The sequence below is a fragment of the Delphinapterus leucas genome, chromosome 3 (assembly GCF_059928025.1).
Source record: "Delphinapterus leucas isolate spDelLeu-1000000601 "Yukka" chromosome 3, BTC_Dleu_Yukka2, whole genome shotgun sequence".
In the NCBI taxonomy this organism is placed as follows: Eukaryota; Metazoa; Chordata; class Mammalia; order Artiodactyla; family Monodontidae; genus Delphinapterus; species Delphinapterus leucas.
Window position 1 is genome coordinate 159,007,147 of NC_143131.1, and position 144,179 is coordinate 159,151,325.

Genomic DNA, 144,179 nt, shown 5'->3' on the forward strand with positions numbered 1-144,179 from the left:
AGAGAGAGAGAGAGAGAGAATTATAATTGACATGTGGTAGGTGACATAGAGCCAATAATGAAAGGTGACAGGGATCAGGCAAGCATCTGTATTAAACTGGATTTGAAAATTAACGAGGAACCTTTTTCCCTGTTAGGCTCATTATTTTTTAAATTAATTAATTTGTTTTTATTGGAGTATAATTGTGTACAATGTTGCATTAGTCTCTGCTGTACAGTTAAGTGAATCAGCATTACGTATACATATATCCCCTCCCTTCTGGGCCTCCATCCCACCCCACCCCACCCCGATCTCACCCCACCCCACCCTGATCCCACACATCTAGGTTGTCACAGAGCACCAAGCTGAGCTACCTGTGCTTTATAGCAGGTTCCCACTAGCTATCTATTTTACACATGGTAGTGTATTTATGTCAAACCTAATCTCCCAATTCATCTCACCCTCCTCTACCCCACTGTGTCCACAAGTCCATTCTCTACATCTGCATCTCTATTCCTGCCCTGCAAACAGGTTCATCTGTTTTGTTTCTAGATTCCACATATGTGCATTAATATACGATACATGTTTTTCTCTTTCTGACTTACTTCACTATGTATGACAGACTCTAGGTCCAACCACATCTCTAAAAATGACCCAGTTTTGTTCCTTTTTAAGGCTGAGTAATATTCCATTGTATATATGTACAACATCTTTATCCATTCGTCTGTTGATGGGCCTTTAGGTTATTCTGTGATCTGGCTATTGTAAATAGTGCTGCAGTGAACATTGAGGTGCATGTGACTTTTTGAATTACGGTTTTCTCTGGCTATATGCTCAGTAGCGGGATTGCTGGGTCATATGGTAATTCTATTTTTAGGTTTTTAAGGAACCTCCATAATGTGCTCCATAGTGGCTGTATCAATGTACATTCCCACCAACAGTGCAAGAGGGTTCCCTTTTCTCCACAACCTCTCCAGCATTTGTCGTTTGTGGATTTTCTGATGATGCCCATTCTAATGGGTGTGAGGTGATACCTTACTGTAGTTTTGATTTGCATTTCTCTAATGATTAGGTGATGTTGAGCAGCTTTTCGTGTGCCTCTTGGCCATCTGTATGTCTTCTTTGAAGAAATGTCTATTTAGGTCTTCTGCCCATTTTTTGATTGGGCTGTTTGTTTTTTTAATATTGAGCTGAATGAAATGTTTATATATTTTGGAGATTAATCCTTTGTCCATTGATTCATTGGCAAATATTTTCTCCCATTCTAAGGGTTGTCTTTTCATCTTGTTTATAGCTTCCTTTGCTGTGCAAATGCTTTTAAGTTTCATTAGGTCCCAATTGTTTATTTTTATTTCCATTACTCTAGGAGGTGGGTCAAAAAAGATCTTGCTGTGATTTATGTCAAAGAGTGTTCTTCCTATGTTTTCCTCTAAGAGTTTTATAGTGTCCGGTCTTACATTTAGGTCTTTAATCCATTTTGAGTTTATCTTTGTGTATGGTGTTGGGGAGTGTTCTAATTTCATTCTTTTACATGTAGCTGTCCAGTTTTCCCAGCACCGCTTATCAAAGAGACTGCCTTTTCTCCACTGTTTATTCTTGCCTCCTTTTTCATAGATTAGGTGACCATAGGTGCGTGTGTTTTATCTCTGGGCTTCCTATCCTGTTCCATTGATCTGTATTTCTGTTTTCATGCCATACCATGCTGTCTTGATTACTGTAGCTTTGTAGTATAGTCTGAAGTCAGGGAGCCTGATTCCTCCAGCTCCGTTTTTCTATCTCAGGATTGCTTTGGCTATTTGTGGTCTTTTGTGTTTCCATACAAATTGTAAAAATTTTTGTTCTCATTCTGTGGAAAGTGCCATTGGTAGTTTGATAGGGATTGTATTGAATCTGTAGATTGCTTTGGGTAGTATAGTCATTTCCTCAATATTGATTCTTCCAATCCAGGAACATGGTATAGCTCTCGATCTGTTTGTGTCATCTTTGATTTCTTTCATTAGTGTCTTATAGTTTTATGAGTACAGGTCTTTTGCCTCCTTAGGTAGGTTTATTCCTAGGTATTTTATTCTTTTTGTTGCAATGGTAAATGGGAGTGTTTCCTTAATTTCTCTTTCTGATCTTTTGTTTTAGTGTATAGGAATGCAAGAGATTTCTGTGCATCAATTTTGTATCCTGCAACTTTACCAAATTCATTGATGAGTTCTAGTAGTTTTCTGGTAGCATCTTTAGGATTTTCTATGTATAGTGTCATGTCATCTGCAAACAGTGACAGTTTAACTTCTTCTTTTCCAATTTTTATTTCTTTTTCTCCTCTGATTGCCATAGCTAGGACTTCCAATATATGTTGAATAAAAGGGGCAAGAGTGGATAGCCTTGTCTTGTTCCTGATCTTAGAGGAAATGCTTTCAGTTTTTCACCATTGCGAATGATGTTTACTGTGGGTTCATCATATATGGTCTTTCTTATATTGAACTAGGTTCCCTCATTGACCACTTTCTGGAGAGTTTTTAACATAGTTGGGTGTTGGATTTTGTCAAAAGTTTGTCTGCATCTATCGAGATGATCATAATGGTTTTTATTCTTTAATTTGTTAATATGGTTTATCATATTGATTGATTTGTGTGTATTTAAAAATCCTTGCATCCCTGGGATAAATCCCACTTGATCATAGTGTATGATTCTTTTAATGTGTTGTTGGATTTTGTTTGCTAGTATTTTATTGAGGATTTTTCCATCTATGTTCATCAGTGATACTGGTCTGTAATTTTCTTTTTTTTTGCAGTATCTTTGTCTGGTTTTTGTATCAGGGTAATTGTGGACTCATAGAATGAGCTTGGGAGTGTTCCTTCAGCTGCAATTTTTTGGAAGAGTTTGAGAAGGATGGGTGTTAGCCCTTCTCTAAATGTTTGATAGAGTTTGCCTGTGAAGCCATCTGGTCTTGGACTTGCATTTGTTGGAAGATTTTCAATGGCAGTTTCAATTTCATTACTTGTGATGTTTCCTCATATTTTGTATTTCTTCCTGGTTCAGTCTTGGAAGGTTATACCTTTCTAAGAATTTGTCCATTTCTTCCAGGTTGTCCATTTTATTGGCATGTAGTTGCTTGTAGTAGTCTCATATGATCCTTTGTATTTCTGCAGTGTCCTTTATAATTTCTCCTTTTTCATTTCAAATTTTATTGATTTGAATCCTCTCGCCTTTTTTCTTGATGTGTCTGGCTAAAGGTTTATCAATTTTGTTTATCTCTCAAAGAACTAGCCTTTAGTTTCATTGATTTTTTGCAATTGTTTTGTTCATTTCTATTTCATTTATTTCTGCTTTGATTTTTTTTTTTTTTTTTGCGGTACATGGGCCTCTCACTGTTGTGGCCTCTCCCATTGCACAGCACAGGCTCCAGACACACAGGCTCAGTGGCCATGGCCCACAGATTTAGCCACTCTGCGGCATGTGGGATCTTCCCGGACCGGGGCACGAACTCGTGTCCCCTGTATCGACAGGCAGACTCTCAACCACTGCGCCACCAGGGAAGCCTTCTGCTTTGATTTTTATGTTTTCTTTCCTTCTACTAACTTTGGGTTTTTTTGTTCTTCTTTCTCTAGTTGCTTTAAGTGTAAGCTTAGTTTGTTTATTTGAGATTTTTCTTGTTTCTTAAGGTAGGATTAAACTGCTATAAACTTCCCTCTTAGAACTGCTTTTGCTGCACCCCATATGTTTTGGGTTGTTGTGTTTTTGTTGTCATTTGTTTCTATGTATTTTTTTGATTTCCTCTTTGATTTCTTCAGTGATCTCTTGGTTATTTAGTAGCATATTGTTTAGCCTCCATGTGTTTATGTTTTTTTTACAGTTTTTTTTCCTGTAATTGATTTCTATTCTCATAGTGTTTGTTTTTGTCAGAAAAGATGTTTGATATGATTTCAATTTTCTTAAATTTACTAAGGCTTGATTGTGACCCAGGATGTAATCTATCCTAGAGAACGTTTCGTGTCCACTTGAGAAGAAAGTATATTCTAATGCTTTTGGAATGGAATGTCCTATAAATATCAATTAAGTCCATCTGGTCTAATGTGTCTTTTAAGGCTTGTGTTTCCTTATTAATTTTCTGTCTGAATGATCTATCCATTGGTGTAAAGTGGAGTGTTAAAGTCTCCCACTATTATTGTGTTACTGTTGATTTCCCCTTTTATGGCTGTCAGCATTTGCCTTATGTATTGAGGCTCTCCTCTTTTGGGTGCATAAATATTTACAATTGTTATGTTTTTCTTGGACTGATCCCTTGATCGTTATGTAGCGTCCTTTCTTGTCTCTTGTAATGGTTATTTTAAAGTCTGTTTTGTCTGATATGAGTATTGCTAGTCCAACTTTCTTTTGATTCCCATTTGCATGGAAAATCTTTTTCCATCCCCTCACTTTCAGTCTGTATGTGTTCCTAAGTCTGAAGTGGACAGAATATATACAAGTCCTGTTTTTGTATCTATTCAGCTAGTCTGTGTCTTTTGGTTGGAGGGTTTAAGGTAACTATCAATATGTATGTTCCTATTACCATTTTCTTAATTGTTTTGGGCTTGTTTTTGTACGTCTTTTTCATCTCTTGTGTTTCCCACCTAGAGAAGTTCCTTTAGCATTTGTTTTAAAGCTGGTTTTGAATTCTCTTAGCTTTTGCTTGTCTGTAATGCTTTTGATTTCTCCATCGAATCGGAATGAGATCCTTGCTGGGTAGAGTAATCTTGGTTGTAGCATTTTCCCTTTCATCCCTTTAAATATGTCCTGCCGCTCCCTTCTGGCTTGCAGAGTTTCTGCTGAAAAGTCAGCTGATAACCTTATGGGGATTCCTTTGTATGCTATTTGTGCCTTTTCCCTTGCAGCTTTTAATATTTTTTCTTTGTATTTAATTTTTGTTAGTTTGATTAACATGTGTCTCAGCACGTTTCTCCTTGGATTTATCCTGTATGGGACTGTCTGTGCTTCCTGGACTTGATTGACTATTTCCGTTCCCATGTTAGGGAAATTTTCGACTATAATCTCTTCAAATATTTTCTCAGGCCCATTCCCTTTCTCTTCTTCTTCTGAGACCTCTATAATTCAAATGTTGGTGCGTTTCACATTGTCCCAGAGCTGAGACTGTCCTCATTTCTTTTTATTCTTTTTTCTTTATTTTGCTCCACAGTTTTATCCACCATTATATCTTCCAGCTCACTTATTGGTTATTCGGTCTCAGTTATTCTGCTATTGTTTCCTTCTAGTGTATTTTTCATTTCAGTTTTTGTGTTGTTCATCACTGTTTATTTGTTCTTTAGTTATTCTAGGTCCTTGTTAAACATTTCTTGTATCTTCTTGAGCAGTGCCTCCATGCTATTTCCGAGATCTTGGATCATCTTTACTATCATTACTCTGAATTCCTTTTCAGGTAGATTGCCTATTTCCTCTTCATTTATTTGACCTTGTGGGATTTTACCTTGCTCCTTCATCTGTAACATATTTCTCTGTTGTCTCATTTTGTCTAACCTATTGTGTTTATGTTCTCCTTTCTGCAGGCTGCTAAGTCATGGTTCCTCTTGCTTCTGTTGTCTGTCCCCTGGTGAGTGAAGTTAGTTCAGGGGTTTGTGTAGGCTTCCTGGTGTGAGGGACTTGTGCCCATGCTCTGATGGGTGGAGCTGAGTCTTTTCCCTCTGATGGGCAGGGCCACGTCAGGTGGTGTGATTTCAGGTGTCAGTGAGCTTAGTACGACTTTAGGCAGCCTGTCTGCTGATGGGTGGGGCTCTGTTCCTGTCTTGCTTGTTGTTTGGCCTGAGGCGTCCAGCACTGGAGTTTGCAGGCCATTGGGTGGAGTTGGTTCTTGATGTCGAGATGAGGACCTCGAGGAGACCTCACATTGATTAATATTCCCTGGGACCTGAAGTTCTTTGTTAGTCCAGTGGCTTGGACCCGACACTCCCACCACAGATACTCAGGCAGAAAGAAAAAAAGAAAAAAGAAACAGAAAAGAGCAGAACAATAACGAAGAGTAAAAAACAATTAGAAAAATAAAAAAATATTAGGAAAAATAGCAATAAAAATGGAACAACAACAGAACAAAACAGCCACAACAGCAAGAAAATAAAGAAAATTTTAAAATAAAAAATAAATTAATTAAAATATAAGAATAAAAAATAATAATAAAAACTAAACTAATAAAAGATAAAAAAATTTAAAACTCCCTGGTGCCTCCTGTATCAGTGTCTTGCCCCCACAGTGAGCTACAGCCAGCCAACCTCTGCCTCCTCAGTAGGCCTCCAAGACCTCTAGGTGTGTTTCTGGACTTGCTGTGTCAGCCCCACCTCTGCATGTGTTTCTCTCACCAGCATCTATTCCTGAAGTTGGACTGGAGCACATGTGCCTGCGCAGGACAGCTGAGATGCAGGCCTCCACAGGCATGACTGCAGGGGCTGGTGCAGCCGGACTAGGACTTGGAGGGGGACAACTTTCAGCCTGCCAGGACCCACATGGCCAGAGACCCTGTCAGGGGCATCACTCGGGCTGCCAGTTCCCACAAAGCCAGAGGAGGCTTTGGTGGGGGTGGGGCTCAGGCCTAGGACCCACTCTGCCAGAAGAGGCTTTGTCGGGGTGGTGTGTGGGCTCTTGGGACCTGCAAAGCTCACAGCAGCTTTGTGGGGGCTGGTACTCAGGTCCACCAGGACCCATGTGGCTGGAAGAGGCCCCAGCTGGCACGGGGCTCAGGCCTGGGACCCACGCAGCTGGAGGGGACCCAGGGGGCGGGGCTCCAGCCGGAAGAGGCCTTGTGGGGGTGGGGATCAGACCTGGGACTCATGTGGCTGGAAGTGGCCTTAGCGGGATGGGGGGCGGGGGGGGTGTTCAGGCCCTGGACTCCATCACTCTCACCAGGGCCCGAGTAGGCAGGGGAGATGCTGGCTGCATCCTCTCAGGTCCCCCAGTCCCCCAAAAGTCCCTCTCCATCCCCGCTGATACTCCACCATGAGTGGCCCCCTCTGATCATGGGAACTTCTCTCCCCCAGCGCCACCTCAGGGGTGCTGGTCCTGTCCCGCCTCCACTTTTCCTCCCCTCCCCCTTCTCTTCCACGTCCTACCTGGTCACACACGGATTCCTCCCATCCTCTAGGATGTCCGAGGTCCCCCACCAGCACCTCGTAGGTGCTCTACTTGTGAGATGCGAACTCCACATCCTCTTACTCCACCATCTCGACGTGCCCCTGCATTCTGTAATAACTTTCAATGTAATAACTTTAAAACTTTAACTTTTATAATCTATAAAAATATTGCATCACTATTTCTGTACACCTGAAACTAATATTTATAATATTGTAAATCAACTATACTTCAATTAAAAAATTTTTTTAAAGTAACATATAAACTTAACTTTGTTTTCAGTGATGGTATAATCAGCAGAGAGGAACTATTTCAAGTAACACAAAAGTGCAGTAATTTGGAACTCTGCATCCTGTACCCCAAGGACAAGAAGAACTGTAAAAACAGTGAAGTTTTCTGGTTGGTGCCATTGCCATACTGAGGTCATTCTTTGCATATTCTAAGTCAAATGAGTAATTATGTTAGTGTCATTGAAACCTGAGATTTCTGGCAAAGTTGAAAGAAGATACTGATATGAGATGATTAGAGTAAAAACCTTATAGCTCAAGATTTGAACTGGAAGTATAATTTGAACTGGAAGTATAATTATCCTGATGTATTTTATCCTTAGGGGGAAAAAACCCCTCTTATCTCTGTCTCCTAAAAGGACCAAGAAACTGACTAATCCTATAACATGACTAATGAGAACTGTGGCCTCTAGATAACATTTCCCACTAAAGGAACCAAGAATCTCTGGAGGAATGCCTAGTTCCAGGCCTGAAGCAGGAAATGTGAAAGATGAACCTGGAACATCTTTCCATACAGAATAGAAGGAGCTACCAAACACTATTGGGATTGTGCCAAAAATACACAGGGACCAGTCTGAATAAAGCTCCCACTGGCCAAAGATGGGGTAACTTGAACATCAGTAGTGGTAGTAAAAGCAATGGATGAAATTCACTACATATGTTCAAATCCATATGATTTTGATACAGGGGAAAATAGTCTATGTGGTAACCATTAGAGACACAGGAAATTAACTCAATATTCTGAAAACTGATATTTTTTAAAAGAATGCTTATCACTTTGAAATATGTACTGAAATATTTACAGATTAAATGATATGATGTCTGGACTTTGCTTTTAAATAACCTAGGGTGTGCACAACATGTGGGATAGTTGAAACAAGATTAGCTACGTAATGGTAATCAAAGCTTGGTGATGGGTGGATCGAGTTCATTCAGTTGTTCTCTGGACTTCAGTATACATTGGAAACATTTCAAAATACAAAGTCAAAAAAATAAAAAGATTAAAAGTGAGAGAATATACACAACACATATAACTGATAAAAGGTAAGTATCCTGAGTATGTAAAGAATTACGTATCAACCAGAAAAGGACAAAACCCTCAATAGGCATAAAATCATAAGAGGAATCTGAAATATAATTGAAACCACAATGAAATATTATTATATCCACAAGACTGCCAAAACTTAAAAATCAGACAAAAACAAGCATAGGCTAAGTTGTGGAACAATGAAAAAACTCACAAAGTGCTCGTGGGAGAGTAAATGGGAACAAACACTTTGAACAGAGTTAAGCATACCTAGTAAGTCAAACATGTGCATGCTCTATCACCTAACAATTCCAACACTCAAGTTTATACTCCAGAGAAGCTCTTGTACTCCAGCACCTACCAGAATTCTCAGAGCAGAATGATTTGTAAGGGTTGGGGGAACGTGGAAGAAAACTAGAAACTCAAAGACACTTGCAAAGAATGAATAAATATATTTTGGAATATTCACACAATACAATATCATACTACAGGGAAAACAAATTAACTACAGATATTACAACTGCATGCATTAGCATGAATTAATCTCAAAAACATAGTGACCAAAGAATTCAAGTTGCAGAAAAAATCATACAAAATGATTTCATTTATGTATTATTTTTGAGATAATTCATATACCACAAAATTCAGCCCTTTAAAGTGAATTCAGAGGTTTTAGAATATTCAGTGTAGTGCAATCATCACCACTACCTAATCTCAGGACATTTATATCAGCCCCCAAAGAAACTATAGCCATTAGAAGTCACTCTTCATTGGAGAAATGTTTATTCAAATCCTTTAACCATTTTTAGATTGGGTTGTCTTTTCACTGTTGAGTTGTAAGAGTTCTTTATATAATCTGGAAACTAGTTTCATACATGATTTGCAAATATTGGGTTGTCTTTTTTTTTCCTTTGAAGCACAAAAGTTTTTAATTTTTTAAAATTTATTTATTTATTTGTTTTTGGCTGCGTTGGGTCTTCGTTGCTGCTCGCGGGCTTTCTCTAGTTGTGGCAAGCAGGGGCTACTCTTCATTGCAGTGCACAGGCTTCTCATTGTGGTGGCTTCTCTTGTTGTGGAGCTCAGGCTCTAGGCACGTGGGCTTCAGTAGTTGTGGCGGGCATGCTCAATAGTCGTGGCTCGTGGGCTCTAGAGCACAGGCTCAGTAGTTGTGGCGCACAGGCTTAGTTGCTCCGCAGCATGTGGGATCTTCCCAGACCAGGGCTCAAACCTGTGTTCCCTGCATTGGCAGACGGATTCTTAACCTCTGCGCCACCAGGGAAGCCCAAAAGTTTTTAATTTTGATAAAGTCCAGGTAATCTATTTTTATCTTTGGTTGCTTGTGCTTTAAAATGTGTCTTATCTAAGTTAATTATTGCCTAATCTAAGGTCATGAAGATGTTTACCTATGTCTTTTCCCAAGGGTTTTTGTAGTTTTAGCTTTTACATTTAGATTTACATTTTGAGTTAACTGTATATGGTGTGTGGTAGAGGTTCAACTTCATTCTTTTACTTGTACATATTCAGTGGTCTAGCGCCATTTGCTGGAGACACAATTCTTTTCCCTATTGAGGTGTCTTGGCACCTTTGTTCAAAATCAGTTGAACAATGTAAGAGTTTATTTCTAGGCTCTCAATTCAATTCCATTGATCTATAAGCTTTCCTTGTGCCAATACCACACTGTGTTGATTACTGTAGCTTTGTAATAAGTTTTGAAATCAGGACGTTTGAGTCTTCCAAATTTGTTCTTTTTCAAGATTAGCTGTTGGGGTCCCTTAGGTTTCCATATGAATTTTTAAGATCAGTTTGTAAATTTCTGCAACAAACAAAAAGCCAATGGGATTTTGTGAGGGATTGCATTCACTCTGTAGATCAGTTTTGGGAGTATTGCCATCCTAACAGTATCAAGTTTTTCAATCCATAAAAATGAAATGTCTTTCCATTTACTTAGGTTTTTTTCCCATGTTTTATAGTTTTCAGGGTACAAGTCTTGCATTTCTTTTGTTAAATTTAGCCCTAAGTATTTTATTGCTATTGTAAATGAAATTATTTTCTTAATTTGGAATTGTTCATGGCTAGTGAGTAGAAATACAATTGATTTTTGTATACTGATCTTATTATCCTGTAATCTTGCTGAACTTACCTGTTAAGTGTAACAGCTTCTAAGATTTTCTATGTACAAGATTATGTCACCTCCAAATATAGTTTTACTTTTTCCTCTCCAATTTCACTGTTATCTGATTCATCAGCATACATTTGTTCATGGTATTCCATAATAATCCTTTTTATTCTGTAGGGTTGGTAGTAATGCATCCTTTTCATTTCTGATTTTAGTAAATTTTTTTTTCTGTACAGTATGGTTAAAGGCCCATCAATTTTGCTGATCTTTCCAAAGAACAACAAATGCCATATGGTTTTACAAACAATAAAAAATGCCTTTTATTTCATTTTCTTGCCTAATTTCCCTGGCTAGAACATCTAGTAGAATGAATAGAAGTGGTAAGAGTGGACATTTTTTTTTTTCTTCCTGATCTTAGGGGGACCTACCATTAAGTAGGATGTTAGCTGTGGGTTCTTTGTAAATGCCTTTATCAGGTTGAGGAAGTTCTCTTCCATTCCTAGTTTGGCAAGTGCATTTTTATTTTTAAATGAAGCATTGTAGAATTTTGTCAAATACCTTTTCCATGTCTAATGTGATAATCCTGTCATTTTGTCCTTTAAACTATTGATATAGTGCATTACATTAATTGGGGATATTAAGCCAAGCTTGCATTCCTGGGATAAGTCCCACTTGGTCATAGTGCCTGATCTTTTAACATTTTGCTGGATTGTTTTGCTAGTTTTTTAAGAATTTTGCATCTATATTCATAAGTGACATTAGTGTGTGTTTTTCTTTCCTTGTGATAGCTTTGTTTGGTTTTGATATTAGGGTAATATTGGCCTCATAGAATGAGTTAAGAAGTGTTCCTTCTTCAGGTTTTTGGAAGTTTGTGAAGAATTGATATTCTTAGAATTCCACCAGTGAAGCCATCTGGGCCTGGGCTTTTCTTTCCATAGTTTTTTTTCATTACTAATTCAACCTCTTCACTTGTTTTAAGTTTACTCAATTTTTTCTATTTCTTCTTGAGTTGGTTTTGGTAGTATGTGTCTTTCTAGGTATTTGTCTGTTATTTAATTCATTAGCATAGTATTCCATAATAACCCTTCTTCTGTAAAGTTAGTAGTAAGTAGTAATGTCCCCCTTTAATTCCTGATTTTAGTAATTTGAGTGTTCTTTGATCAATTTTGTTGATCTTTCCAAGGAACTAACTTCTGTCTTGCTCCTTTCTCAGTTGTGTTCCTTTTCTCCATTTCATTATTTTCTTTCTTCTGCTTGCTTTGGGTTTACTTTGCTCTTTGTTTTCCAGTGTCTTAAATTGGAAGGTTAGGTTTTTTGTTTTGGTTTTAATAAATCTATGTATTTATAACTATAAATTTCCCTTTAAGGAGTTTTTGCTGCATCCCACCAGGTTTGGTATGTCTTTTCATTTATTTCAAAGTATTTTCTAATTTCTCTTTTGAGTTTTTAGACCCATTGATTTTAGGTGTATTGTTTAATTTCCACATATTTCCAAAGTTCTCAACTTTACATCTAACTTCATTATGATTGGAGAATAGACTCTGTATGATTTTAGTTCTTTTAAATTTTGAAGCTTGTTTTATGATGTAGCATATGGAATATTGAATAACGTCCCATGTGCGCTTGAGAAGAATGTGTATTCTGGTGTTATGTGCTCTACACATGTTAGGTCTAGTTGCCTTATAGTGTTGTTCAAGTCTCTTATTTTGTTGATCTGCCCAGTTGTTCTATCCACTGAGAGCAGGGTATTAATGTCCAACTGTCATTGTTGAATTGTCATCATTCCCTTCCAGTCAGTTTTTGTTTCATGTAGCTTGGGGTTGCTTATCATTGGTGTTGCTCATCATTATACACTGTGCCCTTTTATTTCTAACATATTTTGTTTTCAAGCCTATTTTATCTATTAGTATAGCCACTCCAACTTTCTGATAGTTTATTTGCATCCTTTTCCATCCTTTTACTTTCACTATTTGTATCTTTAAATCTAGTGTCTCCTGTACACAGCACATAGTTGGATCATGTTTATTTTTATCCAGTCTGATCCCTTATTTTTTGACTGGATTAATCCATTCACATTTAATGTTATTATTAGACTTATGCCTACCATTTAACTTGTTTGTGTCTCATGTCTTTTCTGTTCCTTTATTCCTTATATACACTTTTTTGCATTGACTATTTTCTAGTGTAACATTTTCTTTCATAATTTTTGCAGTTTCAAAATTGAGTTCACAGTTGAAAAAGTAGACTCAAATATCCAAATTGCTCCAAATATTCTTTTCCCATAACTGAATCAACTACTTAAAAAATCATTAAAACATTTTTTTGGATACATATCAACAAAGTGTTTTTATATGAACCTATTTAACATTTTAGCAAAAGGTTATCAATTTCTCTCCAAGTTAAGAACTTTTCTGCTCAAGTTAAGTACTAATTCTTGTGTCGACTCTAGATTAAATCAAATTCAAAGGGAGGGGTATTTGCATAATTTCAAAAGCAACTCTAAGCTTATTCAATAACAACTAAGTGTTTTTCAAATTTTCCTGATAGCTTTTGCAGCAAATTTACAAAATGCTAATTACAATGAAAATTTATAATATCAGAAACTATGCAAAATCAGCATTTCTAGATCCGTATCATGATGCTTCAATTTCAACATAAACTTTTGTACCTATCTGTGAAGGTGACAAGCTTTTCCTTTCCTTGGAGTTTTAATTTTGGTTTACTCATATACAGTGTGATATCAGCAAGAAAGTGTGTATTACACTGACGTGTTTTGCTCTTGATTACTGAATACCTGGCATTCCTTTTGTTGCAAGAAAATCTGAAACTGGAATGAACAGAAATGTAAATCATTGTTAAAAATTCTTAATTCAACCAATGAGCATTAGTAAGGAAGACAAGATTGTTAAATTGTCTTTTATCACAAACTGGTTATGGTTCCTGGATTTGAACCTATATACTGATCAACTTTAACAATAGTGACACTTTTTCAAAGAGTCTGTTTCAGAAAACTTATTTGCAATAAGCATCACTAGGTGAAACAAAACAGTAAGAGAAATCCAGGCTCATTAAAAAATTCCAAGAGATCCAGATTTTTGACCTAACATAGCAGAAGCACTTTCTGTAGTGATAGTAACTTTTTTCTTTGTATCTAGCAAAATTCTTCTGCAGATGTCAAAGATGCAAAAACATGCCACAAGTGATTTTTTTTTTAGGCTGAGAATTCATATTTTTTTGTAAAATTGGAACTCCTTTAATACAAAGCATACAAAGTATTAACTGGGCAGTGTCTTTTACATCACAGCTCATCTAAAGATAACATAGTTTCAGTTTTTCAATTCTGAATCAACTAATCTTTAGTACTATTAGAAAGGTCTTATATCCTATAGGTAATTACTGGCTTAACTGAAGATATTTCATTTTGTAAAACACTGTCTTTTCCTCATAATTTTCTAACAAAATTTCCATAACAGAAATCATAAATCCAACAGAAAAATCTTTTTCTGTACACAAATACAAGCTCTTTTATAGCTGGCCAAGTATATAAGCTCTTATCCTGTTATAAACTGTTTAAAAGCTTTCTGTTGGACTTTTAATTCTGATTTCAGGTGATTAATTTCATCTATTCTTTTTTGACTGTTGAAACATTAAATTCAATATGCATTTGAAGAAAATGTATCTTAATATTGTTCACTTTATTATTTTATTTTACATGAAGTTTTTCTTCTGCTCTGGTACAGCATATTGCAATAATCATTCATCATAGAATTCATGATATTATCTTCCAGTCTTTTCCAGTTGTGGTACTAGCTCAGTTCTGTATCAGTAGAACTGATTTCAAATTTAATAATTTGTTCATACTTATTTTTTGAACTAGAAAACATAATTCAATTATATTAAAATGAATATAGGTATCTCAATTTAATTACTAATTGTAACTTACATAGGCACAGTAACTCATGCTGTTTGAATAAAATATTCAAATGAACACATTACTTTGGTTAGTAAATCATTGTTAGAATGGAACCAGTTCTTTGACATCAACTGGTGATGTGTTTATGACTAATACAAACAAGCGATACACTGGTTCCTTATCTTACACAATGCAACAGATAAAGGGAAATATGGTCCTATCAAAATAGTTTAACAAAAACCATTTTACAGTTCCATTCACACTAGCCATATTTCAAGTGCTCAAAAGCCATGTGGTTAGAGGGTACCATATTGAACAACACAGTCTAATTCATTGCATGAGGGGAAACTTAAGTGGGTTTAGAATTGCTGGATTCCTTCCATTTATGTACTTCTCTATTGAAGCATCTTCTAATGAATAATCTTACCTAGTGATCTCTGACAGGCAGTCTTTTTACACATAGGCATTTTCAACTATACAAAAAAGCCTAAAGGAAACAGGATGAAATAATCAAATTAGCATCAAGTGCTATCTTTTATTATTTTCCAGAATTACTTAACTGTCTAGTAGGGGCACATTGGATCTCTCTTGCAGATTAAATCTGAATGAATTATAATGGGAAATGGGAAGTAAAATGCAGTTTGAGAAACAAATTTGACTAAATGTTTTTGTGAAGTCAGTAAAGGAAAAACAAGGGCCTTGGTGATAAAGACATAAGAGATGTTGAGTCAGGATTTGCCTAATAGAAATAATGAATGAATGAACAAAACTCACTTACCTGTCTTTTCTCCCATGAATGAGGCAGGAATCAAGGTTTTTATTGATTCTATTTCCTGAATGTGTCAAGTTTCCCTTCCTTTCTACTCTTACTGCTCTGCAAGCTGTCCTCAGCTTATCATCTGTGAACTGGACAACATCAGAAACCAGCTAACTACTCATTGTCTTAATCCACCCTCCACAACACTGCTAGAATGACCTTTCTAAACACAAATTGGGTAATGCTACTCCCATTTAAAACCCTGTGTGGTTCTTTACCACCACCTACAGGATGAAGTTCATACTTTAGTACATGGTTCAAAGTTCAAAGGTGCCCACTGTGTTCCAGACACTCCACTAGTGCACTTCCCACGCAAAGACCCTCATCATGTTCAAAATCCATTCCATTCATAGCTATACACATCAAGTTCTTAGTCCTTCAAAACCAGTTCTACAGTCACCTGGAAGGCTTTATAGACCCATGTAGGCAGAGATTTGCTCCCTCCATACCTGGTGTATCTTCAGCACATTATAACACTAGATTATAATGACCAATGAACAACCTGAAGTCAGAGAACGTCTGATAAATCTCTATTTCCAATCTAAACATAGTGTCTGACAAGAAAAAATTCTAAATAAGTATTGATCAGTATGGTGACTAGGAAAAGTAGATTAAGGACAACTCTGATTCATCACAATGGACTAATTACATATAGTCCTCCCACTCATCAGGTCTGTTCAAAGTCACCACTAGCAAGCATCATGTTAATGGGGAGGGGAGATGGTAACTCCCTATATAAAGCTCAGAATGTGAGCATATACCCCTCACACCTACATCATTGCCCTGAGAAGCAGCCACCTGCATCAGTATGAATATTAAAAGGAAAGCAAGTCCTGCATTTTGCAGCTTTCTTCTCCTTGAATTTGATCACACCAGCGTCCCTTTTCAATGTCTTTCATGGATCAGGCTTTCAAAAATTACACAAAGCTTGGGAAAAAATAGCACTAGCAGGACTGCCATGAAGGGGAGATACTGAAATCACCAGGGCTATAGGGTTGGCAGTCAAAAGCCATTAATAAGGGCTTCCCTGGTGGCGCAGTGGTTGGGGGTCCGCCTGCCGATGCGGGGGACGCGGGTTCGTGCCCCGGTCCGGGGAGATCCCGCATGCCGTGGAGCGGCTGGGCCTGTGGGCTGTGGCCACTGGGCCTGCGTGTCCAGAGCCTGTGCTCCGCGGCGGGGGAGGCCACAGCGGTGAGAGGCCCGCGTACCACAAAAAAAGAAAAAAAGAAAAGCCATTAATAAATTAATGAAGCAGTCATGCTGAGTTGGCTCTCTGGGACCCCACAGCTTAAATTCACTTTGCTAGTAAGCCTGAAAAGTATATGGCAGTAGGAGCTCTTGAGACCACCACCTCCAGTCACATTGGTGTAGTGAACAAAGTTTCTTACAACGGGCCCAAAATAATTTAATAGCTTTTGAGTAGATTAGAGTGAACTGAAGTGTGCAGTTCAAAGAAAATGAGAAAATGGACATCTCCCTACTCATTTGATTTAAACTGTCAATGTTGCTAAAGTAACTGCAGAAACTGGTCTTCAAGTCACCTGGTAATCCAGCAGTCTTCTCAATTCCTAGCTATAGACTAGCTGGTTAGACTCATTTGAGGAACAATCTATTTAGAACATTTTTCATTATTTGGAGCAAATTATTAACTTACAGAAATAGCCTAAAATTCTTGTAAAATTCTAGTAAAAACTATCTTCTAAGGATTCTTATAATATATAACCTGTATATTAAAATTGCCTTTAAAGTATTTATGAAAGCTTATTTTAAACTCAATTTAAATTTGAATACATAAATAACACTCAAAGAAGGGAATTCTCAATATATATAACATTTTTACCTAAAACCTGAAAACTTTATTGCATATATATTTCAGTTCATGTTTCCTTAGATACTTGTTCCTCTACAGAACTAGAATTTATAAATATGGGCATATTTCATTAACTTCTACAACATTTTTTTGGCAATCATAAGGAAGAACAAGACTTCTGTTAGAGAGATAAAATTATATATTAAGGATTAGGTAGAAAATGCCTACTTTAAAAACTGGACATCTCAGCAAACATTCATTTTATCTAATTGTGCTGTGATTTTAAAGGATTTTTTTCCCAGCATCTATATAAAAATTTACATTTATTTGTTAAAGAAGTAGTTTCTAAAAATAGACTCAATGCTCTGAAGAGTTGGGAAGTCAGACAATTTTAAAGTTTATATATACAACAAACTATACATGTAACAATTAAAACATTTAATGAATTAATATAACCCCACCAATACAATGTTTGCTACTGTATTAAAAGCATTTATTCAAAATATGTCAACCTCCTTCCAAAGGATGAAAGACACATGAGCCCATTTCTTATACTATGAGGTATATGGTAACAACAACAAAAATCCTAAATACAAAAGGATCATCAGTTGCCTAAATATAAAATTGAACTTTGGCAAAGATATGAGTGTTATACAGAATACCACAGCCAATAAGGAGATCCTTAATTTTACACCATCTCCCTGTATCATGGCACTGTCCCCGTTCACTCTTCCCTTTCAAAGGGTGAGTTATAACCCTGTCCCAGATGACTCAATTTTAAATAGGTGGTCTGCTGATTAACACATTATTTTCTCAAACCTCAATACTACAGCTATACAAATTACACTTTAAAAATATTTGAAACAGGTAATTGAATTTATTGGTTGACTATGAGTAGGAAAATACATCGGTAAAGAAAAGAGACCCTGTATATAAATATAATACTAGCTAGTTACAATTTGACCAAGAAGGTTCCACTGAAAAGAAGAGTAAAAGCCCTTGTTACCACCAGTCCATAGGTCATATTCAGTTTCCCATTACCCTTATCAAAGAGCTGCCTAGGCAAATGGGACATTCTTTGAGCTTAGTGCAGATAATGTGCTGGGTTTTGTTACATGAATGGTAAACAAAACTTAGTCCAGTGCATTACACAATTTAATGTATTGTAAATAAAGGCTAGATATTCTATTTTAAACACTACTTCAACATACTGGTTACTAAAATTTACGTAACCAAAACGAAGAGCAAAGTGAACATCTCAAAATACTGTTTACAAGTAGGGGAGAAACACTTGCTAAAGGTTTTCTTTGAATTATCTGCAGCATTTGTACCGGGTATGCTTATTGGTTCATTAAAAGAGCAAATTGCTATAACTGCTTTGCTTAGGTTGGCTTTTATACTTATATAGCATGACCCCAAAACCTTAAAAGTCACTATGGAAACTAATTCCATAAGTTTAAATAGTAAAAAATGGAATACTAAAATTGGAATTTATTATTGAAAACCGGAAATCTTTTAAGAGCTTTGAAGTTTTAATTTCAACATTTAGAAGTGCATTCCACCCAATTTAATAATGTCCTTAGGTTTCAAAGTGCTAACTCAAAATAAGTTTTCCTGGCTGTCACCAAATCAAGTAAAAATAAAAGCACATTTCTTGGAGATGTTCCCTGCCTATCTTCTAGGACTATTAAAGTTGCAATCAACAATTTATTTCTACAACTTTAGTTTAAATTATGCCATAAATTAATTTTGATGAACATTGTTTAAATTCTTAAAGCATAAATAATTATCACTAATACAGTAAACTGTACTTCAAGAGATTTACAAGAAACTGAGCGCCTCCAAATTTCTGATCATTAAAAATAGAAAATATACCCCGAATTTTCTGTAAAACATTCATAAAATGGATTTATCCAGTAAGAATACTGAAATTACATTATGGCAACACCACATTAAATATATTTGTTACAAATTTTTGAAGAAAACCTATACTGTGAAAACATACTAGTTTTTATTGCATTTTAGGGAGTACGGATTATTGGAAATTATTCAGGACACAGAAGATACTTAAAACACAAAATCTTGCTTATCAGTCTATTTTGGTGTGACCATTTATTCCCTATAGACTTAAAATATTTTTCTCTCTTTTAAAGGTTACAGTTGTAAATCTACACTCTTGGTTCAATTTATCACTATCTAATAAGGTGGAGAAGCTGTTCAAACTGACCCACAGAAGGTAGTCTGCCACAGAATGCAGTCTGCCTAGAAGAGGCAAGAACAAATATTTTCAAGACGTAACAGGCCATTATATCTTACTATGCTGCCCCCAAATTCAAATATTTTGTAGACAATAACAAACACAGATGAAAACATTTTGTGTAAAGCTCAAACCTTTAGCATCTAACAAGTGCACTCTAGTTCCAGCATCTATGAAAAGAATATATCCTCCATAAACAGAGTAAGTGCTTCTCCCCTTCCCCTTCCATAAAGCTCTCTGGACCTGCTATTATATAATGCAGATCATAAGAAAAGCAGTTTCCTTCATCTCATCAGTCCAACCAGCTCCAGCTTGCCCTTGCTGGAAATTGTCATGATGCACATTACCAACACAGTGTTTAGGATAAATGAGTAAACACACCTTTTATTCACACTTTACAAACAAAACAAAAAACCCAAAAAGAAACCCCATAAAAGTTATGCATTGGTTCTATATCAGTAATACCAGCTTTCCAATGTACTGACTATAAACTGGATGTGTTCGGTGCCAGCACAACTTAAAACAAAAAGCAAAAAATAAAAAACCATCACAACAAAATGTTTAAAAAAAAAAAAAAAAAAAACCTTCAAAGGAAAAACCAGGTCCCAGACAAAGATTCAAGATCAAAACCTTTTGGAGAAATTTTTCTTTTTTTCTAAAGAAAAAGCAAAAAAAAAAAAAAGAATCATTTACTTAAACAGTATGAGATTTTATTTTCTCTTAAAAACAGAATAAGCACATTTAAGTGCTAAACATTTTTCATAAAATTTTAAGTCATTATCCAAAATGACTCACTCTCTGTATAAAAACTGTTACTAACATTCAACAATTTCTTTTCTTAATGCTCACATACATGGTGTCCTTTTGCTCCCCTGCCTGCAGTTGAAACAAAAGCCATTAGACCAAGTTCCCTGTGAATTCATTTGATTTTTTTGAGAGAATGAATGAATGAGAACAGAACATATAGGAGTTAACTTTGCAAAGTTAAAGCTGGCTTTAATCTCTACTAACAGCACTATGGGCAAAATACAAGGTATAATATAACTTTTATCTTGGTTGACATATTAAAATGACTTAGTCACTTTTAAAATGATCTGAAGTATTGTCTTAGGGACCTGTTTTGAAAATACATCTCATTTATTTTATACTGCTTCATAAACGGAAAATTACTTTTTTTTTAAAGGAATGATTTCTAAAAAACATGGAAACTAAGGAATACATAGAAAACAAAAAGAATTCACATGATAGTAGTACTCTGGGTGACGAACAGCACTGTGCAATGACACCAAGAAGCAGTGCTTGGGTCTGGTGAGTAAAGACCCAGGGACCCACCCTATGAACATGTTCCAAAATGTGATATTCAATGCTTCACAATGGAAAAAAAGCCACAGCCCATACAAAAGCATTTTCATAAAACTCTGACAAATGTTAAACAGTATTTAAAAATATAAAAGAGGATGCACAGATTTTCTCTGCATGCACAGGCAGTGCTTGGTGAGAACAAATTCAGGCAGGCACAGTGGAGATAGGACAGGAAGTGTCTCAAAAAGGAGTTAAGCTGTCCCTAAGCAGCTGTAATTTTGTAACTTAAAAAAGCTGAGGATTTAAAAATATCAGAATGTACATATATCAACCATTACATTCAGTCCATAATGCCTACAGATCATTCACTGCTCAGCTTATCTGTCCTGGTAGATAGTTTTTTGTAAAAACCCAGGAATTCATGGGTAAGTTGCCTCTGGTCCAAGAAAATGTCCTAAACTTTAAACAGATTTAGATTTAAAGAGCAATGTTCTCAATTTAAAAACAAAGTAGTACAAAAGGGCTAACAAAACCCTAACAGTGCAAATCATCAGCAGAGAAAGTCTGTTGCAACTTCTTTTACAAGCTGGCCTTTATAACACATGAAACAGGTAAAAAAAACTTAGCCTTAGATTACAATACAATCATTTCCAAATCTGATTTTTTTAGTACAAAATTTCATAAATCAGGTCTTCTGTGGATCATATACAATCATAAAGGCTAAATTTAAATTCTATATTTTACAAACAAGTCTGAAAAAGGAGGGAGTAAAGTATGGAAGAATGATCTCTGGATGTTATTACTGGCCTCAAAAAAGTAGTGCTACAGATTTCTGTGCAAAGAGAATATGCTGTTCAAACATTTTCCTATTTCAAGGCATGAAAATATTATATTGGATAGGAGAAACAGGAAAATTACTTGTAACAAATTAAAGATAGGTGCAAACACACCAGTCCCTGTCTAACAGTATATAAAGCATATCGGGCTCAGAATTTGTCTGTTTGCTAGCACCTGGCTTTCATACTATATCCTTATCAAATAATCAGATTGAAAACTCAAATCATCATTAAGGAAAAAAAATCCCTAGTGGCCATACCTCACTCCCCTATATTCAGATTTTTTACAAGTTTACGAGTGAAACTGAGGTCATCCTCTGAAGGTACTTGACTACCTCCTGCCAGGAAGGTGAATGCCGTTAACTTGGGGCAGGAAAGGCAGTAAGAGCTCCAGTTGTGCAAAAAGTGAGAAGTGGTCAGAGGGGATGAGTGGGTGTGGGCAGCCGCTGATATTGTTCTCAACTAGCCAATGGTGGTCCAGAGGTCCCAGGATGCCTAAAGTGTTCAGCTGAGGTTTAGAATAGAAGATGTAGTCAATTATACCCTGAAAAACAGAAGGCAAAAAGAAAAAAAAGACAAGGCCCCACATAAGATAACACTTGAATACTGAGAACTTTCAAGACATATCCTTAGAGTCAAACAAAGAAACTTATTAGCCTGTAGGAAAAGGTAATACTACATAAACCAAATGTCATCCCCAAATGTGAGAATGAAGAAAGTTTAGGGATGATAATCATTCTTCCTCCTATTTGGATCTTTTCAAAATCTTTAACAAGACCTAAAGAATCCTTCATGATAGGGCCTCTGCTTCTCTTTCCTAACTTAATTTGTGACACTTTTCCTTGCTCGCTACTCCACTGCCATACTAGCCCTTTTTGGGGAGTAGGGAGGTGCGGTGTGAAGTGGGGTACATTCCTTGTAGGCGCCAAGCTCTTTCCTGCCCCAGGGCCTCCACACATGTCTGGAACACTTTCTTCTACTTGTCAACTGGCTAACTCCTTCTCAACCTTCAAGTGCCAAGTTTAATCACTTTCCCAAGGCCTTCCTGAATCCTGCCCTCACCCACTTAATAGCTCCTACCACCTCTGATTCTTTTCCCTTGCTAACGCACTCCCCAAGGTGTACCTATATACTCATTTGTGTGGTTGAGACCTATCTCTCCCACCAGATCATGATTCCATGAGGGCCAGGCTGTCTCTGCTCTCAACAACCTCAATAGTACCCAGGCACAGCATCTGGCACACAGCTAGGTTACTCTTGGTTTGCTCCTTTCCTCCCTATAACTTCAGACTCTCCTTTACATGCTCCTGGCCAAGAACATTTAAGCATGTTCCAGAGTCTTCTTCCTAACTTTCTATCAGGAACAGGAACAAGAGGAAAAAAAAAAATCCCTAATCTCTCCCACCTTTTAGTTATCACCCTCACCTCTTCTTCAATCAACCTGCTTGAAATAAGAATCTAAAAGTTGGTTTTTCCTACCTCATTGCTCAGTTATTCTCCAACTCATCATATTCTAGTTTCTCTGACTAGCTCTCAAGTGAAACAACTCTTATCAATATCTTTCTGAAGCTTAACACACACACCTCTTTCCCTAGAAAGGCTTTCTTTCCTTGCATTTAAGTTCCTATACTGTCCTGGTTTTCCACCTCTCTGGTTACTGTCATTTACATGTTAGTTTTCCCCAGTCTACTCCAGTCTCTCTTCAACTCTACACACTCATCTGTTCCCAGGGTTAAATCATTATCTATAGTATTGTGGATCCTCCAAAGCCAAATAAAAAAAAATTGTCAGTTTTCAACAGTTTCTCAAAGGAGTCTAAACAACCTCCCCTCTAAAATTAAGAACCAGTTAACACAAGTATTTACACTGTTCTAATAGACAATCTAACCTGAATGATTATTTTCTCAGCAGGTTAGAAATGGAAAATTAGGATTTTAAAGAGCGTAAATGCAAAAGGTGGCTAAAAAGGACAGTTGAACACAAGTCCTAAACAACCACAGATAATAAAAATGAGAATTACTAAGGAAAAGGCTCCATATTGTAATCCATTAATTGTGTAACAGGCATATAAATAATATATATATTAGAAATTTTAAAATGGCTAATAATAAAAGACATTTTGGTTCTCAAGTAGTACAGTTTCAGTTAAACTGAAATAGAGATGGAACACCTCATCTCAATTGACAGCAAATTAAATATGATGGCCCTGCATATCCAGCTGTTAGTAATGAGCCTATAAAAAAAAAAAATTGCCCCAAAAAGGTGACAGTTAACTCAGGATTTACTATCATTATTTCATCTGATTTCTTACCTTGGAAATGATTCTAATAGGTATCTATAAAGTACGGATGGGACTCTAATCACATGGAATTCTACATTAAAAGTAATAAAAGAGGGCTTCCCTGGTGGCGCAGTGGTTGAGAGTCCGCCTGCTGATGTAGGGGACACGGGTTCGTGCCCCGGTCCGGTAAGATCCCACCTGCCGCGGAGCGGCTAGGCCCGTGAGCCATGGCCGCTGAGCCTGCGCATCCGGAGCCTGTGCTCCGCAATGGGAGAGGCCAGTAATAAAAGAATGCTGCTGTCAACTAGTTCGAGATGGCTTAATTCCATTCTGAGCATTAACATTTAAAGCCATCATAAAGTTATGACACTTTAAAGAAATGCAGGCTTTAAAAGTTTATTATCTCAAAACTCACCTTAAAATCAAACGTGTAATTTGTGTAAGGCATCAGGCCACTCTCATAGGCACTCTTTAACTTGAAACCATGAGTGATCCTTCCATTGGTTGTCCCATTTTTCCCATTACAGCTGAAGTTTGTAAGACTTTCATTATATCTCAGTTCCTTAAAGTCTTTATGATTTGTTTCTACTCCACCAGTGCTCAAATATTCCACAACACCTATAATGAAAATAAATGTACTTTCTGCACTGTCAAGTATAATACACAGTGTACAACACATAACTAAAAACATAATTCAGTAGTAAAGTTTTAAATCACACATATTCCCACTTTCTAAAATGTTTCACTGTTTTTCACATTTGCCAAAACTTGTATAAACCCATTTTTACATGGTTTTAATCATAGTATACTGAATATTCTATACTGTATCACATGAACTTATGTTCGTATGTCTTCTCAATTATTTTTTTTAATGATTGCATAATACAACTGGGCTGATGTATAGTATTTGTTAAGCTAGTTCCTTATTTTTTTAAATTCATGTTATTTCTACCTTAAAAAAAAAAAGAATACTATAATCAACATCTTAGTATGTAGGTTTCTGCTATGCTTAGTATAAAATACCAAGATTAGGATTCATTGTGCCTAAATATACATTGGGTTGGCCAAAAAGTTCTTTCAGTGTTTTCCGTAAGATGGCTCCAGTAGCACTTAAGTTCATTCAAAACAATTTTGTTAGATTGTGACAGCAGTCATATCAGCGTGCATTTAAAAAGAAACTTCTCAAAATTGGTGAATTTTTGTGTAGCCATTTTAATACTGAAGATGGAAGAAAAAAAGCAACGTTTTCAGCATATTATGCCTTATTATTTAAACAAAGTTAAAAATGCAACTGAAATGCAAAAAAATTTGTGCAGTGTATGGAGAAGGTGCCGTGACTGACTGAACGTGTCAAAAGTAGTTTGCAAAGTTTCGTGCTGCAGATTTCTCAATGTTTAATGCTCCACAGTCGGGTAGATCAGTTGAAGTTGATAGCGATCAAATAGAGACATTAATTAAGAACAATCAACGCTGTACCACGCGGGAGATAGCCAACATACTCAAAATATCCAAATCAAGCGTTGAAAATCATCTGCACCAGCTTGGTTATGTTAATTGCTTTGATTTTTGGGTTCCACATAAGTGAAAAAAACCTTCTTGACCAACTTCCGCATGCGATTCTCTACCGAAATATAATGAAAATGTTCCGTTTTTAAAACAAATTGTGATGGCTGATGAAAAGTGGATACTGTACAACCATGTGGAATGGAAAAGATTCGTGGGGCAAGTAAAATGAACTATCACCAACCACACCAAAGGCCGGTCTTCATTCAAAGAAGATGATATTGTATATATGGTGGGATTGGAAGGGAGTCCTCTATTACAAGCTCCTTCCGGAAAACCAAAAGATTAAATTCCAACAAGTACTGCTCTCAATTAGACCAACTGAAAGCAGCACTCGACAAAAAGCGTCTGGAATTAGTCAACAGAAAACGCATAATCTTCCATCAGGATAATGCAAGGCCGCATGTTTCTTTGATGACCAGGCAAAAACTGTTACAGCTTGGCTGGGAAGTTCTGATTCATCAGCCGTATTCAATAGGCATTGCACCTTCGGATTTCCATTGATTTCAGTCTTTACAAAATTCTCTTAATGGAAAAAATTTCAATTCCCTGGAAGACTGTAAAAGGCACCTGGAACAGTTCTTTGCTCAAAAAGATAAAAAGTTTTGGGAAGATGGAATTATGAAGTTGCCTGAAAAATGGCAGAACGTAGTAGAACAAAACGGTGAATACGCTGTTCAATAAAGTTCTTGGTGAAAATGAAAAATGTATACACACACACACACACACACACACACACACAGCCAACTCTGAAAGAGTTACAGAGCAACTTCAGCATTCCTGGACAGTATTTTTCCAATATGCGAAGCATACGATGGGTTCTGCAAATATTTAACTTTCATTTAATTAGTTAACAAGACTGGACATTTTCCCATGTGTTTGCTATTAAAATACTGTATTTTGCAACATGGAAATAGGTTCTAAGATCTGCATTATTTGACAAGAGTCTCTCTTGGCCCCTCAGATACTTTGTAGCTAAAAAGAGGATGCAAAGCATGTAGAGAAATTGCCGGTAATCCCCAGATGGCTTTGAAAGAAGAATTATGGATCTTAGACACCTTTATTTCCCCTGAAAACGAATTTTTTTTTTTTTTTTTTTTTGCGATACACGGCCCTCTCACTGTTGTGGCCTCTTCCGTTGCGGAGAACAGGCTCCGGACGCGCAGGCTCAGCGGCCATGGCTCACGGGCCCAGCCGCTCCGTGGCATGTGGGATCTTCCCGGACTGGGGCACGAACCTGTGTCCCCTGCATCAGCAGGAGGACTCTCAACTGCGCCACCAGGGAAGCCCTGAAAACGAATTTTAACATACTTTCTAATTTATTATCTATTCTCTCATCTATTGTGATAGCAGTGATGTGCTACTGAATTTAACCACTCCGAGCGTGTGAATGTGTGTATGTGTGAATGTGCGCATTCTTGCATGCATGTAAGTCCAAGGAAAAGTATTCTTGTGTATGTGAGAAAGTATAAACAAGGAGCTAAAAGACAAAAAGAAATACTTAGTTTGATATTACAAGGACTATGGTTTTTACTCATTGTACTATGGAAAAGTATTTAAGAATAAGGCTTTCTGTATTCTTCTACTTTGTGATTAAAAATCAAGATTCTTGATCTTTTTTTGTTAAAATCACTTGCCTGATCTGTGTAAATAAAAAAATCTCAATTTCCACCTGAGGTATATTTTTCTAATCAAACCCACCAAAACTGGAGATCCTTTAATATACAGTCAAATTTAAACTGGATTTTATTACCACATGCTGGAATCCCAAAGAGTCTTAATAATCTTTTCAGAGTGTGTATTACATATAACCTGGGGATAATGAAATACAATTATATGTTCTTTAATAAGTTACTTCAAGTTATCACCTACGTGTTTACTGAAGATGATTAACATCCTTCCTCCTGAGGTTTTTCATAATACCATTTCATTTTCAAAATGGTTCCCCTACTCCACATTTTTTTTAACCTGATTCATAGTTGCCACTATAAATTGAATTTTCATTTTGACTAAATTTGGAATTATAAGAAACAACACATTACAAAAACATTTTAAGTCAGTAAGCATTCTATATAAAATAGCATTGTTTTGTTTTGTTTTGTTTTTACCAGAGTCCGGCAAAGAATTAAGATCTGCACACAACACCAGTGGAATAGTTCCAAATTCTCCCAATGCACTGGACTGGAGGCTTCTCGAGGCTTTATCAATGATGTTCTTCACTTCTGAGAGGAACATCATTGTTTGAACCAACTTCACATCAGAGTATTCAGGGTCCCAGTGCATATGAGCATTAGCCACGAGAATAAGTTGTTTTTCTGTTCCAAGATGTGGCTTTCCAGCTATATTAGATAAAAAGAAAAGAAACAAACAAAACCTGTCCATAACCCCATATATGCTCACAGGGTCTGAAAGCAAGTAATATCTCAGAATCTTGGGAATAATAAAGAAGTCTAAAATTTAGTTAACAATCTCCCACCTGATGACTGAATCTACCCTACAACAAACCTGAGAAATAGACATCTAACCTCTCGGTTGAGTACTTCCAGCATAGGGTATTCACTACTTGGACAGAGACAGCCCATTCTATTTGGGACAGCTTGATTTTTAAATAGCTCCATCTCCTTAAAACTTCTGGTCTTCTAGATGTCCTAAATTGAGCACCATAAAATTAAATTGACACGCTTTTTGTTAAGATATGTTTAAGATAGTCATTAAGTTCCATCTTTCATCTTTCTATCCCTCAGATTAAATATCCCCATTTCCAACTGTTCCTCAAGTGACAGAAGTTTCAGTTCTTAGCATGAAGGTCACTCTAAACATACATTTAATTTGAAATAAGTGGTCCATTTCTCCAAAACTCAAGACCTTTAAAATAATGACTAAAAAGGTCAGGAAGAGAAGTCAGCATACAGAATATCCCTGTTGCCAAGAAATTATATAAGTGTATGGAGTTCTCTCTGAGCAGTCATTTTAACTAATATTTACACTTTAGCATTTTATGTGAAAAATTCTTGAGGAGAAAAGAAAGCTGTTTTTTTCCTTTGGCTTTATGCCTTTTAAGATTTGAAATAGTTTTCTGGGCAATGTTTCCTCATCTTGAGCTTTGCGGTAGAGATAAATGGATATAAGGTTTTAGAATCTAAGATTTAAATTCTGAGTTTCTTCAGGTGTTAGACAAGACTATTAATATGTAACAAATGTTCTGTTTTCTATTAAATTTTGGAGGTCAATTTCATAGGAAGTGGAAAAGTCACTCACATGACATTTCAATCAATTCCTTTCGAAGTTCTAGCAGTACAGCAACTCCAATGTTATCTTTTGTCATGACTCTGTTCAGCATAGCTTCAGACCCTTCTGAATTTGCCATTGCTAGCTGATTAAATTCAACAGTGTGTTTCTGAACCAAAGTAAATCTAAAACAAAAACAAACACACACACACAAATATAAAATTGAGAATACCAAGACATTAGCTTTGTGGAAAATGCAATTTTCCCCAACTTCCTTAACAGATACGATGGCATGTAAATTACATTATGGAAAATCCTCCACACTTAACACCAAGCTTCCCATGTCCATTTAAGTTGTTCTCAGTCTGTTACGGATACAAATAACATTTTGATAAACTTTTACAACTTAAGAAAATGTAGTCATCTTCTGTTTAGGTTTCACATTGGAAAATTCCATCTTATAATTTTAAAATAATTCTCTTCCTAAGTACACGCTTAAGAATCTCTCCACCATCCCAGAGGGAATGCAATTACAAGGTGTTTCAAGTAACAATTGGAGTTAAACCCTAGCAAACACCTGAAGAAACAGCAGCACTTTCAACATGCCCTCCAAAACACTATTTCTGATGAATCAAAACAAAACCCTCTAAGTCAACAGTACTGTTTTCTTGAGTAATAATGTAACGCCTCATTCTCTTATTTGCCAACTAATTTCCATTCCCTTGGCCCCCATCCTGCAAACAGAGAAAGTTTTCTTTTTAAGAAATAAGATGACTGGGAATTCCCTGGCAGTCCAGTAGTTAGGACTCTGCACTTCCACTGCAGGAGGCAAGGTTCGATGCCTGGTCTGGAAACTAAGATCCTGCATGCCATGTGGCTCAGCAAAAAAAAGAAGAAAAGAAAGAAAGAAAGAAGATGACTTACTTTTCTGTCTTAAAGAATATTGCACAGCCATCAACATGTTTTCTTTCTTGTTCTGACATTGTCCTAGCTCTAGATTTAGGACTAAAGAATCCATTATAGCCACGTTCTTTCAGTTCTACCAGAAAAAAACTGTAATACTGTTCTGTTTCAACCTCCTGAAAAATTGTAAATAGCAGAGTTATTTCATAAGACAAAAATCAGTCCTATGCATTACCTTTATATGTACAGTTTAAGAACTTAAAAGAATTTCAAAGGACTGATCTGCAGAATGAAGAATTACATTTTTTCGATGTAAATCTGAAACCAATCAGAACACCTACCTGTCATTTTACAGGTACCAGTTGATAAGGTCAATTCTATATTGTTTAGGAGTAAAGAATAGAAAGACATACACCCCTATGCATATAGTTTTCCTTATATTTTAGAATTGGCGAGAACAAAAATCAGAGAGGTAACAGGAACTCCACAGATCAAATTTCACACCACAAGGAGAGTGACTTGCCCAAGATCATGTAAGTTATTATGAGAGTTGGACTGAGAACCCAGTTACTGGGCACCAGGTTCAATGCCCTTTCCACTTTGACCTAACTATTCAATTACCACTGGTAGTAAAGCAAATTATACCTTGATAGTGCTATAATTTTAGTAACATTGCCACCCAATTAAAAAATAGTGTACAGGAGCATCAGGGAGGAAAAAGTAAACATTTAGCTGTCATAGCAAACACTTAAAACCCAACTTAACCCATCTGCTTAATTTGGCAGCACACTGCTACAAAGCACAGCAGGCAGTGAATGCTCCCAGAATTCACTAAATACAGAAAAAGTCCATATTTTAATAACTGCTAAAGCTAGAACTTCATATGTGTCAGTGTAATGCGTTCCCAAGCTGTTCCTTGCTTGATCAATGTTGGGGCATTTCTGCAATTTAAACAAGTGCTCTTCTGATGACTTACCTGAAGACTTATGACATCAGCATTGCAACTCAAGATTTCTTGAATAATGGCCTTTTTCCTGTAGTCCCAATTTAGTGCCCATGATGGACAGTAGCCATATAACTGCCGGGTCGCATATTTATCACAAAGAACATTATAGCACATGACAGAAAACAAGGCTGTAGGAAAGATAACTTTACTTATTCACACACGTGGCAGAAAAAAAAAAACATAATTAATTTCAATAGTTTTCACTTAAATGCTAAGTTGACTTTATTCATTCAATATATATTCACTGAAAAACTGCTATATGCCAGACATGGCATAAGTAATGTTAGAAAATAAATGAAGGACAGATATGTGAACAAATTATAATATAAATAAATAATGTGTTTCCTGCTACAGAGGTACACACAGAAGGTTCAAAAACTAACAGAATACAATCTTAAGTCCTTCAGCCTCTAAGACCAGGGCTCCTCATTTCTATGTTCCCTCCACCACTTCAACAATTGTTAATGTAGAATGTGGAAACCTGACAGGTAGTTTTCTTAACAGGCATCTCTACTTTTCTTCTACAGAGCAACTACTATTAATTCACATGAAAGAAAAGGGGTATTATAGACCAAATCCTGTTGCACACATCACAGAAGTGCTCAAACTATTTTCATACAATTTTAAAAGGATATTAGAGGTCATTAGTTCAATTTCTCTTTCAAGTAGGTGTTTTGGCTATCTTAAACTTTTGTATTATCAAATACATCTGGAACACAGTACAGTTTGGAAACTTATAGTATAGAAAGATTTTCGTGTATCATAACTGAATTTGATCAATACTTTAGAGCAGAGTTCCTCAACAGCAGCACCTCTGATCTCTAGCCACAAGATGCCAAGAGCACTTCTACCAGTTGTTAACAATCAAAAAATATCTCCAGGCATTGCCAAATGTCTTCTAGGGCATAAAATCGCCTCTGGTTGAGAAGTACTGCTTTATACCAAATTTTCCGTAGCATAGTAAAGAGGCCAGGTAATCAAGTCTTCGTTATTATCTCCCAAATCAACCTTAAGCATTCTACTGTAACACTGCCCAAAATCTAAAGCATACCAACAATACTATTAGGTTTACAAAGAAAAAGTAAAAATAAGATTTAAAAAATTAGGCTACCAACCAGTTGGCCGTGTTCTGTCTGGTTCTTGTAACATAATCCAAGATCTTGGAGGTGGTTGTTCTGTTGAAACTAGTTGAATATAAAACACAAAATTAAACAATATTCTTACATATCTTTCTAAAAAAAATGGTTTAATCAAATGACCACTTACTTCTTTTTGCAGTACCTGCCAAATTATCAAGCAAATAGTTCAGTAGCCTTCTTGTTCCATCTGGTTCCAGATAGAGGTTCAATATATCCTGGGTAAGTGGATTTCCTGGAAATGTTTTTTAAATAGGTAAAATGAAACCAAGACAAATACTAAAATATTTCAAAACTGAAAAATATACCAAAATTATCAGATTATCTCTAACAATGTATATTAACTATATATATTAACCATATATAACTGTATATAAAAAACTATATATTAACTCAACATACCAAACTAGAATATTATTTTTTTTCAGCTTTTGATGTGAAGAATAAAAATGATTCATACCACATTCTACAGAAGTATCCAAAAAATGATTATTAATGTACTGATGTCAATCTAGAAGATATCTAACAGTGCTCTGCATCTGACCCTGCCTCATCAACACTTTCATAATGATCAAAAGAGAGTAAAACTGGATTGGGGAAGAGTTGGAAGAAGGACTAGGCAAAGGAAAGGTGAGAACCAATATAACGAATCACAGAATCAAAATTTAAGAACGCTACAAAGTTAATAAGAAAACATCCTAATGACAAATGCTGTCTAGCACTTAGATTTTTAAAAATTCTAATGAATAAAGTAACAGGATGGGACAGACCTGGTTTAAGATTAAGCCACTAATGAAGGGGAAAACCCCAGGGCAGTGATCCAACAGTAAATTCAATCACTGTTTCATAAGTGCCAAAAATGAAAGCTAATGCAATGATTTACATGTATTGTTAATAGTCTCAAATTCTCTCAGAAGGACTTCTTATGTACAAGTAACAGCATAGTACAGTTTCAAAAGCAAAGTTCCTATCCATGCTCCATTTTAAGAAAGACTAATAAATTCTATAGATGGAAGATAGGTAAAATGATGAGAGATCTTAGCCATTCCAAATTAAAAATAAAAAAGGTATGGACTATAAGAATGATCACCACACAGAGAAAAAAGCATTTTTTTCCTTTTCTCTTGTGAAAGAGTAGACTCAAAAGGCAGAATGAGGACCAAGCTCAGAAGTGTTTGTTAAACATTAGAATTATTTAAGATGAAATGCCCTGACCTGTGAGGTAGTGAAGTATCCTTCATTAAAAGCTGGATTACACGGATGGGAAGAATCCTAAGTTAGGATTTTAAGAACTGTAAAGGTAAAAACATGCTCCTATAAGTGCAAGGTATATATTTGTAGGAAGACAAGTAACAATAGTATCATTCCCCATATGTGTACAGTTCTTTACAGATACCAGAGTCCTGAAATTTTCATTTAGTCACAATCCTATGAGATAGGTAGCTATAACCTCAAAGTTACCAGGACCCTGTTAAGGATATCTTGAGAAAATGAAGTCAACCAAAAAACTTCTCAGTACCAGGTAAGCATCCCATTCTAACTAGACCTACATTACTGTTATTTTTACTACTTTCTAGTGCAAAAAATATTTAAAGGCAACTGCTGAGTACTTATAACTATGTGATCCTCCCTTCTAAGATCTTTCTATAAAATTAAAAACCATCCCCAAACCCAAACATCTATTTTTGACTCTCTAATAAATGCATGAAGCCAAATGGTATATTTCCCCCAACATCTGCTTGTTCTTTGGAATTCCTTTAAATTTAATCTACTTTTCATTGCCTGGAAAAATAATACACATAGGGTAAACTTAACAAGTACAATACAATTCTGGAATTAAAACATGATACTGAGTCTCAGAACTAAGGAACAAAAGTGAATGAGAGAAGTCGTTTCTGGAAAGATGAAGTAAACATACTTTTCCCTATTTCTCCTGCTGAATACAACTAAATCCCATTAATTATGTGTAAAGAAATGTAAGACTCTGAAATGTGGTAAGAAGGCAGAATGTTCAGAGACCTCAGGACCTGAGGAACAACACAGTGGTGAATTCCTTGGGTTTACTATTTGTCTCATATATCCCAGACACAGAGCTAAGAAGCCAGCAACACAGAAACACCTATGGGTACAGAAAAAAAATTCCAACAAACGCCAAAGGGCCAGGAAAGGGCAGCCTAACAAAACAAAACTTTTAGATAGTAACAGCTCTACTACAGCTAAACACCAAAGAAACATACATGGCATCCTCTCTACTCATGCCAGCAAAGACCAAGCAGGGAGCTTAGACTTACACCCTTATGAGGAAGTAAGGAGGTACCCCAACACCCCTAGCAGGGTAGGGTCAGAGAAGGCCAAGAAGGTAGCTGGGACTTTTATCCCCTCCAGGCAGTAACAAGCACCTCCTCCTCCTCCGCCCTGTGGTGTCTGCAGAGACCAAGAAGGGAAGCCTGGACTATCACCCCAACCCGCAGTAATGAGGTGCTCCTCCACCTCCCTTCTGGGGATGATGTCAGAGGAGGCTAAGGAGAGTCAAGACTTTTACCATCTCCCAACAGTAATGAGGTCACCCCAATGCAGTGACTATGGAGGCCACATAAGGAGCCAAAACTGCCACCTGTACCCAGCTGACCCTCAGGTGTCAACAAAGGCTAAGTGGAATCTTAACTCCTACCTCCCCTGGCAGTAAGGAGATAGTGTTCTCCATTTTCCCTGCCACAGCAGTGTTAGAGAAAGCCAGGAAAAAGGTTTAAATAAGATCCAGAGTCTTATAACATAATGTGAATATGTCCAGCTTCAAGTGAAAATCACTAATCATACCAAGAACCAGGAAAATTTCAAACTGAATGAAAAAGATAATAGATTCCAACACTGAGATGATAGAAACATTAGAATGATCTGAGCAAAACAGAGAAGGCATGATAAAAATGCTTCAATGAAAAATTACAAACATGCCTGAAATAAAACGACAAAAAAACAAGAAGACTCAGTAAACAAAGTTTTGGTAAACAAATGAAATGTAAAAACCAAATGGAAATATTAAAACTGTAAAATAGGATAAATGAAATAAAAAACTCAGTTGGATGGGTTCAACAGCAGAATGGAGGGTCAAAGGAAAGAATCAGTGAACTGGAAGGTATAACACTACAATTACGCAATCTGAACAACAGAAAGGAAACATTGAAAAAAATAAATGAACAGAGAGCCTCAGGGACCAGTGGAACTACAACAAAAAATTTAACATTCATGTCCTCAGAGCAACGGAAGCAGAAGAGCACAGGGCTGAAGAAGTACTAAAGAAATGGTGAAAGCTCCCCCAATTTGGCAAGAAACCTAAACCTACAGATTCAAAAACTTCAAACAGGACAAACCCAAAGGAATCTATACCAAGCAACATCATAATTAGACTTCTGAAAACTAAAGACAAAGAAAAAAATCTTGAAGGCAGCCAGAGAAAAACAACCTTATCTGTAGGGGAAAAACAATATGAATAACCACAAATTTCTCATCACAAACCAGTAGAAAGTGGCATGGTATTTTTCAAGTGCTGAAAGAAAAGACCTGTCAACCCAGAATCCTATATCCAGCGAAAATATCCTTCGGGAATGAAGGAGAAACAAAGACATTTTCAGATGACAGAGAACTAAGACACTCTGTTGCCAGCAGACCCTCCCCTAAGAGAACCATTAATGAAAGTTCTCTAAATGGAAAGGAAATGATAATAGAAGGAACCCTGGAATATCAGGAAGGAAAAAAAAGATTATGGTTTAATAAAAGGGGGGGCAAATATAATAGGCTTTCCTTCTCAAGTTTTCTAAATCTTGTTTGGCAGTTAACTGGGGGAACAGGCAAATAAAAGGTCATAAAAAGAGCTATGGTTTTTATATGTCACTCAAACTGGTAAAGTAGTAACACCAGAAGACTATGATAAATTAAGTTTATATACTGAAATACCTAGAGCAACCACTGAAAAAGATAATTCAAACACATCACAAATTAAAATGGAAATGTAAAAAGATGCTCAAGTAACCCATAGGAAAGCAAGAAAAAGAAAACAGAAAAACAAAAGCAAGGAGAACAAACAGAAAACAAAAAATAAAGTGGCAGATGTAAGCTCCAATAAATCAGTAATTATAGTAAATGTAAATGGTCTAAATAGACCAATTAAAAGACAGAAAATTGGCAGTGTGGATTTAAAAACATGACCCAACTATATGCTATCAACAAGAAACTCACTTCAAATATAACAATATAAGCAGGTTGAAAGGAAAAGGATGGAAAAAAAAATCATGCAAACATTAGCCAGAGGAAAGCAGGAGTGACTATATTAATATCAGATCAAGTAGATTTCAGAGAAAATCACCACACTGCGAGTGGCCTTATGTAACGATAAAGGGCCAATCCCCCAAGAAGAATTAGCAATTCTAAATGTGTATCTATCAAACAACAAAACTGCAAAATATTTTAAGCAAAAACAATTCCGTCCAAAAACTGATGGAACTGAAAGGACAATAGAGAAGTCTACAATTACAGCTGAAGAGGTCAACACCCCTCTCTCAAAAATTGATAGAACCAGACAAAAGTCCACAAACCATCAATCTAATAGATATCAGACAAATATATTGGATCTAACTATTTATACATCATCTACACAGTAACAGCAGAATACAAAACTCTTGCCCAATGCCCAAGGGACAAATACTAGGATAGATCATATCCTGGGCCATAAAACCAAACATCCACAAATTTAAAAGAACTGAAATTATGTAGAATGAAATCTTCAACCACAATGGAATGACACTAAAAATCAATAACTGAAAGACAATAGGAAAATGTGCAAACACTTGGAAAATTCTGAATGATCCATGGGTCAAAGAGGAAGTCTGAAGGGAAATTTCAAAATGCACTGAGCTAGTGAAAATAAAATTTGTTGCTGGACACAGCTAAAGCAGGGCCAAGAGGGAGAGTTACAGCACTAAATGCATACATCAGAAGAAAAAAGTCCCAATTCAATAATCTAAGCTTCTACCCTAAGAACCAAGAGAAAAAGTAAAATAAACCCAAAGAAAAAGCAGCATAGAAATACTAAAGAGCAGAAATCAGTGAAACTGAAAACAGAAAAGTGGAGGAAAAAAATTTTAAAGCTGTTTCTTTGACAAGATCAATAAAACTGACGAACCTTTAACCAAGACTGATAAAGAAAAAGAGAGACAAAAATTACCAATATCAACAACGAAAGGGAATAAGGGTATCACTACAGACCCTACAGAAATCAGAAGGATAAGGGAATACTATAAACAACTCTACATACATAAATTTAACAACACAGATGATATGGGCCACTTCCCTGAAAAACACAAATCATCACAACTCACCCAGTAGATAATTTAATAGCACTACACCTAGTAAAGGAAATGAATTCATAATTTTAAAACTACCAGAAAAGAAATCAACCCAGACTGTTGCACTGAAAAATTCTACTAAACATTTAAAAAAGGATTAACTCTAATTCTACAGAATCTCTTCTGGAAAACAGAAGATGAGGGAACACTTTCAAATTCATTTCATAAAGCTAATATCATCTTGATACCAAAACCAGGCAAAGTGAGTATAAAACAAACAAAAAACAAAACTACAAATATCTCTCATGAATACAGTCAAAAATCATTAAAATATTAGCATACACTTACCAGCAATAAACAAATTATATACCATGATCAAGCAGATTTTATTCTAGGAATGCAAGCCTGGTTCAATATTCAAAAATTAATTATCAGGCTAAAGACGAAAAATTATATATCACATATCAACTGATGGAGAACAAACATTTGACAAAATTAAATACCCATTCATGATTTAAAACTCTCAGAAAAAGAAGGATAGAAGGAAAAATCCTCAAATTGATGGGGCATCTACAAAATACCCATGCTAACATTATACTGAATAATGAAGACAGAATACTTTCTAAGGTCGGGGAAAAGGGGGGATGTCTGCTCTCACAACTCTTATTCAACATAGAGCTGCAAGTTCTGGTCAGTGCCATAAGGCAAGAAAAAGGAAAGAAAAGCATACATATTGGAAAGAAATAAACTTCTCCCTATTTGCAGATGACTAATTTTCTACATAGAAAAGAAATTTTTTAATTACTAAAAAACCTACAAAAAATAGAAAAACCAACTCCTAGAACTATAATTGGGTTCAACAAAGTAGAATGATACAAAATCAAGCCTTGGTAAATTTAAGAAAATTGAAATAGTATCAAGTATCTTTTCTGACTACAATGCTATGAGACTAGATATCAATTACAGGAAAAAAATCTGTAAAAACTACAAACACATGAGGCTAAACAATACACTACTAAATAACCAAGAGATCACTGAAGAAATCAAAGAGGAAATCAAAAAATACCTAAAAACAAATGACAATGAAAACACGACGACCCAAAACCTATGGGATGCAGCAAAAGCAGTTCTAAGAGGGAAGTTTACAGCAATACAATCCTACCTCAAGAAACAACAAATGTCTCAAATAAACAAACTAACCCTACACCTAAAGCATTAGAGAGAAGAACAAAAAAAAAACCCCAAAGTTAGCAGAAGGAAAGAAATCATAAAGATCAGATCAGAAATAAATGAAAAAGAAATGAAAGAAATGATAGCAAAGATCAATAAAACTAAAAACTGGTTCTTTGAGAAGATAAAACAAAATTGATAAACCTTTAGCCAGACTCATCAAGAAAAAAAAGGGAGAAGACTCAAATCAACAGAACTAGAAATGAAAACGGAGAAGTAACAACTGACACTGCAGAAATACAAAGGATCATGAGAGATTACTACAAGCAACTATATGCCAATAAAATGGACAACCTGGAAGAAATGGACAAATTCTTAGAAAAGCACAACCTTCTGACACTGAACTAGGAAACTGAAAATATAAACAGACCAATCACAAGCACTGAAATTGAAACTGTGATTAAAAATCTTCCAACAGGACTTCCCTGGTGGTGCAGTGGTTAAGAACCCGCCTGCCAGTGCAGGGGACACGGGTTCGAGCCCTGATCCGGGAAGATCCCATATGCCGCGGAGCAAGAAAGCCCGTGCGCCACAACTACTGAAGCCCATGCGCCTAGAGCCCGTGCTCCACAACAAAGAGAAGCCACTGCAATGAGAAGCCCGTGCACCGCAACGAAGAGTAGCCCCCCCTCACTGCAACTAGAGAAAGCCTGTGCGCAGCAACGAAGACACAACGCGGCCCAAAACAAAACAAAACAAAAGAAACAGGTTAAAAAAATATCTTCCAACAAACAAAAGCCCAGGACCAGATGGCTTCACAGGCAAATTCTATCAAACATTTAGAGAAGAGCTAGCACCTATACTTCTCAAACTCTTCCAAACAATCCCAAACTCATTTGCGGAGGGAGGAACAATCCCAAACTCATTCTATGAGGCCACTATCACCCTGATACCAAAACCAGACAAAGATGTCACAAAAAAAGAAAACTACAGGCCAATATTATGGATGAACATAGATGCAAAAATCCTCAACAAACTACTAGCAAACATAATCCAACAGCACATTAAAAGGATCATACACCATGATCAGGTGTGGTTTATCCCAGGAATGCAAGGATTCTTCAATATACACAAATCAATCAATGTGATAAACCATATTAACAAATTGAACGAGAAAAATCACACGATCATCTCAATAGATGCAGAAAAAGCTTTCGACAAAATTCAATACCCATTTATGATAAAAACCCTCCAGAAAGTAGGCACAGAGGGAACTTACTTCAACATAAGAAAGGCCATATATGACAAACCCACAGCCAACATCGTTCTCAATGGTGAAAAACTGAAACCATTTCCACTAAGATCAGGAACAAGACAAGGTTGCCCACTCTCACCCCTATTATTCAACATAGTTTTGGAAATTTTAGCCACAGCAATCAGAGAAGGAAAGGAAATAAAAGGAATCCAAATCAGAAAAGAAGAAGCAAAATTGTCACTGTTTGCAGATGACATGATACTATACATACAGAATCCTAAAGATGCTACCAGACAACTACTAGAGCTAAGCAATGAATCTGATAAAGTAGCAGGATACAAAATTAATGCACAGAAATCTCTTGCATTCTTATACACTAATGATGAAAAATCTGAAAAAGAAATTAAGGAAACACTCCCATTTACCATTGCAACAAAAAGAATAAAATACCTAGGAATAAACCTACCTAAGGAGGCAAAAGACCTGTATGCAGAAAACTATAAGACACTGATGAAACAAATTAAAGACGATACAAGCAGATGGAGAGATATACCTTGTTCTTGGATTGGAAGAATCAACATTGTGAAAATGATTATACTACCCAAAGCAACCTGCAGATTCAATGCAATCCCTATCAAATGACCAATGGCATTTTTCATAGAACTAGAACAAAAAATTTCACAATTTGGGGCTTCCCTGGTGGCGCAGTGGTTGAGAGTCCGCCTGCCAAAGCAGGGGACACGGGTTTGTGCTCCAGTCCGGGAGGATCCCACGTGCCGCGAAGCGGCTGGGCCCGTGAACCATGGCCGCTGAGCCTGCGTGTCCAGAGCCTGTGCTCCACAACGGGAGAGGCCACAACAGTGAGAGGCCTGCGTACCGCCAAAAAAAAAAAATTTTTTTTCACAATTTGTATGGAAACACAAAAAACCACGAATAGCCAAAGCAATCTTGAGAAAGAAAAATTGAGCTGGAGGAATCAGGCTCCCTGACTTCAGACTATACTACAAAGCTACAGTAATCAAGAGAGTATGGTACTGGCGCAAAAACAGAAATACCAATCAATGGAACAGGATAGAAACCCACGCACATATGGTCACCTTATCTTTTTTTTTTTTTTTTTTTGCAGTACGCGGGCCTCTCACTGTTGTGGCCTCTCCCGTGGTGGAGCACAGGCTCTGGACGCACAGGCTCGGCAGCCACGGCTCACGGGCCTAGCCGCTCCGCAGCATGTGGGATCTTCCCAGACCGGGCACGAACCCGCGTCCCCTGCAACAGCAGGCGGACTCTCAACCACTGCGCCACCAGGGAAGCCCGGTCACCTTATCTTTGATAAAGGAGGCAAGAATATACAATGGAGAAAAGGCAGCCTCTTCAATAAGTGGTGCTGGGAAAAATGGACAGCTACTTGTAAAAGAATGAAATTAGAACACTCCCTAACACCATACATAAAAATAAACTCAAAGTGGATTAAAGACCTAAATGTAAGGCCGGACACTATAAAACTCTTAGAGGAAACATAGTCAGAACACTCTATGACATAAATCACAGCAATATCCTTTTTGGCCCACCTCCTAGAGAAATGGAAATAAAAACAAAAATAAGCAAATGGAACCTAATGAAACTTAAAAGCTTTTGCACAGCAAAGGAAACCATAAACAAGACCAAAAGACAACCCTCAAAATGGGAGAAAATATTTGCAAATGAAGCAACTGACAAAGGATTAATCTCCAAAATTTACAAGCAGCTCATGCAGCTCAATATCAAAAAAAACAAACAACCCAATCCAAAAATGGGCAGAAGACCTAAACAGATATTTCTCCAAAGAAGATATACAGATTGCCAACAAACAGATGAAAGAATGCTCAACATCATTAATCATTAGAGAAATGCAAATCAAAACTACAGTGAGGTATCATCTCACACCTGTCAGAATGACCATCATCAAAAAGTCTACGAACAATCAATGCTGGAGAGGGTGTGGAGAAAAGGGAACCCTCTTGCACTGTTGGTGGGAATGTAAATTGATACAGCCACTATGGAGAACAGTATGGAGGTTCCTTACAAAACTAAAAATAGAACTACCATACGACCCAACAATCCCACTACTGGGCATATACCCTGAGAAAACCATAATTCAAAGAGTCATGTACCACAATGTTCATTGCAGCTCTATTTACAATAGCCAGGACATGGAAGCAACCTAAGTGTCCATCAACAGATGAATGGATAAAAATGTGGCACATATATACAATGGAATATTACTCAGCCATAAAAAGAAACAAAATTGAGTTATTTGTGGTGAGGTGGATGGACCTAGAGACCGTCACACAGAGTGAAGTAAGTCAGAAAGAGAAAAATAAATACCATATGCTGACACATATATATGGAATCTAAAATAAGAAAAAATGGTTCTGAAGAACCTAGGGGTAGGACAGGAATAAAGACACAGATGTAGAAAATGGACTTGAGTACACTAGGAGGTGGAAGGGTAAGCTGGGACAAAGGGATAGAGTGGCATGGACATATATATACTACCAAATGTAAAACAGATAGCTAGTGGGAAGCAGCCACATAGCACAGGGAGATCAGCTCGGTGCTTTTTGTCCATCTAGAGGGGTGGGATAGGGACGATGGGAGGGAGGCGCAAGAGGGAGGAGATATGGGGATATACGTATATGTATAACTGATTCACTCTGTTATACAGCAGAAACTAACACACCATTGTAAAGCAATTATACTCCAATAAAGATGTTAAAAAAATCAAATAGTGACAATACCAAACACTGATAAGGATGCAAAGAAACTGGATCACTCATTTATTACTGGTAAAAATGTAAAATAGTACAGCAGTCTGGAAAACAACCTGGCAGGTTCTTAAAAAAAACTGACCATGAAATTAACCTATGACCCAGCAACTGCACTCCTGGGCATTTATCTTAGAGAAATGAAGACTTACATTCACACAATAACCTGCACACAAAATGTTAACAGCAGCTTCATCTGTAACAGCAAAATACTGGAAACCACCCAGATGTCCTTAAATAGGTCAATGGTTAAACAACCTGTGATACATCCATACCAAGTAATACTACTCAACAATATAAAGGAGCAAACACCCAACAACCTGGGTGAATCTCCGAAGAAATAACCTTGGGTGTGGGGAGGGGAACCCAATCTCAAAAGGTTACACACAGCATGATTCTATTTATATATTATTTTTTAAATAACAAAATTATAGAAATAGATAACATATCAGTGGTTGTCAGAAGTTCAGGAGTGAACTGGGGCAAGAGGAAAGCAAGTGTGCCTATCAAAGGGCAACATGAGGGATCCTTTGGTGATGGAACTGTTCTGTACCTTGACTGTATCAATGTCAATATCCTGGTTGTGATGCTGTACTACAGTTTTTGTTTTGTTTTGTTTTTTGTTTTCTGGCTGCAGTGGGTCTTCGTTACTGCGCGGGGGCCTTCTGTAGTTGCAGCGAGCGGGGACTACTCTGTTGTGGTGTACGGGCTTCTCATTGCGGTTGCTTCTCTTGTTGCGGAGCACAGGCTCCAGACGCGTGGGCTCAGTAGTTGTGGCTCGCGGGCTCTAGAGTGCAGGCTCAGTAGTTGTGGCGCACGGGTTTAGTCACTCCTCAGCATGTAGGATCTTCCTGGACCAGGGCTTGAACCTGTGTGTCCTGCATTGGCAGGCGGATTCTTAACCACTGTGCCACCAGGCAAGTCTATGTAGTATAGTTTTGAAAGATGTTATCACTGGGGGGAAATTGGTAAAAGGCACATGGATTGTTCCCTGAATTATTTCTTACAGGTTCACATAAATCTCTTATCTCAAAATAAAAAAAAGAATACACTATCTAAGGTTCTAGTCCTATCTTTCACAGTAGAACAATTTTGAAGAACATGGAAAAATGTAAAAAAAAAAAAAAAAAGTGACGCATGCTAGCCCTATGCAATCAACTTTAAAGAAAATGATATGAACTGATTCATGAGGCAGAAGTACTTTGGCTCTGTACGAATGGATAAAATAGCAAATAGACATGATTTTTGAACTAAGTGATACATTTTCTCTTCCAAATAATTAACAGGTGCCATGAGAAATCATTAAAGAAGTTTTCAGAGAGCAAGGAAAATGTAACTGTTTTAAGAAGTAGCTAGCACAGCATTAAAGTGTAAGTTGCAAAGTCAGGAAAATAACATAGGATTTGTCTTAAAAAGTTCGAAATCAAGTGAAAAGACTGCTATTGCAGACAGACGTGTAACAACGTCCAACAGAATAGCTGAGATAAACGAACTATCTCGGTGAAACTATACTTCCAAGAAAGAAACATAAAGGCATAAATGTTGAACAGTAAAGGATCTTTCTGAAGTGGAAGACCAAGGACTAATCAAAAACAAATGTGCCATAAAGACTTCCCTACCTGGCCCCAGCGTTTACTTAAATCAGTGTGAAAATTTGTGAGCAATGACCCTAACTTCAAATAAAGTTTGTAAATCCTTAGAGAAATGAATACAGATTAAGGTTTGTAAAATATATACTGTAAGATTACAAAACCTTGAACCAGAAGGACACACAACAGTAGCTGCCTCTGGGACGAGAAAGAGACTAGAAGAGGAACAAAGAGGGCCTTAATGTTCTGTAATGTTCTATTTCTTTTGCATTAAAAAATGGACACAAAAGTGACAAAATATTAATTGTTAATTCTGGTAGTCTGTATATGAATTACACTTTGCCACATTTTATATATTTGTTTTTCAAATTTCAAAATAGGAAAATAAGAATAAATTAGACTTATCATAGGGGGATACAACAGAAAAGGCATTTGCAGCTCACATTTCCCTGACTTCCATTTTAAGAGGCCTCAGCCAGTGTAGCCCATACAGACAAAAACTTTCCAAAGAATGATTTATAAAGCTGATGTTTGTTGAACATGGTTTTACATATATTTGTAAATGTATTATTTGCAATTTCCATTTGTTTTTGTGAATACCATTACTTTTATAATATGAAATGGATTTACAGAAATAAAACCTCACTTTATAACTGTATTTTTAAGAAATAAAAGTACACTTCTTGAAGACTTCATCATGTGATTTTTTTGGGGGGCCACACCACATAGCATGTGGGATCTTAGTTCCCCCACCAGGGATCAAACCCATGCCCCCTGCAGCAAAGGGCAGAGTCATAACCACTGGACTGCCAGGGAAGTCCCCCTGTGATCTTTTTTAAGGAATCAATTATAGAGTAAGCTGGATACATCTACAAGACTGGTGAAGAACCACAATGTGATAAAAAAATTTATAGGTTTTGACATATTATTAAAATGGGACTTTTAACCTTGCTGGTTTAAAAAAATATTTCCCAATAGTTCTTACTAGGTTAATTATGTCCCCGAGTTCTAAAATATTAGTAAAGTCCTTATAAATCAATTTTATTTTTGAGTTTTAAAGAAATGCTTAAATACTGGTCTTTATTAGAGGATCCAAACAGATCAAAATTTTCTACTTGCTTTCTGCATTTTGTGAGAATCTCCATTTTTTGAGATTTGAACATAAAACAAACAAATAAAAAAAGCTGTTTTACAGCATGATGAAATAAAGTCTGACGTCAGGAATGTATCACCAAAACATAGAGGTGACTAAAAGAAAGGCTAGAAAAGCAAGGCTGGGCTAGGAGCAAAAAATAAGAAGAAGACTAGCAGACAATCTATAGGTGAAAAAGAAAGAAAACCATTGGACTGTATCTAACAAAATGATGAACTCTGGGGAAGAGTGAACCTGCAAATCCCTGGCAAAAGGATTCCCTTTAATGGCTTCTTTAGACTCAAAGACATACATACAAACCACAAGAAGCACAAATATGGGAAGTCATACCTTTCAGGCCTAAAGTCTGCAACTGAAACAGTTTTCCCAGCTCAAAAGGTAGAACTCGTAACAGGTTGTTATTTAAATGGAGTTCCCTGTTGATGTAAAAATTCCAGGAAGTCAGAAGATATATTAACCTTTAACTAACAGCTAAAATCAACAATATAATTTCTAGGAATATAAGGTGTAAGTTCCTAAGAATACAAAATTTAGTATTATATGCCAATGTCTAGTATAGTGCTTCTTAAATCATATGTGGTTAGAAAAACAAACAAACAAAAAGACACAACAAAAAACCCCAAACTGCCACAGACCAATACATTTGTAAAACATAGGAAAAAAATCAATTACTATAAAAATGTGATGAGAAAAAAAAAGACCCACAAAATATAAGCCCCAATTTTTTTAAGGGTATTGGATTCAAAAGACACTTGCTGTGTATCTCACTGCAGGCTGGTGACACACTTTGAAAATGGCACAGTCCAGATACCACCCTGAGAGCAGAACTGGTCTAGCATACATGGAGGTCTAATACACATGTTTAAGAAAGTGGAAATGATAAAACAGCCTAACATGTGAACTGTTAAAAGAAAATTTAAATGATCATATAGTACCAAATCAAAATAGTTTACGGTAGTTGTACAATATGTTTATGATTAATAATACTAAAGTTTTACTTTAGAAATAATGGCAGCTATATTAATAGCTACTGATTATTTTAATGATTTGTTTTGTATAGAAAATATAACTATGAAAGGAATCTTCAGTAGGAAAAAAAGACCCAATATTAAGATATTGGCAATGTCCTATGATAAGTTTTATTTGTCAATGTTTACATGTGAATGTGAACTACTGATACTTCTATAGCCCTTGGTTCTTGGAATTTAAATGAACCTTGGTTACCACTGAGTAAACCAGAGGTTGGTGAGGCCATAAACTGAATAAGAAAAACTCACTCTGAATACTTGGTTCCTGTTTATTTCCAAATATATCACACAGGAAAGGAGGTCCTTTAAGTAAATTTGGTTCAGGGGATTAAAAATAGTCATGGTATACACTCAATAATTAAGCCTAAAAAATGTCAAAGGGCTGGAATGGAAGCAATAGAGGTAAAGAAACTCTCACAAGGTCCTTATTCCTTTTTACTATGCAGCAAATGATAGAAGGCAGCAGAAAAGCCAGTGGAATTTAAAAAAAAAGGGGGGGTAATATGAAATGGGGCAAGATTTTCTATTGGGATTAACATAATAGCTGGAAATTGGCTTTATATTCAATCTGGGTAGATCTCATCTATCTTATAAAACAGAGGTTACAGCAATTACCATTTACTAATACAATATGTACCAAGCAGAGTTGCTAGTAGTTTCTTAGTCATTATCTCAAATATCTCTAATCTCATCCTTAGTTGGGTCATTATCATAGCAACTTCATGGATGAAGAAACACTCTGCAAGGTTGTATGAAGCTTGCCCAAAATCACACAACTTGTAAATGACTGAGTCAGGTTTCTAACCTGAACTCTGTGTGACTCCACATCCTATCAACCTCCTATAGCCCACACTATAGGTCCCCATATTCAATCACTAATTCTAGCTTCTTTCAAGTCCTGGCTTTGTTACTGTCATGCATACAAGCCCTGGGATGGCCAAAATGGGATCATTAATTGTCAATGGCTTCCTGGATCCCATATTAAGGAGGGTACAGGGCCCCAGAATTTAGTGGGGGAAAAGCATCTCAACTGTCTGTCACAGGTGAGTGAATATATGGGATAATACAAGTGCCTTCTATTTGTTTGCCCCACTTTGTCCAAAAATTTTGTTTCAAAAATAAAGTATATTACACAAAACAGCAATAAAGTAAATTTTAGGCAATGGATCTAAATGACTTATTTATTAGCTGACATTCAATTTTCCCAGAAAACTTTACCTGAAGAACATAGTCATGTTTAATTGTGTTCAAATACCATTAAATTGACAATGTCTTTTCCCAACAAAGTGGTGTTTCCTAACAATATAATAATATATTCTTTTAGGGGGTATATAGCTATGTACTAAGTTGAATCTGTATACCTGAGTGATACCATGTTTCCGAGTTCTGCCGGTAAACTCCGGATTTTATTAGAGGACAGGTCCAGATACACCAGATTGTGAAGCTTGGCAATGTCTGAAGGAATGCGGGACAGGGAATTGTCACTTAGATACAAAGCTGTCAAGTGAGTTAGTGACCACAAAGATGAGCTTAAGCTTCTTACTTTTCCTGTAAAAGAAGAAAAAAATGGGTTAAGAATTATATAGTGTTCTATACCAAATGGAAAATAGATAGCTAGTGGGAAGGAGCTGCAGAGCACAGGTAGATCAGCTCGGTGCTTTGCATCCACCTAGAGGGGTGGGATAGGGAGGATGGGAGGGAGATGCAAGAGGAAGGAGATATGGGGATATATGTATATGTATAGCTGATTCACTTTGCTGAACAGCAGAAACTAACACACCATTGTAAAGCAATTATACTACAATAAAGATGTTAAAAAAATTATATAGTGTTCTCTACAGTTTGGTCCCTGGATTAAGTAACATTTTAGATATTTTATTGAGTAATAATTTTTTAAAAATAAATTTATTTATTTTTGGCTGTGTTGGGTCTTCGTTGCTGCACATGGGCTTTCTCAAGTTGTGGCGAGTGGGGGCTACTCTTCATTGTGCTGTGCGGGCTTCTCATTGTGGTGGCTTCTCTTGTTGCGGAGCACGGGCTCTAGGAGCATAGGCTTCAGTAGTTGTGGAGAGGGGGCTTCAGTAGTTGTGGCTTGCGGGCTCTAGAGCACAGGCTCAGTAGTTGTGGCGCACAGGCTTAGTTGCTCCGCGGCATGTGGGATCTTCCTGGACCTGGGCTCAACCCATATCCCCTGCATTTGCAGGTGGATTCTTAACCACTGTGCCACCAGGGAAGTCCCATATTGAGTAATAACTTATCACACAAAAAATTGTGAGAAAGGGGTCAATAGTAGAAACCTTACCGATTCTAGAACAATTCACTGCTATGATTAAGTTATAAACTCTCCACTTGGCAGACTAAAAAAAAAAAAAACCCATTTAAGGCAATATATCAATATTTAGATTCCATTGTTATTTTTAAGAATACAATAGTTAAGACTTTATCCTTTAAATTAGCCTCAGCTATGACAAGAAAAAGCATGAATAATTTATAGTAATGATAAGTCCAATATTTCAACATGAATGATTTGGACTTATGCAAAAAAAAATCAAATCTAGTATCTCAGAGGCTATTCATAATCTATACTCCAGAAAACAAGAATTTTGCCTAAAAACAGAAGATACGTGAGATATTCTCAGCTTAGCAAACTTTTAAAACCAAGAGTACCAAAGTAATAATTTCATTAATAATCATGTAATTAGACAAATCTGTACTGTATAATTAAAAGGAAAAATACCTGCCCAGAAGCATTTCAGATATTAAGTCATAACTATACATAATCAAACAGTAACAGACATAGGATTCAAGAGGTAAGAGTTGTGACTAGAAACAATAATTTCTTTCAATGCAATATTAAATCTGTACTTTGGCAGTTCCTGGTAAGATGACAATTGTTTCTAAATTCACTAAGAATTTTCCCCATAATATATATATATATATTTTTTTGTGGTATGTGGGCCTCTCACTGTTGTGGCCTCTCCCATTGCGGAGTGCAGGCTCCAGACGTGCAGGCTCAGCAGCCATGGCTCACGGGCCCAGCCATTCCACAGCATATGGGATCTTCCCAGACCAGGGCATGAACCCGTGTCCCCTGCATCGGCAGGCACTCTCAACCACTGCGCCACCAGGGAAGTCCTCCCCATAATATTTTTAATAGTGCAGGTTATAGTCTGAGAGAGAATGAAACAAATGGATGTAATGAAAATATAAGTCTTTGAAAACTGATTTTCTATTGGCTGAAAAAGCAGTCTAGAGACTTCTAATCAAAATGGAATAACAGGGACCAAATTTACTATCCCACCTGAACAAGTATAAAACCAGACAATATACATGAATCAACAAATATCAGAGATCAATCAGGAGATTGATCCAATCGGCACAGGAGAGTGATCCCTGAAGGATGAAAAACAAACAAGACAGGCCAACAGCAGCACAGGGAGGGGATTCCAGGGAAAGAACACTGATCTCCCGCAAGTTCAGGACACAGAGCGAATGTCCAGGGAAGCCAGGATGACTAGAATTTACAAAGGCAGAGTACCAGAGAGGAGAGAGATGAACAGAAAGGTCTGGAAATTTGAGGTTCCCCTCAAGTTGTCAACTGAGTACTGATCACCATATGTATGTGAAAAATTGCCTGAGCCAGAGGAAAAAAACACCCAAAACGAGTAAAGGTAACAACCCCTAGGTTCACACATCACCCAGGTTCACACATCACTCAATAAGGTAAAATTCACAATATCTGGCACCCAATTAAAAATTACTAGGTATGCAAAGAAACAGGAAAATATCATCCATAATGAAAAGTCAGTCAATTAAGACCAGTCCAGAAAAGATAATGATGATAAAATTAGCAGACATTAAAAGTTACTTTAATTACATTCCATATGGTCAGAAGCTAGAAGGCTAAACATAGTAACTAGTGATACAAGATAGCACACTCAAATTGAATTTCTAAAGTTGAACACCATGGTTAAGAGGAAATGGGGAATGACTGCTAATGTGTTGAGGGGACAGTGAAAATGTTCTCAAATTGACTATGGTAATGGGTGCACAACTCTGTAAATATATAAAAACTACTGAATTTGCACCTTAAGTGGGTGAATTGTGTGAATTATACTGTTACCAATTACAGCTGTCACCAAAAGAGAGGCAAACAGACACACACATACAGAGACAGAAAAATTTCCACATTAATGCACTGAAGGAAAAATGTCCTATCGATCTAGCAACCCAGAAAAAAACTTTCAAGAGTGATGGCAAACTGCAAAATGAAAAGAGCTATGGAGATGGATGGTAGTGATGGATGCACAACATTATGAATGTATCTGATAAAAAAACCTTCCCACAAAGAATATTCTAGAACGAGAAGAGTTCATTGGCGAATACTACCAAACATTTAAGGAAGAATTAATATCAATTCTACACAAATTCATCCAGAAAACTGAAGAGGACACTTCCCAACTCATTCTATAAGGTCATCATCATCCTAACACCAAAACCAGACAAAACTAGTACAAGAAAGTTACAAAATGACATCCTCATGAACATAAATGTAAACTGACAAAACAGATCCAACAATATATTAAAAGGATAATGACCAAGCAAGATTTGTGCCAGAAAATGCTAGGTTTGTTGAACATTCAAAAAATATAATTTAAAAAATGTTTTCTCAGAAAAGAAAATCATCTAAATAAATGCAGGAAGAGCATTTGACAAAATCAGCATCCATTCCTGATTTTTAAAACTCTCATACCAGCTGATTTTTCAGCAGCAACTCTACAGGCCAGAGGGGAGTGGCACAATATATTTAAAGTAATGAAAGGGAAAAACCTACAACCAAGAATATTCTACCCAGCAAGGCTCTCATTCAGATTTGGAGAAATCAAAAGCTTTACAGACAAGCAAAAGCTAAGCTTTACAACAAACCAGCTTTACAACAAATGTTAAGGGAACTTCTCTAGGTGAAAAATAAAAGGCCACAACTAGAAAGAAAGTTATGAAAATGAAAAAGCTCACCAGTAAAGGCAAGCATACAGTAAAAGTAGGAAATCATACACACACACAATCCTAGTAGGGAGGCTAAAAAACAAAAAGTAGTAAAATCACTATGTCCACAATAAGAAGTTAAGAGATACGCAAAAAAATAAGACGTAAAATGTGGTATCAAAAACACTAATTGTAAGGGGAGGAGAGTACAAATGCAGGGTTTTTAGAACGCATATACACTGCTATACAAACCTCATGGTAACCACAAACCAAGTATCTATAATAGATATACACACAAAAAAGAAAAAGGAATTCAAACGTAACACTAAAGACAGTCATCAAATCACAAGAGAACAAAAGAAGAAAAGGGAAAAAAGACCTAAAAAACCAAATCTAAAACAATTAACAAAATGGCAAATAGAATATACATATCAATAATTACCTTAAACGTAAATAGACTAAATGCTCCAACCAAAAGACACAGAGTGGCTGAACGGATGCAAAAACAATACCCTATATACGCTACCTACAAAACACTCACTTCAGAACTAAAGACACACAGAGTGAGTGAATGGAAAAAAGGAATTCTACCCAAATGGAAACCAAAAGAAAGCCAGAGTAGCAATACTTATATCAGACAAACAGACTTTAAAATAAACATTGTTACAGAAGACCAAGAAGGACACTACATAATGACCAAAGGATCAATCCAGTAAGAAGATATAACAACTGTAAATATATATGCACCCAACATAGAAGCACTTAAATATATAAGGCAAATATTAACATACATAAAAGGAGAAATCAACAATAACACAATAATAGTAGGGGACTTAACACCCCACTTACATCAATGGACAAGTCATCAGAGAGAAAATCAATAAGGAAACCTTAAATGACACATTAGACAAAATAGACTTAATTGATAAATATATAGAGCATTCCATCCAAAAGCAGCAGAATAAACATTCTTTTCAAGTGCACATGGAACATTCTCCAGGACAGATCACATGCTAGGCCACAAAACAAGCCTTGGTAAATTTAAGAAAACTGAAATCATATTAAGCATCTTTTCTGACCACAATGCTATGAGACCAGAAATCAACTACAAGGAAAAAAAATGCAAAAAGCACAAACAATATGCTATTAAACAGTCAATGCACCACTGAAGAAATCAAAGAGGAAATCAAAAATACTTAGAGACAAGTGAAAATGAAACTGAAAACACAATGATCCAAAACCTATGGGACACAGCAAAGGCAGTTCTAAGAGGGAAATTTATAGTGATACAAGCTAACCTCAGGAAACAAGAAAAATCTCAAATAAACAACCTAAACTTACACCTAAAGCAACCAGAGAAAGAACAAACAAAACCCAAAGTTAGCAGAAGGAAAGAAATCATGAAGATCAGAGCAGAAATAAATGAAATGGAGACTAAAAAAATAATAAAGATCAATAAAGCTAAAAGTTGGTTCTTTGAAAAGATAAACAAAATTGATAAACCTTTAGCCAGACTCATCAAGATAAAAGGGGACAGGGCCCAAATCAATAAAATCAGAAATGAAAAAAGGAGAAGTTACAACCGATACCACAGAAATACAAAGGATCATAAGAGACTACTATGAACAACTATATACCAATAAAATGGACAATCTATAAGAAATGGACAAATTCTTAGAAAGGTATAATCTCCCAAGAATTAACCAGGAAGAAACAGAAAACATGAACAGACCAATTACCAGTATTGATTTTGAATCAATAACTTTAAAACTCCCAACAAACAAAAGTCCAGGACCAGATGGCTTCACTGGTGAATTCTACTAAATTTTTAGAGAAGAGTTAACATCTAACCTTCTAAAATTATTCCAAAAAATTATAGAGGAAGGAACATTTCTAATCTCGTTCTATGAGGCCAGCATCACCCTGATACCAAAATCAGACAAAGATATAACAAAAAAAATTACAGGCCAATATCACTGATGAACATAGATGCAAAAATCCTCAACAAAATAATAGCAAATTGAATCCAACAACACATTAAAAGGATCATACACCATGATCAAGTGGGATTTATCCCAGGGATGCAAGGATTTTTCAATATCCACAAACCAATCAATGGGATACACCACATTAACAAATTGAAGAATAAAAACCATAGGATCATCTCGATACAGAAAACACTTCTGAAAAAAACCAACATACATTTATGATAAAAAAAACTCTCCAGAGCTTGTGGATATAGAGGGAACTTACCTCAACACAATAAAGGTCATATATGACAAACCCACAGCTAGCATCATACTCAATGGTGAAAAGCTGAAAGCATTCCCTCTAAGATCAGGAACAAGACAAGGATGCCCACTCTTGCCACTTTTTTCAACATAGTTTGGAAGTCTTAGCCACAGCAATCAGACGAGAAATAAAAGGAATCAAATTAGAAAGGAAGAAGTAAAACTGTCACTGTTTGCAGATGACATGACACTATACATAGAACATTCTAAGGATGCCACCAGAAAACTACTAGAACTCATCAATGAATTCGGTAAAGTTGCAGGATACAAAATTAATATACAGAAATCTGTTGCATTTCTATACACTAACAACAAACTACCAGAAAGAAATGAAAGAAACATCATTTTGCATCACATCAAAAAGAATAAAATACCTAGGAATAAACTTACCTAAAGAGGCAAAAGACCTGTACTCCAAACAACAGACCCTAATGAAAGAAACTGAAGACAACAAACACAGATGGAAAGATATATCATGTTTTGGATTGGAAGAATCAATAATGTTAAAATGACCATACTATCCAAGGCAATCTACAGATTCAATGCAATCCCTATCAAATTAACAATGGCATTTTTCACAGAACTAGAACAACAAATTTTAAATTTGTATCAAAACAGAAAAGACCTCGAACAGCCAAAACAATCTTGAGAAAGAAAAACAGAGTGGGAGGAATTATACCCCCTGACTTCAGACTATACTACAAGCTACAGTACTCAAAACAGTATGGTACTGTGACAAAAACAGACACATAGATCAGTGGAACAGGACAGAAAGCCCAGAAATAAACCTACACACTTATGGTCAATTAATCTATGACAAAGGAGGTAAGACTACACAACAGAGAAAAGACAATCTCTTCAAAAAGTGGTATTGGGAAAACTGGACAGCTATATGTAAATGAGTGAAATTAGTACATTCTCTAACACCATGTACAAAAATAAACTCAAAATGGATTTAAGACCTAAATTTAAGACCAGATACTAAAAAACTCCTATAGGAAAACAAAGGCAGAACAATCTTTGACATAAACTGCAGCAATATTTTTTTGGGATCTGTCTCCTAAAGTAAAGTAAATAAAAGCAAAAATAAACAAATGCAACCTAATTAAACTTAAAAGCTTTTGCACAGCAAAGGAAACCATCAACAAAACAAAAAGACAACCTACTCAATGGGAGTAAATATTTGCAAATGATATGACCTATAAGGGATTAATATCCAACATATATAAAAAGTTCATACAACTCAATATCAAAAACAACCAACCCGATTAAAAAATGGGCAGAACTGATTAGTTTTCCAAAGAGGAAATGTAGATGGCCAACAGGCACATGAAAAGATGCTCAACATCTCTTATCATTGGGAAATGCAAATTAAAACCACAATGAGATACCCCTCACACCTGTCAGAATGGCTATCACCAAAAAGAACACTAATAACAAATGTTGGTAAGGAGGTAGAGGAAAGGGAACCCTCCTACACTGTTGGTGGGAATGTAAACTGGCGCAGCCACTGTGGAAAACAGTATGAGGTTTCTCAAAAAACTAAAAATAGAATTACCAGATGATCCAGCAATTCCACTCTTTAAACACTAATTCCAAAAGATACATGCTTCTCAATATTAATAGCAGCATTATTTGCAATTGCTAAGACATGGAAGCAACCTAAGTGTCCATCAACAGATGAATGGATAAAGATGTGGTATATAGATACAATGAAATACTGCTCGGCCATAAAAAGGAATGAAATTTTGCCATTTGCAGCAACATGGATGGACTTGGAAGGCATTATGCTAAGTGAATAAGTCAGAAAGAGAAAGACAAATGTTGTATGATATCATTTATATATGGAATCTAAAAAATATATGTAGTGAATATAACAAAAAGGAGGTACACACTCACAGATATAGAGAACAGACTAGTAGTTACCAGTGGTGGGAGGGCGGGGGCGATATACGGGTGGGAGGTACAAACTACTGGGTGAAAGACAGGCCACAAGGATGTACTGTACAACACGGAGAATATAGCCAATATTCTATAATAACTGTAAATGGAGTGTAACCTCTAAAGATTGTATAAGAAATTTGAAAAAACTTTTTAATAAAAATAAAATGAATCCTCTTGTACACTAAAAAAAAAATTTTAAACTCTCAGTAAGCTAAGAATAGAGAGCTTCCTCAATCTTGATAAAGGGCATCTACAAAAAGCTTAGTGGTTAAGGGATAAATCCTTTCCCTAAGGTCAGAAACAAAGCAAGAATATCTACTCTCACCACTACCATTCAACATTATACCAGAAGTTCTAGCCATTCCAAGAAGAAAAATTAAAAACTGAAAAGGGAAAAGTAAAGCTCTTTATTTGCAAATACCAAATCATCTATTTAAAAATCCTGTGGAATCTATAAAAATGCTACCAATATGTGAGTTTAGCAAAGTCATAGAACAAAAGATCGATATACAAAAATACTGTATTTCTGTATGCTAGCAATGAACAATCAGAAACTGAAATTTAAAAATCGTAACATTTACAATTACTGTATTATATATCAAAATTATGAAACATTTAGGGGTAAATTTGACCCAAAAAATGTGCAGAACCCATGTATACTAAGAACTACAAAACAATGCTGAGAGAAGTGAAAGAAGTCCTAAGTAAGTGAAGAGAGATACAGTGTTCACAGGTCAGAAGATTCAATATTGTTAAGATGTTAGATCTCCCCAAAGTGGTTTACAGAGTCAACACAATCCCAATGAAAATACCAACAAGTTTGAAACTGGCATGCTGATTTTAAAATTCATATGAAAATTCAAAGGACTCAGAAAAGGCAAAGCAACTCTGAAAAAGAACAAAGCTAAAAGACAAACACTACCTGATTTCAGGACTAATTATATAAAGAACTCTCAAAACTCAATAAAAAGAAAACAACCTAAAACAGGTAAATGATGTGAACAGACACTTCACCAAAGACAACATAGAGATGGCAAATAATCACATGAAAAGATGCTCAACATGAGTAGTCATTAGGAAAATTCAAATTAAAACCACAATGAGATACCACTGCATACCCAGAAGAATGGCTAAAATTAAAAAGATTTGCCTTGCCAAGTGTTGGTGAGGGTACGGATCAACGACATGTAACAGGAATGTAAAATGAGACAACCTCTTTGCAAAACAGTCTGTCAGTATTTTTAAAAGTTAGACATACACCTATCATATGACCAGTTCCATTCTTAGGTATTTGCCCAAGAGAAACAAAGCTATGCCCACACAAAGACTTACACATAAAATGTTCACAGTAGCTTAATTTGTAATACCCAAACACTAGAAATCATCCAAATATGTTCATCAACAAGTGAATGATAAACAAATGTTGGCATATCCAAATAATGGAATAATAATAATAAAAAGAATGAAGTACTGACCAACAAAAATGGATAAATCTCAAATTAAGTAGAGTAGACAAAAATAAAAGAGTACATACCTTATGACTTCATTTACATAAAAATTCTACAAAATGTAATCTATGGTTATAGAAACCAGAACAGTGGTTGCCTGTGTATGGGAGAGGGGATGAAGAAATGAGGGTGGCAGGGAAGGATGGATTACAAATTTAGGGGAATGATGGGTATGTTCATTCTTGAATGTGGTGATGGTTTCAAAGATGTACACATAGATCAAAATATATCACATTACTCAATTATTACATGTCAACTATACCTCAATAAAGTTGTGTAATAAAATCTATCTTGATCTAAGAAGGTGTTTTTCCTTACTGTATAATAAGAGTAGAATCTGTGACACAGACTATTTGTAAACTCAATTTGATTTACTTAATTTTCAGGTCATAAAACTGAAACACACAGCTAATATTCAATATGAATAAAGCACTTAAAATATAATAAACTATTTACTGAGAGCCTACCACGTGTTTCAGCCCCCTACACTCAAGGTACTACTTAATAAGAAAAGGTAAAAGGACTTGAAAAATGTATTTTTATACTCCAACTTAATTGGAAGGATATAAAATTCTCAAACAATAAGGTAGCCTAAAAGAAAACCAGAAAGTCTGTGAAGAAGGGAAGGGAAAAATAAAAGTCAAGTATAAGGAATCATGTATAAATACATCAATCATACAGGGGTTGGAGACAGAAGGGAAGGGAAGACTCAGATCTCTACCATACGCCAAAAAGAAAAGTTCTGGCATAAATTTATAAACACCAAAACCCAGAAAAGAAATGGAAGAGAATATATCTAAGCATAACTCATATCCTAGAATCCAACAATGAAAGCATTGTCAGGTTTGAATTCATTAAAATTTAAAACCTCTACAGTTGACCTTTGAACAATGTGGAGGCTCCACACATAACCCGCAGTAAGTCCTCTGTATCTGCAGTTCTGCATCCTCGGATTCAACCAACCTTGGATCGTGTAGTACTGCAGTGTGCATTTACTGAAAAAAACCTGCATATAAGAGGGCCTATGCAGGTTCAAACCGGTAATTTCAAGGGTCAACTGTATATGGTGGAGATGTCAACATGTTCGGCAGCCAAAGAGATAACATCCATTAATTCAGCCAACTTTCAGTGACTAGTATGCTGGTGTGGGGACAGAATGGTAAATAAGACAAAGTTCCTACCCTCAGGATTTTTTATGTGAGCTCCATAATAAAAAATAAAACAAAAAGTATGGGCTTCCCTGGTGGCACAGTGGTTAAGAATCCGCCTGCCAATGCAGGGGACGTGGGTTTGACCCCTGGTCTGGGAAGATCCCAAATGCCGTGGAGCAACTAAGCCTGTGCGCCACAACTACTGAGCCTGTGCTCTAGAGCCTGCGAGCCACAACTACTGAGCCCATGCACCCAGAGCCTCAGCTCTGCAACAAGAGAAGCCACTGCAAATGAGAAGCCTGCGCACCGCAATGAAAAGTAGCCCCTGCTCGCTGCAGCTAAAGAAAGCAGCGCGAACAACAAAGACCCAACGCAGCCAAAAATAAATAAATGAAATAAATTTTTAAACAATAAAACAAAAAATAAAGCAATCAGCAATAGGAAAACAAACAACAGATAAGAACAAGTAAATCAATCAATAAAAAACAAAGGATCAGTAATTTTAAAAAGTTTATTTCAGTAATGAAAGAGATGCAAATTTAAATAAAACACTTCTACCTATGAAAATAGCAAAGAAGATTAATACCCAGTAATGATAAGGCTAAGGGGAAAACAGATGCACTCATGCATTATGGGAAAAATACAACCATATTTTAAACCATATTTTAATCCTGTAGTAACAGCTACTAAAATTTTAAATCTGAATATTCTTTGCCCCACCACAATTCCATGTTTACCTTATGAAAATGCTATTCAAGTATGCCAAGATATATACTGTTAGTAGTAGGGAAAAATTTGAAATAATGATCATTAATAGGGCATACTTAAATTTTGGATCACACATACAATGCAATTCTGCAGCCATTAAAGAGGATGCAGTAGAGCTATATACATTGATATGGAAAGATTTTTTTTAAAAAAAAGAAAGTAGGAAAAAAGCAAATTTCAAAGCATTATATTATAGTACTCCATTTTTGAAAAAAATTTGGTTTAAAAGATCAAAAGTTGGGCTTCCCTGGTGGCGCAGTGGTTGAGAGTCCGCCTGCCGATTCAGGGGACACGGGTTCGTGCCCCAGTCCAGGAAGATCCCACATGCCGCGGAGCAGCTGGGCCCGTAAGCCATGGCCACTGAGCCTGCGCGTCCAGAGCCTGTGCTCCGCAATGGGAGAGGCCACAACAGTGAGAGGCCCATGTACCACCAAAAAGAAAAAAAGATCAAAGGTTATAGAAGCAAAAGAATGTAACATACTGTAGAGAAAGATAAATCTCTACTAGTAGAACTAGGTAATCCAAGAAATTAAGGTTCCTAATTTTCTGGTAGAGGGCAATGAACAAGGAAGACAACTTTTGAGGTTCTGATGACATCTATTTACTTCTCCATAAACTGAACACATTCATGAGCACTCAAAAATTTGCATTCAAGTTTAAGCAGTTTAGTGACTTGAGAAAAGCTGGGATTATCCTGGTCTAGGTTAAGAGCCCTGTTTTGATAAGTAATTTCATTCTAAAGTGCCCAGAATCCTTTATTGCTAAATATCAGGAGACAGAAAGAATATAATTAGTGCTCCCTGAAATGAGAGGGGTGATTAGCAAACACTAAAGAGATCAGGTATAATCACGGTTACCTACAGAGAGATCAATCACTACCTCTACATTTGCAGATTCAGAAAAAAACCCGAAATCTTGACTAAATCTCTAAAACTCTGACATCGTAGAAGAAATAAGAATTACAGTTGATCTTCATTACTCCTGGATTCTGTATTTGCAATTTGCCCACTCCTTCAAATTTATGTGTAATTCCCAAATCAATCCTTACAACGATTTCACAGTCATTCACAAATATGCGCAGAGTAGTAAAAATTGGAGCTGCTCAAGTTTCCAGCTGAGGTCCAACAAGGCAACACTCTTTCTTCTTGTTGCAGCTCTCACAATGTAAACAAGTATCTTTTTCACTATTTAGTGCCACAGTTTTTGCATTTTTGTGCTTTCTAAGTGATTCTGATGTATAAAATGGCCCTCAATTGTAGTGCTGAATGCAAGGCTGTGTGATGTACCTTAGATAAAGCGTCCTTCAGGCACAAGTTACAGGGCTGCTGGCCATGAGTTTAATTTTAATGAGTGACAACATATATTAAACAAGGTGTCTTTAAATAGAAACACACAAAACAGCTTAAGTATTGATCAGCTGACAAAAATGTTACCACCAGAGGTTCATAGGAACCTAACTCTTTATTTCCTCTGGGAGTAATGGTTCAGTATTTGCTAACTCAGGTAGTTATACAGAACATAACTACAGCGAATAATGAGAATCAACTATAATTGGAAAAGGTGGTAATTTGAATTTTTCTCCAGTCACAACTCCTGATGAAGTTCAAGACTAGGATTTCAGGCTCCTAGCAAGGGAAACTGCAACCTCACAAAAGGAAGACTCTGTTGTAAGATTTGGAAAGAAACTAGATTAAATTACACAAAGGGTGCTAAGGAAAACATCTGGCAGATTAAATACAGCAATAATGCTTAGTTTAAAAATAGCAGCGTTGACATGGGAGGAAATGAACTTAATGCACCAAGTGTTAAGTTCATATGAGTTAACAAATGGAAGTTTCGATCGATAAAGGAAAACACAATTACAAAGGTACATACACATCCGTTGAACTGTGGTGGGAAGGAATTCATGTCCTCATAGCAACAGAGAGATACAGCTTGTTCAAATTAAACAGATCTAATAAGTAAAAGAAGATTATACCTGAAGGTAATAAGCCTAGAACCTGAGAATGGAAAGACTAAGGCCAAATATTAGGAAGAAGACAAAAAGTGAGAGAAAGGGGAGAATGTTAGTTCAAAATAAAATGACCACCACAGTGTGATGTAGAAAAGAATGACACATTCAAAGTCAGGGGACTTACATTTTACAGTTCTGTGCTCTACCACTAAGTAGCTCTACCACTTAATAACTGCCCTTAAGAAAAGAAGATGTTTAGGGGCTTCCCTGGTGGCACAGTGGTTGAGAGTCCACCTGCTGATGCAGGGGACACGGGTTTGTGCTCCGGTCCGGGAGGATCCCACATGCCATGGCGCGGCTGGGCCCGTGAGCCATGGCTGCTGAGCCTGTGTGCCCAAAGCCTGTGCTCCTTGGTGGGAGAGGCCACAGCGGTGAGAGGCCCGCGTACCACAAAAAAAAAGAAAAAGAAAAAGAAAAGAAGATATCTTTTTGCAAAGCTGAGTCACTAACATCTAAACTAGTTAATCTCCTTACACTTTTCTTAAAAACATAACATTTTTTAGATGAACATGCTTATTAAATAATACAGCACCATTAAAAAAAAATTCTATCACCCAGCATAACTACCATTATATCACATTCATATTGTTAATATAAAAAATAAATAGGAATCAAAATGGACTGAACTATACATGCTTCTTTAATTTGATTTAATAAAAGGAAAAATGAAAAACGAATGGAACTATATAGACCTTCAAACTTTTTTTTCTTTTTCTTTTGCTACAAAAGATTTTCTAAAATCCCTCTAAGGTTAAGAGAAATTCTAAAAAACATTAAAGGTTAGAGTCTTTATAGTTTTAACTGCATGCTTCACTTTTAAACTTGACTCCCTATAATAAAACAGAAAGAGATCATCGTTTTACATTTCTTCCCAACGAGTCATTACATTACTTCTGTCAAAATTACAAATGCATATACCATTTGACCTACAAATATATCAGCAGAAATACAAAATAACCTACAAGGTTATTCACTACAACACTGTTTGTCACAGACTGACCATCAGTACTGTACCACGGAAATAAATTACAGTACACATGTGATAGAACATTATGGAGCTAAAAACATATAGGAAAGCTATCTATATACTTATTTAGAAATCGCTCTAAAACATGTTACATTAAAAAAAAGAGCACAGTGCAGAAATATGTGTATAATATACTACCTTTTGAATTAAAAATAAGGTATGGAATAAGAATCTATTCTGTATATGCACAGAAGGATTCCAAAGGGATGCAAAAGAAATTAATAAAGCGTATGTGAATGACCACATGACTGTGCATGCTAGGAGGTATAACAGGGGGATGAGAGACTTCCACTGTATACTTTTTTATATTCTCAAATGTCCCCTCTTCCTAAGATGTGGTTAACTCTGCCTTCCTCTGACTAACATCATTAACTCAGGAGTCAGCTGTTCTAAGGATGCTTTCCATGATTTCCCCTGTTTAAGACAATCTTAAAGATGATAAATGGTTCAAGCTTTCTCCCCTGTATTTATCATGGTTTGATAATTACCTTATTGTGGGAATTTCCTCCTATAGCCTGCTGGATTCCTGAAATCTTATATCCCATCAGAAGTTTCAGAATAAATGAATGAATGAGTGACATGTAAGTGATTCCAATGAGTTAATGATGGCCTCAGAGCCACCATTCAGTATCTGTTGCCTCTACTTGGGTTTCCCTCCTCCCCTGTTTACCCACCCCCACTATGAACTTCCATATAGCAGACACCAGGGTTGTCCAGGGGGTGGGCAGATGCACAAGCTGATAACATAACTAAAGCTACCTGACTCTGGAGCTACACTTCTCACATTACCAAAACAGAGCCAAATATAATATTTAATTTTTAAAAAATCAGAAGTATTTGATCCAGAATTTGAGAGACATGGTCTATCACTCTCCTATGGAAAAACAGTAAGTGTGAATACAGATTACTTTCATGATAAACTCAAGCTTTCAAAATGTTGGAAAATGTCACAAAGTAGAAAAGACTAGTATGCAGCCTACAGCCAGGGCACCTGATTCAAAGATCATTTAATGACCAAGGAGTCCAGACCCAAGCCCCTATTTCCTGGAAGGTTCCTGGATGTGGCTCTGGTTAGTACATTCTCCTTGCCCTACACTGCTACTTCAAGAGCCTGGAACAAGTAGTTGTTCTGGAATACAGATGTATCTCAAAACCAGGTAACCAGGGTTGCCCCCATACAATGAAAAAGCAATAAGACCACCACCAAATGAGGAATCTGAGAGTTGTTTGGTATCTGCAGATTCTTTAAGCAGAATTTTCAAATCTGTGCACATCTGGATTTCAGTTTCCTATAACAAGAGAGTAATTTGTTGTTGACCAATCATCCCACTGGGGGAAAGAAAAGCTAGGTATAAATAGAGGAAGCCCCCCCCCCCCGCCCCAAAATGAGCTCAAAAGCAATGCAGGACTACAGAGGCAGCAAAGATGTGAGAGACAAAGAACCTGGAGGAAAGGGAAGCAAACAGAAGTAATGAGCGAGACACATCCCATCACATTACTTCTGGAAGAATATGCTGAATCACAAGCAGCAGAAGCAAGAAGATGAGGTGAAAGCTGGGGCTGAAAGACTGAGTTGTTGAGCACAACTTTAAGTCCTCTTACACATTTGGGAAGACAAAATGGGAACTGAAGAACCACCAAGATTCCAGTTAACCATCAAGATTCCAGTTGGCATCTACAAATGGAATAGGGGTGACCCTGCAGTAAGTCAACTCTTACAACCACTGAACACCAGGCTTAAATGAGATGAATGAATCCCTGATTAGATTAGGGTCACCCACCCATTCCTATCACAACTGCCTGACAAACACAGAAGCAAATTCACTCCTAAGAAAGAGAATACCATCCAGACCATCAAATTATTCTACCAATTCATATATAATTGCTAGTATTTAATAAAAATTACCAGACCAAGGGAGTGAAAAACAGAAGAAAAAGAGAAACAACAAAACAGAACCCCTAGGAGATTCAGATACTGGAGTTACCAAACACAATTTTTTTTTTTAAATTGATAGACTTACATTTTCAGCAAGATAGAGTAATATGGACTGGATTTACCCTCCCAACTAAAACAATGAAAAAACCTGACAAATATATGAAAAATTGAGTTTCAGACACTGGACACCAGGCAGCACAGGACAGTGATCGTTGATACATGGGGAACAAACAAGGTGAGCCCTTAAGACTGTTCCAGTTTACTGCTACAGTTTCCAGAAAGTAATGCAGGGAGACAGAAACCAGGTGGAGTCTGGCGATATTATGTAAGTTGAGGAGATAAAGCTGGGAGTCCAAAGATGCCACGGTGGCTATAGTTCACAGGGCAGAGGGCCAGAAAGGAGAGACTAAACAGATAGAAAGCTCTGGAGATCTGAAGAGAATACTCCCACCCACCCAGCCACTTTATCACAACTGGGAGGAATTTAGTGCAATTCAGTAATGAGTGCAAAGTGTCCACAGTAAGTCTGAAAGTAGTCTGGGCCCCAGAGATTCTTCAAACTGACCAGCCAAGGCCCCACACTGAGAAAAAAAAGCTCCAAAAATGGAAATAAAATTAAATAGGATAGGTATAAAAAGAGATGAAGGGAAAAAAAGGTCCAGATAAAAATGAGAGAAGGGAACAGAACCAGAAAGTTTCAGAAAACAATTTCCCACATTGTGAACACTCTGCAAACAAACAAAACACAGAAGAGGGAGCTCGGAAGTTAGAAAAAGTATCCTGAATCACAACTAGAAGTTCAGAAAAACTAAATTTAAATAAAAATGAACAATAGAAAAGTTTTAAGGTCAAATCCCATAAAAGTAGTTATATATTTTTAAAAGATAGTATAAGAAAAAAGAGTGTAAGGACTAGAATAACTCCCTATAGACAACAAAAACATAACACAAACACACTCCAAAAACTATCACCTACAATTTCAAAATGAGCTGAAAGGTATTAAGAAATGATAAAGCAATAAAAGAACATAAATCAGATTTAGAAAAACTCAGTAAAGGAAAACTAAACTACAAAGAACTTAATAATGCATAACCACACAAGAGAACACTTTTAAAAAAGAGAAAAATTTTTTTAAATCACAAAGGAAAAAATAAAAAAGGATTAAAAAACCAATCACTTTCTTATATACCAGAGATAAACAAATGGAATTTGACATGAAAAACACAATACCATTAGCACCTCCCAAAATGAAATATTTAGTTATAAATCTAACAAAATATGCACATGCTCTATATGAGGAAAACTGTAAAACTGATGAAAGCTATCAAAGAACTAAATAAATGTAAAGATATTCCATGTTCCTGAATAGGAAGACTCAACTTTGTCAAAATGTCAGCTCTTCTCAACTTATCTATAGATTCAATGCCATCTCAACTAAATGCCCAGCAAATTATTTTGTGGATACTGACAAACTAATTCTAAAGTTTATATAGAAAGGAAAAAGATACAGAATAGCCAACACAAAATTGAAGGAGAGAACAAAATTTGGACGCTATCTGACTTCAAGACTTACCATAAAGTTACAGTAATCAAGGCTGTCGTATTGGCAAAAGAACACATAAATAGATCCATGAAACAGAGCCCAGAAATAGACCCACATAAATACAATCAACTGATCTTTGACAAAGGAGCAAAGGCAATGCCATGGAGAAAACTCATTTCAACAAATGGTGCTGGAACAACCAGACATCCACAAGCCAAAAAAAAAAAAAAAAGCTAACCTTACACTCTTCATAAAAATTAACTCAAAATAGATCATACAACTAAACATAAAACACAAAACCATAAAACTCCTAGAAGATAACACAAGAGAAAATCTACATGATTTGAGTTTGCAATGACTTTACAAACACCACCAAAAGCACAATCTGTGAAAGAAATAATTAGTAAACTGGACTTTATTAAAATTAATAACTTCTGCTCTATGAAAGACACTGTTAAGAGAATGAGAAGACAAGTCACAGGCTGGGAGAAAACACTTGCAAAGACATAGCTGATAAGAAACTGTTATCTAATTTATACAAAGAACTCTTAAAACAAGAAAACAAACAACCCAATTAAAAAATGGGCAAAAGACCTGAACAGACACTTGCCCAAAGAAGATATGTAAACAGTAAATAAGCATATGAAAAGATGGTCTTAGTCATATGTCATCAGGGAAATAAAATAACGAGATACCACTACACATACCCATTAGAATGGGCAAAATCCAGAACAATAACAACATCAAATGCTGGAGAGGACGTACAGCAACAGGAATTCTCATTCATTGCTAGTGGAAATGCAAAACGATACAGCCATTTTGGAAGACAGTTTGGCAGGGTTTTTTTTACAAAATTAAACATATTCTCACCATATGATCCAGCAATCGTGCTCCTTGGCATTTACCCAGGAGTTGAAAACTTACATCCACACAAAAACCTGCATGTGGACGTTTATAGCAGCTTTATTCATAACTGCTGAAACTTGGAAGTAACCAAGATATCCTTCAGTAGGTGAATGGATAAACTGCGATACATCTAGACAATGGAATATTGCTTAGCACTAAAAAGAAATGAACTATCAAGCCATGAAAAGACATGGAGGAACTTAAACTCACATTACTAAGTCAAAGAACCCAATCTAAAAAGTCTACATACTGTTTGATTCCAAGGATGTGGCATTCTGGAAAAGGCAAAACTATGGAGACAGTAAAAAGATCAATGGTTGCCAGGGGTTCAGGGGCAGCAAAGTAGGAAAGAACAGGCAGAGCACAGAGGATTTTCAGGGCAGTGAAACTATTCTGTATGATATGACAATGGTGGATACGTGTCATTATACATTTGTCTAAACCCCAAAATGTACAACACCAAGAGCGAATCCTAATGTAAACTATGAACTTTGGGTGATAATGACGTGTCAATGTAGGTTCATGGATTGTAACAGATGTACCACTCTGGTGGGGGATGTTGACAGTGGAGGGGTCATGCACTGTACTTTATGTCAAAGGTGCCTGTAAACCGAAAACTGCTCTAAAAAATAGTCTAGTAAAAAAAAAAAATTAAAAATCAGCAGTTGCCAGGGGCTGAAAGTGGGGGGAGGGTCTGCCTACAATGGAGCAGGGGGAAGTTTTCTGGGGGGAATGAAACCATTCTATATTGTAATTGTGATGGTGGTTACACGACTGTCTGTCTGTACTTGTAAAAGAATGGTACAACAGTAAGGGACTGAACTTACTGTACTTTTTAAAAATTTATTTATTTTTTTTTATTTTTTTGCGGTACGCGGGCCTCTCACCGCTGTGGCCTCCCCCATCGCGGAGCACAGGCTCTGGATGTGCAGGCCCAGCCGCCATGGCTCACGGGATCCTCCCGGACCAGGGCACGAACCCACGTCCCCTGCATCGGCAGGCGGACTCTCAACCACTGCGCCACCAGGGAAGCCCTGTACTTTATTTTTAAAAGTGATTCTGAGACAAATATGGAAATACTCAAATTCAGAGAATAAATCTCTCAGAAAGAAAAATTAAAGCAAGGGATCAGAATACTAAAATTATAATCCAAGGAAACTTTCCTGAAATTAAAAGAGAAAAAAACTGAAACTACACACTTAAAGAGTATATTATACCTGAGAATATCAAGGCAGAACAACCTATACCAAAATATATTCAAGTAAAATTACTTATTTTAAGGGCAAATTACTTATTTTGGGCAAATCACTAATAATGAAAAAAAATCAGACTGTCATCAAGCCTACAGCAAAACTGGGGTAACATATTTAAGACACTTAAGGAAAGAATTCACATTTCCTTAATCCCAAGGAATTTCATTAAACCAAACTGACTCTCAAATATAAACTCTCAAATGAGTTTCTTGCAAGTTTCTTGATAACAACTTGCAAGAAACTCAGAATATTGTTCCCATGAGCCCTTTCTAAGGAAACATCTACAGAACAAGCTTCCAGAAAACCAAAATGATTAGGAAACAAATGAACTGGTAGGAGGTACTGAATATATAGTTACTTGCAAAACTAATTCTAAATGGGAGGGTTTATGCAAGTTAAATGGGAAAGCTGATAGTATGTAATGGCTACATACTATGACAATGTAGATTAAGTACAGCTATTTAATTGGGGGGGTGGATAAAACTCATATTACTGGCGGTATTTTTCTGTTATTGTAAGATTATTGTGTAATATGGGATAAAGCAATTAAGTAATTATGGCATACTCAAACTCCAGCATCCCATGACCCTGAGAACTGGGACTCTCAGTATGAAAGAAGATATAGATGTAATTATAAAAAAGGTTAATTAAAACTCCTGTTATTCTGAATTTGAGTCAAAAATAGTGTATTTTCTTAAGATATTTTAATTTTAAATATACAAATATATTTTATAGCTTTAAAGATATTTTATCATAAAAATACATATATATTTTTATCACATCTTTCATCATAAATGTATATAACCACATACATATATGTCAAATTTCCTAGCACTGTCCAGTGAAAAGACCTACAACGACCAACCCAGTAGCAATGAGCCCTCCTAGCAATAGATATTATGGTCTTGAAATAGCATTTCCAAGTAAAACAACCAATTCTTCCTTGGGAAAAAATGACATACTTCATGTTTGAGGCAGGAAATACAAGATGAGGCAAGAAAATCTTGCCATTTAATCTTTCCAGATAGCAAGGAAACTACCAAAGACAACTAAGGTTACATCAAAGAACCCAGAAGTCATTTAAAGAATCTCTCCCATTTGCCAACAGCAGGACAATTTTAAGCAACAAAGTAAGAGTAATCATGACAACTCATGGTGTATGTTTGAAACCAAATTATACTAGTTAATAATGATACTTTAAAAATCTAATTGGTCACCCTCAAAGGACAATAGTTTATCCTGAAAACTAGTAAATAAAAGGAAAGAAATACGCATTCTTTTCTGCCTTTCCTATACAAATTGTACCTTGAGTAATCAATTAGTAAATGAGGGAGTAAATCAACTATACTCCAATATAAAATAAAAATTAAATTTTAAAAAAATGAAGGAAATTATCTCTTTACAGATGCAGCTCACGTAATTAAAAAAAAGACAGAATATCGCTATTTTGCAACCCTCAAAGAATTAATGGCTCTAGGCACTGCACCGAACATCAGTAGGAAAGAAGGCCTTTTTACCTTATCTGCCCCCTGAAGTAAAAGGACAATACCACATACACAACACAACCTTCAGTCCTGTCAAGGGTCTTAAATTCTGAGTCTGATCAAGCCTCTGCATCCTGCTGCCCATATGGATGAGAAACATGTTGAAATGCATGTAGCAAAATATAGACTGTGGGGTAACAACAGGTCAAACTGCTCAGGTTCAACAGATAAGTTGTAAAGAAAAGGATGGAGGGGGAACATGTAAATTAAGACACATCAAATAAAAAAGGGGGGGACTAAACTAAAATGCTTAGGTGTACATAACTTGGTGTTAAAACTATAAGGAAACAAGTGATTACTATAAAAGTCAGGGTAACAGTTACTTTTGGGGAGCAGGGAAGGACTTATGATTGGCTGTGGTGTGGAAGGGGTTCTGGGATAAGTGAAAAACTTCTAATTCTTGACCTGTGTATTATAAGGCTTCTGGCCTTATAATAATTCACTAATATATCTGTGTGGTTTTCTTGAGGATTTTTTTTTTTTTTTTTTGACTGCAGCACGCAGCTCATGGAATCTTCGTTCCCCAACCAGGGACTGAACCCGGGTCCTCGGCAGTGAGAGCTCAGAGTCCTAACCACTGGACAGCCAGGGAATTCCTGGTTTTCTTTATCTCTGTTTCATTTTACAATAAACAAGGTTTTCTTTAAAAAGTAAATGACTAATAGTCATTTGGCTTATCTGGTTACCTCCAAATGGCACAAGGATCTAACCACCCATCTCCCGAGAACCAGAAGAGTATATTAGATTACTGCAGGTCCAGGATTCAATGACCTCAAATCCCTGGAACTTTATATCACAGGATCTTAAGGAACTGATGCTAGAGCATATTCATGAAATAACTGTCTTAGCATGAAATGAACTCAGCCTTGAAAATTTCTACACACAGGAGTTTATGTATTAGGGATTGACTAAGACAATAAAGTGACCTTCCTGATAGTGGCTTTGTTAATTATAAGGTCTTGTTCCATAGACCTAGTCAATCAATAGTTTATCCTCCATGATACTTGGTAAAGATAAGACTTTGTTAAGAATGTTACTTTAGAGGAATCTCTCCTCTTCCTTCCTATCTTGTACACAGATTTCTTCCCAAAGTTTAGAGTAAGCAGAGAACAGTGACTCAAAATTGCCAAGGAGTTCCCAACATGAGGTAGAGGGAGGAGAGAGCGAAGAATGCCCTTAACCTCAGACATACAATCTCACTGACCCAAGTGAGCACTTTCTAGATTACCTAAACTTTCTAGAAGCAAAGGACTTGTAATTCAAAAACTGCTAATACAGACTGAAAAAAAAGAAAAATATAGTTAAATACCAATGCGGCAGAAATTAAAAGGGGAAGTTGGAGTGGTGACTGCCTGTGCTTCAAAGGCTCCCCTGACATAGAAAATCAAATTTGACAAGAGAGGCAAAAGAAGAGAGAAATTTCACTCTCCATGACACCATACCAGCTCTCCAAAAATCAAAGAGGGAGAAAAGGAGAGACCCATGTGGGCACCAACCTCTACTATGGCTGCAGAGGAGGGTGTTTAGGTTTACTCAATAGATTAATCAGAACTCTTAAGCTGACAAGGGAGAAATACTATCATCATTACTTCCTTTTTGCTTTCTGTATAGCACCCTTCTGCTTAGACTTGGCAGTTATATTTTGTCTATTAGTTATTTACACTGGTTTATTCCCTTCTTCTCACTCCCTAATATGCCATAAGCTTCAGAATGAAAGAGGATATGTTTTTTTCATCTATATATTTTCCATATGCCTAGTATAGCACCTGGCAAAATGTTTTACACATAGCATATACTCAGTATGTTTGCTGCATTAATTAAAAGAGAAAAATCAAGGCCAGTCAGGTGAAAGAAGAGAAAACTTGATCTGTATTATTTCAGAAGGCAAAACCAAGACAAACTAGAAGGAAAGTATGGGGAGGCCAACATGAACACAAACTTTCTTTAGCACTGGTTGCCTTGAGAAGTAATAATGTCCCTTTGCCACTTTTGAAGACTGAATTAAAGGCAGAAGGGAACTTTGAGAGCTGTTCCAATCGCTTTTAAGATTTTGTTTCTGAATAAGGCTGTCCCCAGAGGCTAAGACTGAAAAAGCAAATGAAGAAAATAAGGAGAAACAAATCTATCCCAGAACCTATAACAGAACCGGCATTTCCCACCTCATTGGAAACCTGTAATTTGATAATGTAAAAGCTCTATCCTACTTTATTAGAGAATTAAGTATCAGAACAAACCTTTGTACACTAGGCATTTCACATGTGTTATTTTCATTCCATCCTTGATATTATTATCCCCATTTTATAAAAGGACACTGATAGTGAGAGAATAAGCAATGAATGGGTTTTGAACTTTGACACAAACCATGTTCTTTCTACTGAAACTTCCAGCTTCTAAGATAAATTAGCACTGGTAAAACATAACATTGCTTTCCTTGTGTATTAGCATTAGAAAACAATTTTCTACCATATCTTAACTTCCATGCCATAAATTTTTGCTTGCATGTCTTACCACTTATTTCAAGCTCCACCCAATGTGATTTCTTTCCATTTGCTGCTTCCTCAGAGGACATAATTGTGTACATCCTCCGAGGGTCAGGGGGCTCATATTTTTCTTTGGGCATGCCTGTTGAATTAAGGAAAGAAACCAATCAATAGCCAGAAGAATCAAATAACTGAAAATAACATCTTTTTTAAAAGTAGACACCCATATTATATCTCTAAACACAATTTCCCACTAAAAGGAACTAGGAGCTCCTTGGAGAAATGGAGAATTTCACGTCTGAGATCGGAAAAATACAAACAAGCCTGGACACTAAGAAAGATGCTGTGGCTGTGAAGGACACAGAAGCCAGCTTGAAGAGGTCCCACTGGCCACAGACATGACAATCTGAACATCAAAAGAAAGACTACATTTCAAACTGCATGAATCCAAAACTTTAACAGGAGAAAAAAAAAAAATGCAGTCACCCGAAAATTGGAAAATAAAGGGAAAGAATCAAGCATTTATCCTGCATTTCTGGCAGAAACTAGATGAGGAAATGTTCTTAACAGAATTCTAGCTAATAAATGTAAAAAGAGTTACATAATTAGAAAAAACACTATTTCACAATCTCTAATGAAAAAATGGATGACCATCAATGGTTAATAAAAGCATTAGGTGAAAAAAAATCCAATGAAAAAATTTTAAATAGATCAGGCTGTAAGACCTCAACCCAAGGATCGATCTCAGTATTAGGACAACTAGACTTACATGCCAACACTATGTATGCCCTTGCCCCTTCATCCAAAAAATTAAAAGTAAAATTGAACCTGAATCAAATCAGCCTCTCTAGATCTAGTACCAGTTTACACTAAGTAAGGGAGACAGAGGAACATGTTAAAAATAACACGAGGCACAACAATGTGAATATACTTAACACTACTGAACTGTACACTTAAAATGATTATTAAGATAGTAAATTTTGTTATAATTTTACCATGATTAAAAAATTTTTTCTTAATTTTAAAATAAAGCCACAAGAATACAGCCAGCCAGACACAGACCATGGAAAGTTCAACATGACAGAAGACCCAGTTTCTTCAACAAATGAATGATATGAAAAAGGGGGAGTAAGAGGAAGTTGATATTAAATGACTTAAGAGGCACAACAATCAAATGAAAAGTATAGACCTTGTTTGGGTCTGATCTGACCAAATCAAGTGTAAAAAACATTTTTGAGAATTGGACAAATTTGAAGAAGAACTAAACCTAAGTTGATATTGGGACTATTGTTCATTTTGCTTGTGGTTATTTTTAAAATTCTTATTCTTACAGAAACATTCTGAAATATTCAGGTGAAATGAAATCTCACTTCCTTGCATATTCTCCCAAACTCCTTGCCCCAGTCTCACTTCACCTTATGTGTCTGGATGAGCCATAATCTGCTTCAACCAAGTCTCTACCCACTCTGGATACCTACACAGCTAAATAAAGCTGGAGAAAAACCTACCATCATGTGAATTTAAAGTAAGCCAGTCAGCAATCACTTACATCAAATGGACTTACTGTTGAACAGGTTCAATGTTTTAGTTTTACAAGAAGAAAAGTTATGGAGATGGATGATGGCGAAGGCTGCACGACATTATGAATGTATTTAATAGCACTGAATGCTACACTTAAAAATGGTTAAGATGGTAAATTTTATGTTATGTATATTTTCTACAATAAAAAAAATGGAAAAAAGTTAAAGCAACTTTCATTATGCTATGCTGCTCCTCTAATGATGAGAAGTAGGGCTATCTTTCAAACATAGAAATGGTTTTGACCATGTAGTCAAAACACAGGAGATAAGTAATCCTAAAAAGCTTTTTGAAGAAAGTAAAAATATAAATGGTGAGACTAATCATCTGTACAAGAAACAGCACATGTTTTTGTTTTGTCAAAAACTGTTAATAAAACTGTTCTCCTACACGTTAATTTCTCCAAAACAGAAATACAGTGCCTGAAGTTTTTAGACTAATACAAAAAATACCTAACAGAGAAAGCTATACAGTCAAGAACTGTTCCTGTTCCATCTAGAGGACAATCTGGTGAAGCAAGTGCCCATTCTGAATCATATGAATATACCAGTAATAACAAAATGCTGTGTAAGGTTACCAGAGCTTGATGACAACATCCCTTAAGATTCCTTAAGATCACACAAATGCCACTATTCTGACTAGATTTTACTTACAACCGTGTGATCTTCACTGGCTTTTCCAAACAGAATTTAATAATGGTAAGCTGCTCTCTCCAGCTGAGGTTAGTATTTTGAGTTACTATTAATTATTAATCATTTGACTTCTTAGTGAAAGTTCAGAAGTCTGATTTACCTCTCTCATGTGAGCTTATTTAGTGTGAATCAATGTCCGGAGTTTGATCACGCTTCAGAGAATAAATACAAGTATTACTGAACTGAAATCTGAAATCCAAGCCCTAGACCTGGGGTCATTCAATCAAAGAGTCATGATTTCTGCCTAAGCGGCCAACCACTCCCTTTCTTGGTTTTCATGACATATGATGTGTTGCCTTAAAATTTAAGAGACCAGCTCATTACTTGAAAGCAGTGAGGAGATCTTCTTTATTTTCCAAATCGCTGACAGTGCAGATTAGGAAGTGGGGGGAAAAAAGAATATGATAGAATAAAAGAAACGGCAGCAAATTAGACAATCAAGCCCTTCTGAGGAGCCTATCTGCCCAGTGAGCAACCCCACCCATTTTTCTTGGAGTCCAACCGAACATAGTATTGGAAACTAGGTAGAGAAAAGGATATAAGAATACAAACAATTTAGGATTTTTCCCAAGGCTTGAAATCAACAAGCAGATCTTACTCTCTAAAAAATACAGTATGTCACTGCAGATTACTATCTAAAAAGAATAAAATGTTTCCAAAACAGGCTTGAAAGCTGTCAAGTAGAATTAAAAGACTTTTAAAAAATAGGTAGGCCAGAGTCAGCAGGTATACAGCCCCTGACTATTCAATCTCTAATTCCTCCAGTCCAGTGCCAAACATCACTACTGATCCTGGCAGCATAAAATCTGTCCCTGATCTAGATCTCAGAGAAACTGTTTTTCAGTATCTTAGAATAATTATTTACCTTAAAGAAATACAGGACATTATTTACCAGCAGAGAAATATGCTTTCATTATTAAACATTTTATGAAATGGCTTAAAAAATACACAGGGGAGGGGGGTAAGAGGGAAGACGCAGCGGGGCGCAGGGCGGGGGAGAGACCATAAGTGCAAGTCAGCCACCATTTGAGGCAGCTTTTAAACTAAGAAAATTGGTACTAAAGAGAAAGATTTAAGTCTTTATCCTTTCAGTGGGTACTGTAAATAGTCATCAAATAGCCCCAGGTGAAAACGTGTCCTATTTTACAAAAGAATAAATGAAGAATGAAAGAATTAATAAAAAAAAGAAAAACAACATCATTTCATAATTCCTAATGAGCCTTTTTAAAACAAGGATTTATAAACTGGGTTAAAACCATTAGATGAATCATTGGCACTGGCATAATATAATGCTAAGGTAACACCATCACCCAGATTGTTTTCTAATTATAGGGTAGAAAATGTTCAAGAGAGGAATAAACTGTTACCCCCTTCATCAATCTTCCCAACACTAATGGAGGTAGAACCAGATACTGTGGGTCTTCGGATCTGACAGAATATGAAATACACACCAACAATGTTTACGTTGATTAAGAGCTAGAGGAACTAGCCAGACGACACCAAAGAAGCAACTGGAACGCAGGACTTTCTGCAGGGTAAATGGTCTGCTACCTTTAACAAGCTGGTGTCAGGACTATTCTAGACTTAAAGAGAATTAAGGGATATATAGAATGAGATGCAATGAATGGTCCCTATATAGGATCCACAAATCTGCAACAAAGGACATTCTGCGGACTGTTCGAGAAACATTTAATACCTAGTTCATATTTTGAAATATTAATGAATTATTATGAGATCATGTTATTTTGGCAATGTACAAAAATGCATTTCTTGTTAAAAGGCACTCTGAAGTTAAATAATTTATTTTAAATTGTATTGGCCAGGTTTTTTTCCAAGGGAAATGAGGCTGAGTTATAGCCAATCTTAACTGACAAGATAAAATGCTAAATTCCTCTTTTCCTTTCCTTGCTTGTTACATTTTCTCCTCCATTCTTGGTGCTTTACTTCTTTCACATATACAAAAGAGAAAAAAAGGAAAAGACGCAGAGGAAAGGAAGGGAGAGGAGAAGGAAGAAATAAACTCATGTGCAGAAAAATCCTTTTATTTGATGATCAGGAGCCTCACAAAGCTACAAGTTATGGAATATATGAAAAGGTAGTGCCACTAGCCTTGGTGCCAATTTACTTCTTCCTATCCAAATTTTCACCACGTCTTATCCAATTTTTCACTAAATCCCACTGATTTTTACCTCTTCAGGACTTCTAAATCTGTCTTCTCCATTTTCACAGCTACTGAAGTTAATTTACACCCTCATTTCTCAGCTACAACTTTTAAACAACCTTCTCTATACCTTCCTGATAGATGCCTGCTCATGTCACTCTCCTGCTTAAAAATCTAAGATGGCCTTTTCTGCCTACCTAGCTAAAGTCCTTTACAATCTGGATTTAGGCCAACTATTTTCTCACTCATCTTCAGCCACTGACACACAAGTTACCCTATAAAGTCTTAAATTAATCAAAGCAAACCTACTTCTAAGGCATAGTCTTTCAATAACACATGCTAATCCCTTCACCAAAGGGAACCTTCACCCTAAACTCCTACTCACCCACTTCACGGCAACTCAGGTTAGATGTCAGAGTCCCTGTAAGCCCTTCCCAACAAAGGCAAAAATTCACTACTCTTTCCTCTGCACACCATACATTTACTACAGCATCTATCACCCCAGTTTGTATCTCCCAGTGTCTTGTGTAAGACCTAGCACGTTGTACTAATAAACTGGTCTAAACATTCCTTCATGACTCAAAATCAGGTTTTCAAAGAAAAATCCAAAAAAACCAATTCAATACATCCAAACCATGCTTCCTTAAGGGAGCTTTCTTTACAGAATCATTCATTCAGCCAATATATACTAAGCACCTTCTGCCTCTATGTGCCAAGCACTCTGCCAGGTTCTGGGAATAAAGAATAAATAGGAAATACGTACATGATCTTGGATCTTAATCTACTGGGGAGCGCAAACAAAAATCTTACGACGATGTAATCATACTACAACCCTTTTTACAAACATCACTCTAATTTAGGACTTCTTCCCTACCCCTCACAAACACAGGAGTTTATCATTCCCAGCTTTGAGCTATTCTGAACCTTGAAGATATTTCTAATGTTATATTCTTTAATCCCACCTTAATTTTTTTTGACATGTCTCATTCACCTACTCTAATATAGGGTCTTTGCACTTACATTTTAAATATTTTTATATTTTCAGAACCTGGCAAATAGTGTTTGGTGAATACTTATAAGAATTCAAGGGGATAAGCTGGGACAGTAAAAAAAGCAAACATTGTGTAAGAGATAAGTATGCTAACAGAAGCAGTGCCCATGTTACCAGGAGTAAGAAAAACTAACATAGGCCTCTAATCTTGAAGGCAAAATCTAGAGAAACCAGACAGAAAGGACCTAAGTGACCAAAGGCTGAGAATATTCATTCTAGGATAGGCTGGGATATGAAGCAAAGGGACAAACTTAAAGGTAAAACTGTATAAACATAATCTTAGTGACATGCTATGGCAAAATAAGAGCAAACCTCAAACAGGTAGGGGTAATGGCAAAACTGTGTTGGAGTGCCTATCTGCCATACTCTAATCTAGGCACATAACAGCTAACATGTTTTGAGCACTCACCAACTGGCAGGCCCTTCATATGCATTATCTCATTTAACCCTCAGGACTCCTATGAGTAAATACTATTGTATTATTCTCCATACATAAAGAAAGAACGGTCCACAAAATAAGTCATTTACCTGAGATCACAGAGATCCTACAGGCACAACTGTGATTTTAACCCAAGTCTGATCCAAAAGTCTATGCTTTCAACCACTATGCAATAATTTACTGGTAATTACCTCGATTTAATTCTCATAGCGATCCATGAAGTAGACACTATCCTCATTTTATTTTAGATGAGGAAACTGAGACTCTGAGTTTAAATAACTTGCCCAAGGTTGCACACACTTAGTAAGTAGTAGAGCTAGGATTTGAACCTGGGACAATCTAGCTGCAAAGCTGTACTCCAATGCCTCACACAAGTCTAGAATTCTGTCACTGATGAAACCAAGATCTTGTGTTCATTCTCCAAATATTATGTTGCTAAGACCATGAGTCCCTGAGTTTCCTTCTCAGATGTATCATCTTTCCAAACTACTCTTTACCTGTATTCTCTACTCCCAAACTCTGCCTAATACTTAACACAGCAGACCTCAAATGCTATCATCTCAGGACCCTTATACTCAAGTACCTCAAAGACCTTTCAATTGTGTGGGTTATATCTATCAATATTTACCATACTAGAAATTAGAAATAAGGAATTTTAAAATATGTATTACTCATTAAATATAATAAACCTATCACATGTTAACATTTTTATGAAAAGTAACTACTTTCAAAAACAAAGTAGGGCTTCCCTGGTGGCGCAGTGGTTGAAAGTCCACCTGCCGATGCAGGGGACACGGGTTCGTGCCCCGGTCCGGGAAGATCCCACATGCCGCGGAGCGGCTGGGCCCATGAGCCATGGCTGCTGAGCCTGCGCGTCCGGAGCCTGTGCTCCGCAACGGGAGAGGCCACAACAGTGAGAGGCCCATGTACCGCAAAAAAAAAAAAACAAAGTAAAATTTTGTGAGAAGAGTGACACTGTCTTATATTTTTGCAACTCTTTAAGGTCTGACATGCTAGAAGGCAGCTGGATTCACCTATCTGCTCTGAATTCAACTGATCAGATATTACATATCATTTTGTCATTCTCTGGAAAACTCCACTGTATACTCATAAGAGGAAGAGAATGAAAAAGGCAAATAATCTTAGTAATATTTCTAAGAACTTAAGGTTTCTGTAGCCACCTCCTCCTGCCTCCCAAAATCTCAATTCCTTAAATCCTTTTCTCAAGTAGAATAAGAATAAATTTAAGTCCATATTGGTTTAACTAAAATTTCCAATCAGTAAGACCTCTGCGAAAAAAAAATTTTAAATTATGATAAAATATTCCTCCAAAACAGAGTCAAACAGCAGATGTAGTAGTTAGTCTAAGCTCTAAAAGAAGACCGGCATACCCATCTGCATCCGCAGGGCCCAGCCAATAACCAACAGCCCATAAGAGTTTACTAGACTGCTGTTAAAATGCAATTCTAATCATGTGCCCGTGCCTAATAACACAAGTGAATATAAAATACAGTCAGAGAGAAGCCTGAGTGTACTGCAACACCACAGGAAACTACCAATTTTGAAGGTCAAAAATGGTCAAAAACTAGCAATTTCATTCAACTCAATAAATTAACTCAAAATAGAACTATAAAGATACACCAAGTATAGGTCATCCACAAATTTCAATTTAAAACACAAACACTTCTTAGCTTAAAATTTTTAATTTCTATATTTTAAGTCAAATATAAAGTATGGAACAAAAGAACATATTAGGACAATTTAGATTTATGATCTAGCCAGCAAAGCTGAGGGCCTACTAACATTAAGTCAAACCATGATTTGTGTGATGAAACATCACCAAGATCAAAAAGGAAAGGAGAGGGAGCCATCAATATTAAATCTGTTCTCTTAGTATGAGACAAACAACAGCCGTCTAGTTTACACCTTCAGCAATGATGGCTACCAACAGAAATCTTTTCATTTCTTTCTTATCTTTTGCCAGTTTCCATAATCTATTTGCTCCTCCCACTCCTACAATCACAGTATTCTAGCTACCCTTATCTAGTTGGAATTTTGGCCTTTTGAGGCATTCAACATTTATTCTAGCTGCTAATTCATGTATACAATCATTTTGGGAGGTTCTAATATAGTCGCAATCAGTTTTGACCCACTAGTCTTTTTTTCCCCTAAAAACTAAGAAAGAAAATTATTCATGAAATGCTGACCTTATAAATCATCAAGAAGCCTTTAACAACTCTAGAATATTTCTCTCACAGGGCTTAAATGAACTCTCTGACCCCAGTTTCTTGGCCCCGCCTCCTTCATCCAGCCTTCACATTTTTACTATGTCTCCTGAAAAAGTATGTCACACACACAATTTCCCCACCCCTATCCACCTAAACTCTCAATGAATCCCTATTATATACAGACGAAAGTCTCAACACTTTAAGAAAAAGCCTAAGACTATTCAGACTGTTTCTGGCCACTCCTCCTGTCCCTTTCATCTTTGCATCCTATGTTTCACAGCCCAAGTTGTATGTAACTTGACTTTGCACATGTTCTTTCTTCTCACTAAAAGGTCCTACTCAGTCTAACAAACCTCTATTCAACCTTCAAAGCTCAGCCCAAAGACCTCTGAGATGACCCCCTCAAACTTCCCAAGCAGAATTAGTTGCTCCTTCTTTAGCATGCCCCAAATGCTTTGTGTATTCCTCATTACTATATAACTTGATGAGCACTTTATTGGTTCATCTGTTTTTCTCTCCATACCATTATAAACCCATTTAGAATAAAAAAGCATAAGCCCTATTAGAGGAGCAAGTCTATTATGGTGCCTGACACATGGGTGTTTCCAGTATTTTTGGAACTGAGTTTTACCCCTATTTTAAAATGCTGTGTTCAAGTATAATCAGTTCTGCTGTATCACTTATTCTGAAAATAATCTGTTCCAACGTAACCGATATATTAGAAAATTTGAGCTTAACACAAAATTCCCATTTGCTTATGTGTGATTTTTTCTGTGAAAAAAACTAGATGAAGGTAGAAACCTGCCCCCAGCTGAACTGAGCTGCATAGAAATACACAAAATACACACACCTTAAAACACCTACCAGCTACATCAGTTCACTCTGTGTGTGTGCACAAGAGCTGAGCCACACCCACCCACCTCTGGTGTTATTGTAACATTCCATTCGATTTCAGGTAACTCTCCTTCCACCACTGTACAGTAACTCACAAGCAGCAACCTTTCTGATGCCCATTAACACAAGCAAACCAGGTCTTTTTCAAGGTAAAGTGACACATTTATTGTAGTATTTATGTATACCATAACCATTTAACATGTGTAAAACTATGCTATCATTTTTACCAGGTTCCTTTTTTTTTTTTTTTTTGTGGTACGCGGGCCTCTCACTGTTGTGGCCTCTCCCGTTTCGGAGCACAGGCTCTGGACGCGCAGGCTCAGCGGCCACGGCTCACGGGCCTAGACGCTCCGCAGCATGTGGGATCTCCCCGGACCAGGGCACAAACCCATGTTCCCTGCATCGGCAGGCGGACTGTCAACCACTGCGCCACCAGGGAAGCCCACCAGTTCCTTTTTATTAAAATAAGTCACTGACAAAGTTTTGAGTGCTGTGCCTTAGTTCCACTTTTCCCAAAAGGCCTGTAGTTTTTACTGCACAATTTTCCATATCATGGTGATTTTTAGGAACTTACATGTTGCTTTACAGCAGAACTGACTACATAAATTAACAGCTGTATGAGGAGTTCTTAGGTTTTAAGAAATTTTCAATATTTCAATTCCAATAATATACAGGAGAGAAAACTCTGCCCTCTCCCCAATTTCACAAAATGTTTACAGTTCATATCCTCACAGACCATTAGGATAGCCATAACCGTTAAGCTTGGTGGCTCTCATTTCTGGTGAGCAGAGAGTTGATTTTTCCAGCTTAAGCTCTACAGTCTGCCTAAGCCTAACTCAGAAGACAAGTTCTGAATGTCTGAACTTTCACATGTACCGTTATATGGGTTTCATTTTTTTTATTGCTCTTAACTTTTTTCCAAAACATTTTGATTTTAAATTACCCTGTATTATAGAGCAATTGAACCGAGCCCTCAAGCCCACTATAAAATGGATCAGACACAAAAGATCCTATATCCAAGTTTAAAATAGATTCAGTCACTAACTCCATAGTATCTCAAATGTGACTTTTTTATATGTATGGCTCCACTTAATTCTCCACACTGATGGCCAAATGATCTCTAAATCACCTTGTTCCCCTATGAAAAATATTTTGGCTCACTCCTTTGCTACAGAATAAAGATATAAACCTCACTTTTAGCTTAGTACGTATGGTTCTTCAAAATCTAGGATGGACACACCTTTGCAGGCTCATCTCCAGTCACTCTCCCTGTTTCAGTAACACATCGATATTGGCCTTACCCCAACACTTGGCACCTCAGTGCACCCACAGTTCCTTTTGTCTGAAATGACCCCATCTCTCCAGTTTGACAAACACCTATTCCGTGCTATTTTCTGTAAACTGCTCCCACACATTCTACAAATTTCATCGTTCTCTCCTGTTCTCCCCACAGCACTCTGTACACCTACTAAGACTATAGCAAGAAGACAGCAAATGAGTGTTATTCACTTTTTAATTCCCAGGGTCTAACATTATGTCCAGCATATACTATTCCTTGCACATAACTTATCAAGAAAATAAAAATGGATGAGGGAGAGGTAAAGCCCAGAGAAGGGTAAGATTAAGGCAGTCTAAATGAGTCCCCATCTTACATGCAAATAAACACTTTAAAAGCAGTTTCCCAACCAGTATACCTTCCATATGGGAAAGTTACAAGTGTGCTGAAGACGGCCCTCACCTCTCATGGCCCAAAGGCTACAGCTGTGAGCAGCCTTGACCATTTATTCCAGGATGCCTTACATATATTATCCCTTTCTGTTGCACTACGATATGAAAAAGATTTATGCTTTAAATATAAAAAAGGCTAATATGAACGCGGTGGAATGCCTACGCATTAACCAAAATAAATGCATTATTTATGAACCATAAGTACAGAAGCAAATGCCTTTATTTGTAGCCAGGACCAAATTCTGTAACCAACTCATATCTGTTCAAGAGACTGAAAAGTTTTACTTTGCCACCAAGGTTTAAGAAACCTGAAAATACCTACAAATCAAACAGGCTTTCAAAAGAGTTTCCTCAATCTACGTTACCAATGATCAAGACACTTCTGAAACTATGCAAAATATTCTGAGTCTCACAGGAAACTCTGTCTTTTGTCACATCCTCGTTTTTTGACCATTTCATTAAGTATCTTATTCACCTACTGAGAACTGACCAGACTCAACTACCTCAAATAACTTCCAGCCATTAAAATGCACTCCGCCCTCCCAAAAAAACTAATCTCCATCAAGTACCTCACTCTCATGTGCTCTCCCATTTACACAAAACCTGGTCCTTTCCCTCTTAACTGTAATATCTTGGGCAAGTCACTTTAACTTTTCTAGGCCTGTTTCCTCAACAGCAGCTATTCAAATATTTTGTTTAAAGCAAGTTGACTGGACTAGATCACTGGTCTAAAAATATTAAGCAATTTTTATTCTAAAAGTCATCACATCCTAAAGACTGCGATAATTGCTCTGACAGCAATTATAAAACAAGTCTTCAAAACCTTTTGATCCATGGACACAGCTCCTAAAGCCTACAAAACTGTTTTGGGATGATAAATTCTAGTGCACTGTGAAAAACACAAAGTGCTATTATATGCCATTTTATTTTTCACTTGTTCATATTCACTCTCTTCGTCTCCAAAATTAAAACCCCCAGACACAAAGAGGCAAGATTCCACACTACCACTAATGGGGCAATCCACCTGGAAAACAGGTAAGTATGGGAACTCATGTTAAAGGAGATTATTTAAACGTCAGCTTAACACAATAACAAATCCAAAAAGGACAAGCAAGATGACCATTCACAATGTTGTCATTTGCAGTAACAGTTCAAGAAGAGGTTACAGGTGTTCATTAGCAGGCTCTTAGGAGAAGCTGTAGGAGATAAAGTCAAAAAAAAAATTTCCAAAGAAAATAATGATTGGTGTTTAGAAAAAAAGAAAAGATACGATTCAGGTTATTACACAAAACTTCAAGTAATTAGAACTATCTCTGAGTCCTCAGCAATACCATAAATCTCTTCATCTAGTGCTAAGGGTTTCTTTAACCATGTCATTCCCATCCCCCCACCCCCCCAAAATTTTGTGTTAAACTGAATTTTAAATACATTTGGGGGAGGGGGTAAACAGCTGGTTTCCCGCTTTGCGGTAACTGCGAAGTTCCACACTCCACTCCGCGCAATCCCACACCGCCACTTCTCCAAAGTTGCCACCCATCCCAGCCAAGAGTCCCGGACACCAACTCCCCTCCTCCGGGTGACCAGAGCCAGAGTCGACGGCCAGGGCATCCCCCAACCCTGGCGCCCCCTGCGCGGCCCCGCCCCCGCCGTCAAACAACACCCCCCAGCCCCGGACTCGGCGCGGGGGCGCGGTCCGGGGACCAACTGGATGGCGACAGCCGCGCGTCTAGGGACCCCCAACAGCCACCATCTCCTCCAGTCTTCGGGCCCGCTGCACGCAAAACTCAAGATGCTCTTGCTCGAGTCCCCCGCGCTACGGTCCCGGGGACACGACCGAGAGGGGCCCGTGGGCAGCAGTGTGGGGAGCAGCGCCCAGCCGGGCCTCGGGCTGGTCTCGCTCACCTCTTGGGGTGCGCCGCCTTCCTCCGCCGCTGCCGCCGCCTCCTCCCTGTGAGTGCAGCGGGGTCTGACCTGTGGAACCACCATACCAGTCCCGCCCGCTGCTGCAGCGCCGCCGTCGCCGTTCCTCTGCCGCCTCAGCCGCCGCTCTTTGTTCTCCCTCCGAGATCCACCGCGTCAGCCACCCTCTTTAGCCGCCTCGATGGGCCGCCACTACGGCTTCCCGGCCTCTCGGCCTCCTGCCTCACCCTCCTCGCTACACCCACCGCTGCCTTCCCCTTCGCGCAGCCGACGCCGCCGCCACCGACGCCGCCGCCTCCTCCTCCTCTGCGCCCCCCTCGTTTTCATTGAAAGCAAACAAGCATCATGGCGGCGGCCGCCGTCCCACCCCTTCCCCCTCCCCCCACCCACCCCAAGCCTGCGAGCGCCGCGACCGACGCTGCCGCTCCAACATCCCGGCCGCCCATTGGCCGCCGCCGCCGGGCGCGACCATTCAGCATCCGGGGAGGTCGCTCTCCGCTCGTCCCTCTCTTCCCCCACCCCCGCGATGGGGAGCAGTGAGCCGGCCGGGCGCGCTCCCGGGTCAGACCTCCCTCTCCTCTTCCCGCTCTTCTCGCTCGTTTCCTTCCTTGTCGCTTCTACTTTCTCATCTTCTTAACGCTCCTACGCTTTTCAACTAGCTCTTTTTTTTTCCTTTCTTTCTCTTTTTTTTTGTCTCACGCTGTTCATTTTTGTTCCTCTCTTCCCTCTATTTCCTTGATCTTCCTCCCTTTCGTGTCGCTTATCAATTACATGGAAACAGGGACAAGCTCTCAGACTTTTGACCCTTAGCCAGTATCCTGAGCTGCCTAAAGACAAGACATGCAGTCGTGAACAGTGGCTTGATTCATCCTGCCTCAGATATGAAGAAAAAACTAATTAATGGCACGTTTCGGTCCATTAATGGTCATTCAGTCCAGTAAATTCAGGGACAATTCTGGTGGGATCCTAGCCCGGAGTAACTGTCCGCAGCTGTGTTCAAAGAGCAAGATGTTCTATTCAGGTGGAGATTGAAAATGAGCAGAGAAAGGATTGATGATGCTTGCATGAGTGCACATTAGTTGACTGGTGGTCAAGGCCCTGTGCTGGGACCAAGGCAAAGAGATGAATCAGGCCCCGGCCTGCCCTCAGTAAGCTCACAGCCTAGGGACAAGAGAAACACTCAACAGACTGTTAAAACTCATTAGAGGTGCATGAGGACAAGCATGGCCTGAGGAAAAAGGAATAGCTGTCCACTCACCTACATGGCAAACTAGGATGGGCTCCTGGCTCTTTCCTGGAAAATCAACTCTGAAGAAATGAGAGTGAAACGGGTTCCAGGAACTAACAATAGCAACAAAATGAGACACCCCCTCTTGCTATACTGGGCTAGAGGATATGGGAAATGGTTGGCTGCTTTTGGGGCAGAGGAGAGCTAGAAGGGCAAGGAAAAGATTGAAACCGTAGGACTCCTGGGCACAGAAGCTTTTCAAACGGTTGCTAATCAGGGAAGGGAGGGGTTGCAGAGACAAGGGAGGAGCAGCCAAGAAATAATAGTGCAGCCTTGGGGCAGAGTCCTGGTACTACCTCAAGGGATACACATAACTATCTTTGAGCTCTTTACAGAACTAAAACCCCCAGCAAATAGAAGATGTCAGCATTATTCATTCCAGAGAAGACCACTTGAGGCCAGATTAAAGGAACCAGAGAAGCTCATCAAGAGATTACCAGAGACCAGATTAAAGGAGTGAATGCCCTGCACACACCCTAATCTTATCAGCAACCCTGCCCTTGAACCATTGCTATAAAACTCCTCACCAAATCCTTCCAGGTTGGGACACACAGTTTTTCAGGGGCACAACCCTGCTGTGTCCCCCCTTTGCCTGGCAAAGCAATAAAACTATTCTTTTCCTCTTCACCCAAAACTCCAAGATTCAATTCAGCACCAGTGCACGAAGGCTGAGTTTTCAGCATCAACGGTCCAGTGCTCTAGTGTCAGAGGACACTAGACAACAGCAGGGTAACATGAAAGCCCAGGAGGGGTAGCGGGTTGCTAAGAACAAGTGCAGACTGACTGGCTGCCTGTGGGCATCCCTCCACAGCCTCCAACCCCAGGCTTCTGAATACTGGGGTTGTGCAGTCCCTGTGCTCTACAAAGTCTCACCAGACTGAGGGAGGAGCCAGTGGCACTCTCTGCCCCCCATGTGAATGCTGTGCCCTGGCAACCTGTGCTCCAGCCTGGAGAGAGGGGTGAATTTTTGTAATTCATCTGCCCAGAAGGAGCTACTTTTTGTGATTGATACCATGTGTATGGGGGCAGGAAAGTCCAGGTGCATAACAAAAAAACTTGCATAGAATCACGAGTTTATTACATCTCATTATTCTAGTGCTCCAGGTCTCACTTGGGGTCTCTCATGCCTCTACTGAGATGGTGGCTGGGGTTGGATTCTGGCACCTCCATGTCCCCAGCAAGCCCTCCCTTTGTAGTGTTTTACCCTCCCACTTTTCTTTGTGGCTTTTCTCTAGCAGGTTATCCTGAACATCTTTCATGGCAACCCAGGGCTCCAAGAGAGAGGAAGTGGAAGACCCTTTGAAGAATGTCACTTTCTCTGTATTCTATTGGTCAAAACAGTCACAAGCCCAGTCCAGATTTAAGAGAAGAGGACATAGGCAGTGCAGGAGCTGCATGCACATAAAGGGAAGGAGAGACTTATTTGGGGCCATCTCAGTAGACTAGCTACCACAGAGAAGGAACCAATGGTGGCCCTGCCTGTGCACATCCTCTTCTTTCTGAATATCTGAAGAGAACCCCACCAAATGCCTTTCCAGATCCAGATCAAAGTGCCCCTCATATTAGGCAAGACTTCCCTGTGTAAGTTATAAAACCCAAACTCAAATAGGCTTGATGAAGAAAGAGGTCATTTATGTATTCAGGTATCACATAACCGAAAAGTTCAGACATCTTAAAATATCAACAAGAATCAATCCAGGGGCTTCCCTAGTGGCACAGTGGTTGGGAGTCTGCCTGCCGATGCAGGGGACACGGGTTCGTGCCCCGGTCCGGGAAGATCCCACATGCCATGGAGCAGCTGGGCCCATGAGCCATGGCCGCTGGGCCTGGGCGTCCAGAGGCTGTGCTCCGCGGCGGGAGAGGCCACAGCAGTGAGAGGCCCGTGTACCGCAAAAAAAAAAAAAAAGAATCAATCCAATCTCACTCTTCCACCCTCCACTCAGCTTTCCTCCCCACTGGCTTCACAAGGGCTGTGCAACCAGGCAGGAAAGATGGCCACTAGCATCTACAGGCTTAGATTCTAACAGCTCTAGCTGCAAATGCATACCTCATTTTATTGTACTTCAGTTTATTGTGCTTCACAGATAGTGCATTTTTTACAAATGGAAAGTTTGTGGGAACCCTGCATTAAGCAAGTCTATTGGCATCAGTTTCCATCAGCATTTGCTCACTTCATGTCTCTATGTCATGCTTTATAATTCTCACAGTATTTCAAACTTTTTCATTGTTACTATATTTGTTACGGTGATCTGTGATCAATGATCTTTGATGTTACTCTTGTAATTGTTTTGAAGCACCACGAACTGGGCCCACGTAAGACAACAAATTTAATAAGTGTTGTGTGTGTTTTGACTGCTCCACTGACCAGCCTTTCCTCTGTCTTTATACCTCTCTTCAGTCCTCCCTAATTCCTGAAACACAACAATATTGAAATTAGGCCAGTTAATAACCCTACAATGGCCTCTAAGTGTTCAAATGAAAGGAAGTGTCACACATCTCTCACTTTAAATCAAAAGCTAGAGATGATTAAGCTTAGTGAGGAAGGCATGTCAAAAGCTGAGATAGGCTGAAGGCTAGACCTCTTATGCCAAACAGTTAGCCAAGCTGTGAATGCAAAGGAAAAGTTCTTAAAGGAAATTAAATGTGCTACTTCAGTGAACTGATGAACGACCAGAAAGTGAAACGGCCCTATTGCTGATATGAAGAACATTTTAATGGTCTGGATAGAAGATCAAACCAGCCACAACATTCCCTTAAGCCAAAGCCTAATCCAGAGCAAGGTCCTAACTCTCTTCAATTCTATGAAGACTGAAAGAGGTGATGAAGCTGCAGAAGAAAAGTTTGAAGCTAGCAGAGGATGGTTTACAAGGTTTAAGGAAAGAAGCCGTCTCCATAACATAAAAGTACAAGGTGAAGCAACAAGTGCTGATGTAGGAGCTGCAGCAAGTTGTCCAGAAGATTTAGCTAAAATAATGAATGAAGGTGGCTACACTAAACAGATTTTCAATGTAGACAAAACAGCATTATATTGGAAGAAGATGTCATCTAGGACATTCATAGTTAGAGAGGAGAAGTCAAAGCCTGGCTTCAAAGCTTCAAAAGACAGGCAGACTGTCTCATTAGGGGTTAATGTAGCTGGTGACTTGAAGTCAATGCTCATTTACCATTCCAAAAATCCTAGGGCCCTTAAGAATTATGCTCAATCTACTCTGCCTGTGCTATATAAATGGAACAACAAAGCCTGGATGACAGCACACCTGTTTGAATCACAGTTTACCGAAAAAAACTACTGTTGAGACCTACTGCTCAGAAAAAAAGATTCCTTTCAAAATACTGCTGCTCATTGACAATGAGCACCTGGTCACCCAAGAGCTCTGATGGAGATGTACAACATTAGTGTTTTCATGCCTGCTAACACAACATCTATTCTGAAGCCCATGGATCAAGAAGTAATTTTGACTTTCTAGTCTTCTTATTTAAGAAACAGATTTTATAAAGCTATAACTGCCATAGATAGTGATTCGTCTGATCAAGGCAAAGTCAATCAAAAACCTTCTGGAAAAGTTTCACCATTCTAGATGCCATTCATGACTCATGAGAAGATGTCAACATATCAGTATTAATGGGAGTTTGAACAAAGTTGATTCCAACACTCATGGAAGGCTTTAAGGGGGTTCAAGACTTTAGTGGAGGAAGTAACTGCAGATGTTATGGAAATAGCAAGAGAACTTGAATTAGAAGAAGAGCCTGAAGATGTGACTGAATTGCTGCAATCTCATTATAAAACTTAATGGATGAGGAGTTGTTTCTTATGGATGAGCAGAGAAACTGGCTTCTTTAGATGGAATCTACATCTGGTGAAGATTCTTGAAATGACAACAAAGGATTTAGAATATTACATAAACTTAGTTGATAAGGCAGCAAGAGTATTTGAGAGGATTGACTCCAATTTTGAGAGAAGCTCTTCTTTGGGCAAAACACTATCAAATGGCATTGCATGCTACAGAGAAATGGTTCATGAAAGGAAGTCAATCAATATGGCAAACTTCATTATTGTCTTATTTTAAGAAATTGCCACAGCCATTCCTAGCCTTCAGCGATCACAACCCTGATCAGTCAGCAGCCATAAACATCAAGACAAGACCCTCCACCAATAAGATTATGACTTGGGCTTTCCTTGGTGGCACAGTGGTTGAGAATCCACCTGCCAATGCAGGGGACATGGGTTCCAGCCCTGGTCCGGGAAGATCCCACATGCCTCAGAGCAACTAAGCCCGTGCGCCACAACTACTGAGCCTGCACTCTAGAGCCCGCAAGCCACAACTACTGAAGCCCGTGCGCCTAGAGCCCATGCTCTGCAACAAGAGAAGCCACTGCAATGAGAAGCCACAAAAAAGACCCAATGCAGCCAAAAATAAATTAATTATTTTTTTAGAAAAAGAAGATTATGACTTGCTGAAGGCTCAGATGGTTAGCAATTTTTAGCAGTAAGGCATTTCTTTTTAAAAAAATTTTTTTTAAAGTCTTCATTGAATTTGTTACAATATTGCTTCTGTTTTATGTTTTGGTTTTTTGGCTGCGAGGCATGTGGGATCTTAGCTCCCCGACCAGGGATTGAACCCACACCCTCTTCATTGGAAGGTGAAGTCTTAACCGCTGGACCACCAGGGAAGTCCCAGCAGTAAGGTATTTCTTAATTAAGGTATGTACATTTTTTTAGACATAATGCTATTGCACACTAAATACACTACCGTGTAAACATAACTTTTATATGCACTGGGAAACCAAAAAATTTGTGTGACTCACTTTAATGTGATATTTGCTTTAGTGCAGTGGTTTGGAACTGAACACACAATATCTCTGAGGTTTGCCCATATATAGTTTTTTTCCCTAAGATTAAACCACCTTATTCATTGTGATAAAAATAATTTGTGGTCATGGTTTAAAAAAAAAAGACTAAATTACAGAAAGGCATGAATAAGAAAGTGGAGGTCTCATCCCTGGCCCGACTCCAGCCACACTCCTCAAAGATTTGAATTGTTTACAAGGCTTTGGCCTTAAATAACAAAATAAAATAAACAAACCAAAACATTCTCAAACATGCTTACCGAATAAGGATATTTACTGACTCCCATCACTGAAAGCCCAAATGTAAGGCAGCCTTTAGGGTTGTTTGATTTAAGGCCTACAGGCAGATTAATCATTGATACTGCCCTGGACAAAAAATATTTTGTTACTTTGCTGCTTATTATGGGATATAGGGTGTTGGAAACCTGACTTGAAGTAATTTAAGCAGAAATAGGAGTGTATTGGCTCAGGATAATACTAGCTTCTCTAATAAAGATACAAAATTTCTTGCTCATGTAACCATTCAGCAGGTGATTTTTCTTCCTACTAGTGACTCAGGGGCCTTTCCTCTTACGGCTCTGTCATCCCCTAGGACAGGGGTTCTTATTCTGGGGTCCATGTACCCCCAAGAGATCTGTGGATAGAAATCAGGGAGGGGTGCAGCAAACCCAGATGGGTCAAGTTTAGCTTTTCCTGCCATTTTGAGTCTAAATAACAAACCACAGTAGGATGTGACTATAACCAATGACAAACCTCAGCCTGATATTTTCATATCCTCTCACAGTTGTACAATAGAGATCATTTCCCCCAATTTCATTTTTTAATTGAGGTAAAATTTACATAACTTAAAATTAACCATTTTAAAGTGCACAATTCAGTAATATTTACTACATTCACAATGTTGTGCAACCATACCTCTCTCTATTTCTAAAACAGTTTCATCATCCTAAAAGAAAATGTTAGGTATATCTAGAAATATCATTTTCACTCATTTACGACTTTGAAAATGTGGTAGATATTAGACCCACTAGTAGAACATGCATTTAACATGCTATTTAAATGCATAAATACTATTATGTCATAACACTTAAAATATTTTGGTAACTGTATTTCAATATAACTGGTTTCCTTTGTAATCCTCTGTATTGGGTTGGCTAAAAGTTCATCTGTTTTTTTCCTTAAGGTGCCTCTGGTAGCTCTTAGTTGTCTTTAACTTCATTCGAAACAATTTTGTTAGGTTGTATGTGACAGTTGTCATATCAGAATGCATTTAAAAAAAGCTTCTCAAAATTGGTGAATTTTTGTGTAGCCATTTTAATATTGAAGATGGAAGAAAAAAAGCAACATTTTTGTCATATTATGCCTTATTATTTCAAGAAAGGTATAAATGTAACTGAAATGCAAAAAAAGATTTGTGCATTGTATGGAGAAGGTGCTGTGACTGATCGAACGTGTCAAAAGTGGTTTGCGAAGTTTCGTGCTGCAGATTTCTCACTGGACGATGCTCCACAGTCAGGTAGATCAGTTGAAGTTGATAACGATCAAATTGAGACATTAATTGAGAACAATCAACGTTTTACCACCTGGGAGATAGCCGACATACTCAAAATATCCAAATCAAGCACTGAAAATCATTTGCACCAGCTTGGTTATGTTCATCGCTTTGATGTTTGGGTTCAACATAAGTTAAGTGAAAAAATCCTTCTTGACTGTATTTCTGTATATGATTCTCTACTTAAATGTAATGAAAACTTTCCATTTTTGAAACAAATTGTGACGGCTGATGAAAAGTGGAACTGTACAATAATACAGAATGGAAGAGATCATGGGTCAAGCGAAATGAGCAACCACCAACCACACCAAAGGCCAGTCTTCATTCAAAGAAGGTGATGTTTTATATGTGCTGGGATTAGAAAGGAGTCCTCTATTATGAGCTCCTTCCAGAAAACCAGACGATTAAATTCCAACATGTACTGCTCCCAGTTAGACCAACTGAAAACAGCACTCGACAAAAAGCGTCTGGAATTAGTCAACAGAAAACGCGTAATCTTCCATCAGGATAACACAAGGCCGCATGTTTCTCTGATGACTGGGCAGAAACTGTTGCAGCTTGGCTGGGAAGTTCTGATTCATCTGCTGTGTTCACCAGACATTGCACCTTTGGCTTTCCATTTATTTCAGTCTTTACAAAATTCTCTTAATGGAAAAACTTTCAATCCCCTGGAAGACTGTAAAAGGCACCTGGAACAGTACTTTGCTTAAAAAGATAAAAAGTTTTGGGAAGATGGAATTATGAAGTTGCCTGAAAACTGGCAGAAGGTAGTGGAACAAAATGGTGAATATATTGTTCAATAAAATTCTTGGTGAAAATGAAAAATGCGTCTTTTATTTTTACTTAAAAACCAAAGGAAATTTTTGGCCAACCCAGTATTTTATTTAATGCTTTTTTTAATTAATTTTTTTATTGGGGTATAGTTGATTTACAATGTTGTGTTAGTTTCTACTGTACAGAAAAGTGATTCAGTTATGCATATACATATACCCACTCTTTTCTAGACTCCATTCCCATATAGGTCATTACAGAGCACTGAATAGTGCTATACAGTAGGTTCTTATTAGTTATCTTTTATATATAATAGTGTGTATATGTCAATCCCAAACTCCCAATTTATACCTCCCCCCCTTATTTTATCATTTTAAAAAACATTATTATGAACAGGGCGTCTGCCAAGAGGCTCATATCATAAAAACTGTCAAGAACTTCTGCCCTTGGTTTGGAGACCTCTGTATCCACTGGTAAAGAGAGGAGAGATGCAGAGAAAGCACAAATGCTTCTTAACTAGCTCAACCTCAAGTCACTCACAGCACTTCTCCTCACACTCAATTGGCAAGAACTAGTCACATATCTCCACCAAATGTGAAGAAGACTTGGGAAAGGTTTTCACAAGCTTGGAAATAACTTAGTTCCATCTGAGCAGCTGCTTCTCAGCAACAATGGAAGGAAAAAATGAATTTTTTTGAGCAGATAAATATCTCTGCCACCATCCACCCCTGTGACTACCAAATATCCCCATTTATGCTTCTTCCAACAAATGGCACCTATTCTTCCTGTCCCCAAAGAAGACCCCATCCATTGCTGCAACCTTCCCCTTAGTCCTTCTTCTTTCCTGCTGCCTAGAATGTGGAGCTGCTGTCTTGGACCACGAGAATGAGGCCCATGATATCAGAATAAGAAAGGGAGCTGAAAGATGCCTGGTTTCTGCACATTTCATGGAGCAGACACCACACCAGTTCTAGGTTGAATTCCTCCAAAATCATGGTAATATTTGGCAGGAGATAAGATTGATGCCCTGCCATTCAGAAACCAAAAGCTTACTGGCAGAAAGTAGATAGAGTGTTGCTTTACAAACTAAGTTGATTAATTTAAAAATGGCCTCAGACTCATTAAGCCATGAAATTGGGTAATGAGCAGACCACAAAGGCAGATGATGCAAGCCTTAAAATTTAAAAACTATGTCCAGGCATACCTTTGGCTATGGGTACTGTCACATGGAACTAATAGGATGAGAGTAGACTGGAAGCCTCCTAGGTTTTTTAGGGAAATGTCAAAGAGACCACCTACGGTTCTATAATTTTTTAACCCCCAAAGAAGTGCCCAATCTCCCACACATGCACCAGCAGGAAGCAGATGCTTTAATTCCCAAGTCTTATGTGACCATGAAAGAAAATATAACTGCCAGAAGGCAGGAACAAAGCTTTAGAAGCCAGTGGACAAAAGACTGCTAGGTGGGCTGATCAATAACACTACTTCCAGAGAAGGGAGACTGTGGTGTTCCTAGAAAACCAAGTGGGCAAGAACCAGTGACTGCTGTATGTCTACCATCCTCCCACTTTCTGAATTAGATTGTGTTTGTTTGTTTGCTACAATTGTCCTATTCCTACCGACAGTTATATGTTCTGTGTGTTGGAGGCAGTCGTCTTTTAGTTCCCAGGTTACTGGACCACAAGAAGCCACATTGGGACCTGCTGGCTACTCTGAGCTACACTGGCCTCTATGTTGCCCCATTGGGGAGAGTGCTCTGTGTATGGGAAGAAGGGTGCACATGGATATATAGGAGGCCAAAGAGAGAAGTTGTACCAGGACTGCAGGATAACTCTTTTTCCAGCACAAAGATGAAATTTCCCACCCTCCCTTTACTTGCCAGCGTTCTTAGAGTTGGGTAGGAATAAATATCTAGAAAACCCTCTGCTTTACTCTCAACAGAAAACAAACCCTCCGAGTAGGGAGGGGCAGACACCTGGCTAAGCAGAGGGAGGGAGGGAATCTGAGGTCTAATTTCCTCTCAAAGTGCTTTCTCCCATCCTTCTTGATTTTATCCTCCCCTACACTTAAAAAAAAGTATAAATTTCAGGTGCAGCTGTAGCTGATGCCAATTTCTGAGACCTTTGAAGATTTTGAAGTTTTTTTTTTTTCCTTCACAGGAGTCCCCTTCCCCTTAAAAAAAACTTTTCATTTTGAAATAATTATAGATTCACATGAAGTTGCAAAGAAATGTGCAGGGGGTCCCATGCACCCTTCACCCAACCACCCCTGATATTTACATCCTGCAAAACTACAGAACAATATCAAACCAGAAAACTGACATTAGGCACAAACCATTGAGTTTATTCAGATTTCACCGGTTAATACATGCACTCGTGCGCATATGTGTGCATGCGTGCGTGTGCATGTGTAGCTGTATGCAACTTTGTCACATGTGTAGCTTCAGGGAACCAACACTGTAATCAAGATACTTAACTGTACCATCACTTCAAGTCTCCGTTGTGCTCCCCTTTACAGTCACATCCTCCCCTCCACAGCCAGCCCTGGCCTGGTTAGCCACTAATCTCTATAATTATGTTCTTTTACAAATGTTATATAAATAGAATTATGCAGTATGTATCCTCTTGAGATTAGTGCAGTATAATTTCCATTATGTTCATCTGAGATGTTGCATGTTATCAATAGTTCCATCCTTTTTATTGCTGAATAGCATTCCATGGTATGGATGTGTCATAGTTTCTTTAAACATTCATCAGTTGAAAGACATTAGGGTCATTTCTATTTTGGTGCTATTATGAATAAAGCTGCTAGAACATTCATGTGGAAGTTTCTGCATAAAAACAAGTTTTCATTTCTCTATGCTAAAAGCCCAAGAGACTAATTGCTCTTCATTTTTAGTTTAATAGAAACTGCCAAACTATTTTCCAGAGTGCCTGTATGTTTTAATCATATTACCTTGAGTGGGATATGGTGAGGCCAGACACAGGTCAAGAGAGAAAAAATGGTTAATCAAAGTTCAATAGGAGAGAACAGAGCACTTCACACAGGGCCACACAAGGAAGCACCAGGGTCAGCTAGGAGGCAGAGGGATGGGGGAATTGTGGGCAAGCATATTTATTGTGGTTTCTGCAGGAAGAAATGGCTCAGGCAAGGTAAGCAGGTTTAGCACTGGATAATTTGAGTAATTTCAGTCAGCCCTGGGGCATAGGGTCTGTCCTTGGTTGTATGGTACCTGGCCTTGGGGTGATTAGGGCAGGTGTATAGTGTCTAATAGTATGAATGAAAGCCCAGTAAACTCAATAGTTGGGAGTATGGGCTTAATTGGTTGCTCAAGAAGGAGAACTGACCAACCTCTAGCCAGGGCCTCAAAACTGGGTCAAGATAGCATTTTTAAAAATTAGATCACACTGTATTATTTTACATTCCCACCAGTAATGTATGATGCACCCAGTTTCTCCACATCCTCACCATCATTTGTGTTATTACTATTTTTATTTCTGTCATTCTGAATGGTATGTAGTGATGTCTCATTATAGTTTTTGGGGGGTTTTGGGGGTTTTTTTTGCGGTACGCGGACCTCTCACTGTTGTGGCCTCTCCTGTTGCGGAGCACAGGCTCCGGACGCGCAGGCTCAGCGGCCATGGCTCATGCGCCCAGCCGCTCCGCGGCATGTGGGATCTTCCCGGACCGGGGCACGAGCCCGCGTCCCCTGCATCGGCAGGCGGACTCAACCACTGCGCCACCAGGGAAGCCCTCATTATAGTTTTATTTGGCACTTTTCTAATGATGTTGAACATCTTTTCATGTGCTTATTTTCCAACTGTATATCTCATATATCTTTATCTTTGATAAAATGTCTACACATTTCTTTTGCCTATTTTAAAAATTGGATTGTCTTTTTAATGTTGGGTTTGAGGAGTTCTTTGTATATTCTAGATACAAGTCCTTTGTTAAATATGTGATTTGCAGATATTTTCTTCCAGTCTGTAATGTGTCTTTTCGTATTCATTAATAGGGTCAATTTCTCAACAAAAGTTTTAAATTTTATGAGGTCCAATTAATCAAATTTTCCTTTTATGGATCATGCTTTCAGGTAAGAACTCATTGCCTAATCTAGGTCTTGAATATTTTCTCCTATTTTTTTTCCTAGAAGGTTTACATTTTTCGTGGTCCATGGTCCATTTTGAGTTAAAATTTGTATAAAATTGGAGGATTAGTTCAAGGTTTTTTGTTTTTGCTGTGGGTACCTACTTGCTCCAGCACCATTTACTGAAAGGCTTATCTCTCTCTCTTTGAAATGCTTTGTTCCTTTGTTTAAAAATAAATGAACATATTTGTGTAGGTCTATTTCTTCATTTTCTATCTGTTCAATTAATCTATATGACTATCCCTCTGCCAGTATCATATGGTTTTCATTACTGTAGCTAATAGTAAAAGCTTAACATCTCAAAGAATCATTACTCCTACTTTTCTTTTTAAAATTTGTTTTGGCTATTGTAGGGCCTTTCCTTTTCCATCTAAAATTTTGAATAAGGCTTTCTGTATCTATAAAAATAAAGTTTGTTAAGATCTTGATAGAGATTGTGGTAAATCTGTAGATCAATTTGGGGAGAATTAGCATCTTTGCTGTGTTGAATCTTTCAAATGTTGAACAAGGTATATATCTTCAATTATTTATGTCTTCACTGATTTCTTTCATCAGCATTTTATAAATTTTACCATACTGATCTTGTGCATGTTTTGTTAGATTTATACCTAAGTATTTCATTTCTTTGGAGCAATTCTAAATGGTATTTTTAATTTTGGCTTCCACTTGTGTGTCATCAGTATATAGAAATACTTTTGCATGGTAACTTTGTATCCTGCCATCTTACTGAACTCACTTATTCTAGATGATTTTTATACATTCCTTGGAATTTTGCAACATAGACAATCATGTTGTCTGCAAGTAGAGACAGTTTTATTTCTTTCTTTCCAATCTGTATGACTTTTTTTTTTTTGCCTTTTCTTGCCTTGTCACAGTGTTTAGAAATTCCTGTATTATGTTGATTAAGAGTGGTGAAAGCAGACATCGTTGCTTTGTTTTCTCAGTCTTAGAGGAAAGGTCATGCCATTAAGTATGATGTTAGCTATTGGTTTTGTAGATGCTCTTTGTGAGGTTAAGTCCCCTTTTATTCCAGAGAATTTTTATCATGAATGGTTAGGTAGTTGAATTTAGTCAAATGTTTTTCCTGCATAAATTGGAATAATCATATGACATTCATCCTTGATTTTTGAATATTTAACCAACCTTTATAACTGGAAAAAAATCCCACTTAGTTGTGGTGTATCGTCTTTTTATATGTTCTTGTATTTAATTTGCTAAATTTTTCTTGAGGACTTTTGCATCTAAATTCATGAGGGATATTGGTCTGTAGTTTTCTTTTTTGTGCTATCTTTTCTGATTTTGGGATCAGAATAATACAGGCTCATAAAATTAGTTGGGAATGTCCTTCCTCTCCTATTTTCTGAAATAGATTAAAATCAGTTATTAATTATTTGAATGTTTGGTAAAATACTCCAATGAGAGAATGTCTGGGCTTGGAGATACTATTTTTTCCATCCTTTTTCTTTGAACCTACCTCTGTCATCATGTTTGAAGTGAATTTCTTATAAACAACATATAGTTGCGTTATTATTTTTTAATCTACTCTTCCAAATATCTGTCTTTTTTCCCAAAGCTCTATCTTTTAATTGGTGTATTTAGACTATTTACATTTAAAGCAACTGTTGATATATTAAAAGTTATAACACCCAGTGGTGCTATAACTTTTGCTTCATCCATAAAATATAATAAAGGAAACTCATGAGGTGAAGGATAATCTATTGTGCTTACTTCTGTTTACTAATTTTATTGTTCTTTATTGTTCTTCTTTCCTTTCTGAGGGCTCTCTTCTGTCATCATTTCCTTTCTTTCTGGAGAGCTCTTTTTAGCCATTCTTTAAGGATAGGTCTGCTGGCAATAAATTCTGTTAGATGTTCTTTATCTGAGAATGTCTTTATTTCCTCCTATTTTCTGAAGGACAGTATCACCAAATTTATGCTTCAGAGCTGACAGTTTTTCATTCATCACTTGAAAAATTTTGTGCCACTTCCTTCTGGCCCCCATGGTTTCAGAGGAGAAATCCACTGTCATTTGAATTGCTCTTCCTTTGTAGGTAGTACATTATTTCACTTTAGCTGTTTTCAAGATTTTTCCTCTGTTTTTAGTTTTCAGAAGTATAATTATGATGTGTCTTGGTGTAGATTTCTTTGGGTTTCTCATATTTTGGATTCTCTCTGTTTCTTGAATCTGGAGGTTTATGTCTTTCACAAAGTTTGGGAAATTTTCAGCTATTGTTTCTTTGAATGCCTTTTTGGTCCCACATCTTCCTCCTCTCCTCTGGAAACTTGATTATATGGATCCTTTAATATAGACCCACAGGTCCCTGAGTCTCTGTTCATTATTTTTTCAGTCTAGTCTCTGTTGTTCAGATTGTCTTCAAGTTCACTAATTCTATCTTCTGTCATCTCCACTCTACTGTTGTGTCTATTCAGTGAGTTTTTAAATTTTGGATGTTGCATTTTTCAGTTCTACAATTTTCATTTGATTCTTTTTTAATAACTTTTTGCTGAAACTTTCTATTTTTTCATGTGTTTCCAGACAATTTGTGATGGATTGTTGAAGCATTTTTTTATGCCAGCTGCTTTCAAATCCTTGTCAGATAATTCCAACATCTGATTCATCTCAGTATTGGCCTCACTTGATTATCTTTTCTCATTTGGATAGTGGTTTTCCTGCCTCTTGGTATGACAAGTGATTTTCTATAACACCCTTCCATTTGGGTTGTTATGTGAGGGAACTCTCAGTCCCATTCAATCTTCCATGCTATCAGACAGTCACCAGGTTTGTCTGTGGGTTCTGTCTACTTTTGTAGACTTTAGTTCCAATGGCAGTTTAGTTTTCTGAGCCCTGCCATGCATTCTGGTCAGCTTTGTTCTTCTGGTACTGCTGGGCTCCTGCTCAGCACTGGCTGGTGCCGTCTGTGGGGGCAGGAGGTGCTTACTGGGTTTACCTGCTATTTCTGGGTGTCTACAGCAGAAGATACTGGGCCTGGGTCACCTTAGGCCACCAGGTGAAGGGCAGGGAGGCATAGCTTTTTTCCTGGTGGTGCCATTGCAGGGTCAACTAGTCCCTGGTTGTAGAGTGTTATCCAGGACACACCAAGACTTTGCTGCTGCTGCAAGCAGATATCACCATCACCTGTGCACTGGTTGTGGTGTGAGAGCTGGTGTAACCAAAGGGCTTTGCTGATCTGCAGCTGCTGGTGGATCACATGGTCCATGTTGTGGTACAGGGTTTTAATCTAGTTTGAGGTTTTAATCAAGTTTCTCAGCTTTCCTCACTCCTGGCTTATTGTTTTGATTATCTGGAGTCTAAGTCAATTATGATTCAAATATCTGCTTTCTAGCTTCCAAATTTTTATTGATGTTTTCCCCTCTCAATTCTCCCCCTTTTTTTTTTGTGGGTTTATTTACCTCTTTTCATCCGTTTATTGTGGTTTTCATGGCAGTGAAATCAAATACATACAGACAGTACTCTATCCAAACAGAATTCTTACAGTTATAATCTTCTATAAATCTAAGGTCATATTCTTTCCCAATATTGCTCATTTCTGTTTCTAGCTTCTTCCCCCTTAAAGGTGCATTTGTCAGAGTTTTGTCTATTTTACTGGCATTCAAAAAATAGTTATTTATTGGGGCTATTTTTGTTTCTTATTTCATTGATTTCTTTTTAAATTTTTATTAATTTCCTCCTCTTACTCTTGGTATTTATTTTATTATTTATTTTCTTTCTAGAGTGAATGCTTACCTCATTTGTTTTAAATTTTCTGGATTTTATAAAATTTCATAAGATTGTTGTGGGTTTTTTTTCCTGTGTTTTGCTTTGGTTGTACTCTATATCTTTTAATATATAATATTATTATTAATATTACTTTATAAATTAATATTTCACTCTATGTTACTCCTTTTAAAAAATAGTTACTTGTTAAATTTTAAAATTCTGGTGGCGGGGCTTCCCTGGTGACGCAGTGGTTGAGAGTCCGCTTGCCGATGCAGGGGAGGCGGGTTCGTGCCCCGGTCCGGGAAGATCCCACATGCCGCGGAGCAGCTGGGCCCGTGGGCCATGGCCACTGAGCCTGCGCGTCCGGAGCCGGTGCTCCGCGACGGGAGAGGCCGCAGCGGTGAGAGGCCCGCGTACCGCAAAACAAACAAACAAACAAAACATAAAATTCTGGTGGCTTTGGAATTCTAGTAGGTATGAGAGAATAAGGGTGGGGCAGGAAGAAGCTCTCTTTTTGTAATTATATTCTCAATTATTGCTTCTTGGTAAGAAAGTACTCTGCACAATTGCTATATTTTAAAATTTACTGAGGTGCTCCTTATGGCTGAGTAAAACAATTTTGGTAAGTGTTCCGTGAGTATTTGTAGGCAGTGATTGTTTCTGTGAGAGAGACTCATGCTTGTATATAGAAAATAAGAAAAAGAATTTTCACTGCCACTCTTGAAAAATAACTAATATTCACTGAGTGCTTATTTTGCGCCATGCACTATTCCAGGGTTTCTCAAATTTTGGTGATACTGACATTTTGCGCTGGATAATTCTTTGTGCATGGGAGCTGTCTTGTGCAATGTAGGATGTTTAGCAGCATCCCTGGCCTCTACCTCCCAGATTCCAGTAACAGCTGCAGCCTCCTTCCCCAAGTTGTGACAACCAAAAATGTCTCCAGACGTTGCCAAATTTTCCCTGGGCACAAAATTGCCCTTGATTGAGACACATTCTTTACATTTACGAATTCATTTAATCCTAATCACAAACCTACTGCTACCCCCATTTTACAGATAAGTAGCTATAAGCCTAGCTTCTGTAAACAGAAGCCCAGAGAGGTTCAAAGTAACTTTCCAAAGTCACAGGGCTATTAAGCATTATTTGTAATTGCAGAAACCAAAACAAAGCAAAACCAAATCAACCTAAATGTCATTCAATAAATTGTGAAACGTGCATACAAAGGCATTTTGAAAAACTTAATTACTTGATTTATTTACAATGAGTAAATCTCAAAAACCACACCAAGAGAAAAAAGCAAATTGTGGACATCTTTTAGGTGAGGATAAAAAATGCAATATGAGGATTCTAATTAATTTTTCCTCAAGTGCCAGGTGGCTCCTGTTCTTCCGTTCGCATGTACAGGGAAGAAACAACCAGTATATTGTGCACAGGGCTTGCTGGCTGGCAGCTGCCACCACAGAGCTGACTTTGTCCTGGGAGAGGGCAGGTGCCCCTGCCTTGGCCAGCCTGGTACTATTGGGCCCCACAGACAGCTAAGCTCCCGAACTCCCCCTGGGTTGGGTGGGCTTGAGGGTCCCAGGAGGTTCTGCTGCAGCCCAGTTCACACACTCCCGAATCCTCTGTGGAAATCTTTAACTGTCAACACTCTCTTTCCTTTTTTTCCCTTTTCTTTTATTGAGGTATAATTAGCAAATAACATTATATTAGTTTCAGGTGTACAACATAATGATATTTGTAGATAGTGCAAAAGGATCATCACAATAAGGCTAGTCACCTCTACTCTCTGAGTCTCAGTTTCCCCATCAGTGAAACAGGATGAGGATATCACATGTAAGGAGTTTTGGGGAAAATTAGAAGAGATACTGTGTGTAACGAGCCTATCCCATGTCCAAGAAGGGGACTCACTGGTAACCTCCCTTTAGGAGCGCGTGTAACTCACCCTAAGACCGCCAGGTGGGGCCATTGACATCAGCGAAGAAGAGCAGCCAGCACCAAAGTTGGGTGGGCATCTGCATCTCCTGAATTGCTTTTGTTTTTTTCTTTTAAAATACTAACTCCCCAAGGGAGACAGAATCAGAATCTTTTTTGGGGCTAGGGCATCTGTATTTTAACAAGTGATTTTAGTCCACACTACGAAAATCTGAAACCCACTGATTGAGCACATGGGGTGGTTTCCCTCCCAGAAACTAGCACCCAGCAAATATAGTATACTTTATTGAGGGATTAAGATGTACTTTAAAAACTTGAAAAATTAGGGAGGGTGGGAGGGAGACGCAAGAGGGAGGAGAGATGGGGATATATGTACATGTATAGCTGATTCACTTTGTTATAAAGCAGAAACTAACACACCATTGTAAAGCAATTATACTCCAATAAAGATGTAAAAAAAAACTTGAAAAATAATTTGCAAGCCTTTCAAAATTTACATAGTGGAAATAGTCAACCTATATTTCCATAATTCTATGTGTATTTTTATTTTGAGTAAACTGATAGAAGTTTGCAGTTTAAAATTTTTTTCTTACCCCGATTCAAAATGTATTGTCATTTACAGAGGAATGGATAAAGAAGATGTGGTACATATATACAATGGAATATTACTCAGCCATAAAAAGGAAAGAAATAGGGCTTCCCTGGTGGCACAGTGGTTGAGAGTCCGCCTGCAGATGCAGGGGACACGGGTTCATGCCCTGGTCTGGGAGGATCCCACGTGCCACGGAGCGGCTGGGCCCGTGAGCCATGGCCGCTGAGCCTGCGCATCCGGAGCCTGTGCTCCACAGTGGGAGAGGCCGCAGCGGTGAGAGGCCCGCGTACGAAAAAAAAAAAAAAAGGAAAGAAATAATGCCATTTGTAGCGATGTGGTTGGACCTAGAGATTGTCATACGGAGTGAAGTAAGTCAGAAAGAGAAAGATAAATATTGTATAATATCGCTTATATGTGGAATCTAGAAAAATGGTACAGATGAACTTATTTGCAAAGCAGAAATACAGTCACAGATGTAGAAAACAAACTTATGGTTACTGGGGGGGAAGGTGGGGAGGGATGAATAGGGAGATTGGGATTGACAGATATACACTACTATATACAAAATGGATAACCTACTGTATAGCACAGGGAACTCTACTCAGTGCTCTGTGGTGAACTAAATGGGAAGGGAATCTAAAAAAGAGTGGATGTACAGGCTTCCCTGGTGGCGCAGTGGTTGAGAGTCCGCCTGCCGATGCAGGGGACACAGGTTCGTGCCCCGGTCCGGGAAGATCCCACATGCCATGGAGCAGCTAGGCCCGTGAGCCATGGCCGCTGAACCTGTGCGTCCGGAGCCTGTGCTCCGCAACGGGAGAGGCCACAACAGTGAGAGGCCCGCGTACCACAAAAAATAATAATAATAATAAATAAATAAAATAAAAAGAGTGGATATATGTATATGTATAACTGATTCACTTTGCTGCACAGTAGAAACTAACACAACATTGTAAAGAAACTATACTCCAATAAAAATTAATAAAAAAAGAAAAAAACAGAATGTATTGTCATTTAATATAACCTCTTTTTAAAAAAATCTGCTAGGGTTAAAAAATAAAATAAAAATCTTTGCTTTAAATATGTCCTGTAAAATTATTATAAATCAAGTGAAAGGTGACAATGCCAGAAACATACCATTAACTTGCACTACTAGGTTAGGGTGGACTGAGGGTTGTTTCCTGTGCCGTATGTACTTTTCTTTCTTTTTTTAAATGTATGATCGATCTTGTTGGTATTTTCATTATCACATTTCTCAGAGCTAAGAGGGTATGTATATTCTGGCTACTTGGGAGGGAAATAAATTAAATTTCCACACTGAAAAAACCCAAAAAATGGAAAAAACAAAAAAGGCTCTCTCTTGCTTTGGCTCAGGACCTTCAGGCCCACTGTCAGTGGGTTGATGGGATGACCCCATTAGAGTCCATTTCCTGGCTTTGATCTTGATAGTCCCTCCAGGACTCCGCCTTGTGCACATCCTCCAGCCTTGTACAGCATGAGTGGTAAGGAGCATCTTGGACAGCAGCCTGCCTTGGTCATAACCGTGTTGGCAACTGTGGCCAAGGCGCCTGGATAAGTAATACTTCTCATGGAACATTTGATTTCTCCTAGGAACACTACTTAGCAACATGAACCAAAGGAAGACTGGTCAGAGGTGCTGAAACAATCCAGGTTAAAGACCATGGGACCTGAATGCAGGTGTGGTAGGAGAAGGGGAGAGGGGGCAGATTCAGGAAGTATTCAGAATGTGGAGGAGGAGATGAGGGAGAGGGAAGACCAAAAGCCACCCTCTTCCAACTGGGCTCCAAGGACCAATAGCATTGGGGGTTTGTCAGAAATGCAGAATTTGGGACCTTCCAGAACTGCTGAATCAGAACCTGTATTTAGGTGATTTATGTGTACCTTAAAGTCTGAAAGCCCTGGTCTAGAGTGCTGACTAGTTTTCTGGCTTTTGTGACATCACCCTGATAGAGGATGCAAGAGGAGAAGCAGGAGCCAGCAGTGAGCAGGGGGTTGGGGGTGGGGGAAGATTATGTAAGTTTCATTTGGCCCTATGGGATTCAGGGGTGCCTGAGGACGCCTGCGTGTAGTGTCTGGGAGGATCCTGGGGGTAGGTCCGGATCTGGCAAGAGGTACAAGGTGTGGGAACTGGGAGCATACCTGTGATGGCTAAGTCCTGAGTGCAGATGAAATCCGTCTGGAAGGGTGGGTAGCACTGAAGGATTTCCCCAAATCCATTTGCTTCTTATTCCCACCGCCACCACCCTGGTCCAAGAACGTCATCTTCACCAGACGACTGCCATGGCCTCAGGTATGTCCCAGGATCCAGTCTTAACCTCTCCCATTCTCCCCACTCCCAGCAGCCAGAGTAAGTTCCCCAAACGCAAATGGTTCCTAAACATTTCCCAGGAGTCTACCCGTGGCTTCCTATTGATCTAAGAACAAAGCCCAAATGTGCTACCAGGTCCTCAGCACATGCAACCTGTCCCACTCTGCCTGGACCTCTCCCCCCAACAAGCAGCACCAGCCTCCTGCCTTCCTGTGCATCTCAGGCCCACTCAGGAATGCCAGCAGATTTCTGTAGCAGGCTTCTTCCCCACCTCCCCACCTCAGAGAGGCCTCAGCTCTCATCTCCATTCTCAGCACACTGATCATTCCCTTCATCACCATGTCAAAGTTGCCATGGTACATTTGCTCCTTCCCCTGCTTGTCTGTCTCCCCCACAACTGTCAGCTCCAAGAAGTGAGGATGGTGGGTGCTCTTTTCTCCATGAGTGCCCAGCATACACTAGTTTTTCTGCCAGTGTTGAGTGATTCACTGACATGTTCCAGGATCCAGAGAAATTCCAGGTTCCTGTGGTAAGAGTTGTCAGGAAATGATCCCTGGAAGGCCTTCCTGATATAAAGCTGGAAGTAGGGGACAGAAGCTCAGGGTTTTAGTAAGCTGTAGTTTGTAAGTACAGACTATTTCAGGCGGGGTCAATTGTGAGATAAGATGGAACTGTGCTTATGGAGAGAGAAGAGATTGACCTATAAAGGCAGAATCATAGGAATGACTGGAGGGGTTCAGGGATGTGAACACAGAGGGCCTCAAACACTGGGTGACCATGTCGGGCCCAGGAAGCCCCAGAGGCCTCTGAGTGGGATCCAGGTGATATTCCTGGGCCACTCTGATGCCCTACCTCCTGACCTGACCCTGCCCTTTGGGTCAGTCCACAGCACAGCTCTGACCCTGCTGGCCCAAGCTCACCTTGGCTTCTGTGCCCCTGACTCCTGTCGGCCTTCCCGACTCTCAGACCTCCCGTTCTCCAGGTCAGTAATTACAACTGCCGCAGAGGTTTGCCCTTTCCCAGCATGAGCCTATCCAGCTCCTCCTTCTACAGCCCAGTGTCAGCAGTTAGCAACCCTGGGCTGCTTCCAGCCTGCTCCCACCTGCCTGGCCCTTTGGCTGCTTTATTGACTCCTTGAGTTCCAGTTTTCTTGTCTGTAAACTGGGGTGAGAATGTCTTCTCCCTGACAATGAGAAATGCTTCTCTTACTTTCCATACTTCAGATCTTCTGGGCCAGTGAGGAGGGGGCCTGCTGGGGCTGAGCCAGGACCAGAAAACAGTTCCCATTAGCCCTGAAATTTGACCAGAGACATTTCTTTCTTCTTGCACAACAGCTGCATGGGGTGGCCCCCTTTGTCACCCTCTCCCCTTAGCTCTGTCGATTCTTATCTTGAGTGCAGGGCAGGGCCTTGGCTCAGGGCCCCAGGTTCTCCCCCCTCCTGTTAGTCCTTGCAGCCCACCTCCATCTCTGCCAGAAGCAGAGTGTGCCAGCTGCCCAGGGCTTCCAAGCTGAGGTCGGTGCATGAAGAACAAGACAAGACCCATGATAACCTGGAACTATGCAGGGATGGAAATTCTGGGAAACAGTTTTAGTTTGGCTAACTCGACACGATACAAATCTATCACACTTCAAAATAGAGAAGCCACTGCCTTGGTTTCCCTCCAGTCACTCGGGCCCTTGGCCTCCATGCCAATTCACAGGTCTCCTGATCCGGACACAGTCACACAGACTGAAGATCCGCAGTTATCAGGGCCCGTCATCAATTCTTGGTGCACAGCGGCATTCTACCTGTATCTATACTCCATATGCTTTCAAGGAAACAATGCTCTGAGGAAGGCAACTGAGGCCATTTTCCCAGGCAGGCTTACTTCTCTGAAGAAGAGGTCCAGACCTGCTGTAACCTTTTCTTATGAAAGTGTTCCCTCTTTTTCTCTGGAAGAGTTAAGTGAGATGATTGCAATTTCTTCCTTAAATGTGTGGGACAATTCACCAGTGAAGCCAACTAGGCCTGCAATGTTTTGTAGGAGGTCTTAAATTATAGATTAAATCACTTTAATATTTAAACTCTTCATATTTTCTATTTATTCTTCTTTCCATTTTGCTAAGTTGTACTTAGCACAACTTATTTTCAGTTGTGCTTTTTTCAGGAATCTATTGTATCTAGATTTTCAAATTTATTGTCGTAAAGTTTTACATAACATCTTATGATATTTTTAATGTCTAAAGAATATGAGATCCTGCCATTTGTGACAATGTGGATGAACCTGGAGGACATTATGCTAAGTGAAATAAGCCAGACACAGAAAGACAAATATTGCATGACATCACTGACATGTGGAATCTAAAAATGTTGAATATATAGAGGCAGAGAGAACAGTAGTTACCAGAAGCAGGGCGGTGGTGGGGAAAATGAGATGTTGGCCAAAGAGTACAAAGTTACAGTTCAGTAAGATGAATAAATCAAGTATGCACATTATAGTTATTCATACTGTACTGAATACTGAAAGATTGCTAAGAGAGTGAATTTCAGGTGCTTTCACCACACACACACACACACACACACACACACACACACACGGGTAACCATGTGAGGAGAAGAATGTGTTAATTAGCTTAACTGTAGTAATCATTTCACTATGATTTGTATATCAAAACATCATATTGTATACCTTAAATATATATGATTTTTATTTATAAAAAAGAATATGTTGTAACATTCCCTTTTTCATTACTGGTTATTTGTGTCTTTTCTTTCTTTTCTTAATCAATCTCTCTAGGTGTTTATAAATGTCATAATCTTCTAATAGCTAATATTTTCGGTTTCTAAATTCTCACTATGTGTATGCTTCTTTTATATTCATTCATTTTTTTCTCCTATCAGTATTATTTCCTCCTCCTATTTTCTTTGAGTTTAATTTGCTATTCTTTGCATTTTTGAAAGCCTGCTTATTTTCATTTTAGTGGGATGTTTATATGGAGCAGAGGTCTAATATGTGTGTCAAGCTAGCATTTTTAACTAAAAACCTAGGTTTATTTATAATATATAAAACTGGAAAATAGTTAATTACTCAGCCTTAGGCCTAACTCAAGGTCACAAATATTTTCTCTTGTGTTTTCTTGTAGAAGTTTTATACTTTTGCATTCTACATTTAGTCTCAGATCCATTTTTTGTTAATTTATGTGTAAGATGTGAGGTATATGTTGAGGGCTTTTTTCTTCCCAATATGAACATCCCATTTTTCCAGAAACATTTGTTGAAAAAAACTATCCTTTTTTCACTGAATTGCCTTCACATATTTGTCAAAAATTAGTTCTGCATACATGTGTGAGTCTAATTTCTCAACCCTATTATGTTCCATTGGTCTATTTCTCTATATGCAAATACCGCACAATTTTGATTATATAGCTTTATAACTAGTATTAAAATCAGGTAGTGATAGTATTCTAATTTTGTTCTTCTTTACCAAAGTTATTTTGACTATTTTGTGTGATTTTAATATTTTCCTAAATTTTACAATTTTTTAAATTGTCAATTTCTACAAAAAAGCCCTGCTGGATTTTTTAAAAAATATTTATTTATTTATTTCGTTGAGCCAGGTCTTAGTTGCGGCAGGAGGGCCCCTTAGTTGTGGCATGTGGGCTCCTTAGTTGTGGCAAACGAACTCTTAGCTGCAGTGTGCATGTGAGATCTAGTTCCCTGACCAGGGATCGAACCCGGGCCCCCTACACTGGGAGCATGGAGTCTTATCCACTGCACCACCAGGGAACCCCCAGGTTGCTGGATTTTAATTGGGATTGCATTGAATCTAAAGGTTAATTTTAGGAGAATTAATATGTTAATCTGCAATAGTTCATTGCTAATATATAGGAATAAAATTGACTTTTGTACTTGGATCTTGTATCCCACAACCTTGCTAAATTCATTTATTAGTTCCAGTAGCTTTTTTATAGATTCTACCAGATTTTACATAGATAGACAATCATGTGGTCTCTGAATAAAGACTTTTACTTCTTCTCTTCCAATCTGGATTGGTTTTATTTCTTTTTCTTGCCTTAATGAACTGGCTAGAACCTCCATAGTAAGAAATTGAAGATTTTAAAGTAGCATTTTTAATGGCAACAAAAAAGTGAAATACAGATAAATCAAACAAAAGATGCATGACACCTGTACACTGAAAACAACAATACATTGCTGACAAAAAATTTAAAAGATCTAACTAAATGGAAGGATATACCTTGTTCATGGGTAGGAAAATGAGTTGATCTATTCAGTCAGTCATTACACCAGAAGAAATATATGGGTGTCAAATAAGCATGTGAACAGTTGCTCAACCTCATCAGTCATTAGGAAAATGCAAATTAAAGTTATGATGTGATGCCAACACTCACCTAACTGAATGGTGTATTATAAGGACTTGACATCTTTGAGCCTCATGGGGCCCAAAAGGCCTAACTGTGAATTCCCTGCTCTTGTTAGACATGCCCCCATCCAGAGGGAAAAGCTCCCACCCAGCTAGCTCCTCTATCAGCTAGACCAGCTACACCCCACCCAGTCCACAGCCTAAGCGGTTTCATCTCTCTGCTAGCCCATGAAGTTATTCAAACAAGCCAATCACAGCCTCCCACAGGAACAAAGGGTCAGTCCACCCTCTTGTCACTACAAATCCTGTGTCCCACAGCCCCTGCTGGTTCACTCTGCTCCTGAGTGCAGGCCCCATGTGGCCCTGCATGGTATATGACGTCCTCTTCCCCTGAGCTATGAGTATATGTGACTAATAAACTGTTGTCTATCTCGTCTGTCCAGTGTTAGGTGTCATGTGTTTGGCCAGCTCATGCTATTTGAGGTGGGGTTCCCTCCCTTGCCAACAGGGTGAATAGGAGACAATCTGAACAAATGGCTAGAATTAAAAAGACTGACCATACCAAGTGTTGGCTGAGATATGGAGACACTAGAACTCTCAAAACTGTTGGTAGGAATGTCAAATGGTGTAATAATTTTGGAAATAAGTTTGACAGTTTCTTAAAAAGTAAGATATGGGTGGCATTACAGAAAATGGTAGAGTAGGAAATTCTGGGGGCCCATTCCTCCCCCAAAACACTGAAAAAACTTGGCAAAAATTTCTAAAAGCAACCTTATCAGAACTCTAGAAAATAGTCAAATATTTACAGCAACCAAGCAAAAGCCTAACCAAAAGAAAGGCCACTGAAACATGATGGGAGAGCTTTGTGGCAGTTTAACATACCCTTTCCCAATTCCCTCCTTGGAGTGGCAGTAGTTGAAAACAGCAGTCCACATTCCCAGTGTGGTATCCAGGAACAGAGTGAACCCTGTTCCCAAGGATGTATGTTTGCCTGTTTTGACGTATCTATGAGGTTCCCTGAAGGACCAATGCAAGGGACTTGCCTTTGTTTTGCCAACTTCAAACTCTATCTGGGTGGAGAAGTGGCTGCATTGAGGATATTCATCAAAAACATTGAAAGGCAAGTGAACAAAGTTGCTACCACCTGAGGAAGAAAATAACAATTGGGGCAAACAATAGACATGCTAGAAACCTGGGAAGAAAAGCTGGAGGATGAGATACTCTGAAGAATAAGGGCTTTGAAAAGCTCCCACATATAATGAGGGACCTAAAAAACCTTGTGCATACCCAAGGAAAGATTTATGCTTAGAAAATTCCTGAGAAGACCCTAAGCTTTTACCTCTTGATGACCTTAGGCTCCACAAAAGCATGAAGTGAAGGCCAAGGTGAAGTTGTAAATGACCTTGCTAAGCATTGACAGGGTGCCTCAACACAGAGACAATCTGCAAAGACCTGAACAGTATTTTGTTCTTTTTTCTTCTGTCTCTTTCTCTCTCTCTCTCTCAGAGCAAGGCATCTGAAAAAATTTCTACTGAACCACTAGCTGATGCCTAACTTAAAGAAACAGAGACTTGAGAGGCTACACATAACAAAGAATACAGTTTTTACAAAAGTAGTTTTAAAAAGTCACTAAACAGGGCTTCCCTGGTGGCGCAGTGGTTGAGAGCCCGCCTGCCGATGCAGGGAACACGGGTTCGTGCCCCGGTCCGGGAAGATCCCACATGCCGCAGAGCGGCTGGGCCCATGAGCCATGGCCGCTGAGCCTGCGCGTCCGGAGCCTGTGCTCCGCAACGGGAGAGGCCACAACAGTGAGGGGCCCGCGTACCGTAAAAAAAAAAAAAAAAAAAAGTCACTAAACAAACAAGCAGCTGAAACTCACAGCAAGCAACAACAAAAAATCCTGATGAAGAGGTAGAATCTGATTTCCAGATTACCACAGCATAGTATTTTAAATGCCCACTTTTTTAAACAGCAACAACAAAAAATGAGTCATTCAAAAAACCAAAAACTATGGCCTATTAACAAGAAAAAAAATTAATAGAAAGTGTCCCTGAGGAAGCATACATATTGGAATTACTAGAAAAATACTAATTTAACTGTCATAACTATACTCAAAGGAAAATAAAAAAAGAAGGAAACTATGGACAAAGAGTGAATGGAAACCAGGAGAAGGATGTCTCAACAAATAGAGAATATTGATAAAGAAATAGAAAATATAAAAAGGAACAAAATAGAAATTTTAGAGATTGCTTTAGACTCAATGTTTTTGTCCCTCCAAAATTCATGTTGAAACCTAATCCCCAACGTGAGGTGGAACTTTTGAAGAAAAGGAGTGCCCTCATGAATGGGATTACTGCCTTTATAAAAGAGACCTTGGAGAGCTTGCTTGCCCCTTCCACCATGTGAGGGTATAGTGAAAAGATGGTAGTCTGTGAAACAAAAAGTGGGCTCTCATCAGACACCAAATCTGCTGACACCTTGCTCTCAGACTTCCACCCTCCAGAACTGTGAGAAGTAAATTTTGTTTGTTCGTTTGTTTTTGGCTGTGCTGCGTGGCTTGTGGGATCTTAGTTCCCTCACCAGGGATCGAACCCATACCCCCTGCAATGGAAGTACGGAGTCCTACCCACTGGACTGCCAGGGAATTCCTCCTAAATTTTTTTTGTTTAAAAGCCATCCAGGGGCTTCCCTGGTGGCGCAGTGGTTGAGAATCTGCCTGCTAATGCAGGGGACACGGGTTCGAGCCCTGGTCTGGGAGGATCCCACATGCTGCAGAGCAACTAGGCCTATGAGCCACAACTACTGAGCCTGTGCATCTGGAACCTGTGCTCCACAGCAAGAGAGGCCGTGATAGTGAGAGGCCCGCGCACCATGATGAAGAGTGGCCCCCGCTTGTCACAACTAGAGAAAGCCCTCGCACAGAAACGAAGACCCAATACAGCAAAAATAAATTAATTAATTTAAAACAAAAGTACTAATGCCACTGTGGATGTGAGGATCAAATTAGTCAATGCTTAAAAAAAAAAAAAGCCATCCAGTCTATGATATTCTGTTATGGCAGCCCAAATGGACTTAGAGATGAAAAGCACAAAACCTAAAATGAAAAATTTACTAGTGGGGACCAAAGCAAATTTGAGCTAACAGAAGAATAATAAGAGAACTTAAAAATAGTTCAAATAAACTAAATGTCTTACAATTAGAAAGAAAACAGAATGAAGAAAAATTAACAGATCCTAAGAGACCTATGGGACACCATAAAGCATACCAACATATGCATCATAGAAGTCTCAAAAGAAGAGAGAGTAAGGAGCAAAAAGAATATTTGAGGAAATAATGGCTAGAAACTTACCAAATTTAATAAAAACACGTAAATCTACACACCTGTGAAACTCAACAAATTCCAGGTGGGATAAACTCAGAGATCCACACTGACACACATAATGAGAATGTTGAAAAACAAAGACAAAGAGAGACTCTTGAAAGCAGCAAGACAGAAGTGACTAGTCACATATAATGGAACCTCAATAAGATTAATAGGTTATTTCCCATTAGAAACCATGGAGACCAGAAGGTTGACATATTTAAAATGCTGAAAGAAAAAAAAAACTGTCAACCAAGAATTTTTTACCTAGAAAAATATAGTTTAAAAATGAAAGAAAAATTAAAACATTCCTAGATAAAGGAAAGCTGAGGGAGATCATTGGGAGTAGAACTGCCCTACAAGAAATGCTAAATGGAATTCTTCTAACTGAAATGAAAAGACATAAGCAGTAAGTCAAAGTCATATGAAGAAATAAAAAACACTGGTAAAGGTAACTACATAGGTAAATATAAAAGGTAGTATATTTGTACTTTTTGTTTGCATCTCCTCTTTTTTTCCCTATATGATTCAAAATACAAATACATAAAACAATGGTTATAAATCTATGTAAGTGAGCACACATGTATAAAGATGCAATTTGTGACAATAAATAAATAATAAAAGGGGAGGGATGGACATATACAGGAGCAGAGTTTCTGTATTCTGTTGAAGAGAAGTTGGTATTAATTAAAACTAAGTTGTTATAACTTTAACATGTCAATTGTAATCCCCAAAGCAGCCACTAAAAAAATTAACTACAGAGTGTACGGAAAAGGAAATAAAAAGGGAATCAATAGTAGACTACAAAACATCAATAAAACACAAGAGAAGGCAGTATTGGAGGAATTGAGGAAAAAAAAGGTATGACATAAGGAAATAAACAGAAAAATGGCAACATTAAGTTCTTCCTTATCGTTATTACTTTAAATGTAAATGAATTAAACTCTCAAATTAAAAGGTAGAGGTAGCAGAATGGATTTTTTTTTAAAGTGATCTATCTATATGCTGTCTACAAAAGACTCACTTTAGATCCAAAGACACACACAAAAATTGAAAGTGAAAGGATAGAAAGAGATACTCCATGCAAATAATAACCAAAGGAAAACTGAAGTGACTCTACTAATATCAGAAAAAATAGACTTTAAGTAAAAAAATTTACAGGAGACAGAGAATGGCATTATATACTGCTAAAAGTTTAAATCTATCCAAAAAGATATAACAATTATAAACACCTATGCACCTAACAATAAAGCTCTCAGGCATACTGTATAAAAAAAAATACAATACAATAATAGTTGGAGATTTCAATACACCATTTTCAATAATGATAGGAATGTAAGCAAAACAAAAAGACAACCCTCAGAATGGGAGAAAATATTTGCAAGGGATTAATCACAAAATATACAAACAACTCATGCAGATCAATATCAAAAAAATAACTCAATCAAAAAATGCAGAAGCTCTAAATAAACATTTCACCAAAGAAGACATACATGGTGAAAAAGCACATAAAAAGATGCTCAACATCTCTAATTATTAGAGAATTATTAGAGAAATGCAAATCAAAACTACAATGAGATATCACCTCACACTGGTCAGATGGGCCATCATCAAAAATCCTACAAACAATAAATGCTGGAGAGGGTGTGGAGAAAAGGGAACCTTCCTACACTGTTGGTGGGAATGTAAATTGGTACAGCTGCTATGGAGAACAGTAGGGAGGTTCCTTAAAAAACTAAAAATAGGACTACCAGATGACCCAGCAATGTCACCCTTAAGCGTATACCCAGAGAAAACCATAATTCAAAGAGATACATGTACCCCAATGTTCACCATGTCACTATTTACAATAATCAGGACATGGAAGCAACCTAAATGTCCATCAACAGAAAAATGGGTAAAGAAGATGGGTACAATGGAATATTACTCAGCCACAAAAAGAACAAAATAATGCCATTTGCAGCAACGTGGATGGACCTAGAAATGATCATACTTAGTGAAGTAAGACACAGAAAGACAAATATCATATGATATCACTTATATTTGGAATCTAAAAAGAGGGTAAAAATGAACTTAGTTACAAAACAGAAGTAGTCACAGATGCAGAAAACAAACTTATGGTTACCAGAGGATAAGGGTGGGGGGATAAATTGGGAGATTGGGATTGACATATATACATTACTATATATAAAATAGGTAACTAATAAGAAGCTATAGTATAGCACAGGGAACTCTACTCAATACTCTGTAATGACCTATATGGGAAAAGGATCTAAAAAAAGAGTGGATATATGTATAACTGATTCACTTTGCTCTACACCTGAAACTAACGCAGCATTGTGGATCAACTATACCCCAATAAAAACTGTAAAAATAAAAAGATATAACAGTTATAAACACATATGCATCTAACAATAAAGCCCCCAAACATACCAAACAAAAATTGACAGAATTGAAGGGAAAATAGATAGTTCTACAATAATAGTTGGAGACGTCAATACACCTCTTTCAATAATGATAGAAACATGAGACAGAAGATCAATAAATAAATAGCATACAGTTAACCCTTGAACAACCTCAGTTTGAACTGCATGGGTCCACTTATATGTGGATTTTTTTTCACTAAATGCATACTACAGTAGTACATGATCTGCATTTGGTTGAATCCATGATGTGGAACTGCAGATACAGAGGGCTGGCTGTAAAATTATATGTGGATTTTCAACTGTTTGGAAGGTTGGTGCCCCAACCCCTGTATTGTTCAAGGGTCAACTATACTTAAACAATAGTATTAACCAACTAGACCAAGGAGAAAATATACATAACAGTCCATATAATGACAGCAGAATACAGTATTCTCAAGTGCACATGGAACATTCTCTAGGACAGATCATATATTAAGCCACAGAATAAGTCTCAAATAATTTCAAATGATTAAGTTCATACAAAGTACTTTATTTGACCACATGGAATGAAACTAGAAATCTATAACAGAAGGAAAATTCACAAATATGTAGAAATTAAACAACATGCTCTTAAGCAATAAGTTAAAGAAGACATTACCAAGGAGATTAGAAAATACTTTGAGATAAATAAAAATGAAAACACAAAATACCAAAACTTATGAGATGCAGTAAAAGCACTGCTCAGAGGGAAATTTATAGCTGAAAAGAAACCTACATTAGAAAAAGAAGGTCTCAAATCAATAACCTAACATTCAACCTTAGGAAGTGAGAAAAGAAACAAAGTAAAACTAAAGATAGTGGAAGGAAGGAAATAATAAAGATTACGGTGAAGTGAAAAGAAAGAGAAGATACAAAAACAACATAGAAAATCAACAAAACCAAAAGTTGGTTCTTGGAAAAGGTTAACAAAATTGACAAACCTGTAGCTAAATTAGCTAAGAAAACAAAGACGCTGATTATTAAAATCAGAAATAAAAGTGAGAACATTACTACCAACATTACAGAAATTTAAGAGATTATAGGAGAATACTACGTACCATGAATACTACGTATGCCAACAAATTAGATGAAATGGACAAATTCCTAGAAACACAAACAACTGACTAAAGAAGAAATTAAAAATCTGAATAGACCTATAACAAGTAAAGAGATTGAATTAATACTTAAAAACCACTCAGCAAAGAAAAGTTCAGGGCCAGGTGTCTTCACTGGTAAATTCCACTGATCATTTAGAGAAGAATTAACACCACTTCTCAAACTGTTCCAAAAAAATAGAAGAGAAGGGAACACTTTGAACTCATTATATAAGGGCAGCATTACACTGATACCAAAGCCAGATAAAGATATAACAAGAAAAGTACACACTGATATTTCTTATGAAAACAGATGCAAAAATCCTCAACAAAGTACTAGTAAACCAAATTCAGCAGCTATTAAGAGGGTTTTACACCATGATCAAGCAGGATTTGTCCCAGGAATGGTTCTGTATGAAAATCAATACAATACACCATATTAATAGGATGAAGGATAAAATGGCCATCTCTATTGATGCAGAAAAGGTGTTTGATAAAATATAACACCTTTTCATGATAAAAAATGCTGACCATACAGTAGTACAAAAGACTAGGAAGAGAAAGGAACTTTCTCAAATTGATAAAAGCCATATATGGAGACCCAACAGCTAACAACATATTCAACAGAGAACTGATCCCAAAGATCTGGAACAAGACCAAGGTACTTGTTTTTGCTGCCTTAGTCAACATTATACTAGAAGTTCTAGCAAGAGAAATGAGGCAAGAAAAAGAAAAAAGGATATGCAGTTGGAAAAGAAGTAAAACTCTCTCTATTCACAGATAACACTATCTTAAGTGTAGAAAATCCTGAAGAATCAAGAAAAAAAAACATGCTAGGACTAAAGAAAAAAAAAGTCAGTAAAGTTGCAGGATACAAAACACCCCAAAACAAAAACATACAAAGACTAGTTGCATGTCTGTACACTAGCCTGAATAATCTGAGAAGGAAGTTAAGAAAAATAATTTTATTTACAATAGCATCAAAAAGAATAAAATACTTATGAATAAATTTAATCAAGGAGGTTTAAGACTTGCACACTGAAAACTACTAAACATTGCTGAAATAAATTAAAAAAGACATAAATAAATGGAAAGACAACTTGTGCTCATGGGTTAGAAGACTTAATATTGTTAAGATTGTAATACTACCAAAAGCAATCTAGAGATTCGATGCAATCCCTATCAAAATCCTAATGGCATTCTTTACAGAAATAGAAAAAAAATCCTAAAATTCATATGGAACCACAAAAGACCATGAATAGCCAAAGCAATCTTGAGCAAGAAGAACAAAGCTGGAGGCACCACAATTCCCCATTTCAAAATATGTGATAAAGCTACAATAATCAAAACAGTATGATGCTGGCATTAAAAATAGACATATAGACCACGAAAAGAATAGATAGCCCAGAAATAAGCCTAAACATCTACAGTCAATTGATCTTTGACTAGGGTACCAAGAATACAAAATGGGAAAATGATAATTTCTTAAATAAGTAGTGTTGGGAAAACTGGATATCCACATGCAGAATAATGAAGTTGGATAGTTATATCACTCCATACACAAAAAGTCAAGCCCAAATGGATTAAAAACTTAAACGTAAGACCTGAAACCATAAAACTACTAGAAGAAAACATAGAGGAAAAGCTTCTTGACATTGGTCTAGGCAATGAGTTTTTGGAAAATGACACCAAAAACACAGGCAACCAAACCAAAAAGAAAGTGTGATTTCATCAAACCAGAAAGCTTCTGCCCAGCAAAGGATACAATCAACAGAATGAAAAAGCAATCCATGGAATGGGAGAAAATATTTGCAAACCATATTTCTAATAAGGGGTTAATACGCAAAATAAAAAAGGAACATGAACAACTCAATAACAAAAAACCAAATAACTCAATTGAAAGATGGACAAAGGATGTGAATAGACACTTCTCAAAATAAGACATAAAAATGGCCAACAGGTATATGAAAAGATGTTCAGCTTCACTAGTCATTAGAGAAAAGCAAATCAAAACCACAGTGAGGTATCACCTTATATCTGTTGAATGGCTATTATCAGAGAGATGAAAGATAACGAGTGTTGGTGAGAATGTGGAGAAAAGGGAACCCCTGTGCACTTTTGGTGGGAACATAAGTTGGTATGGCCTTAATAGAAAACATTACGAAGTTCCTCAAAAAATTAAAAATAGAACTACCTTATGATCCAGCAATCTTTCAATTTTGGGTATATATACAAAAGAAATGAAATCAGAATTTCAAAGAGATATCTGCACTGCCATGTCCATTTCAGTATTATTCACAGAAGCCAAGTTATGGAAACAACCTAAATGTCTATCAACAAGTGAATGGATAAAGAAAATGTGATATATATATATATATATATATATATACACACATACAGATACCTATATATATATATACGTCTCACATGGAATATTATTCAAGCCGTAAAAAAGAAGGAAATCTTGTGATTTGTGACAACATGGAAACATGAATGAACCTGGAGGATATTACTCTAAGTGCAATAATCCAGATACAAAGACAAATACTGCATGATCTCACTTACATGTCGAATCTAAAATAGTTAACTCATAGAAGCAGAGAATAAAATGGTAGTTGTCAGGAGATGGGGGATGAGGAAATGGGGAGATTGTTGGTCAAGGAGTACAAAATATTAGTTATGCAAGATGAATAAGTGCTAAAGTTCTAAAGTATAACAATGTGACCATATTAACAACACTTGATTGTATACTTGAAATTTGCTGAGAGGTTAGATCTTAAGTGTTCTCACCACACACAGACACAGACACACACAATGCTAACTATCTGAAGAGATGGATATGTTAGCTTGAATGTGGTGATTATTTCCCAGTGTATATCAAATCATCAAATTGTACCTAAATTAATCATCTTAAGTATAGAAAATTCTTAATTTTCAATTAAACCTCAATTTAGAAATTAATTTTTAAAAAAGAGAGTGAAAAGACAACCCACAGAAGAAAATATTACAATTCATATATCTGATAAAGGTCTAATATCCAGAATATATAAAGCACTCTTATAACTCAACAAAAAGGACAAACAATCCAATTTTAAAAATGAACAAAGGGGCTTCCCTGGTGGCGCAGTGGTTGAGAGTCCACCTGCCGATGCAGGGGACACGGGTTCGTGCCCCGGTCTGGGAAGATCCCACATGCTGCGGAGCGGCTGGGCCCGTGAGCCATGGCGGCTGAGCCTGCGCGCCTGGAGCCTGTACTCCGCAATGGGAAAGGCCACAGTGGTGAGAGGCCCGCGTACCGCAAAAAAAATAAAAATAAAAAATAAAAAATGAACAAAGGACTTGAATAGTCATTTCTCCAAAGAAGAAGAAGGTATACAAATGGCCAAGAAACACATGAAAATATGCTCAACATCCTAATCATTAGGAAAATGCAAATCAAAACCACAATGAGATGCCACTTCGCATCCACTAGGATGGCAATAATAATAATAACCACAGAAAATAACAAGTGCTGGCGAGTATGTGGAGAAATTGGAAAATGATGCGGTCACTGTGGAAAACAGTTTGGTGGTTCCACAAAAAGTTAAATGTCATACAGTAATATGGCCCAGCAATTCCACTCCTATGTATATACCCAAAAAAGTTGAAAACAGGTCCTCAAGTAAATACTTGTACACTAATGTTTATAGCAGCATTATTCAATATGGCCCAAATGGGTAAATAACCTAATGTCTGCCAACAGATGAATGGATAAACAAAAGGCAGTTTATGAATACAATGGAATATTATTCATCTAAAAAAAGAATGAATTGCTGACACTTGCTACAACTTGGATGAACCTGAAAAACATTATGCTAACTGCAAAAAGCCAGATACAAAGGATAACATATTGTAATCCATTTTAATGAAAAATCCACAATAGGCAAATCCATAGAGATAGAAAGCAGATTAGTGGTTGTCAGGTGAAAGTGATTAATGGTTTCCAGTGGCTGGGGCCAGGGAAGAATGGGAAGTGACTGTTAATGGGTGTGGGGTTTTCATTTGAGATGATGAAAAAGTTCTGGAACTAGATAGTAGTGATGGGTGAACATTATAAATGTACTTATTGCTACTGAAATGTATGCTTTAAAATGGCTTAAATGGTAAATTTTTGTGTATTTTACCACAATTTTTAAAAAAGTAAAATACGAATCTAGCTTATGATACATCCCTTCCATGATCAGTAGTCAGGGCTCAAGTCCTTGTTTCTCCACTTCCTTGTGGAAGACCCTGTACATGACCCATCTCTTAAGTCTCCTCTCTGAGACCCTCAGAGATGACAAGTGTGATCAGCAGAAAGCTCTGTAAGCCTTAAATCCATACTTAAATGGGACATGAGGGCCCAGAACCCTGACAGTAGGGTTTGAAATCAGATTATGGGGTAAGAATCGAGGAAGCTGGAAGTGCAGTCACCTGTGCAAGCCTGTAAGGGTCTGGCCTCAGTTTCCTGTTCTAGAAGTCCCAGAGGACACCGTAGAGAGAGACAACCTGGTGAGGGCTGGTTCTTCATGTCTGTTTATCTTCAGTGCCTGCTCCCCAGAGCCTGACCCCAAAGACACAGATCTGGGTTAGCATCTCAGCTTTACACATGAAACCAGTAAACTTAGTGAAATTACCAATCTCTTGGAGCCTCAGTTTCCTCATCTTATTCCCATCTGACATGGGGATAATAATATCTACTGTGGACTCATGTTTCCTCTGTATCCTCATGTTTCCCATTTGACATGAGGTTAATAATATCTACTGTAGACTATGGTGAAGAAATGGTGAAGAGAGATTTTATGCCATGCCTCATTCTAAGGTTTTGAGGTAGCAGGATAACTTGTGCCAAGGACCTAAACCAGTAAGTCTACTTTATTCTGTTCCCTCTCCCCTCTATGGGCCCTCACTCCTCCCCTCCTTCTCGACCCAAGATTTCAGGAGAGGGTCTGACAATCTCACCCTAGTGGGGAAGGCCTGTCAGAGTTCCAAGACTGGCGGAGAAGGGCTCTTGGGAGAAATGGGGCAAGGACAGGGCTTCCCAGTACCCCTGAAAGCCCAGCTTTGCCCTATTGAAAGTCGCTGTGCTGGATTCTCAACAAGAGAATAATCACAAGCCACTCCAGGCTCACAATCCATTTCCAAGGAAGTTATATTTGTGGCCAAGACAGCATGGTACCAGCTTGGAAAAACCTCCAGCTCCTGCTTCCCAGTAGGGCTGCCCCTTCCCCAGACGTGGCAGCACTCTCACTCTCCTGGCTCTCTGCTGGCATGGACCCCAGGCACACATGCCTTCGTGTGGCTGTAATCACAGTGCATTGCTCAGGCCTCCAAGTTGCGACACAGCTCTTAGCACTTTGCTTTCCAACGCCATCAAGCCAAAGTATGTAAGTCAAACAGCCACGCCTTGCTGTGAGAGGTTCCCCCTCTTTTGGATTATTTCATCAGAGTAAATTCCCAGAAGTGAGATTCTTGGGCTAGAGGATATGAACAAACCTTTTTACGGCTCTTGCTGCTTATTGCCAAATTATCTTCCCATATGCTTGTACACTCTCACTATCAGTAAATGAATATACTTGGTTTCACTACAGTATTACTGACTTTGATTCTTATTTAACTTTTCAATTTTTTTGCAAACAGCTTTATTCTTCCATTTTTAGAAATAAAAATTGCTTCTTATAATATTCTTACACTATGAACGAATAAAGAGGCCACTGGTAATTAGACATCTTACAGAAAATAACTAAAATCTTAAAATCCCCTATATACCTCATAAGGACATTTTCATACATAAATACCATTATGACACTAAGTAATCAGGAAGCCTTTGGTGTCATTTAATGCCCAATCCACGATCATATTTCCCTGTTGCCTCAGAAATAAAGTCTCTTTTCTTTTGGGAAGAAAAGATCTCACACAAAGACCATACAGGATATTTGGATGTTATAATTCTTAATTTCTTTTAATCTATAGTGCTCCTCACCCTTTTGCTTTTCTTGCCTTTGATTTACTGCATGAGCCAGATGAGTCATCCTCTAGAGTGTCCCCTCCTTCCCAATTTGTCTGGGCTGCCTTGCAGTGTCATTTAACTGGAATCTTTATCTCCCCCTCAAGGCTCAGATATAGTCCTGACTGGCAAGGGGGCCCAGAGCTGGGAAGAGGCAGGGCAGAATGTGACCCAGGTTTCTTGCTTTCTGCAAGCCTCCTCCTTGAGGTGCAGGCTGGGTCATGTATCACAGCTGGCCCTGGCATTGCCTGCCCTCCACAGTGGCGATCGAGGAAACCTTCGGTGTGTAAACATGCCCCCTTAAGGCTGCCCTTAAAAATTTCTTCTAGGGCTTCCCTGGTGGCGCAATGGTTGAGAGTCCACCTGCCGATGCAGGGGACACGGGTTCGTGCCCTGGTCCGGGAAGATCCCACATGCTGCGGAGCGGCTGGGCCCGTGAGCCATGGCCGCTGAACCTGTGCGTCCAGAGCCTGTGCTCCACAACGGGAGAGGCCACAACAGTGAGAGGCCCGTGTACCGCAAAAAAAAAAAAAAAAAAAAAAAATTTCTTCTAGAAGGACACAGCATGACCAACAGTGTCTGGCTCGACAAATGTTTATTGGCCACTGTCCCTTATGAAATGTAGAGGCTAATGTGTTGGCAGCTATGCCCGGAGGCAGTCCAGTAGAGGTGGCCAGATAAGGTTCCCACTGGAGGTGGAGATGTGGGCTCGCTGGCACAGAGGTAAAAGCTGAGGCAAGGCAGTGGAGGAACCAGCCATGGAGCAGGTAGCGAAGAAGGAGCCAAAGGGGTTTGGAGATGCCCTACAATAATGGAGGAGAAACCATCTAACCCAAGGAAGGGAACTGCAGAATCTTACCCAGACCCCAAATATCCATCAGTAGGAGAAACACTCCACCAGCCAGCCGGTCATACTGGGGAGTACAGCAGCCATTAGATGAATGGCAGAGAAGCATGCACTAACATATACTCCACTCAACAAGGTGGTTGATGTTGAAAAAATCAAGCTGCAGAAAAATAGGGACAGATTATGCTATTTATAACATACACACAGAGATGCTTGCATATGCTACAGGTGGATGCACGTGTCTGTAAATGCATAGGGAAGATCTGCAAGGAGAGTCAGCAAATCCAAACAGTGTTACCTGGGGCCTGAGATTCGGCAAGGGGCAAGTGGTCAAGGAGTCTTGGCTTTACTGAAATAATTTCATTTGCATAAGAAAAATGTATTCATGTATTACCTGAGTATTTAAAATTAATTTAACAATATAAACGGCAAGCTGCTCAGAGATTTCGTGGTAGCTGCTGTTACCTCAGCATAGAGGCTGCCAGGACTGGGGATGCTCCAGGGGTAGAGGAAACCAGGATGGACAGCTCTCTGGATCCCAGACCCTGGTTACCACCCCAAGCACTGGGAAATGCAAGCAAGGACACGTGCCAGGCTTCCAACACCTGTCCAGGCCTGCAGCAGGCCCTCCTGCACAGTGGCTGGGGCTCTTGTCCTAGGCCTTCTCTCCCTGGCTTTCCTTCCAAGGATAAGGACACTGGGGACTGAGGGGTCTAGACTCTGGCTGAGTGTGTGCTGGGAAGGGCTCCCCAGTCCACCTGTGCCATGGAGAAGTCTCGAGGTGACTCTAACCCTGGGCTGGGGACACTGGTGCATTGGCTGCCACAGGCCCGGTCTAAGGTCACTCTTCCAGGTCCAGAGCACATCGAGGTTGTGGCCAGGGTGTAAGGAGGTGCTACCAACCCCAAGCCAACACCACCACCTTGGTCAGAACAGACCCAGATCTGGCCTCAGGGACACCCGTTGGAGGCAGAGCCTGGGGAGAGATTTCCTCCCTCACAAGAAGGTATCTTCCCTCCCGATTCATGCTCTGGACCCTGGACCGCAGCTTGAAGTGGGTGCTCCTGCGGCTCTGGAAGGCTGGGGCAGGACTAACTGACCAAATGAAGCTGCAAAGTAAAAAAGAAGAGGGAGCCCAGGTGCTCAGCATCTTCTCAGGCCCTCTGACAACTTTGACACTGAAATTTGGTTTCCGTTCACTTCTGTGGCTTGAGTCTTGTGGGGGGACATCTGTTCCTCACATCTAAAGTGGCCCATTGCTAAACTGCCCTGCAGAGAGGAGGTGCCAACTGGCCCCCACCAGCAACTACATGATATATATAAAATACTTCGATATGAGGCGGGAAGTAGGGCATGATAACGGAGTAAGGCTGATTGCTGTTGCTTGCATCCCCTGGTCCGCCCCTTTCCAGGAATGGAACTGTACAGACACTGCCAGTGGGTGCCCTGTCCACAGCCAAGGCCTATCCTAAGGTCACATGGCACCCCCAGGTCTCGGTCTATGAGGTCATTTGATTATTCCAGACATATCTCTGCCTCTGGGTAGGGCAGGCCTGAGATGTTGAGGAAGTGACCGCCCCCCCAGGATGAGAGTGGGGGTGTCAGTGTCCCAGCCTCCTTGCTGCTCAGTGGGACCTCTCAAAGAGTGTGCCTCCAAGTGTCTGGAAGTTCCCCAGGGGACTGAGCCCCAGCAGTAGCCTGCTCATTAACACACTGTTTATGGATGTTTCTCCCTTCCTCACTCTCTCAGAGTGCTTCCCACAAACTTGCACCCAAATAACCTACTGCAGCACTCAGTTAACTATTAACACTAGTACACAAATCCTTGCCTCAGAGTCTGTTTCTGGGGAAACCAAATAAGACAGCAAACTTTGGTAAATGGCTTCCCGTCTCAGTGCCTCAATATCCCCATCTGTAAAGTGGACATAATGAAGTACAGGTGCCCCAGTGTCAATTCCTCCTGCTTCAAGTCATGGTACTCCACTTTCATTTGGGGAATCACCATGCCCCATGGGTCTTAGTGGCACCTTTGATCATGGGCCCAGCCTGCCGTGGCCTCGAGGAGCAAAGGCCAGGCAGGCATGGCCAATCGGAGCAGCCCTCCTGGGCTGTGAATCTTGTGGGTTTTCTTTCTTTCTTTTCTTTGAATCCTGTGGGTTTAAGGAGAGAACAGACAGCCCAGTGCCCTGCTGAAGCTACCTACTCCAGCTGGCCTGGCTCCTGCTCCTGCCCAGCCCTGGTTCCAGCCATCCCACCCACTCTGTACGCTGCCCCTTAGCCTTCCCACCAAGCAAGCCTGGCTCCCATGTATGGAAACACCAGCCCTGGTCCTCTGCATTTCTGGGGGCCTCCAGGAGCATCTTACATGTTTGAGCCTGTGACTGCTGAGTGACACTCTCTCCCAAGCCCTCACTAGCAGTTCCCACAGGTACTATGGCCCCCATGTCTTCAGTGACTGATGTGTTTGCAGTCTCCTGTTTCGATTCCTGTCTTGCCTCACTGGGTACCTGTAACCTGAAAAGCATGCACTTTAGTTCTCACAAAATGTCTCTTGAAGACTCAGCCTCTGCCTCTCCCCACAGGAACCCCAAAGACCTGTACCTCCTGCATCCTCCACTCCCTCCATCTGCACCCTTCTCTCACGCCAAGCCTCTGCAACCCCAGAAACTAAGAAAAGTGCAAATAAGACAGCCACCCATGCAAATAAGTGCACAAGGCCCCTGGCCAGCAATTCAGCTGACAGCTGCGCTCTGTATCCTAGTTTGGGCTCATCCTAGGTGACACACGAGACATGCGACTGACCCCATACAGTCCCTGGCACATGGAAACGTAATCACCAACAACAACTCCAGCTTCATCAGCTCTACCTTCTCCCTCCAGCACCTTCCACCACCACAGACCCCCCCACCTTCATTTGCCAATTAGTATAACACAAGCAGTGGGAAAAAAGAGATTGCCTGTCGATAAGGAAGAGATACAGTAATGTGTGGCACAACTAGTTCATGGAAGGTTAAGCAGCTTAGAAAAATGAATTAAATTCAAGACAATTTACTTGGAGGGACTTCTATGGTAAACTTTTCCATGAGAAAAGCAGGATACAGAGAAGGAAATGCAATATCCCACTTTTGTAAAGTGAACAAAACAAAAGAAACAACAAAAAACCCTGGGTGAGTAGGACCTTCAATATGGTGGAGGAGTAAGATGTGGAGATAACCTTCCTCCCCACAAATACATCAAAAATACATCTACATGTAGAACAACTCCTACAGAACACCTACTGAACACTAGCCAAAGACCTCAAACTTCCCAAAAGGGTCTTGATGCCTTCAGCCAGCTGTCAGGCCTGAGCATCTGAGGTGGGAGAGCCGAATTCAGGACATTGGACCACCAGAGACCTCCCACCCCCACGTAATAGGAATCAGCGAGAGCTCTCCCAGAGATCTCCGCCGCAATGCTAAGACCCAGCTCCACTCAACAACCAGCAAACTCCAGTGCTGTACACCCCATGCCAAACAACTAGCAAGACAGGAACACAACCCCACCCATTAGCAGACAGGATACCTAAAATCATAATAAGCTCACAGACACCCCAAACACACCACCAGATGCAGTCCTGCCCACCAGAAACACAAGATCCAGCCTCATCCACAAGAATACAGTCACCTGTCCCCTCCATCAGGAAGCCTACACAGCCACTGAACAAAACTTACCCACTGGAGGCAGACACAAAAAACAACAGGAACTACAAACCTGCAGAAAAAAGGGGAAAAGACTCAAATCAACAGAATTAGAAATGGAAAGGAGAAGTAACAAATGACACTGCAGAAATACAAAGGATTGTGAGAGATTACTACAAGCTACTATATTCCAATAAAATGGACAACTGGAAGAAATGGACAAATTCTTAGAAAAGCACAGCCTTTCAACACTGAACCAGGAAGAAATAGAAAATATAAACAGACCAATCACAAGCACTGAAGTTGAAACTGTGATTAAAAATCTTCCAACAGGGCTTCCCTGGTGGCACAGTGGTTGAGAGTCCGCCTGTTGATGCAGGGGACACAGGTTCATCCCCCAGTCTGGGAAGATCCCACATGCCGCGGAGCGGCTGGGCCCGTGAGCCATGGCCTCTGAGCCTGCGCGTCCAGAGCCTGTGATCCGCAACGGGAGAGGCCACACAGTGAGAGGCCCATGTACCACAAAAAAATAAAACCAAACCAAACAAAAAAATCTTCCAACAGGGGCTTCCCTGGTGGCGCAGTGGTTGAGATTCTGGCTGCCAATGCAGGGGACACGGGTTTGAGCCCTGGTCTGGGAGGATCCCACATGCGGCGGAGCAGCTGGGCCTGTGAGCCACAACTGCTGAGCCTGCGCATCTGGAGACTGTGCTCCGCAACGAGAGGCTGCGACAGTGAGAGGCCCGCACACCGCCATGAAGAGTGGCCCCCTCTCGCCGCAACTGGAAAAAGCTCTCACACAGAAACGAAGACCCAACACAGCCAAAAATAAATAACTAAATAAATAAATTTATAAAAAAAACAATCTTCCAACAAACAAAAGCCCAGGACCAGATGGCTTCACAGGCAAATTCTATCAAACATTTAGAAAAGAGCTCAACTCAAACTCTTCCAAAATATAGCAGAGGGAGGAACACTCTCAAATTCATTCTATGAGGCCACTATCACCCTGATACCCAAACCAGACAAAGATGTCACGAAAAAGAAAACTACAGGTCAATATCACGGATGAACATAGATGCAAAAATCCTCAACAAAATACTACCAAACAGAACCCAGCAGCACATTAAAAGGATCATACACCATGATCAAGTGGGGTTTATCACAGGAATGCAAGGATTCTTCAGTACACGCGTATCAATCAATGTGATTCACAATATTAACACATTGAAGCAGAAAAGCCATATGATCATCTCAATAGATACAGAGAAAGCTTTCGACAAAATTCAACACCCATTTATGATAAAAACCCTGCAGAAGTAGGCATAGAGGGAACTTACCTCAACATGATAAAGACCTTATATGACAAACTCACAGCCAACATCATTCTCAATGGTGAAAAACTGAAACCATATCCACTAAGATCAGGAACAAGACAAGGCTGCCCACTCTCACCACTATTATCCAACATAGTTTTGGAAGTTTTAGCCACAGTAATCAGAGAAGAAAAAGGAATCCAAATTGGAAAAGAAGAAGTAAAACTGTCACTGTTTGCAGATGACATGATATTATTAATAGAGAATCCTAAAGATGCTACCAGACAACTACTAGAGCTAATCAATGATTTTGGTAAAGTAGCAGGATATAAAATTAAGGCACAGAAATCTCTTGCATTCCTATACACTAATGATGAAAAATCTGAAAGTGAAATTAAGAAAACACTCCCAATTACCATTACAACAAAAAGAATAAAATATCTAGGAATAAACCTACCTAAGGAGACAAAAGACCTGTATGCAGAAAACTGTAAGACACTAATGAAAGAAATTAAAGATGATACAAAGAGATGGAGAGATTTACCAAGTTCTTGGGTTGGAAGAATCAACATTGTGGAAATGACTATACTACCCAAAGCAATCTACAAATTCAATGCAATCCCTATCAAACTACCAATGGCATTTTTCATAGAACTAGAGCAAAAAATTTCACAATTTGTATGGAAACACAAAAGACCCCGAATAGCCAAAGCAATCTTGAGAAAGAAAAACGGAGCTGGGGGAATCCTGCTCCCTGATTTCAGACTATATTACAAAGATACAGCAATCAAAACAGTATGGTACTGGCACAAAAACAGAAATATAGATCAGTGGAACAGGATAGAAAGCCCAGAGATAAATCCATGCACATATGGTCATCTTATCTTTGATAAAGGAGGCAAGAATATACAGTGGAGAAAAGACAGCCTCTTCAATAAGTGGTGTTAGGAAAACCAGACAGCTACATGTAAAAGAATGAAATTAGAACACTCCCTAACACCATACACAAAAATAAACTCAAAATGGATTAAAGACCTAAATGTAAGGACAGACACCAACAAACTCTTAGAGGGAAACACAGGCAGAGCACTCTATAACATAAATCACAGTAAGATCCTTTTTGACCCACCTCCTAGAGAAATGGAAATAAAAACAAAAATAAACAAATGGGACCTAATGAAACTTCAAAGCTTTTGCACAGCAAAGGAGAGAATAAACAAGATGAAAAGACAACCCTCAGAATGGGAGAAAATATTTGCAAATGAAGCAACTGACAAAGTTTCATCTCCAAAATATACAAGCAGCTCATGCAGCTCAATATCAAACAAACAAACAACCCAATCCAAAAATGGGCAGAAGACCTAAATAGACATTTCTCCAAAGAAGATATACAGATTGTCAACAAACACATGAAAGATGCTCAACATCACTAATCATTAGAGAAATGCAAGTCAAAACTACAATGCGATATCATCTCACACCAGTCAGAATGGCCATCATCAAAAAATCTACAAACAATAAATCCTGGAGAGGGTGTAGAGAAAAGACAACCCTCTTGCACCGTTGGTGGGAATGTAAATTGATAAAGCCACTATGGAGAACAGTATGGAGGATCCTTAATAAACTAAAAATAGAACCACCATATGACCCAGCAATCCCACTACTGGGCATATACCCTGAGAAAACCATAATTCAAAAAGAGTCATGTACCAAAATGTTCATTGCAGCTCTATTTACAATAGCCCGGAGATGGAAACAACCTAAGTGTCCACCATAGGATGAATGGATAAAGAAGATGTGGCACATATATACAATGGAATATTACTCAGCCATAAAAAGAAACGAAATTGAGCTATTTGTAATGAGGTGGATAGACCTAGAGTCTGTCATACAGAGTGAAGTACGTCAGAAAGAAAAAGACAAATACCGTATGCTAACACATATATATGGAATTTAAGAAAAAAAATGTCATGAAGAACCTAGGGGTAAGACAGGAATAAAGACACAGACCTACTGGAGAACGGACTTGAGGATATGGGGAGGGGGAAGGGTGAGCTGTGACAGGGCGAGAGAGAGGCATGGACATATATACACTAACAAACGTAAGGTAGATAGCTAGTGGGAAGCAGCCGCATGGCACAGGGATATCGGCTCAGTGCTTTGTGACCGCCTGGAGGGGTGGGATAGGGAGGGTGGGCGGGAGGGAGACACAAGAGGGAAGAGATATGGGAACATATGTATATGTATAACTGATTCACTTTGTTGTAAAGCAGAAACTAACACACCATTGTAAAGCAATGATATCCCAATAAAGATGTTAAAAAAAAAAAAAAGTCATGTACCTCAATGTTCATTGCAGCAGTATTTACAGTAGCCAGGACATGGAAACAACCTAAGTGTCCATCAACAGATGAATGGATAAAGAAGATGTAGCACATATATACAATGGAATATTACTCAGCCATAAAAAGAAAAGAAATTGAGTTATTTGTACTGAGGTGGATGGACCTAGAGACTGTCATACAGAGTGAAGTAAGTCAGAAAGAGAAAAACAAATACCATATGCTAACACATATATATGGAATCAAAAAAAAAATGTTCTGACGAACCTAGGGGAAGGACAGGAATAAAGGCACAGACGTAGAATATGGACTTGAGGACACAGGGAGGGGAAAGGGTAAGCTGGGACAAAGTGAGAGAGTGGCATGGACATATATACACTACCAAAAGTTAAATAGATAGTGGGAAGCAGTCGCATAGCACAGGGAGATCAGCTCCGTGATTTGTGACCATCTAGAGGGGTGGGATAGGGAGGCTGGGAGGGAGGCGCAAGAAGGAGGAGATATGGGGATATATGTATATGTATAGCTGATTCACTTTGTTATAAAGCAAAAACCAACACAACATTGTAAAGCAATTATACTCCAATAAAGATGTAAAATTAATTAATTAATTAATTGAATTAATTAATTAAAAAACAAAAAACCTGGGTGTGTGTCTGATTATAGAACGTGGAGAGAAAGGTAAGAAAGGTTAGATATCATATGGTTAGAAATGGATGCCTGTTTGGGGAGGGAGGTGGGAGAGGGAAGAAAAGGCATGAGGAACATAGCCTCTGTGGAACACTAACAGCTCAGCAAATTCCTGTAGCTGTGCAGGGAGGTCCTGTCACACATAGAGGGACTCCCCGTGGCCCAGGTGGGACAGGGTGAGGAGCTGCTTCAGATCCTCACCTGGGCTGCAAGGGTGAGGGAGGTGGCATCAAGACAGATCCAGGACATGAGAATGCCCATCCTCTCTGTTTGTACATACCTGTGTGTAGTAAGTTGTATAGAAGTTGAATTTAAAATGTTCTCTTTAATGCACAAATAAACACATTGTTCAAAAGTGTTTAAAGTAGTTCCCTGCCACCTTGGGGGTCTGAACCAGACTGCCCAGTCTAGAGTCAGAGATCCTCCCAGTGGCCCCAGCTATCTGCCCAGTGTCTCTTCCCTACACCAGGGTTCAGTCAGGCTGTGCCCACTAGACAAACACAGCACCGATCACGTCCCAGATAAGCCCAAGGAGGGAGCCCAGGTCGCCCTGGTAATAGGTCTCTAACCAGACACACACCTCTGTTCCAAGAAGCAATGAGGATTATTCATTTGCCTCCTTTCCCCAGAGATTTTCAAGGCTGTGACACAGGGGGCTCATATCAGGACAAGGAGGATCCCTCTGTCTCAGCCTCTTAGGTTTCAGGAGCCTCTCACCCCTGGCCCATCAGATCCCTTTGGTCATCATCACTGTCACCATCTCCATCATTGTTATTGCTCTCATCATCACATCATCAATGTCATTGTCATATCACCATCATCACCGTCATCATCAGGGCAGGAGTGATGTGCTGATGATGCTGCCAGGTGCACTCTGCTTACATGATCTCTTTTGATTTGTACAGTGACCCTGTGAGTTATGTATTGTTATCCTGTATTACAGATTAGGAAACAGGCTCACACCAGGAATGGGGCCTTTTCCGAAGTCACATGGCTGCTTGGCAGATGGTCTGACCCCACAGGTCCCTAAACCTGGGCAGTCCTTCGTCGTGTGGAGTCCCTCTCCTCTGCTGGGCTCTGATGGCCATGTGCTACTGCTTCTTACTGCAGACTGGCCCTGATGGTGTCCAAGGATTAAGGATTAGGAAGCTGCTGGGGTCACAAAGTTAGGAAGTAGGTAAGGTATTCAAACCTATTTCTGACTGATTGTCTCCAAAACCACTTTGGCAGAATAACTGGGATTTTTTTCCTCTGTATTTCCTGCTCCCTGCCTATCTCTTGTTCAGGCAGTGCTGCAGCTGTCTATCTTCATGGCCTTCTGAGGCGGGTGTTTCCTGGAGAAATGACCAAATGAAGTCACAGGGCTCAGTCAGGTACTTACTGCGGGACTTCTCAAAACAATGGCTAGGATCATCCATGATTCTTAGAGCAAGGCCTTCAGTTACAAAAGACAGAAGATGTTCAATACCAAAGCAGAGTGTGAGCCCTTAATGGGCAGGATGCTGAGGAGGCCAGGTCTCCCAGGCAGGTATGGAGCCTCCTGGGGATGTAGGCAAGTATATTTGAGACCAGCTGGTATGAGCCTCTGAGAAGGGACCCTGATTTCAACTTCCCCCACCTCCCTGGGGGCTACCCAGAGCACAGGCTGGGCCAGAACTGAGAGAGAGGACACCTGGTCTTGCTTCCCAGACGAGTCCAAGGACCTGGGAGTCCACCAAGAAGGTCAAGTCTAGCACTGCAGACCAGAGAGCAGCAAGCGCTCTGGGCCTGAGTGCAGCCTCTAGGGAGACATGTGGGCAACTACTCAGAGTTCTTGGGCTCCAGGAGGGATTAGGGGGTAGGTAGGCCTGCGTGAGCAGCACCAAATGAAGCGGGATGTGGCTGGGTCAGTGTGGGAGTGTGGGCGGCCCAAAAGCTGCAGAAGGCACCAAGGCTGAGGAACCAAAGTGGCTACTGCAGTAGGCATCTTGAAATCAGTTCCTCTCCATCACCTCTGCACCCTAGAAGTTAGATGCCACCCTGGCCGAAGGGTGGGAGAAGAACTATGAATGCACTGGTTTTAAAACGTGAGGTGGTTGAGAAATTACAGAATTGGAAAAATTTTACCTGAGAGTGGCTTGACAGGGGTTCTGCACCACAAGTCTCTGGTCAAATATCAACACAAGCTATGGAATGTAGAGTCATGGCTTTGGTACATCAGACTGGGATACTGTGGTGTTTATGCCTTGCTTCTCTACTTAATCATGTTTGATGCCCCACAAGCGGCAGGGCGTAGGCCTCCTTTGTTCCCCACACTGCCCCGCCAAGTCCCACACATAGGGGTCAAATAAGGACATGTTTAATATCTAGGTAATTGGAGGAGGGAGTTCAGCTTCCAGCTTTGGGGAAGTCTGGCCGCAAGCAAAATTAGAGTAGAGAATAGTTTTGTCACCCCAAAAAAACACCCCCACACCACCCCCCTTGTAGAAAACCCAGCCTCTGTACTTAACTACTGGCCACCACTGATCTGTTCTCTCTTCCTATGGTTTTGTCTTTTCCAGAATGTCATATAAATGAATCATTACAGTTTGTATCCTTTTTCTTTTTTTTAACATCTTTATTGGAGTATAATTGCTTTACAATGTTGTGTTGGTTTTTGCTTTATAACAAAGTGAATCAGTTATACATCTACATATGTCCCCATATCTCTTCCCTCTTGCGTCTCCCTCCCTCCCACTGTCCCTATACCACCCCTCTAGGTGGTCACAAAGCACCGAGCTGATCTCCCTGTGCTATGCGGCTGCTTCCCACTAGCTATCTATTTTACGTTTGGTAGTTTATATATGTCCATGCCACTCTCTCACTTTATCTCATCTTACCCTTCCCCCTCCCTGTATCCTTCCCGCCCTAGGTTCTTCTGACCAATATTTTTTTCTTTTTTTAGATTCCACGTATATGTGTTAGCATACGGTATTTGTTTTTCTCTTTCTGATTTACTTCACTCTGTATGACAGTCTCTAGGTCCATGCACCTCACTACAAATAACTCAGTTTCATTCCTTTTTATGGCTGTGTAATATTCCATTGTGTATATGCGCCACATCTTCTTTATCCATTCATCTGTTGATGGGCACTTAGGTTGCTTCCATGTCCTGGCTATTGTAAAGAGAGCTGCAATGAACATTTTGGTACATGACTCTTTTTGAATTATGGTTTTCTCAGGGTATATGCCCAGTAGTGAGATTGCTGGATCATGTGGTAGTTCTATTTTTAGTTTTTTAAGGAACCTCCATACTGTTCTCCACAGGTTTTTATCATAAATGGGTGTTGAATTTTGTTGAAAGCTTTCTCTGCATCTATTGAGATGATCATATGGTTTTTCTCCTACAATTTGTTAATATGGTGTATCACGTTGATTGATTTGCATATACTGAAGAATTTTTGCATTCCTGGGATAAACCCCACTTGATCATAGTGCATGATCCTTTTAATGTGCTGTTGGATTCTGTTTGATTGTGCTTTGTTGAGGATTTTTGCATCTATGTTCATCAGTGATATTGACCTGTAGTTTTCTTTCTTTGTGACATCTTTGTCTGGTTTTGGTATAGTTTGTAACCTTTTGAGTGTAACTTCATTCAATATAATACACTTGAGATTCATGTCTTCATAAATTTAAAAGGATTTAAGTTATACAAACCATGTTCTCTGACCACAATGGAATTAAATTAGAATTCAACGATAGAAAGATATCTGGGAAATCTCCAACTATTTGGAAACTCAATAGAACAATTCTAAATAACCCATATGTGAAAGAATAAATCAAAAGGAAAATTAGAAAGGATTTTGAAAACTGAATAAAAATGAAAGCACAACATATCAAAACTTGTGGGATGCAGGTAGAGCAGTACTTAAGAGGAAACTAGAAAAGGGAGAGCAAATTAAACAAAAATAAAAAGAAAGGTTATAATAAAGATCAAAGGGAAATCAATAAAGTGAAAAAATAACAATAGATCAGAGGAATAAAGTTAATAAATTTCTAGCCAAACTGATTAGAATGGAAGAGAGGACTCAAATACCAGTAACAGAAATGAGAGAGCTTACATCATTAGTGATTTCTACAGGTATTTGAAGAGTAATAAATGAATATTATGAAAAAAATTTATGTCTATAAATTTGAAAACCTAGATGAAATACACAAATTCCTTGAAAGCCACAAACTACCAAAGCTAACTCAAGAAAAAATAGATCATCCAAATAGCACTATATTCATTAAAGAAATTAAATTTGTAGTTCCCACAAAAAAAACTGCAGGCCCACATGGTTTCACTGGGGAATTATGGCAAACATTTAAGAAAGAAGTCATAGCAATTCTATACAAGCACTTCCATAAAATTGAAATGAAGAGATTATTTCCCAACTACTTCATTAGGCCAGTATTATCCTGATATCAAAACCAGGCAAAGACATTGCAAGAAAAGAAAACTCCAGACTAAAATTCCTTATCAATATAGATGCAAGATTCTTAAACAAAAGTTTAGCAAATCCAATTTAACAATAAAATATTAACACATCATGACCAATGGGGGGTTTAGCCTTCTTGGGGTTTAGCCCAAGAAGGTAAGTTTTTTTTGGTTTTTTTTTACATCTTTATTGGAGTATAATTGCTTTACAATAGTGTGTTAGTTTCTGCTTTATAATAAAGCAGAAACTTTATATATACATAAACATATGTTCCCATATCTCTTCCCTCTTGCGTCTCCCTCCCTCCCACCCTCCCTATCCCACCCCTCTAGGTGGTCACAAAGCACCGAGCTGATCTCCCTGTGCTATGCGGCTGCTTCCCACTAGCTATCTATTTTACGTTTGGTAGTTTATACATGCCCACGCCACTCTCTCACTTTGTCACAGCTTACCCTTCCTCCTCCCCATATCCTCAAGTCCACTCTCTAGTAGGTCTGTGTCTTTATTCCCATCTTACCACTAGGTTCTTCATGGCATTTTTTTTCCCCTTAGATTCCATATATATGTGTTAACATACAGTATTTGTCTCTCTCTTTCTGACTTACTTCACTCTGTATGACAGACTCTAGGTCCATCCACCTCACTACAAATAACTCAATTTTGTTTCTTTTTATGGCTGAGTAATATTCCATTGTATATATGTGCCACATCTTCTTTATCCATTCATCTGTTGATGGACACTTAGGTTGCTTCCATGTCCTGGCTATTGTAAATAGAGCTGCAATGAACATTTTGGTGCATGACTCTTTGAATTATGGTTTTCTCAGGGTATATGCCCAGTAGTGGGATTGCTGGGTCATATGGTAGTTCTATTTGTAGATTTTTAAGGAACCTCCATACTGTTCTCCATAGTGGCTGTACCAATTCCCACCAGCAGTGCAAGAGGGTTCCCTTTTCTCCACACCCTCTCCAGCATTTATTGTTTGTAGATTTTTTGATGATGGCCATTCTGACCAGTGTGAGATGATATCTCATTGTAGTTTTGATTTGCATTTCTCTAATGATTAATGATGTTGAGCATTCTTTCATGTGTTTGTTGACAATCTGTATATCTTCTTTGGAGAAATGTCTAGGTCTTCTGCCCATTTTTTGATTGGGTTGTTTGTTTTTTTATTATTGAGCTGCATGAGCTGCTTGTAAATTTTGGAGATTAATCCTTTGTCAGTTGCTTCATTTGCAAATATTTTCTCCCATTCTGAGGGTTGTCTTTTGGTCTTGTTTATGGTTTCCTTTGCTGTGCAAAAGCTTTGAAGTTTCATTAGGTCCCATTTGTTTATTTTTGTTTTTATTTCCATTTCTCTAGGAGGTGGGTCAAAAAGGATCTTGCTATGATTTATGTCATAGAGTGTTCTGCCTATGTTTTCCTCTAAGGGTTTGACAGCTTCTGGCCTTACATTTAGGTCTTTAATCCATTTTGAGCTTATTTTTGTGTATGGTGTTAGGGAGTGTTCTAATCTCATACTTTTACATGTACCTGTCCAGTTTTCCCAGCACCACTTGTTGAAGAGGCTGTACTTTCTCCACTGTACATTCCTGCCTCCTTTATCAAAGATAAGGTGACCATATGTGCGTGGGTTTATCTCTGGGCTTTCTATCCTGTTCTGTTTATCTATCTTTCTGTTTTTGTGCCAGTACCATACTGTCTTGATAGCTTTGTAGTATAGTCTGAAGTCCGGGAGCCTGATTCCTCCAGCTCCGTTTTTCGTTCTCAAGATTGCTTTGGCTATTCGAGGTCTTTTGTGTTTTCATACAAATTGTGAAATTTTTTGTTCTAGTTCTGTGAAAAATGCCAGTAGCCGTTTGATAGGGATTGCATTGAATCTGTAGATTGCTTTGGGTAGTAGATTCATTTTCACAATGTTGATTCTTCCAATCCAAGAACATGGTATATCTCTCCATCTATTTGTATCATCTTTAATTTCTTTCAACAGTGTCTTATAATTTTCTGCATACAGGTCTTTTGTCTCCTTAGGTAGGTTTATTCCTAGATATTTTATTCTTTTTGTTGCAATGGTAAATGGGAGTGTTTTCTTAATTTCACTTTCAGATTCTTCATCATTAGTGTATAGGAATGCCAGAGATTTCTGTGCATTAATTTTGTATCCTGCTACTTTACCAAATTCATTGATTAGCTCTAGTAGTTGTCTGGTAGCATCTTTAGGATTCTCTATTAATAATATCATGTCATCTGCAAACAGTGACAGCTTTACTTCTTTTCCTTTCTTCTCTGATTGCTGTGGCTAAAACTTCCAAAACTATGTTGAATAAGAGTGGTGAGAGTGGGCAACTTTGTCTTGTTCCTGATCTTAGTGGAAATGTTTTCAGTTTTTCACCATTGAGGATGATGTTGGCTATGGGTTTGTCATATATGGCCTTTATTATGTTGAGGAAAGTTCCCTCTATGCCTATGTTCTGCAGGGTTTTTATCATAAATGGGTGTTGAATTGTAAGTTTGATTCAACATTCAAAAATCAAACAATGTATTTGGTCACATGTAGTGAGTTGAAATATTGTCTCCTAAAATTCATGTCCACTCAGAAATTCAGAAAGTGACCTTATTTGGAAATGCTTTGCAGATGTAATTAGTTAAGGGACTTGAAACGAAATCCTCCTGGGTTTAGGGTGAGCCCTAAATCCAATGACTGGTATCTTTATAAGAAGAGAAGAGAGGTCACACATAACAAACATGTAGAAGGCTATGTGAAGATAGAGGTGTGCTGAGATTGGAGCTATCCAGCCACTACACAATGAACTACTGGAGCCTTGAGAAGCTAGAAGACACAAGGAATGATCCTTCCCTAGAGCCTACAGTGTGAGTATGGCTCTGCTGGCACCTTGATTTCAGACTTCTAGACTGCATTACTGTAAGAGACTAAATTTCTGTATTTTTAAGCCACCAAGTTTGTGGTAATTTGTTATAGAAACCCTGGGAAACTAGTACACCATATTGGGAAACTAGTACAACATATTAAGAAACTGAAAAAGAAAAACCATATGATCATTTCGATAAATGGAGAAAAAGCATTTGACAAAATCCAACATCCATTCCTGATAAGAACTATCTCAGCAAACTAGGAATAGTGGAGAACTTCCTTAACTCAATGAAAAACCTCCAGCTAACATCATAGTAATAGTGAAAGATTGAATGCTTTCCCCCTATGATCAGAAACAAGGAAAGAATGTTCACACTCAAGAGTCAAAATTGTACTGGAGATTCTAAGCAGTTCAATAAGGCATGAAAAAGGAATAAAAGTCATCCAAATTGGGAAACAAGAAGAAAAACTGACTTTATTCACAGATGACATGATCCCCTATGAAAATCTGATGAAATATATAAAATTACTAGCTACCAGAACTTATGAGTTTAGCAAGGTTGCAGAATTCAAAGTCAATATACAAAACTCAATTATGTTTCTACATACTAGGATTGAAAAATCAGATATTAAAGATAAAAACAAATATTTAAAATGGCATTAAAATATGACATCTGAAAAAAGATGTGAAAAACATATATATTGACTCTGCTAATAAATATTTCTGAAAATTAAAGAATATGTAAATAAAATAAATGGAGAGCTATACTTTGTTCATGGATTAGAAGACTCTATATTGTTATATGTCAATTCTCCCAAAGTTGGTCTAGGGATTCAGTGCAATCTCGTTCATAATTCTAGGAGACATCTTTGTGGAAATCAACTAGCTGATTCTAAAATTCATATGGAAATGCAAAGGACCTAGAATAGTCAAAACAACTTTGGGAAAGAACAAAGTTGAAGAGCTAACCCTGTTTTGTAGATTTATACTAAAGCTTCAGTAATTAAGACAGTGAGGTTTTGGCCTACAGATGCCATCTTTTGGCTTATTTGGAAAATGTTTAGTATTCCATTTTAATATATTTATTTAATTTATCTTATATATGTCTTTGTATAGATTTTTTAGTGGTAACTCTAGGGATTATGATACATATAATTAGCTTTTCACAGTCTACTCAGAATCAATATTTTATTTTTTAATTTTTTAAAGTAATTTTTTTCTTTTTAAAAAAATGTATTTATTTTTTATCTATTTTTATTTATTTTTGGCTGCATTGGGTCTTCGTTGTTGGGTTTTCATTGCTACACTCCGGTTTTCTCTAGTTGCGGAGAGCAGGTGCTACTCTTTGCTGTGGTGTGCAGGCTTCACACTGCGGTGGCTTCTCTTGTTGAGGAGCACAGGTTCTAGGTGCATGGGCTTCAGTAGTTGTGGCACATGGGCTCAGTAGTTGTGGCTCGCAGGCTCTAGAGTGCATGCTCAGTAGTTGTGGTGCATGGGCTTAGTTGCTCTGCAGCATGTGGGATCTTCCTGGACCAGGGATCGAACCTGTGTCCCCTGCACTGGCAGGCAGATTCTTAACTACTGCACCACCAGGGAAGCCCAGAATTAATATTTTAAATTCAAGTAAAATATAGAAAACTTCACCATATCTTCTCCCTTTACATTGTAGTCTTATGTATTACATCTACATCTACATACATTGAAACCTCATCAGGCAATACTATAATTTTTACTTTTAACATCAAACATATTTTAAAGAAACTAAGAGAATAGCCTATTATATTTACCCAGGTATTTACCATTTCTGTTACTCTTACTTTATTTCTGATTTTCCAGGTTTCATTTTCATTTCATTTTTCTTCTGCCTGAAGAAATTCCTTTAGCAATTGTTTTAGTGCTGGCAACAAATTATCTTAATTTTCCTTCCTCTAATAATGTCTTTATTTCAACTCATTCCTAAAGGATATTTTTGCTGGATCTTAAATTCAATGTTGACAGCCTCTCTAACAGCATAAAAATATTCTTTCCATGACCTTCTGTGTTCCATGGTTTCTAATGTAAAATCTGCAGTCATTTGAATTTTTATTTCTCTCAGCTAGTGTGTATATGTACATATTTCTCTACATATTTCCCTACATAAGTTTTCAGCTGTTTGATTATAATGTATCTGGGTGTGAATTTCTTTAAGTTTTTCCTGTCTGGGATTCACTTAGCTTCTTGATTTTTTTTTTGCCAAACTTGGGGAGTTTTCAGCCATTATTTTTCAAATATTTTTTCTACATTGTTTCTCCTCTCCTTTTGGGACTGTGATGACATAAATGTTAGACCTTTTGATATTTCTTCATAAGTTCTGGAGACTCTATTCATTTTTTCTACAATTTTTCCTCTGTTGTTCATTTTGGATAAATTTTACTGATCTATCTTCAGGTTCAGTGACTCCTTTTCTAATCAGGGAACTTCTTTATTTTGGCTAATGCATTTTCCAAAGCTAAAATTTCCACTTAGTTCTTTTTAGTATCTTTTATTTATCCACTGAGACTTTCTTTCCATCCATTTCAAAAGTTGTTCGTCCTTACCTCCTGGAGCATGAATATAATCATTGCTTTAAAGTTTTCTTGGAGCAGCATCTGTGTCACCTCTGGGATGGTGTCTGTTGATTGTATTGTCCTGTGTGAGTTAATGTCAATATTTTCCTAGTTCTTCATATGTCAAATACTTTTGTCTCCAGGATATTTTGAATATTACATTATGGGACTCTAAGTCTTTTTTAAATGCTGTAGAGAATGTTGTTGGTTTTTATTTGTTTGTTTGTTTTAGCAGTGTTCTGAGGGTTGTGGTTCTAATCTCAGTTCAGTTTTCAAGGCTTTTGCAGTGTATTTATACCTATCCTATATATGCACCACCCAGTGGCTAATCTGGGACCTGGATGGTGGTCTACTATATGGTTCAGATCTCAAAGCTATAGATTTGCTGTTTAGAGTCAGGTTCATGTGTGTACATGTACAGATCAGAGGTGAGTCCAGGAGTTCATACATAATTTTATGGAATCAGATGGTTTTTTGAGCTCCTACCTCTAAGTAATCTCACAACACATTCCTGCTTCCGGTACCATCCCCTACACTACCTGGTTTTGGCCCCACCTCTGCGTGTGGACCACCCTCAAGCTTCTGCTCCCCACCCAGGTGAGAAGTGGCGAAGGGAGCAACTGACTGAGGTACACTTCCTTGCTTAGGTGGGAGGGGCCAGAGGTGGCAACCAATTGGGGCGCACGTGCTTGCTCAAGCAGGAGGGGGATAAGGTGGCTATGACTGGGGCGCACACTCGCTCTGTTTCGAATTTCTCCCAGTGCCCTTGGAAGCAGGGGCTGGCGTGTGGGGAGAGTGGCCACAATGGTGGCCCTGCCCCTTGCACGCCACTCAACAATGGCGCCTCACTTCCAAGGCAGTCCACGCTTCCTCCAGGAGCACTCCTAGCTGCAGAGCTCCTCAGTCCCATCCCCTCAGGCTATCTCCACGCAGCCAACAGCAGTCCTCTCCCCGGGTCCACTCTCCTAACCCCACGCTTCAGCACCCAACCAACCCCGACTTGCATTGGCAGACACCTGTCTCAGGCTGGGGCACACAGGGCTCTGGTACAGACCGTCCATGCAAGTCTCACTCTTTCCTGCCTGCCACAGACGAGCCACTGCACTTTCTTCCAATAGCCCCTGAAGGCCCCTCCACCACCACCCCCAGCCATTTCAGCATATTGCACCTCCGGTGAGGGGGCTTCCCCATCTGCTGTAACTTCTCCTCTCCTTCAGCTGCCCCACAGGGGGGCGGGTCCCATCCTGTTTCCTTTTTTCTTTTTCTCTCCTGTCTCCTTCTCTCCTTTCTCTCCTTTGTTATGCAGGGATCTTTTCTTGTCCTTTTAGGTGTCTGGTCCTCTGCTAGTGTTCAGCAGGTGCTCTGTGTGAATTGTTTCACTTGTAAATGTATTCTTGATGTATTTGTGGGGAAGTGAACCCCAGGTCCTCCTATTCTGCCATCTTGACCACTCTCTGGGTATTCTCACTACATATATGTTACACCTCTTATAGTTTGTACCACAGTTCTTGAATTTTTTGTTCCATTTTTTTCAGTATTTTTTCTCTTTTCTTTTCAGTTTTTGAAGTTTCTATTGACATATTCTCAAGCTCAGAGATACCTTCTTCAGTTACATCCAGTCTACAGACGAGCTCATCAAAATCATTCATTATTGTTACAGCAATTTCCATCACAAGCATTTCTTTTTTACCCTTTCTTAGAATTTCCATCTCTCTGCTTACATTGCCTATCTGTTCTTGCATGTTGTCCTCTTTTTCCATTCAAGCCCTTAGCATATTAATCATAATTGCTTTAAATTCTCAGTATGATAATATCAATATCTCTGCCATATCTGAGTATGGGTCTGATGCTTGTTCTGCCATATCTGAGTATGGGTCTGATCTCTTCAAACTGTGTTTTTGCCTTTTAGTATGCCTTGTAATCTTTTTTGTTGAAAGCCAGACATGATGTACTAGGTAAAAGAGACTCTGGTAAATAGGCCTTTAATAATGTGGTAGTAAGGTGTGAGGGGAGAGGGAAGTGTTTCATAGTCTTATGATTAGGTCTCAGTCTTTAAGTGAGCCTGTGCCACTGGACTGTGAACTTCACAAGTCCTTCTCAGTTTTTCACTGCCTTAGGTAGGACAGAATGACTAGAGAGGAATAGAATTCGGTATTTCTCTTCTCCCAGGTAGAAGGCTTAAAGGGAGATGATAATAGGGATTTTCCTTCCCCCAGGTCAGTCAGATAACTCTAATAGGTAAGGCTCTGGCAAAATAATTACACTTGAGGACAGGCCTTTTAAGAAGAACAGAGAGTTCTGACATATTTTAAAATGGTTACTTTTCCTTCTCTCTGCAGGAAGCGCAAGGGGACTTTTCTCTGATATTCACTGTGAGAATCTAGTAGAGCTCCTGGAGGTAAAACTCACAAAAGTATGGGTAACCCCCACCCCCACCCCGCAAGACTGGTTTGCCTGGAGCTTTTAACTCTCAGACTTGTCCACACGGTGCTTCCAACTTGTCATTTGTAGTTCAGGAGCTGGTTCCTCTGTAGGTTTCTGCTCTGCAGTTTCTACTCTGGTAATTTGTGATTGTGTATCAACCTGTCTGTCTGTCTAATTTGGGGGACAGTGGTTTGCCCTATGACCTCATTTCTCTGACAGATCTAAGAAGACTTGTTGATTTTTCAGCTTGTTTAACTTTTTGCCATTCTGGTGGAGTGATGGCTTCCAAGCTCCTTACATTCCAGGCTGGAAACTGGGCATCTCATTTGTTTTTCAGAGTCCTCAAGCTGCTCCACTCATTCTGTCCAAAGTTTTCATTGCATTTAGTGGAGGGGTACGATAGTGTGCTTATTCCATCTTCACCAGAACCTATGTCCCCAATCTGGTTTGGGAACAAAGTGCAACAAATATATGGTTGGAGTAAATACTGAGAGGATATTTAACAAAATCTTACCAATTAATTCTGGATGGTAGGATTTGGGGAGGTTTCTTATACACTTTTTGGTAATTTCCAACATTTC

General features: G+C 38.5%; 1 protein-coding gene across 6 annotated transcripts; it reads right to left on the reverse strand.

Moving 5' to 3' along the window:
• Positions 1-17,431: 17,431 nt before the first annotated feature.
• On the reverse strand, positions 17,432-84,250 carry CNOT6 (CCR4-NOT transcription complex subunit 6). Of its 6 annotated transcripts, none has more exons than XM_089909805.1 (12): positions 83,925-84,250; positions 71,280-71,393; positions 47,262-47,448; positions 45,203-45,288; positions 31,693-31,797; positions 31,542-31,610; positions 30,397-30,569; positions 29,442-29,596; positions 28,548-28,702; positions 27,398-27,628; positions 24,142-24,344; positions 17,432-21,953 (listed from the first exon to the last, which is right to left on the reverse strand). In XM_089909805.1, exons 2-12 carry the CDS (start codon positions 71,389-71,391, stop codon positions 21,777-21,779), a joined length of 1,653 nt encoding a protein of 550 aa, XP_089765931.1. In that variant the 5' UTR covers positions 71,392-71,393; positions 83,925-84,250; the 3' UTR covers positions 17,432-21,776. The 6 variants fall into 6 exon arrangements, with proteins under 6 accessions (XP_089765931.1, XP_089765930.1, XP_022422213.1 ...); XM_089909804.1 differs by having other exon boundaries at positions 17,432-21,989; positions 83,925-84,245; XM_022566505.3 differs by having other exon boundaries at positions 17,432-21,989; positions 30,397-30,554; positions 83,925-84,242.
• Between the last annotated feature and the right edge of the window lie 59,929 nt (positions 84,251-144,179).

Bases quoted from the DNA above. Each gene is read 5' to 3' on its own strand.
- CNOT6 (XM_089909804.1), bottom strand. From the start codon at position 71,391: ATGCCCAAAGAAAAATATGAGCCCCCTGACCCTCGGAGGATGTACACA. The intron at 31,798-45,202 runs GTATGACTTCCC...AAACATTTCCAG, and splicing joins GCAGACTTTAGGCCTGAAAG to GAAATCCACTTACCCAGGAT. The intron at 31,611-31,692 runs GTAAGTGGTCAT...ATATTCAACTAG, and splicing joins GGCAGGTACTGCAAAAAGAA to TTTCAACAGAACAACCACCT.